Source organism: Camelus dromedarius, chromosome 1 (assembly GCF_036321535.1).
Source record: "Camelus dromedarius isolate mCamDro1 chromosome 1, mCamDro1.pat, whole genome shotgun sequence".
Lineage (NCBI taxonomy): Eukaryota > Metazoa > Chordata > Mammalia > Artiodactyla > Camelidae > Camelus > Camelus dromedarius.
This window is the reverse complement of record NC_087436.1, coordinates 25144327-25288505: the sequence shown is the minus strand read 5'-3', so window position 1 is coordinate 25288505 and position 144179 is coordinate 25144327. Positions and strand designations below refer to the sequence as shown.

Below are 144179 nucleotides of genomic sequence, written 5' to 3'. Positions count from 1 at the left end.
CAAACAAGGAAAAAAAATGAAATCAGGATTTCTAAAGACTCCAGGTTGGAAAGAAGTATCTTTGAGCAACGTTAAGAGTCATTAAAAGACTCTGAAAAGCCCAGGGAGGAAAACGTCTCCTCATCTTTGTGTGAGATCAGATGAGAAACTGAACCCCTGCCAGGAGGGAGGGTGCAGGGGAGACAGGAACACCAAGGTGGCTGGTTAAAGAGGATAATACTGGACGCTACGTGAAAGCACTACTCCTTGGTACCAGTTAATAATAGAAAAATGGAAGAAAGAATTACTGGAACAAGAAAGAAAAATAGGTCTAAAGCACCCCCTCCCATTAACAGAATGTGTTTAAGAGCAGCAACGTTATAAAGACACAGGCCAGTGGCACTGCGCACTCAGTAAGCATCTCATTTTAGTTCATAATAACCCACAGAAGACATGGCTGTGTTGTGTGTGCTCATGGAGCCATGAGAGTAAATTAGAAAGCATGGTAGAGATTTGAAGCCTAAAACTGGCTGCACAAAAGACAATTAAGTTTTTAAGATTAACCTGAGTGGAATTTGAATTACAACATTTTGTCAACTCCATCATTCAATGAGAAATAAGATAAATCCCCTCTGAGATGGGATCACACACATTAATAAAGAGAGAATAAAACGTTCATGGTGGTTTTAGTGATCATTAAATCCAATTCCTTCATTTTTTTTTCCCTCACCTTCCAAGTACCCAGCCATTCTTAGATTGAAGTGGTGTTCAAAGTAGCACTGATGAAATGGAGAGGTGACCCAAAACTGAAAGAACACAGTTACAAAGAGGGTGAGTAGAACAACTTGTTTGTTTTTTTTTTTAATGCCTTTTGGTAGGATTAAAAGAAATAGTTATCAACAAGGCAATACTATTGTTAAAAGAAAAATAGCAGGAACATCATTGGCTTTCATGTGATGAAGAAGAAAAAAGAAATAATTTTCCTATTGCATACAGTCATCTTTTGGGGGAAAATCTGGATAATCCAGGAGCCACTGGAATGGTTAGACATCTGGCAAAACAGTGGTCAGTTTACTCTCTCAATTCATCAGGGAGATAGAAGTATTCACAGAGGTTAGAGGAGAGAATAGATTAAATTATATGTGTGTGTGTGTATTTTTTTTTTTGAAGGAATAGCATGTATTATACCCAGAGGATCGTCTACCATGTAGCAGACTTCAGCAAGAAGGGGTAACTCTGTGTTTTCATAATTCCAAAGAACATACAATAAAAAAAAATTGAGAATGTAATACGAGAGAATGAAGTTGAATCTAGGACCACACACACAGAACCTGAAAGACACCAGCCTTTGAGTCTTTATCAACACATGCACTGTCATGTGAAACATTTGAACGCCATCCTTCTTATAGGCCTATTCATGATGGCCATTCCTATTACTATTCTTATGATACAGTTTAGAAAATAAGTTTGTGCACTTAGTAAATGGACTGAATCATAAGCAACTGTCTTTTGCTCCCAAATTGGTTGCTTTGATTATTCATACACTTAACTAGTCAATATTGGGGGGGGGGTGTTTTTGTTTTCCTTTGAAAGAAATGAAGTACCTATTTTTAGAGAACCAAAAACAATCAAGGCCTCCGTTGTATTCTCTTCCTGTGAAGTCTGACTGATGTTTAAGGATGACTAGGACAACATAATCACTGGCTACTAGCAACCAGTGGTTTTCTTTTTATATGGAACTTAGAAGAGTTTTTAATTATTATTTCAGAATTTTCAGGTGTCTAATGAAGTGACAGGGAAAATGGGCAGCATAAGGCTAATATTCAGGAGAAAGACTAAAAGTTCTTAAATAAAAACAATGAGATATGTGACCATATAAGTGTTTAAGTGTTAAAACTACCTGTCACATAATAAATGGGTATTTTCCCTCAAGGTGATCGCCACAAGAAGCTATTACTCTAAAGATGACTTTGTCCTAATTATTTTGAAAACACCACTTCAGAACTGACTTCATACGTAATACACGCTGTACAGGAAATCGGGCACTGGAGCTTTGCCGTATCCCGTGTAACAGCTCAAATTCTGCTGCTTCCCCCAATACAGCCAAACAAATATTATTTACTCAGAATATTTGCTGCCTCCTCATTTTATTCACAGAGCCATACAATTAAATTAAAAGAATTAAAAATATTTAAAAACTCAGAACTAGCAATTTAAATACAGATTCATGGTCTTTAAATATTGGTGTCATAATGTGCTTTGTGAATTGTCATGAGCCAATGCCCTAATCTACTAGTTTACTATTGATTTGGTTACGTGAGGCTCCTCTATATCATCAGATAAACATTTAGGAAGAAAAGTGGCCTATCCTGTGCAGGTGAAATGTCTCAAGCTAGTTAATATATTTTAGTCAATTGCCACTTTAAACCAGCTCAATACTAGTGCAAATTCTGCAGCCAGCTTGGGACTATTACTCACTCTTGACATAGTCGTTTACAATCCAAAGAATGGTCATGTTCCTCCATTTAGGAAGACAGGAGTCTTAGGGTCAAAACTCCTTAAATTGTAATTTTTAATGTAAACAAAGCCTCCCATGTCTCATCATTCTGAACAGAATTATTGTTCCTTAAAAATTGTTAAAATATTGACTGGTAGAGTACAGTGGCATGATGGATTTTTTCTTTTAAAGGCAAAAATGATCAAATACCAACAACATGCAGTGAAATATAATATGATTCCTATCTTACAAACATTATAATGTTTGATAATGGCAATATTTAGTATAATAATTCCCTCCAAAGTCAGCATTGCATTACTGTCATTATTGTTTTCAATAAAACCTCTTGCCTTGGAAGGGACAGTGGTAAATGTGACTAAAAGTATTTGTAGGTTAATTGCATAGATTATGTGTCTACAGTGTGCTCTATTAACATAAACATAGTTAACATGTCTAGAGAACTTACTAGGATCCAGACATTATGTTTAACCTGTAGAGGAGACACTGCCAGTCCTATTTCAAACATAAGCAGGTAGAAATTCAGAGAGGTTAGTAACTTGCTCTTGGTTTCATCCCTAAGAAGTGGTAAAGCCAAAATTCAAACTCAGGTCTAACATCAAAGTTTGCATTCTTATTGACTATTTCTGCGAGTTTTCACTAATCCTAGTTGTTGAAGTTTTAGTAGGAAAAATCTCAGTCTCTAGGGGCTGAAATATACACTGTTGTATATGACAATTACCTGTCAGCTAAAGAAACACAATTTAAAACAAGGTTCAAACCTGACACTAAAGTCTATGTCCTATTTATCATTTCAGAAATGATCAAATACATTTCTTTCCCAGATGGATTCACCCCAGAATGGCATATGATATATTTGGAATCTACCATCCAGTCTCAAGTGGCCAGAAAACAGAGCTGCTTTCATGTCATTTCTAAGCCAAAGCTGAAAGGCCAACAATCACTAGAGAATTTCACTCTGGTGAGATTTTCAGTTCAATTGTACTCTCCCCTGAGGTTCAAACAAACTTCAGATAATCATCCTGAATTTAGTGATGAACCAAGCTCACATTCAGACTACGGCTCCTCAGAGGGTCAGCCCTTGCATTTAGACTACGGCACAGCTTCAAGTGACGAGCCAAATGGGGTCAGATGTTCAATACTTGGCAAAAGCCTCAGCTGTCGTATTGAAACAATGTTGACAAGATGGCAGACTTTAAAATAAATCCCCTGTGGGGGCTTCCTGATATCATTCTTGCTTTCCCTTCTGCCTCAGCTCCAGCCCCGCTGCTTTCTGGAACACATGCCAATCACGCGCAGCACTCACTAAGAACTGTGAGGACTACGCAACATGACAGTATTTATTTCAGCCACAGGAGCCAGTCCTGGGCACAGGTACAAGGGTATCTCCTGACTTCTCAGCCCAAGATAAAACATGTTGCTGATACATGCCCGTCCCTGCTCTCAAGAGGCACCCCAAGGCACCACAGTCCTCACCCACCAGCAGTTAACCCTTTCCAGTCCATTTCATTGAGTAAATTGGGTGTTAAAGCACCATGAGTTCTTCTCCTAAACAATTTGTTTCAGCAAATGCTCTGAGAATGTTGGTCGATTCCAGTTAGGCAACGTCAGTCCATCTTTCTGGTAAACAAGAAGCTGACTTACAACTTGGAGTTAAACAACGCAAGAGGTTTAGAAATATGGATCAATTAACTCTTTGGCTGGTACCATTTCTCTATAATAAACTAACTTGGGCTGCTTCAAGAATAGCCTAAAAGTTTAGCCCAAATTGTGATGACACTTTAGATTTCATGACCTTTTAATGTGTGTGTCATAATCAACTGTAGATAGAAAGCTGGCCACACTGTAAGGAAAATGAACTTTTTGATACATTACTCCTCTGTTCTAAAATAATTGACCACCCTACAGATATAAGAGAATAATAGAATAGTATAATGCCAATAAATATAATATGAAATTAAGGTGAGATTGTTTTAAATGGCTCAAATTACCTTTGCTTTTGGAATTTGTATATTATATAACGGCCAGTCCACATAGCTTTCAGTTATAAGATTTTGCAGTTGGTAGATCCATTTCTCAGTAAGCTCAGTAGGGTGACCTAAACCGCCAGGATACTCAGGTAAATGGCTTTAATGCAATGAAAAGTTGAAAAAAATACTAAAATGAAGGAAAGCATTGAGGTGTACAGCAAAGTGACTCAGTTATACATATATACTCTTTTTCAGATTCTTTTCCATTATAGGTTATTACAAGATGTTGAATATAGTTCCCTGTGCTATACAGTAGGTCCTTGTTGTTTACCTATTTTATATACAGTAGTGTCTATCTGTTATTGGTCTTTTAAGTGGAGTTTCTTTTGGGAAAATAAAATGGTACTGTTAAGGGAAAAATGAAGAACCATGGATCTTGTCCATACTCCTCATTTTACAAGTAAATAGACTGAAGTTGAGAAAGGTGAAATGATCAGGCCAATGTCGCCCACCCAGGCAATGACCAGGTCAGAAGTAAAACTCCCCCTGCTCCTGACACTGCAACACATCAGTCCCTTTCAGGAGATGACAGTTTTGCTCTTGCTGTTATTTCTTCTGTCTCCATTACCTGATCCCCTCTCTTCTCCTGATTATGTCCTATTCATTTTCCCAGGATAAATCCACAAAGCCCTTTTGGAATCCCAGGAAATTTTATTTATGTCACCACACAGCTGAGCACTTACCCAAAGTCTGAAGGAAAACACAGGAAGGAACTGGCTTCAGAGAGAAAAGCCAAAGCTAGGCGGAAACATTCACTTCACTTCAGGATTCCCAGTCTCATCACCATTATCGTGATTATGTCATCATCATCCTCTCCATCATCATTTCTTATATTTATATGGCAATCTATAGTGGTTTATTAACCCACATGTTACTTTGTTCAATGACCAGTCAACAAGAACTATGAAGCATCTTAAATAAACTGAGTGCTGGGAAAATCAAGAATTTGTACGACTTTGCATTTTTTAGACAGACTGCTTCACAGCCATCTGCAAGTTGCCTAGCATGTGCAATTTCTCTCACAAAACAGACTTTAAAACTTTTGAAGTCGCCTGTTACACCTCCTATTACTTTTTTATTATGCAGATGTCTTACAAAGAGACGCATTTACAGAAAACAATCTGCAGATGACTGGTTAATGAAACTAGAAATAAAACCAACACCCTTCACCAGAGTCCAGTGACTAAAAGTTGGGCTGAAAGTAAAATCAGCTGCAGGTGAACTGCAGAGGTGCGCAGCCCCAGTGACCTCCCTGCAGCTCCTGATGCTAATGACCGTGCCCTCCTTCCGAACCTCCCATTCCCTCTGTTTTATATGTCACTGCTCTCGTCTGGGTTCTTTGAAGCTTCCTTCTAAGTGCCACTTTATGGCTCTGCTGACCCTCCACATATTTTCATACTTTTGAGTATTTGCTCATGATATTCTTTTCTTGCCTCCTCTCTGCTTGAATTTCTTATCTTCCAAGACTGACCTCAAATACCACGTCCTTTCTAAAGTCTTTCCTGACCATCCAGGCTGGAATGACTTGCTCTTGTCTCTTTTCTTTTTAAAAAATATATTTAGTTTTTCAAACAGGGAATGAATCCACAGAGTTCAAAAGCCAAAAATACAAATGGGCATGCAGTGAAGTCTCCTTTACATCATTGTTTTCTGTCACCCAAATTTTCTTCCCATCAGTTGATTTTGGGGTCTCCAAAGGTACTTACACAGCAAAGACAAGCATAAGTTTCTTCTAGCTTTACACAACTTTTAGCATACTCCACAGTATGTTTTGCACATTGCTTTTTTTTTTCCCACTTAATGATGTGTTTTGGAGAGAGATGCTTTCATATTAATATATAGAGTATAGCATAATTCTCTTATATTCTCTTACGTATAGTATTTTATTGCAGGGTTATAACATAGTGTATTTAATTAGTTTCCTACTGATGGAAATTCAAGTTGTTTCTAACTTGCTGTTTTGAGCAATGATTCAATTAACAGTCTCATAATGTTTTTGCACATATGTACTATTATACTTACAGAATAAATTGGAGTTGTTCTATCAGAGAGTATGAAATTTTGATAAACATTTTAAAAAGCCCTGCACATATGTGTTGTAGAAATTTATACTTTCTCAAGTAATAATATGTGAAGTGCTTATTCGCTCCCCATTCTTGATAACACAATAAACACAGTATTATCAAACTTACGTATCTTTGTCAATCTTAATAGGTAATAGATGTTATTTTGGTGTGATACTAGTTTTCATTTATTTTATTACGATTAAAATTGAGTACCATTTCATAGTTTTAAGGTTATGAATATCTCCTTTTTAATGAAGTTTTTGTTAGTATCATTTCCGCATTTTCTCCTGGGTAACCTCATTCATTTAGAGATGCTCTTTACATTTTAGGGAAATCAGGTCTTTTTTTCTGTTAAATGAGCTGCAGGTTTTTTTCCAGTTTGTACTGTTTGCTTTTGACTCTCTTTATAGTAATCCACCTAATTTTCTAGCTGTCCATTACCTATTTATTTACTATTGAACTCAGTATATTATGTCACAAATGTGTCTATATTTGCTATTACATAAAATGCTATTGCTATTAGACTTGGAGGATCTCAGAACAGATAACATTTCTTACTCAACTTTCCTTCTGCACATTCGCACAATGCCAGGCACTTACAAGTCAGCAATAAATTTTCTGTGAATAAAGCATTAGCGTTTGCTCGCTTGTTTGTTTTTCCTTTTTAAGCTTAAAAGAATGCTAAACTGGAAAGGCTAAGACGTGTTAGCTACATTTATTAAATAAACAGCCTTTACAGCAGTGCTGTGTTGTGGCACTGCTTTTGCCTTTCCTATTCTGCTGATACTTAACTGAACAATAACAAGCAGAAGTTATTCAGCAGATTGGTTTTTACTTGGGGTCCAATTCCAAAAATGTCATGAGTGAGTGTGTAAGTGTATTCACACACGTGTGGGGGGGGATGGAGTGGAGGAGGCAAGTTCATGTAACCGTTGAAGGATGTAAGTTTCTTTTTTAATATATAAAATGACCAAGTGTCACAGTAAAACCTCCTGAAACATGCTGAAGATTTTGTGCCAAGATTTCTATCCCCAGATTTCTTCTGTATAGCACAGGGAACTATATTCAGTATCTTGTAACAACCTTTAATGAAAAAGAATATGAAAATGAATATATGTATGTATATGCATGATTGGGACATTGTGCTGAACACCAGAAACTGGCACATTGTAACTGACTGTACTTCAATTAAAAAAAATAAAAGATTCCTAGTCCCAGAAATCTATTTAGAAATGATACTTTGAAGTCAATCAACAGAAAATTCAAGGAAATAAGAAGCCTGCCCTTCAGTGAATCTAACATCACTCAGTACCACCTCTGTTTGTTCTTTATTTCCCTCCTTGCCTATTCTAGACACAAATTTTAGGCTATCTTTTTGTAGAAAAAAAATGAAACTTTAATTTTCTAGTATCAGCCACTTATTCTCATGCTATTGCTTCACAAGTGTTTCTGGAGTTGAACAAAGACACACTGACAACAAAGGTTGTTGTCTACTTGCTCAGCCGGGGTGGGAGGAAGGCGTAGAATTCCACACCCATGTTCATCCATAATTTTCTCTTTGGTTCAGACCTTAATGAGGAGCCAAGATGTCCCCTTGTTTTGTAAGGATTTGAGGTCTCTGTACTAGCATGTGACCGCTGAATAGTGACTCACCCAGACTCACCTTCCCTTTTTGTTTGTTTGTATCTTTTTTTTTTTTTTTTTTTTTGCGACCGATGGTTGCACAAAAAAATAAACAGCTTTCCTATGGCGCTCAATAGCACTCAAATGTGCCAGGGCAAGGACCCCTTTTCTAGAAAATGAAATAAAACATATGGAAGGAAATGAAGAACTCTTGTCAAAATTATTCCACTGTGAAATTAGTTACATTCCACAAGAAAATATAATCACGCCAAGGGTTTCTTTCTTCAGTGACTCTCATATAAACTGCAGAAGCAAAAAAAAAAAAAAAAAATCTGGTGTTCAGCTTCATAAGCTGTCAGTGCCATTGGCTACCTAAACCCATTCATATTTGATTATTTTCAGTCCACTGCCATTTCTGTACAGCCCGGGTGGATATTTCTTTGGTTCATTGCATAAAATATTCCCATCAGTCTATGACTGTGTTGCCGCTGTCTTTGCTATAATTAACACAGCAACAGATTAAAAAAATACTACTTAAAATAACTGGTGTCCAATTTACTTCCAAACAGAATCCACATAAAAAAGATTATCCAAGAGAGAGCTGCCAAATGTACTGTAAACTGGAAGGGTTTCAATATCCCTTAAATGCTCGGCTAGAAGCTAACTGAACCACATCTCTGCTGTCAGCAGAGCATGAAACTCTGAGATTTGTTTCAGTTTCCATCCAGTCTCTGCCAGTTAAAACTAAAGACTTCCACCGGGGTAAATACATATTTCCATTTTTACTGGCATTGTCTACTTACTCTTTTACAAGCGGTGCACTTCCCTCTCAAGGAAGCTTGAGCCTTTTATGAAGATGTCAGTCTGAATAGTATTAAGGTCTAACAAACTTTCCCAGCTTTCATCCTCACCCTCATCTCTACAAGGCCTTTCTTGTGTGCACACAGTTATGAATGGCACCATAAAGAAAATCTAATAGACCCCTTCCTTTCTACTGTAAGACGTATCACACACACACACCCACACACACACACATACACACCCCCGCACATACACGCGCACACACACACACACACTAGAGAGACAGAGAGAGAGAGAGAGAAATGCATGCACACAGTAAATCCTGCTCAAAATCCTCCATTGGATTCCCATTTCTTATCAAATCAAATACAATTTTCTTAGCATGTCATTCAGGGACTCCTGCAATATGAACCTAGATTATCTTTCCAGCCTATGTTTTACCAATCTCCTGAGTGTATCTCATATTCCTAGGAAACAAGATTACTCACAGTTCCTGTGTCATTGGCACTTTCAGATTATCTGATCCTGCCTCCTAGATAAGCAGAGAATCAGGGCCCTGGAGTCAACTAGTCTAGAGTATGATGGGCTGTTAGATGCCTGTTTCAAAGAGAAGGGAGGGAGGGGCCTAGGAAGGAAGAGGTGTTCCTTGTAATCTTATCAACAGGCAGCTGGTGTGCAACTAAGAAAGTGATCTGAGCCAGATCATCTCTGAGTTGCCAATGAGAAAAGTCAGGCAGACCATCCATATAAGTTGGCAGTTTCAATGAGTGCTGCAGAAATGAGGGTTCTGTGATGAAACCAGGAAGACAGAGATAGGACCAGAAACATTTGACAGTGGAGGGGCTGAGATGCAGTCTAAAGCCATATAAATGAGGGGAGGGATAAAATGAATTCCTACAGGGGCTGCTTCTCTGGGTGGCCGAGGACAGGGTTAAGGATATAATGGAACTAAATGCCACCTTGGTTCTCCTACTCATAACACTCTTTCTGCAAAGAGCATCTCCCTCCACTGGTTCCAATCAAACCCATTCTTCAAGACCCATCTCAAAGACAATCTTCTCCATGAAACCTGTTCCTATCCCTTCAAAAGAAGTGACCTTCCCTCATTTTCATTTCATCAGACACGGTTGGTATTTCTCGATCACCTTTTTTATGCTGACTGTGTATTGCATTTTTTTGGTATTTTACAGTCGTTGATTTATTTATCTTGTACCTTTACTATATTATATACACTGTAAGTTGTGGATGCGTTCTTTCTTAATATCAACTGTAGCAACTACAAACTCTGATGTGAAACTGTTGCTCAATAAATATTATTAACATTATTTTAACTAACATCTGTAGGGAACATTTGTAGGGAACAAATATTTGCATGATACGGAACAAGGAAAGGGGTTTCAGGGTCAGAATATTTCTCTGGATGTACTTTCAGTTGGCCAGCATCACTGGCATCCCCACAATAGGTTTTATAGAGATAAATATTCAATATAAGCTGAATATATCTTGTTATCTACAGTTCTTCATGGGCCTAGTCAATCAATTTTCTAACTTGTCAGAATAAAATTATTCACTATATTCTCATGATATATGGAAGGTATTTAATAAATATCACTGCAGAAATATAGAAATGTCCATTTTAATATTCTCTTCAGTTTTTCTTGGCATAGCCAGGAAACTATTTCATCCCACCTAAAAGTCTGATACCAAGACTAATTTAGGTTATGTTTTGATTAAAATTTAGTCTGCTTTCTTACTTAAGTGAACAATATATTTCACTATATTACCCTTCTGTTACATCCACCATTTTGGAAATATATGCTTAAAATATATATTTCACATAAATAATGTAGGATCCATAGGAAAAATCTTATACTGCTGACATGAATAAAGCACTCCATGAATATTCTCTGTGTTAGCTGCTAGGACAACTGAAGTAAAATTTTCAGCCAAGCTATAGCAAAGTCTATTGGACATTATGAAATATATTTTATGGTTAAAACCATCCCCAGATTTATTTTATTTTTTCTACTTATTTACCTATTCTCCCATTTTATTGCTTTAAAAATGGTATCCTATAAGCCCCTTTAAATACTTTTTATTTTAACAATGAAGGGTATAAATAATAAACATAAAATTAAAGTAACCCACTCTTATTTACAGTTTGATATCCTAAAGTCAAGTATATTACACAGGAACATAATATTATTAAGTAAAAAAGTAACTGTCACTTTTAGTATATTTTCTTAAAAGTAGAATGGAAGTTGAAGGAAGTCATTTATTCATTTTAATCTTTTTTTCCTCTAAAGGGTAAGGTAAATAAAAGTCTCACCTGGCCACTTCACTTTTACAAGTCTATCATAAAGTATAAAGATAAGAAGCCTTGGCTTTCAAAATTCTTTGTAATACAGAGCTGGATGATTCTAAGAAATGCAGAGTGGTCATATTCATTAAGGACCTTCTTTTCCAAGGCTACAGGCATGCATCAAGAAAATAAACTATAACTCTGATACACTATTGGCTATTCAGCATTTGAAAGACCCTACACACCTTTAAACTATGTAGTTCTTTCACTAAAATAAGATGGAAACTTAGAACTTGAAGCTAATTAACAGCAAAATCATTGCAAGTGTAATGAAATTTTGTCATAACTTCTTTTTATTTCCAAAACCTTCCTATTCCTAGTAATGCTATGACATATATGCTTTGCTTTTATTTGCATATCTTCATTTCCAATTAAAATGTTTCAAAAATTAATGTTGTAACTAAAAACAGTCATTGAAAGGCCAGTGCAAAATATGAAGTTTCACAAAAACAGAATTTTTAAAAATATATGTTTAAACAAACTATGAGGCTTTTTATAAACCAGTCATTTAAATGTGTGGAAGTGAGCAAATGTTTCATTACTGCTGACTCAAAAGAAGACACTTGCTGTGTGGGCAGAGAATGTGGAAGCTATTTGTGAAGGGAAGAGGGTGTCACCTAAATTAATGTGGTAGGCTCGCCTCATAAGTCATCTCCACCACTCTGCTCCACTACACTGCTGGGAAGAGGAGAGGTCAATACTGCACTCATTTAGAACATAGAAAGCCTATTTATTTACTAACGGACTCATATCCCCTCATGTAGTCAGGATACAATAAGGCTCAGATTAAAAGCTTCTTTAAGAAACCAGCCATTCAGGGAAGTGAATCAACTATTAAACTTGAACAAATATTTCAAAATCCTGCTTGCTATCCTCTGTTGCTGAATGCCATGACCAGCCTACCTATCCAGACGAGGTGGTCACCCACCGACTCAGATTTCAGTGCCGTTGAATGGTCTCCTCACCCCAATGCAAATATATTGTTTCCCTTTTTATGTGTTCACTGAAGCCCTGATTTCTATTATTTTTCCCAAAATCCTTTAAAAAGGAACATGGCATTCCTTTGCTCAATTAGATCTAACAATTAAACTCACTTATACGAAGGAGTGCTGTATTAAACATGGTGGCCATGCCCTCAAAAAGCAGAGCGCGAAGGCGGTATGTGGAGAATATCAGAGGAAAGGAGATGCTGACCTAAGTGTCAAAAACAAACTTCACGGGGTCAGCATTTTGTTTTGGTTCAGTTTTTGCTGAAGGTAAGAATATACTACATGTACTTAGGATAAGGATTGGAGGATTAGTTCTGAATATTTATATTGGTCACTTTTATTTATAGGAAATAATTGTGACTGGTTATACAAATAACTGAATATTGAATAAATGGCCTTCCTAGTCCTGTGGGCCAATTTCCAACAGAGGACATATTCTTGGTACTATTTTGTTCCCATAGATGCACAAAGAGTTGCTGCTTCAGTTTTCTTGCCCAGAGAATCAGTTCATTCAGCACATCCATATGGTGCCCTAGATTCTACTGAAAAGTCAGTGAATCGTGGGTGAATGGCAGTGGACCACTTCTATGTCCTCATTTTCTTTTCCATTATTTGGGGTTTTAAAACTTTGATTTGAGTTCATTTTGATTGCTAATTATCAAGTTTCTGTAGCCAGTTAGGACTGCTGATAAGGATCTGAGAAGATGGTGGGAAAAGGCCAGAAGCTGGAAAAAGACTCAAGGCTGGTACAAAGATGTGACCAGCTGAGTTGCCCATTGCCTAATGCTCCAGAGAGATCCCTATATTAAACCTTTTTTTTTTTTTCAATAAAGTCTTTGTTTCAAAATCAAGCGAATTGTCTAACAAATTCTTTCAGATGACTTTTAAAAAAATACTCAATGAGCACCAATTATACATGAAGCAGTATGACAGATTTTCAATTATAAAAATATTTAAGAAATATGATTCCTGTTTTCACAGAGCTCAGGGTCCTTATGGAAAGTCACCATGAAAGCAATACGGCTGAATAAAAACTTCTGTAATAACTGGTGGCAGGTTGTCAGTGCCACAGAAGAGATGACATTGTCTCACGAGGCACACAATGGAAGGGTTATCTAGCAGGAGAAATAAAGACCTGTGAAAAGGTAGCATTGGAGGGGAGTCTTTTAAAAATGTGATTGAGAAATATAATGTGATTTCAACATATGAGAACCAGGGAATCACTTCCAATTCCTTACCAAGGGTCCAATAATACAATTTGGGGTTTATGTTTCCATCCTATGCACTCTTAGCTGTTTCATGTTTCTATTTAGGCACTGTTCGCTGGTTGCCTGGAATCTTTGCCACCACATGTTCATTGTCTCTGTTCTTTTTTCATTTCTTTATGAAAAATGACTCAATAGATTTTTCTCATAGGTCTCTACCTCCCTCTAATTTTATCATCTTTAGGCCGTTCCTTGACCATTGGGAAGCTCTCTCAGTTCAGTGTAATGGTGCTCTCAAAAGGGCAGAGGCATCAGACCTGGGGCAAATCAAAATTGGTTTCCCTACTCCCCTATGAGGTATGGTTAAAATGAACATCAAGAAAATCTATGAGGGAATGAAACAGAGGAGATCTCACAAAAGCAACTGAAACAAAGCAGAGTGTAAGCCCCGCGTCTTCAGCTTGTTGAGGGGATGCTGTCAAAGCAGAAAGAGTGGGGACCTGGCCCTGGGAGTCTCTTCCCCCTTTTCTCCCTTGTGCTTTCCCTGTGATACAAATCAGCCAAACCCCCGATACCCACTTCAGGCCTGGATTCCAGCTGCATCCCTGTGCTTGTAGAAGCCCTTCCAGCCAGAAGGAACAGCGGGGAACTAGCTCAGATGTCACAGCAGATAGGGCAGCACATGGAGCAGAAGCGGAGCTGCAGAACAGACCAGAACACACGGGTTTAGGGGAGGGCTTTCGGCAACAGGAAGCAGAAGAAATCAAGAAGAGTACACAAGACACAGTCTGGAGCAGAAATGCCTCAGCGTGTTCAGCATACACCCCCCCCCCTTCCCTCTCCGCCCATTCCTTCTTCAGTAACTGTCTCCTGGGAATTGATGCTGCATCACTTCCATTAGTTGTATTTTCATTTGCCCAAACGTACTTTTGCTCTCAACCTCTTGACATAAGAAACAGGGTGGTAGAAAGGCCACTATTTTCCTGAAAAGTGGATTCCATCTTCAGAAACTTATTGAAAAGCTAACAATAATTCATTCCTATCAACCACTTCCAGAAAGTCAGGGAAGCAACAGCCCATCACCCTAACGGAAAAAGAAACATGATTCCTCTGTGATTTTTAAATGTATGAAAAGAAAAATCTCTATTGCAGCATTGGCTGTAAACTACACAAAAGAAATAAATTGTTTTACCAGAAATAGATTCACAGACATAGAAAACAAATGATGGTTACCAAAGGGAACAGTGGTGGGGGGAGGGATAAATTAGGAATTTGGGGTTAGCAGATACACACTACTATATAAAATAGATAAACAACAAGGGCTTACTGTAGAGCATGGGAAACTAAATTCAAGATCTTATAATGACCTATACTGGAAAAGAATCTGTAAAAGAATAGATATATATGCATATGTTAACTGAATCACTTTGCTGTACACCTGAAACTAACACAACATTGTAAATCAACTATAGTTCAACTAAAAAAAAAAAACTCTCTAGACATCTAAAAAAAATCCTTCTGAAGATCAGATTAAGCTCCCAAGTTTTGCTGTGAGAATTAATCAATGGCATCAGCAACCTGCTACTTCACGTGACAGAAACAGAGCAATTGTGAAAAATCAGCAAGTGCAACTAAATTGGGTTGTAATTCATTCAGGTAATCTTAGAAATCTCCTGAAAATGGAAGACAAAAGAGGTAGCAAAGGGTACAGAAGTCTAGGCGTTCTGATTTTCATTACTACTGCACCAGCAGAGTTTGATTTTAAGTTGTAAAATTTCAGGATAAAGTTTGGTTCATAACATGTTCCCATTTTCAAGGACGTAAAGTTTTCTTATGCCAAAAACATAGTCTGCAATTACTGCAAGTCCTTTTCCCACTATTTTTGCTCTCCTTGACAAAAATACTTTGCTTAACCCCTTTTCACACCCTTGATTTTTCTACCTGCTGGGATAAACTTGAGGGGGTGTATAAGCTCGCCAGCACAGTGAGCATTTCCAGTCATGAAAAAGCTGGCGAGAAACCAGCTGAAGGCAACACAAGAAAACAGGATGAACCAGTAGAATTATCTGAAACTTACATCAATCCTCACTCAGGGGGTCAGTTCTGATTCTTTCTGTATCTCTTCATACTGTCTAGTACAGTATATGGCACAGAACAGGTTCTCAGAATTGCTGGGTGAAACTGGTTAAAGATGAACATTCTTATGTTGTAAGAATACAGTAAATTATACTTTATCTCCCACCTCTTTCAACATGGTCTTCACAGAAGCAAGACACCATCCTGCCACTTGGGACCTAAGCCTTGAAAAGTGGATTTGCTAAGGTAGAGGTCAATAAGACCAGTTACAGGATCAAAGAGTTCTGAAGTACAAGACCAGCAGTTTAAATCAAAATGTCTCTTCCAGGAGGAATGATGTATAGCGGGAAGAACACTGAGGTAGGAGCTGGCTGACGGAACTCTATCTTGACTATGTCATATTGCATGAATCGCTTTACATTTCTAGGTCTCAACTTACTTATCTGTAAAATGGAACAAGTTGAACCCCCAAAACTTCGCTGTATGTCTGGGTGACACTTTTTAAGTAGCCTGTTGCCTTTCATCTAGTAAACCAACGAATGTGAGAAACAGTCATCACAGAAGTCTTTCCAATCTACCTTGAATAACTAATAATCACAATAATTGAAATAAAAACGTGATGAAAGGGGGCCTCTTATTTGAGTCCTCACCCAGGAACTTGTCTTCTTCATCATTTTTTCCTCCTCTTTGTTACGCTGTTGGAACCTGCGGGAGAGTGTGTGCACGCATGTCTGGTCCCACTTTGACTGCCACGAGGGCTTAGTTTCTCGGGTTGCCCACAAGATTCAGTTTGTCTGCTTGTACCAGGACTTGCATGACTTTTAGTAACTGCTTCCCTAATCTTCCAATATCACACTTCCAGAACATCACTTCCTCAGCAAGCCCCCATGTTAGTCTATGGTCTAATTTCTTCCACAAATTCTAATAAATTCTTTATCCCATGGTACTTAGAGGAGCTCTGTTCTCCTAACTGAAAGCTGATGGTACAATGGCATGACAGACACATCACGTTGACCAGCATTTATAGCCTCTGATCTGTTTGCATGTTTGGTCTCTACCTTTAAATCTTTGTCCTCGGTTTACTTTGAACTTCCCCGACAATGCAATACATTGAATCACTGCCTACCTGCACACATGTTATTTACCAGGTGCAACAGAAGGTCTTGAAGACTGCTTCCTGCTAAAAGGAATTCCTTGTCTATTCTGTGAAGATGAGAATAGAATTAGGTATGAAAGAGAAATGTTTCCGGGCAGTTCTCTTTTTTAGCACCCCTTCTAAAACTGCTCCTGAAGAGAAGAAGGAGACAGAAAAATGGTTATCAGGAGGAACTCCTGTCATTGTTCCTGAGATCTTCACACAGTTTTAACATCCATTCATCCTCTCCTAAGAAAAATTAGGGTGAAATGCAGACAATAATAGGAAATTAAAAATAGAAATGAAGGAAGTATTTAGTTCATGAAAGGCAGTATATAATTCGATGTAAAACATATTTAAGAATAAAGCTAAAACTCTCTTTTTATTGACAAATAGACTTCAAACTGTTAAATGACACAGAAACATAATGACTAGTGTAAGCGAGGGGAGGTATGACTCCTCACTACTTTGAAAGGCACTCTGACTTCTTTGTCCTATTGTATTTCTAGTCCATTTCTAAGTGCCAGTGCCCTATCAAATGCTCAAATGCAAATTCTTGAGTTCAAATAATTGTCAGCACTCTTCTGGACTCTTTTTTATTCCATCTTACATTTCTAAATCATGTTTATTTCATAACGTTAAACTCAAGCCTGATGAAATCCCTTGACAAAAGAATCGAACAAGTTCAAATTGATCTCTTAAGTGGATCAATAGAAACTTAACTGAAATGGATTGGGGATTTTATCAAACTTGATGTAGTAGAACACTAATAAGATCACTTCCAATTCACACATATAGAACTAAATTTTCAGCACAAATTGATCTGATTACTAAGGATGAATGGTCACCTTTAATAACGGATTAAGCCGGTAAAGAATTCTCTTCTTATACAAAAATCCTATTTTTTTTTCTTCTAAACTACTACAGATTGCTTTCACTTTTCTTCCTCTTGCTGAATTTTATTCACTCCTTCCATGGTCAGTTTTGAGTTTAGGATTGTTTTAATTTTCATAATTTGACCTGAATTTTTAAAGTCAGAAATATCTTCTGATGTGTTCACAAAAGGGAATTTTATAACAGCCAGAAAAGCCATGATAATACAAATGTATTACTCCAGTAAACCATAACATCCTTAAAAGTTGTTTGTAAAATAATGCAAATAGTAGTTAGTAAAGCTGTCAGTACAACAGAGGATTGTCCATTTGAAGTGTTAGTTTTGTCCATTTTGTGACTATTAATATGATAATTCAGATACATGCTTCTCAGAGATCTGTTACATGTTAGAATTCATTAATATTATTCATAAAATTTATGCACGAAAATTTGATAATAAATCTTCCAGTTGGTTGGGGAAAAGACTTAATATAGTGATGAATAAAAGCCAAAGATTTTATTTCTTAAAAAAAAAATACCCTAATCTACCTCAAATCCATTTGAAATATTAGAAGATCCATCCATCCTTACTGCCACCTCTTCATTTCAACATTCAACGACTAGCCTCTGCAATGTGTCAAGTGTTGGCTACAGAATGCACCCAACAAGTTTCACTTTTCTTCAACCAAGAGGAAGAGTGTTGCTGTGAAATGCTCAGATCCTAGGAGATTTTACTGGACACTTTGCTAGTGAATGCATGTGGATGTACATTTTCCAGACCTTTTCTTCCTGGAATCATAGAATAATGCTCCATGACCTAAATCCCATGAGAAAATCAGTCTCTCTATCACTGTCTCTTCCCTATCCCTCCCTCCCTCTTTCTCTCTCCTTCCTTCCCTCTGTCCCCTTCCTTCTGTCCCTCCCTTTCCTTCTGGTGTGCCTCTCTTTGAGTCTCTGCCTCTATTGATTCCAGCTCCCCCTGTCTTACCTTATGTAAATGGATCCAAAAGCAGAAAACTTGTCTACACCTAAGAAAATGTTAACGCTCAGCCAAGGCTTTGCATCTTGTTCCTGCACTCTCCTTTGCTTACTATTGGGTGTGCTCTGAATTAGAAATTCTTAAACAAATTTGTGCTTCAGTAAGGAAATAACAAGGTAAGATATTTGGTCTACTTTACTTCTAGGTTCTTAGAACCTAGATGGTTCAGATGGAGAAAATCCATCTAAAAAGTTCTCTATCTTTTGGGTTCAAGATAACTCACAGGAGTTTTATGTTGGAGTATAGATCTAAAGCCCTGGAAACTCCTGCAGTGTCCTTTTCTTTTCGGGTACTGTCTCTGTTCATCTTTGCCCAGAAGCAAACACACACTCACAAAGGCTTGTTTGTCCAGTGTAGATCTGGATGTGTACGTGGTCTTAAAACTAATACCACCATAAAGTCATGCTAACATCTTTCAACACTGGGAACTATAAGAAATAAGAAAATGAATAAGATATTATAAATACTCTCAAGTGACATGGAATTATCCCCAATTTTCCTGAAATCAGTCTGCCTTAGTTGTACTCTTTATTTTTTCTTATGTTGTTTTTGAAAATAACTTTATCATATTTTTTCTAAATGTAAAAGTAATGATGTGCTTATTGTTAAATAAATATCTGGAAAATACAGAAAACTACAAAAAAAATTAAAACACATATAATCCCACAACCCAGAGAAAATCACTATGTTTTAGAGAGAACCTACTGTGTTTATGTCAAAAAGTTCCGAGGCTAAAGTGTTAAATAGGAAATTTCTTTCTATTTCTAGACCACAGCCCACATAACGGCCACATGTTTTGCATTTTCAACACAAGGAAAGGACACTTTTTCAGGAAGAAGCAGATAGAAGAATATTTAAGATATTTAAGGGACAGAGAATAGTTACCTCAATTGTTACTAACAGCTCACTGGTCCCATTCCCATTCCATTCACCCACCCTACCTGGTTATGTGGGAAGGAATTCAAAGGGGAGAGTGGGTACATATAAATGCCTTAACCATCCATGAGAAAGAGGATGCTTCAGCCTACTGACAGTACCAGGCCGCTCCGGCTCAGCACAGACGAAGCCCCTGCCCATTTTCAAGTGGATAACAATACCTCTTTGGCTTTGGGCAACCCATCTCCTAGAGGCACATTAAGTGAAGTATTCCCACCTCTTCTTGAATAAGGAGTGAGGAAGTTCTGTGGGGAAACAGGATTTGAGCTCTTTTGGGAAGCTAAAAGGATAGTAAAGGGTGTGACATGAGTATGGGCAATGAACGGCGAGCAATGGCAAAAGTTATTTAATGTGAGACAGTGGAGGAAATGAGAGATGAGGGCACGACTTACTGTGAGATCAGATTTTATCACTTCCCTCCTCTCAGTGCGCCTCCTGGAGGCGCGCTCCCACAGCCCCACTTTACTGAGTGCGACTCGCTTTGGCCACGTGAATGTGCACGGAGTGCTATGAGTTAATGAGATGCAGAGGCTTTACGAGCCTCTGTGTAGTTTGCTATGCCTCTTTCCTCTCTGCAGTGACAGTATTCCAGAGAGAGATGGTTCCAGCACCCTAAGTTCTAAAGGAAATACAACAAGGAGCAGAATCAGAGCTGAGCAGTGGAGGATATCAGCATGAGAGAAATGCACATTTATGGTTATAAGTTAACAGGATTTGTGTGTTGTTTATTACCATCGTCCACAATAACCTGTTCTGATGGATATATGCCACGTGCCAAAAATTTCACAGACAGATGAGGGAAGAACAGGTGACACCACCACAAGAATGGGTAAAGCAAAACCCAGCTGGAAAAACTGAGCTGCAACAGAGATTTGATTTTTTACCAAAGAGTGAAGGGTGAATTCCTGGAAGCTGCACTGACTTAGTGCCTTCACTATGTATTTGTTTTTGATTCATACATTATTTTTACTCCACATCATACTGTGAGCATTTCTCATGCTTTAAACATTTTTGGAAAACAACATTCTTAATGCTTATGTTCTATCTCATTTATTTACTTTTTGTGCCATTCACATTCATCTCCTATTTACCATTGCAATGATACTATAAAAGACATCATTATCTCTGTACTCAAGTTTTGAGTGTATTTTATAACCTTAGTTGACTGTGAATTTTACTTATTTAAAGTCTCCTTTTGTACTGTCTCTTGCATTAAATTGTAGCTCCTTATATGCACAAATTTTGTTTGTTATTTTCTCTTCATTTCCCTTGATGCTTATTCCAGTAAATTACACAGAGCTGATGCATATAATAATTATAACTAGCGAACTAACCAAATAGTGCTATGAGCATACTTTTCTCTGACTCTCATAAAGATAATTGACAGGATGGTGGAATGTTTTCTTAACAATAGCTGCTGTGTGGGTGATGTAACTGCATAAACATTTATAGGTACTTATAGGAAGGTTAATTCTCAGTTTTCTTCTACATTTGATATATATGTCCAGATGCTCATCAAAGTTCTTTAGAAGACAATTTAAGAAAAATGGAAAAGCCAATATTTTCATATATCCAAATTCCTGTTTCCCTTCTCATTCAATAACTAAAAGCTATTAAACACAGTAAGATTTTACAAAGTCAAGATCATGACTGATTCAGTTGTAAAATAGAGAAGTCTATGAATGAAAGAAAAACTAAAATCTGTATAACTAATCATCCGTAGACGATACCCATTCATGCAGACAATCTAGATAATTCCAAAAGGGGGTGAAGGAGGAGAACTGAGCTTCACTCCAATTACCATGTCTGCTATACAATTAGACCCTAAATTCACCATATGTAAGGTACACATGAGGCAGAGCAGGGCGAGAGTTGAGAATGACAGCCTAATCTCTGAGTTGAGCAACACAATAAATGGTGATACGATTCTCTAAGAGAGGGAAATCCAGGTTGAGGGGCTGAGTTGAAGGGGAAAAGACTCATGTAGTCATGAACATGTTGTTAAATGTGAGACCAGGGTGTTGGATGTGTACATACGCATTTAAGCATTTGTCCATTTGCTTGTAATTCCTGACACTTATCAACCTGGTTGGTGCAGTATCTAATCCTGTTCATTAGCTAGTTCCATCCTGTGATTTAAACTTACAAGAGAACAGAAAAGCAGTGGAGAAATAGGAAAATGTTTTACCAAGGTAGTAAAGTAGTGAAAAATAAATGCTTACACAATAATATGCTTTAACTCATTTGGAGTAAGTGCTGGCCATTAAATATAGTCAAAACAGTTATCATGCTGTGAATTACAGGGTCTTAAACATCGCTTTAACTGATATTTGACTTGTTACAGTGTAATGGTGGGTGGAGAGAGGAGTATCACAATAAATTATTGAAGATAAATTCGAAGCCTGTCAGCAGTGATTTCTTACATGTTACTTTCATTTAAACACTGAAAGAAATGACAAAGGCATAAATAGAAAGCCAAAGTAATGAAGTCTTCTTTTTTTTTAATGCTGTTCAGTAATGCTGAATCTAAACCAGTTTCCAGATAAGATTATTTCAGCACTGAAGTCAGATCTCAGGACTGGTCTGCCAGGATCGAAACTGAGATGCACTGCTAGAATTGTCTTTATTAGAATGAGTCCAAAAGGTCAATATCTTCATGTCAGCTACTTTCTGCATTTTTTCAATGTGATGGTGTCGGCAAAATCTTTTCAATTTACAAGATTTATTCTGTAGCTAAACATGTGCTGCAGATTAGTGAATACTGTATACCAGAGTTTTGAGTGTAGCAATAAATTTACATAAAGAAACACTTGAGACTTTCAAAGCTTAGGGCCTCCAGCACAAGCTAGTCTACTTTTAGCTTCTAAGAGTACTTCTGTCTGAACTGCCATTGATCTAAATTTACATTGTCATTGCAAAATCAAAGCAAGTCAAAGATTATGCTGTGTTGAATTCCCATACTCTAATAGTTGTCTATGAACAGAAGTTGCTTCAAGAAAGTCAGCTGATACTGGGTATTAATCCATTCTTTTGATCATTTTATTGAGGATCTATTTAGTGTCAGACAGCATGGCATATACTAACATGATCAAAATATTAAGTCTATCTTCCCTGTCTCTCTTGGGACCTAGATATATGGCTTGAACTGCAAATTTTAAAATACTAGGAAAGTCAAAAAATTTCTCACAATTGATATGATTCTAGAGCCCTACCTTATCTTGATGCCATCTCCTTCCAGATCCATCCACATCTGAAATTGAGTTCCCTTAAGAAGACACATATGCACACACACACATACGTACATACAATTTCTGCCCACTCTCAAGACTAGTACTGCTATTAAAAATGTAGTGTTCCCAAGTATAGGATTATATGGCAGAATGTCCAGCCTTCTCCCATCTCTCTAGTTCCCTGTGTATCTCCCCCATTAAAACTCTCCCTTTTTGTCCACTCTCCTTCATCTCGTAAGACCTAACCAAATTTTTTTCCTAGTTCCATACCTGACATCTCTGTCTTATTTCATTGAAATGTTCTGACTCAAACTAAAGTCTCTCTCTGGTTTGTGACACTTTATTTCCCAATAAAATCTCTAATTTACAGAGCAAGGTTGTTCAACAGAACTTTCTGCAGTGAAGGAAACACTCAATATTCATCTCGTCTACAGAGTAGCCACTAGTCATATGTGTCTGTGGAATGTTTTTAATGTAGCTAGTATACATAAAGACTTGAATTTGTATTTAATTCTAATTAATTAAAGTTTTAACAGCCACAGGTGGCTAAGGTCTACCACATAGAGCAGCACGACTCTAGATAAAGTAATCTCTGCCAAACATTCAAGTACTTGCTTAATAATCAGGGCTATATAAGCAACCAAGTCATTAAGTATCTCTTTATAGACTTCATTTTCTTCATGTTAAATATTTTAAAGTCTTAATGAAAAGACACCAAGGACTGAACTATCAAACCAGACTCACTTGAATCAGAGTTTCACACTTTAGTAATAATTTTGAGTTTTAAATCAATCCATGGCACAGCCAAAGCAAAGAGAAGCCCTGGATCCCTAGGGCAGCTCCCCTGGTGCTTTGTTGCCACATCAGAATACCTGCCAGCCCTGATTAATTACTAATTAATGCATGAGGTCAGTAATAATGTATGTGACTACACTACCTACACAAAAAAGACCTATTTAAATCACGAAATATCTTTATTTTATACCAAATAGGATTCATGACATTTCCTAGAAGGCCATGCCCACATATCCATAGATTTCATTGCCCCCAGACCCACAGACTTCCATAAGGAATCGTTGACAGACCCAGTGCATCTGCTCAAAGCATTCCATAGATAAAAAAAGACTCTCCCAACACTAAATACCACCAGTGTGTTTCCCAGGAGTTCTGTAATTGGAAGGTTTGTGAGAAGACTGACTGGGTCATCTTCGTTCTTTCTTGGAGGCATTTTTTAGGTAAAGGGAGAGAATGGACTGAAGACCTGATGCTTAACCATTTCCTTCCTACTCAAGAAATTGTGTGTCCACTGACGCCGAGTTGAGTCCTAACTTCCATGCATTCAGCAGTTAGGCAGCTAAGGTGAGAATGTATTACTGGCCAAGCATCATTCAAGATGTAGTTCCATATCTGGTCCAAGTTCAACAATCCCAGAGGAGCACTGAAAATGAAATCATACTGTCACCTGCAGGTTACCTATCCTATGGAGATCTAGGTTTTTGATGTCCAATAGAAGCCACTAGTCACGTGTTGAGTCCTCGAATGTGTCTTGCTCAAATTGAAATGTTCTGTAAGTATAAAATGTACACCAGATTTTGAAGACTTTAGTATCAGAAAAGGAATGTAAATTATTTTGTTAATAATTTTTATATTAACTACATTCTTAAATGAAAGTATTTTAGATATATTTTATTAAACAAAATATATCATTAAAATTAATTTCACTATTCATTTTTATGTTTTTAACATGACTACATGAACATTTAAAATTACCTCTGTGGCTTGCTTTTTGTGATTCCCATTACTTTTCTACTGGGCTGCACTGGTCTGAAATATCCTATTTGAAATACCCTTTGCCTGTTAAAGTTCAAAGCCTCTTTGTGATCTCTTCAAATTCCCAGATATTACATTTCCATGGTACTTATGTCAAATATCTCCTCTATACACACTGTCTCCGTTTTGCTCTATATTAGCTCAGCCAAAAACTCATAACCTTTATCAGTTATTAATTTTAAGGGAAGGATTTATAAATGTAGGAACATTATTGGCAATTTATGGGCCAGAGTTGCATCTTAAGATCCCCTGCATTCTCTTTGCTTTCTTTTTCCCTTTATTCTTTGATCATTCTTCCTTTTCCTCACCTTTCTTTTCGGTAACAAAATTTCTCTCCCTTTATCCTGCAAAGCAGTTTAGTAAGCATCACATTTTGTTTAAGCATGCTTTTGAGGTCTGTCTCTCTCTCCCTGAAAATAGGCAAAGTTTCTCCTTAGGATGAAATCTCAGGAATAATTTTTTCCTCATCTTTTTACACTTGCAATACAAAGATGAAAGCCACTGGAGAGATTTTTAGTGTGTTCCCAATCTAGAGGGGAATATAGGGACACTAAAACAAAAATGAAAATGCAATATGAAAAGTGCCACGATCAAGCACCGCACAAGATGCTGTAAGAACACAGGGAACCAACACCACTCACTGTTAATTACACAGATTAATAAGAGTAATCAGTAGCTGCATTGGTTTGGCTACATTCATGCTATGCCCTCGCCAAGGGATCACGGGACATTCATCATTCACTCTACCTCAACTTCTCTACTATAGAGATTTGCAAATTTTAAATACAATTTCATAACAAAGCCCCTCATTTAAATAAAACCTTATGGAGAAATGCAAACCTATGACTCAAATAAAAGCATAGTTACTCTGATCTTGGTGAGAGGTGTGGAGTCCCGTTGATTCACTCCTCTCTGCTATTGGGAAATGCAGTAACCCTCAGGGGTACTTTGAGGAGCACAGTGTAAAAACCATTGCTCAGTTGCCTGGGCTCCCAAGAATCTCTGTTCCACCAATTTTCCATTTCTGACAAATCCTCCTCAGTCAACATGTAGGGCTGCTCTTTCAAACACCCCTAATACCAGCTTCCTGTTGTGTTTCTCACTCTCAGTCTCTCCTGATGTGTTTCCATCCAACATGGCTTCAACTCCGCTTCCTAACGGCTGAAAACATCCAAATTTAAACTCCCAACACAATTTTCATCTAAGCTGCAGGTTCAGATAGCAACACACCTGCTAGATAGCTAGACATCTCCTGTCGGCTTGAAGTTCCACGGGCTCCTCAAACTCTCCACGCTCCACACCTCACACCTGAATGATTCTTCCTTCACTATGCCTCATGTCAGTCGATGACATCTTTCTTAAAGTCAGCTAAGTTAAATACGTGGGAATGCTTTACTTTCTCTTTCACTCATCCCACACTCTCTCCATAAATTACCAAGTCCTTGTAAATATTTTTTCAGCACGTCCTGTGTGGTAGACAGAATAACGGCCCTTTAAAGATACTTCCAGCCTAATCCCCCAAACCTGTGAATATGTTACCTTATATGGCCAGAGGGACTTTGTAGATGTGATTCAGTTAAGGATGTTGAGATGAGGAGACCATCTCATATTCTCTGGGTGAGCCAACCCCAGTGTGATCATAGTTTTTATAAGAGGTAGGCAGGAGGGTTACAGTCAGAGATGTGATAACAGATACAGAAATTAGAGTGATGCAAAGAAGAGAGAACGAGCCAGGGAATGCAGGAAATCTGGAAAAGGCAAAGAAACAAATTCTTCCCTAAAGCAAGCAGATGGAACATAGTTTTGCTGAAGCCTTAATTTTAGCCCTATTCTATGACCCATTTCAGACTTCTGATCTCCAGAACTGTAGGATAATGCATCTGTGTTGTTTTTAAGCCATTAAGTATGTAGTGATTTATCATCACAGCAATAGGACCAATACACCCCTTGTATCAGTCTCTATGTCCACCACCCTGGCTTGGTTCTTGTCATGTCTTGCCTAGAACACTGTCACAACCTCTTTATTGTAGCACTTCTTACATGGTTCTCTAGAATTTAGTCTCTACTCACCACAGGGTTTTCTGAAAGCTTACCTTCCAACGAGTCATATAAAGATTTCTCACCAAGTCTGATGTATTCCCATATGGCTTGACCTTTGGCTACTTCTCCAGCTTTATGCCTTTATTCCTGCCTCAAACACCATTTGAGGTCCTGTAACAGAGAAGAACAAACCTGACTCCATATTGGATCTATTCCTTTAGCTATAACCCTTGTGCTCTGTTGCCTGTGCTGAGTCATGCTGGCTCTGTACCTTTGTAGAATAAAGTTGCCTATTGCCTGAAATACAGGACAGCCCATTTTCAAGGCTCTCATCTTTAAAGGTGTAACACTTTTCCATTCACATAGGGATAAACAGTTGCAGAACAGAGAATAATATTTGTCTTGTTGGAGATTTATAGGAACATTGTGACCAAACCTACATGGGCAGTTGCAAAAACAAAAATTTTGAGCACCAAGATGTTTGCAACAACCAGCACACCCCCTCCCCTTTTAGTATAAAAGAATTCTGAATTCTGACTTGGGTAAGATGGTTTTTTGGGACATCAATCAACCGTCTTCTCAGTCTGCTGGCTTTCTGAATAAGGTCACTATTCCCGCCCCAGCAACTCATCTCTTGATTTATTGGCCTGTCGTGTGAAGAGCAGTACAACTTTGGACTCACTAACATTCCCTGTGCACTCTGCACAATTTCTTCCTCCTTGGCGTTGTACACGTTGCACCCCCCAGCTGGAATGCTTTCCACAACCCCAACCCTCTCTTACTTCTTTAGCCTGGTGAGACTTCAATGCTCATTTATTACTCATCCCTCCAATATCTCATTTCTATTCCCCTGAGGTATGATTATGTTTTAGTATTAAATGCACCCAGAAGACCCCATGCCTGCTTCTGTTGGGCCCTTATAATACTGTCTTATATCTGTCTATGGGTCTCTTTTTTATTGGTTACCTGAGGAAAACAGTGCTTTATCTTCGAGTACACAACACTCAACCTGGCATATAGTAGTTGCTTATCATTTGTTGAATGAATTAAGTTATCGAATTAAACTACAATTAAAATATTGTCCATCTATAAAAAGATCAGTTTCAAACAAAGGGAAGGGACTAATTTCACCGCAAATTGGAATAATATTGAGCAACTGTGATAGGAACATATGTCACAAGTGAAAGAAATTTTAACGCATGTTGTAAAACATCACAATTCATTCTGTTGTTTATAACCTGGAAAATTCATCTAAGACAGGAAATATTGTGTAAAGGAAATCAGGGTTGCAATGGTAAATGTGCAGTTGAAAAGTATAAATTACCTTTGCATTGGTATGATACAGATAAGACTCATATTTGGTCAATGAAGGAAAAGATTTTATAGGACAAAGCAGTCATTTAGAATCTATATTCATATTGGAACTCAAATCAAAATCTTTGGAATGATCTTCTATTGCCACATTTATCTTACTATGTAGCTGAAAAGTTAATAAGCCCATCTCAAGGCTTCTTTTTGTTGCTTCATTTGCTACAGAGTTAAAGGAAAATTGTGGAGAATATCTTATGATTCATGTGATATATTTATTTGAATATTATACTACCTGGAAACTTGATTATTAGGTCAAAAATTTTGTCAGGCAAGCTGAGAAGTGAGAAAGTTTGTTCTATGCTTCATTTTTCTCTGAAATCTAGAAAACTGTTGTGAATTCCCTGGATAATGAAGCAGAGGACTGTGGTAGCCCAGGAGTGAGATGGATGTCTCTTGCTAACAAGGCAAACCAACGATCCTTTATTCTTCTTTGTTTTTTTATGGGCCTCTGTCTTTTAGGGGCCTCAGATGCATAAATAGCTAAAAAAATGTGTGGTAATTTACAACATGTATTGACAATTATTTCATTAGTACACACACTTCTATTATAGCTCCTCAGCATCACTTTGATTTCCTGTTAAATAATCCCCCTTCTATTCTAAAAACTGATTTGAATTGAACACATCATTATTGCAATATTACAGTTAATTTGTTAAAAACTATTTTCTTTTGAAAATACCACTAAGCAGTTTCTCAGTTCATGATCCTTCACCTTGATCAGCCTGTGCAGTCCCTCTCCTGGTTTCGTCACTGTCGTTGTGTTGTTATTGTTGTTAACTTCCCCCTATATCCACATCACCGTTCGCCTTGCCTTCGAAATTTCCCGCTTAGAATGCTTTAGCTGTCACCTAAAAATGCTGGCTTGTGGCTTTCTTCATTATCATGTAGTTCTAAGTATTCTGTAATTTTTTTTTTTTTACCTAAGAGTTTCTTAGCAGTCTCTTTTTATTTTTAAAACATTTTTTATTGAGTTATAGTCATTTTACAATGTTGTGTCAAATTCCAATGTAGAGCACAATTTTTCAGTTATACATGAACATACATATATTCATGGTCACTTTTTTTTCACTGTGAGCTACCACAAGATCTTGTATATATTTACCTGTGCTATACAGTATAATCTTATTTATCTATTCTACATATGTCTGTCAGTATCTACAAATTTTGAAATCCCAGTCTGTCTCTCCCCAGCCCCTGCCCCCTTGGCAACCATGTTTGTATTCTATGTCTATGAGTCTGTTTTCTGTTCTGTACTTATGTTCTTTATTTTTTTTTAGATTCCACATATGAGCGATCTCATACGGTATTTTTCTTTCTCTTTCTGGCTTACTTCACTTAGAATGGCATTCTCCAGGAACATCCATGTTGCTGCAAATGGCGTTATGTTGTCATTTTTATAGCTGAATAGTATTCCATTGTATAAATATACCACTTCTTCTTTATCGAGTCATCTGTTAATGGACATTTAGGCTGCTTCCATGCTTTGGCTATTGTAAATAGTGCTGCTATGAACATTGGGGTGCAGGTGTCTTTTTGAAGTAGGGTTCCTTCTGGATATATGCCCAGGAGTGGGATTACTGGGTCATATGGTAAGTTTATTCCTAGTCTTTTGAGGAATCTCCACACTGTTTTCCACAGTAGCTGCACCAAACTGCATTCCCACAGGCAGTGTAGGAGGGTTCCCTTTTCTCCACAGCTTTTCCAGCATTTGTCATTTGTGGACTTTTGAATGATGGCCGTTCTGACTGGTGTGAGGTGATACCTCATCGTAGTTTTGTTAGCAGTCTCTTTTTAAGATTACAGACATACACACCTCTTAAAGCACTCCTTTAATGGTTAATTTTTAATTTTACTCTATTATTGTCATAGTCTCCAAGATATTGATTCCTTGAGATTTGATTGGCTTTCATTGAGTCCCAATAAGAACTCAATTTTTGTGGCTGGTCCATGGGTGCTCAAAAGTAATATTTACTTATTGGGTATTAAATACATATACGTATATATACATATATACAATTTTATGTATAATTAATTAGATATATAGAATTGTGATTTTCTAACATTCTGTATGTTCCTGTCTTGTGTGTTTGACCTAACCAATTTCTGAGGAAGTGTTAGCATTTCCAACTAAAATTGGTAATTCATCCAAATCTCCCTGTTGTTATGTCCACTGCTCACCCCCACTTTGCCTCTATTTAAAAAAAAAAAATTTTGAAACCAAGAAACCCAGAGGAATGTGGAATTGTTAATTAGAAGTAAAATCATTTTTACAAGCTATGGCCTCAGGGCAGGGTTGTAGAAGTGAGGCCTGTAATTTGACTTGAATTGCCTTCCTATTCGCAGGATTTTCCAGTGGTGAGAACCTGGCAAATTATACCTCTACTCTTAACATTTCCGCACAGCTGGATAAGGCACTGTCCACGTGTGCACCATCCAGTCTGCCCTGTGACCTACGGGAATCCCAAAGGACCAGCAAAACTCATCATCAATCCTTCCCATCAGTTCTCCTACCGACGGAGGTTTCCTCTGCTTTTGCCTAGTAAACAAAGAAGATTCAGTACTTATGAATAGACTGAAAATAAAACATTTGGTGGTTGGAGAATAGGAATAATTTTTAAATGCTTTTATTTAAAGACATCTAAAATGTGCCAGACACTTACCACGTGACTTCGGACAAACTGCTTGATTCCAACTTGCCTCATAAAGTTGTCATGAAGATTCAATGAGTTAGTAAATAGTGCTTAGAACAGGGCTAAAGGCATGTAGTATGTCTTCGTTAAACATTAGTTATTTTTATCTAATTGCTGGCTGCATTTCACTCTTCCTCCTCGTTCCAATTTCTTGATTTAGTCATGATTTATGTGAATGGGTGTCTGCGTATGTGAGGGGTGTGTGTGTGTGTGTTTCTGGAGAAAACCTTTTGTAGTTAGTACTAGCTCCAGGAATTCTGCCTCCTCAAAACCCTTCACGCATTCATTTGTGCAGGAACCTGAACGCCACGCTTGGATTCTGCTCGTGGTTGGTTAGTAAATAGCACAAACTATTTACTAACTCATTGAATCTTCATGACAACTTTATGAGGCAAGTTGGAATTAAGCAGTTTGTCCAAAGTCATGTGGTATGTGTCTGGCACATTTTAGATGCCTTTAAATAAAAATTTGCGTTTTTGTCTGAGTTTTCCTCTTGATCGGAAGAGATGCACAAACTCAGGCATTGTAGAGAGGCGGCCAGTATAGGGAAGAAGAGATGAATGACAGGGTCACACAGAGACAGAGATGAGAAATGGAGAGAGCGTTGCCTAGCTTCCTGTAGCTTCCAGTGCCAGACCTGGGGCCCTTTCTGAGGCCAGGCTGCATTCCTGACAAATGGGCCTTTGAGCCATGGCTCTATCCATATCATAGTCCCTCTTTTGCTTCCGTTACTTGAACTGGTTTCTGTTACTTGCATCTAAAAGTGTCCTAAACAATATTATATAATATACCACAACAACCTTGGTAAGGCTGAAACATGCTTATTAAAGGTGAGGATTGTGTCTTTGATGGCTTCCAGGATCAGGAGATAGAAGAGGAATCACTGTTTGACATCCTTTCATTTACCACAGACCTGAAACCAGAAAGCCCAGAATGGCTGTCGACTTGACCAAAATATGAGAACTCGAGCATGACATCAGTGGAAGTATTCTGAAACTACAGTATACTGTCATCATTCAAAACAGACATCCAGCTTCAATCCCGAGTCCTGGCAGGTGCCCCTGTTCTTTCCCTGCTCAGTCCCCCTGCCTTGTTCCATTTCCCACCCAGCTCATCAAGCTCGCTCCCTGGGGGACACTCTTCTCTTTTCACATCCCCTCCAATGGAAAGCCATTAAGTCACATCATCTTCAACTGCCAATCTTATCCACCCATTTAATCAAAGAGTATGTTGAGTAGTTGACATTTTCCAGGTACCATGCTTAAGTCAAACTGTGTATACAAAATGCAAAAGAGATGTTTTCTGAACCCATGAAGGTGCATTTCTATGCAGCATACTCTTAAGTGTGAAGGGCTGGGGAAAGAGGAGAGGGTTCCTTCCCATAGCTGATGTTTACTTCCATGCAGAAGGCACTGTGCTAGGGAAACACTCTTAGCCTCATTCTAGATGAGTAGTGTCTTACTCTTACTGGTGAGTTTGGAAAGAAAAAAAAAAAAAAAAAGCTGAGTGTTTGTGTTTTCTCTCTTGGGAGCCATCCTGACCTCAGAGGGCATTAATTCTGCTATGCCGCTCCACATCTTAAATTTTATAGAGTCAGAGACCCACGGGAAGAGGCCTCAAATGGTACAAGACTGCCTGCGGTGAGAGGAGTAAATCTCCCTAACCCTAGGGTTCAATGTTACAAAACCCACCTGCCCATGGCTATGAATCACATTCTTCTCCCTTAGCTGCATCAGCAATAATGGCGATATTTTGTTCTCCTATCTGTCTTATAATTTTGACTTATGCCTTAATTGATTTATAATTCAAGTGGGGAAGAGAGGTGTTATTTACAAGCCTCCCCAAGAAAGTTGATGCTGCGTATCTCAAACCCTTTCCTCTCACCTGAGCTCTTGCCCTCTAATCTAAGGATCAGGGAATGTCTCCAGATGGAATTTTCAGTACGTCAAATTGAGCGCATCCCAAATGGAAATGTGCTCCAACCGCTTCGTACCAGGAAACCAGGCGTTTACCACCAAGCATGCGTGTTAAGTCCATGCATTCAGGCTTGACAGCATGAGGTCACCTATGACTCCTCCTCTGAATCCTCTATAGTAAGTCAGGCACAAAGTCTGGTTTCTCCTCCAAAATTTCTCATTCATCTGCCCTTTTAGCTCCAATCCCAGTCTAGACTTCTTCACAGCTGTTTACTGCAAAAGCTTGTCAGCTAGATTTTGCTGATCCCAGAGTTTTCCTCATAAACTCTAGCAGAGCTGACAACCCTGTTCCGTTGCCACTCTGACTGTATGACTCCCTTCAGAAATGCCCTCAGCAGCTTCCATCTTCAGATCAAACTCATTTTCCTGATTCAAAGGCACCACTGTAAGTGGACGTGATACAATGAACCTCTCTGTATTTACTACCCTTGACTCTACTCAGACTTAACTCTTTTATTAACTAAAAGCATAGTGTGCTTTTAGTTCCTGCCTTTCATCAAATTGTAAACCACACACACATCATCATCATCCAAAATCAGCTTCGACTCTCTTGACCATCTCCTCCAAATGTTTAAGGTCAAATGCAAAGCCCAACACACATTTTCACAGTTAATCACACATTGTATTCAATTGTGTGTTCCTGTGGTTTATTACAAATTCTTCTTTATCCAAGCTGAATTACTGTGAGTTCTTTGGGCTGAAGAATCATGGTACATTTCCCATACCATAAAGCTCATTGTTAATCATATAGCTGATACAAAATAAACATTTAATGACTGATTAACTTATAAATCAAGTAACTGTATTTACCTGAGAGATGCTTTGATTCAACAGTCTGAAATTTCAGAGGGATTTGATAATCAGAATTTCTACCCTGACCTGACTTTCTCTGTTGCCTGAGGCGAGCCATTTTAACTATTTTTGTTAATCCAAAAATGGAAGTAAGACTTGTCATCTGTTTTATTCATAGACAATGGTGAGGAGTATCCTAGTCAATGCAAAGCACATGGCTAATACAAAGTTTAATAAAAATGATAAATAACATCTATTACAAAATTGAACCATTGTTCAATTTCTTCTGCCCTTTCAGTCCTCTGATTCAATACTCTCTCGCTGAAATCTGAGAGCTTTAATTTGAGAAAGTGTTTTACTAATAATCATAGACTTTCTACATTAACCTTTTCATATCATTAGGCACAACTGGATGATATCAAATTATTCTTTTAAGGAAATCAATATATCACTATAAGTGCATAAGAGAAACATCTAGTTAATGGAACTTCAGGATAGGGGAACTTGGGTATCAAAAACTGTATCAGAGCGAAATGGCAAAATGGATAGTTCCTGACTTCAGTTCCCCTCACAGAAAGAGCAACTAGCAATTAACCCCAGGTAAGATGCTTTTGTGAAGATACCAAGAAACCAGAACATGGGGGTGAGGCTGAAGCATCCCTTTGAGCCAAAAAAAAAAAAAAAAAAAACAACCACACACATTAGAAGGGTAGGAAGGATGGTTTTCCTTTGACCATGTCTCCCCTTCCCCAGGCCAGTATACCACCAACCTAGCAGGTCCTCCCTGGCCTATAGTTTCTCCAGTGGAGAGATCCAGGTGGACACCCAGCTTCCTCAGCATTCCAGAAGGCTTCCCAGGAAATCCATGTAGGTATGGCCTCACAGGGATAACTGGGGGAATCAGCTAGAGATGGAGAAGAGGAACAGAGCTCGCAATTACCAGTGCATAGATCCTGGCAGACAACATTTCTGCTGGCAGTGCGTCTGACCTCAGATCTCAGCCAGCGGCTCTGCCCATCGGCAGACCCAAGATGGTGGCCCTGTCTGGCCAGAGAGCTTAGTAGGAAGTCCTGCCTGGTTTGGGTGTACAGCCAGCAGGCTGCCGCAATGGCAGAATCCATTCTCCAAAACTGCCAGGACAGTGAAGCAAGTCAGCAGCTCCACTCAACTGCTAGGCCTGGCCTCTAGCCCCGCCTGACTAGCAAAACCAGCCAGAGACTCTGGGCACTTGTGAAGCTCACGCTGGTTGCCCAGCTGAGGCCAAGAGCCAAGCTGGCAGCCCAGCCCAACTGCAGAACATAACTTTGAGCCCCGTCTGCAAGGGAGCCCAAACCATGAGCCTAGGCAGCCTCAAGCCGAGCCTACAATAATGCCTAACTGCTGAGCACAGCAAGCAGCCTCTTCCAGGCAGAGAGCCCAGCCAGCAACCTTGCCCAATCATGGAACATACCCGTGGCCCCACCTAACCAGGAAGCTTGGACAGCAACACTTAGCGACCACGGATCACAGCCTCCAGCCCCACCCAACTGCAAGGTACAGCTGGTGGCCCTGCTCAACCAGGGGTCCCAGCCAGAGACCTCGCCTTAGAATAGAGCCAACCAGCTTGATCACAGGCTACAGCCCAGCCTAAATACAGAGTCCCGCCAGGGGCCCCCTCCAGCTGGGAAGCACAGCCTGATGAATACAGATACAAAAATTCCAAAAAACAAAACCAAAAAAACTCTAGCAAACCAAAATCAACATTAGAAGGACTGCACAAAATCACCAAATGGGATTTATTTCTGGAATGTAAAGATGGTAAGATATATACAAATCAATACATGTGATTCATCACATTAATAGAATGAAAGATAAAAATCATGATCTTTTCAATAGACGCAGAAAAAGCATTTGCCAAAACAGAACATCCTTTCGGGATAAAAACTCTCAACAAGCTGAGCATAGAAGGAATATCCCTCAACATGATGAAGGTCATAGACAGCAAACCCACAGCTAACATCATCCCTAACTGGAAGTTTGTATGTTTTTCCTCTAAGACGAAGAACAAGACAAGAGGGCTACTCTCACCACTCCTACTCAACATAGTAACAGAAGTCCTAGTCAGAGCAGTTAGATAAGAAACAGAAATAAAAGGAACCCAGAACAGAAAGGAAGAAGTAAAATTGTCTTCTGTTGCAGATGACATGATCATTTATTTAGTGAACTATAGATATTCCACCAAAAAATGATTACACAAATATTCTCTGATCTCGCTTGTATGTAGGAACTAAAAAGTCAAATTCATAGAAAGTGGATTGGTGGCTACCAGGGGCTGAAGGGTGAGGGGAATGAGGAGATGGTCAAAGGGTAGAAGTTTTCTGTTATAAAATGAATACATTCCGTGGATGTAATACACAGCATGGTGACTTAGTTAACAGTACTGTGTTGTGTATACACTTGAAATTTGTTAATAGGTTTTAAATGTTGTCTCCATAGAAAAAATGTAACTGTGTGTGGTGACGGATGAGCTAACTAGCCTTAATGTGGTAATCATTTCACAATACGTTCATTTATCGAGTCATCACATTGTACTAAACTCACACAATATTATTTGTCAGTTATATCTCAATAAAGCTGGGGGAAAACTGTATCAGAGAATTCCATGCTTTCCATGGGAGTGTTCTTTAAATAATCTTAAATAATTTTTCTTACTTTATTCCCCTAATTCCTTAAACAAAATTCTTTTTCTCTTCCTAGAAGAGCCACTTTTCATCCATTGTGAATGATGAAGAGTGGGAAAAAAAAGAAAAATTTACTCTTTGTATTTGTATAGAGCCAAAAATAAATTCAAATATTTATAGCATTGACATTTTTTATATTAAACCATTAGAGTCAAATGTATGATACCTTTACTTGTAAGACAATAACTCTATTAGCAATAGGTCATGTAAGGTAGATTTTGTGTAATGTTTTCATTTGGACAAAAAATAAATTTTCAAAGTTAAGATTAACTTTAAAAATTATAGCACCAGAGGAATATCTCTCAAAAAAAAAAATTACAAACCATCCTAGAGATGATAGTTGGTGGGTGTTCAATACCGTAGATCAGATGTAATCTAAGTTGGAAGAGAGGGGTAAACATGCTAAGGATAGACAAGAATAAAGTTCCTGGAAAAAAGATTTCCCTCCTTTGTTGATTACATATTCTGGTAATTATTTTCTCTTTCAATAATATGTGCAGGGCCTACTGCAGTTTACAAATACTTCTGGCAGTGTGAACTAATTAGGCAAAATAGAAGAATAATAGGAATGTAACAAAATAAATTCTTTTTTTTTACTATTGAAAGAATTCTATTTAGAAGTTTTAGGGGAGGGTAAGATTTGAAATGGTGATAAGGTTCAGCGTTCACATTCTGTGTGGCTGTCACTGGTCTGTGCCATCTCCCTTACACAGGGTAAAGACCGAAGTCTTGAACATCGCCCAGTAAGCTCTCTACAACTGCTCTTCTCCGGAGGTGCATTATGTACTTTGTCCTGTGTTCTAGTTGCTCTGGTCTTGAATTTATATTCTTAAACAAACCTTGCTTCTTACTGGCTCAGGGCCTCTATCACACAGTCCACCTTGCCTGTAACGCTCTCCATCCTCCCTCCACGTTACCTGGTTCGTGAGCACCCAGCCTTCCATATCAGTCATACTACATCCTTAGGAAAGCCTTCCCCAACCTCCTAGACCAGACCATATCTGGGTATGCTGCCTTCTAGCACCCAAGACTTACCCTAATTCTTAACAATCCATTTGAATGATTATGAAAAAATACACTGTGCCCTCAACTTCACGAAGCAGAGGCAGTACCAACTGCTAGCACGGTCTCCCCAGCACCCATCATACTGCTTGGCATAGGGAAGGTGCCTAGTGAATTTCTGTTTAATCAATAATTAAATTTTGATTTTAACACATTGAGTAACAAATTCTGAAAGGAACACAGCAATGGGGGAGTAAGAAGAAAACAGAAGTTTAAGGCAGAATTCAGAACATGAAATAAATTTGTACATTGTGTTTAGACTTTAGGAAATAGAATACAGAACGATAATAATGACATGTTGTTCTATAATTATAATGTTAATTACTTTGACAAAAGTAAGATTAGTTTCTCTTATTTTTAAGAAAAACTAGAATGAGAGGAAAGTAACCGGCTTGCTCACACATTTCTTAGGGTTATACTCATTTATACTTACTAACTTATTTCATTACAGCTGGAGGGTATTTCAATTTTTGTAATAATTTAACCTGAATTAACACCTTTGAAATCTTGTTTCATGTCTTTTGGAGATTAATAAATCTTCAAAGCTAAAATTTTAAAGGGTATTGAAACCTAATTATATTTTATTTCTGAATTCTCTCAAACATCAAAAATTTTAAGATCATAGTTTTTAGTTAATGCCTGCTGGTGACCAGGTGTTTTTAAGCTTAAGACTATAAAAACAAAAAGTGGCTATGAAGACCTGACCTTCAAAGTCAGATTTCTAGAGTCTGCAAATACAATTTGTAGGGCATGTGGGGGCAAAAACAACAGTATAGTTATCCATGACCTGCCCACCTATCCCAGGATCCATCATCTCAATTTTTTATAAATTAGATATAGCTTAAAAATTAAAGTAGAAAATTACTAGATGTAGTTCAGTTGCAAAAGTCTTTTGTGAACCTAAATCAGCATGTTTAAGAACCTAATGTTAGTGTTTAAAAATTATTAGCCATTATATATTATCTAATTTTTCCTACACATTTTCCTTAAATATATTTCCAGTCATATTCATTCATTTAAAAGTAAGTATATCTACATATCATATGGTTTGTATTTCTTTTCAAATTTGCTTAAATTTAACAGGTGCAAAAGTTATTAGTTTCCTTTTTCACTCTTTTCCCAAAATATGTCATCCGGAATAAGTGCTATTTAATCTCCCATGTCTACTTCAAAGAGAAATTTGGTCATCAAAAATACAGATTTTCTTCTGCTCTCCAGTTCAGACCATTAGATTTGTTTTCAAATTAGTATTCTGAAAAAGATAGCTTATGAAGAATATAGGAACGTAAATGTCTTTTCATGGGAAGAGATCATGGTAGGTCATTTGCTCATTTCCTCTATTCAAGACCCACCTACCAACATGGAGTGCGGAGCAGGGTGGGGTGGAGGTTGGGGAGAAAGAGAGAAGGAACAAGAGCGGACAGAGACTGAAACTCCCCAGCTTTCTCACAATCTGGAGGTAGGACATTTCACAGAATTCCGCAGAATCTAATGGATTGCTTACATTTAGAGGTGATACAAACTGCTTCTAAAAAAACGCTTATCATGAAACCTAATGATGAAAGTTATTTGTTTATTTATTGAATTTATGAATCTAAACATTAACTGAGTACCTATTATGCTTTAGTCAGTAAAAGACAGTAAAAAATTAACTGCAAATCCAGGAAAAGAAAGTTACCAAGCAAATCAGTTACAATGGTGTACAACGAGTTCCACAAAGAGGTGTGCCCCGGATGATAAAGATGGTCAGGAGTCAGGTCCTGAGCCAGCTGGGGGAAAGTTTCTGGAAGAGATGACTTTTGAACCCAATCCTGAACATTGGGTAGAATTGTGCGATGCTGGGCATGAGAGACAGAAACGGGGAGCAGAGGAATATCGTTCCTGTAGGATTCTGCAGTGTGTCAGGTGAAACAACGGCAACTTTCCTCAACCACTAAGAAGACATTTACTATTGTGGCAGCAAATATGGAAGTGGTCATTCGTAGCTGGAGAAAGTAACGTGGCAGATTATGGAAAGCCCTGCATGTTATACCGAAGTGTGGACTTTACCCACCCAGAAAGACATAAATGTGAAACCATTGAGGATATTTACCATATTTGTGTTTTAGAAAGAACGCGCTGGGAAAACTCTTGCAGGCTGAATTAGAGTTAGACAAGAGATGAGACTTTAGTTAAGAGGCAGGAAAAAAGACTAAGTAGCCAAATGCTTCAGAGTACAGGACAGATGGGTAGGCCACGAGGAAGAAGAATATCTACAGTGTTTGATGAATCTGCCACCACTTTCAGGAAATTGCTGTTAAGTGGGATACTTCAACAAATTCACAGAATCAGTGATAGAAAAACCCAATCACTAAAACCAAAGCCTTCAACTTAATAGAATGTATATCGCTTTAAAAACACACACACACACATCATGACTTTTATTAGGTAAGCTATCAAATGTTTATTTCATTTCCATTTAAAATATTTCAACTAAAAATATGTACAAAAATACATACACAAAGGTTGAAGCAACTAGAAGCGTGACAGGAATATATATACATAAACACAATTGAAATTAAATTCAATGCAACATTGAGTGACATCATATTGCACCAAAATTTATTCCATACAAAAACACATGCATCAAGAGTTTCCATCAGATGAAAGCACACTTATTTCATAGTATCTTACCACTTACACAAATAGCCCATAAACACCATCTGGCAGTGTGATTGCTGTACCAGAACTCTCCCCAGAGGCAAATCATTAATCTGTAGAAAAATCCATTTTATTTCATGTATCACATGCTGGCAGAGGCATCAGTGCCAGAGAACCCTAAGAAACACAGCACGATCCACAAATGAAAGTCCCTTTGCACCATTTATATTTTCATAGTTAAATATCTTAGTACCTCTAATATGGTTGGGCTAAAGATGAAGAAAAGGAATTTAGGTTTTTAAGAATTTATCAGTCTGAGACATTGTATAAAATTTGTATGAAAGACGCACAATCCCCTTTACCAAGTTTCCTTATCACAGTGCCAGGAGGAAGAAATGCCACCACAGATGAGGACAATTTAGGACATTAAGGCTCACTCTCCCTCAGCTGGACTTCTTGTTGTATTTTATAGCACAAGGCCAAACCCACCTCTCCCCTCACTCCTCAATCTGGGGAATGGTACAAGGTCATGACAGATGCATTCCAGATCCAAGTGAAGGGATAGAGCTGGTCTATAAATTAACCTCTAAGCACAGATCAAAGAGACAGCTGCCAGCACGGCCCTCCAGAATAACCTACTACTTTCCCACTGGGCTAAATTCATTCCATCGGTGCAAATTACTGATGCTTGTCACAGACTAAGAAAGACATTTAAATACATTCACATATAGTTCCTAACACTATGTTGACACAGACGTACCAATACATACGGAGTTTTCTATTCCTTGATAGTTGAAAAAGAAATGATTCTTACCAGGTCAAATTGTAACCCAAAGCTCACTAAACCCATTTTTATAGAGTCAATACAGATAAACACACAATAAAACAACATGAAAGATTCATCGTGAGATGAACTCGGAGTCAACAACTGCAAACCATCCCTACCAGTGCATCACTACCATCTAATCAGCCCTATGATAAGTAAAAATCAAGCTCTAGGAAACCCAGAGTCAAGTCTTTGTCAGAAAACTAGGACAAATTCAATTCACGAAGCATTCAATACACGAAGCTACTTGTCTTTCCTCTTTCTTTGACTTATTATAAAACCACAGGTAGTTAACATTTAGCATCAGCGAAAAATTCTATGTTTGTTCGCTAGTTTGTCAAAAAAGAAGACACCGTATTACATGGTAATAAGCAATTTTTTTTAAACTTCTGATGCTTATGTTCACAAAGTTCCCAAAATGCTGACAGGTACTACTGAAAATTCATTACTATTGTGCTACAATTCATCTACAAAAGGATAGAAATTTGGGGCAAATGCCTGTGTTCAAAATAACCAAGAATAAAGTGATACGTCACTCTCTTAACTTAGATAATGTCAAAAGACGAACCCTGTTTTCAAACTGTAAGTATCAATAGTTAAATTCTAAATTTATAGCAGCAGTAATAACATTCACAAGGGAAAACTATTAAGTAAAAAAGTTCTCCAAGAAGAGAATCAAAATAATCTGGGATGACTTAAAATTTTTAGAGGGTTCTTGTGGTTTACATGATAACCATAGCACTATAGAGCAATTTAAAAGAGCAATTTAAAAGTGCTATGTGGTAGTGTTTGAAATCATTAATATACACAGTAGTTTAACGTAGATCATTTCTATTTTGTTATAAGCATACACTCATTTTAAACAATCTGTGTTCTATTTCTCCAATGTATTTTTACTTTATATTACAATAGCCAGTAAGCAGAAAATTCGAATGTAGGAGAAATGCTAGGGAAAAAAATAATTCAGAAATCCTTTAAAATAAATCAGTTTAAACCTAGAACCAGGGAACCACATCGCATTGGCCCCTGGTGCAACACGAATGTGCTTCCGAGCATGCACAGAAGAATGTTACTCAGTAGGAGTAAGTGAGGTCTCACTTCACAAACCCTCATTTAAGTCAGGCCCCTCACAACCCAACCAGTTATATAGCTGTAACATCCAAAGCACTAATCTGTTTTCCCACAAGATGCTGTGCAAAACATCCTGCTGCACAAAGTACTCTGAACACAGTCACTGCTGCAAAAGAGATTACTGTGCATTAGTTTTTAGTTTTTTTGGTTTTTTTCCTTTCTTTCTCTTCAGCATTCAACATGGCCTTTAGAGGCTTCAACAAGAGGTAATAAGGACTCAGGAGGCAAGTCTTCCAACGAAGAAATTAACTCACTTGAAAGTCATACTTTTAAAAATAAAATCAGTAGTGTATATGTTGAGGGAAAAAAAGTATATTCACTTTAAAACCAGTGTATCCATCTGTATGGCTCCAGATACCTAATGCGCCAGTTTCTTGAGAGAATTGCTATCTGTAAAACTGCTAAGGCAGTTATTGATACTCCAAATGTACCCTTGATCCAAGTAGCCAAAATACACACATGTAACAGATAACTGGAGACTGTCACCATCCTCCAGTGATATTTTAAAGCCAATGATAATAGAGAGAAGGAGGAGGGAATTCCCAAGGAAGTGATCCAAGTGATAGTTTCACACTACGAATATCAGGTAATTATATCAAATTAAGACTCATTTCTATCTTGAAAATGTAATTGCATAAATTTATACAGGTAGCTGTATAAATTTAAATTTAGACTCACTCCTATCTTGAAAATATCATGTCAAAAAATAAAAGACAAAACAAAGGGAATCGCTGATTCATTCAAAAAACAGAAATGGTTCAAAAAGATCAAGTTAATATCCTGATGAGGACGTAGAGAAAGACAGTATCTCACAACATATGGAAAACTGGAGAACTTTCTGTGAGACCACATTGTACACCTTCGTGAATTTGTATCAGATCTAAAAACAGACCAAGTATTTCTTTTTAGACTCCAAATAATTTGAAAATGCAACAAAAAGAAGGATTATCTCCCCAGATTGGCTATTAAAATATTGTTTTAAGTACAGTACTAATAATACATACAGGTTACAATTTTAGGTATTAAATATATTGGGATAAAGTGAAAATACTATATGGGAAATTTAACCTAAAATACATTTATAAGTAATAATTGTTTTACCTATATATAAATAATGTAAACAGAAGCTGTCACGATGACTCATTATCTACTCTAATTTGTATCCGCTGTGGGCTTCTTGTCAGTTGCACAATGCCATGCTTTTATTCCTGACTTTGAATGGTTAGGAAAGTAAAATGTAACTTTGTAAACATCATCAGCACTGACATAAAGCATATCACATAGGGTAAAATGGAGCAAGGTTTTATTTAAGTAAAATCAAATTTCTGGACTCATCTGCATTCGAACCCCAAATCTCTCTATATTTCTTTCCAGACTTAAAAAAAAAAAAAAAGCTACAATTAAATTCCCATTCTTTGTTTATCTATCATTCAGAACTGACACATAAAATGTCAACAGAGACACTTTCTCCTTATATAACACATATAATAAATATTATGAGAAAGTTACTTATATAGAAAGATTTCAGTTAACTCACTACTTTATTACTTGAATATATATCCTACAAATCCCCCATGCTTATTTCTAAAAGAAAAAGTAATGGGGGTACTTTGATCTTTCTCACCGGGACAGATGCAGATTTTGTAGGGTCAGAAGTATATATAATTTTGCTAATCTACTTTAGGAAAATTAATACAAAATTCCTAATGCAAAATTAAGTACAGGACCAGGGAAGGGGCATCTGTAAGTGAGGGGCACTGAAGCTTACATTTCATTAGTTTCTCAGGATAGCCACCTGTGTACAGCAGACCGTTTTTTAATACTTCTCTATCTATATTGCATTATAAACTAGACAAAAATATTGCTACCTCTAATCATATACTACCTTTCATTTCCAGCTACTCTGGCCTTCAGTTTTCTGTCTTTTCATAATCTATGCTTCAATTATAAGAAATCAAATATTGGTCAAAGATGCTCCCTTTATCAGTCTGTATTACATTCATCTCAAATAGAGGTAAATGAATGAGTTTCCTGAAGACTGATTACAGTTCAACATAGAATTCCATTGAGTTATATAATTGTACTCTTGTTAACCATCTGTTGATATGTCAAATAGCAATTGGGAAAACAACCGTATCAGACACGAAGGACGATCTGGAAATTTGTTTCAATGTACTTATTTTAGTGTTAGAGAAACTACCACAAATTGCTAATGGAACCTAATAATCTGTCCTAATTTTGTGCTTGCAGGGGCCGAGGAGACACAGTACAAGCAGACACGCATATGTGTGCGTACACACATCTAACGTTTATGTTTGGTACCAGAGTTCAACATCTTTCCTAGGACAAATCTTTAATCTCCTAAAGAAAGACAAGAACAGGGTCTACTTCCAGCTGACCAGGACACCATTTATAACAGTTTTCTTCTTGTGATCAAAGAAAACTCTCAGAAAAATAATCTAATATCTTTAAAAAGGGGTCAAAAACATTTACTGAAATATTCACAATTGTGTAAGGAGAATCACTCCATTTTTTACATTAAACTGTTACAGCTTTGTAAGTCTTTACTAGATCTACTTAATTCATAATTAAATACTTGAGAATCTATGTACCAAAAAGCAGAACATTTGAAAATAGTATTCTACTTGTCTTGAACTATATTGGCCACTTTTATCATTTGTGTTATAATAAATTCATAAAATGTCTTTAAACATTTGAATAGGCACACTGGTACAAACATATCACATGTAGTAGTTCAATATATGAAAAAATATATATGAGAAAAAATTTTCTAAATATATGAGAAAAAAGTTACTTAGTATAAAAATACACATATGTGTAAAAATGTGCAGGAAAGTTTTCAAACTGGAATCTGCTTGACATAATACCATTCCAAATAAATGTTATGAGTATCAGTTTGGTGATTACATAAACCCTGTATCTTGTCATTATGTAACCCAAAAATAAGTTGAAATGGAACTTAATCCTCACCACTTAAAAAAAAATTATTGACTGACTTTCCATCTGGTTAAAGTAGTATTACAATGGCATTACAAATTTAACAATGTAAAAATCATTCTAAAAATGATGAAAATAATAAGGAATATGTAACCTAGTGAGCTTGTATAGTGATATATTTAAAGAGAAATTAAAACCAAAACTAAACAAATAAATAAAATGAGGAGACCTATTTGCCACTTTGATATAAGCACATTAACCTCTGGAGTAAGCAAGAACTATACACACTTCTCCATGAGACTTCACCTTTTTTTTTTTTTTTTTTCATTAGAAAAGAAAAAAACTCCAGAAAAGTGTGCTGATTTAGATTATATAGGCTTAGACTATAAAAAATAGGAATATAAAGGAAATCTATTTTTACCTCTAGCAACAAATTCATTTAGTGGAGACAGATATATACAAGTGGATATATGAAGTATAGATTACAGATCAAATTTTGAAAACCCTATGAAAACCCAAGGTAGAAGAAAAAGGAAGGAATTTTTATGAGTTCACTTAAAGAGCCAGAGGTAAGGTTTGGCTGAAAAATTTTCAATCTTGGATATATAATAAATTGAAATTAAATAAATTGAATTTTGAAATTGAAATTAATGAATTGAAAATTAATGAATTGGAATTGACTCAAATTATCATCATTTCTACTTTGATCAATTGTTTACGAACTCTACATCTGCTCTTAATGATTTTAATCAGTGTAATTCTTCCGAAAATTCTTCTTTTTCAAATAGACAAAAATTAAAGGATGAAAAATACTCTGGCTATAATTAACTATTTAATATGACATTTATGTAAATAATAGTTAACAAATTTCATCATTATATTATTCTTATTTGGAAATTCCACAATATTTTCTAAGCCTAACATAATAATACCCATCTGAATACACACACTTCATGCAGAGTTTCTCCTTCTTTCAGTGAACTTGTTATCAGTTACCTCTTTTACAATTTGAATGATAATTAAGGTGAGGCAATTACTGACAAAACCTAGATACAGTAGTGGTAAAATTTTTAGAAACAGTTGTAAATCTTACTTAGCAGTGACATTTCTTTCTTAACTTTTATGTAAATACATGCCTTTTCCTAACTGATATGGACAGTATTATCCAGAGATATTTTAACACAGTATAAAATGTATAAAGAAAATGTACAAACTGTCAAAATTCATCACCATGCAAAAATAGCTATGAAACTAAAAAACTGTTCAGAATTACTAACATTGCATATAGAACTACAGAGCTAGGCATAATATGTTGAGGATTCTGTTTCTTGGTGATTTTCTGTCTTATATTGATATTATAACTTGAAAACTTTTAAATGCACATATTTAGATACATTTACCAATGGGTAAATTATTAGTGAAACCACTGAATTGTGCTTAAGAGGCTTTAATTCCAGATTGACTATTGCTTTGCTCTCAAAAAGGTGTTATACATCCTTTCCTGATCAAATCAGTGGCTGTGAAATCAAAAGAGCACGTAACCACAGAGGTTTCTGATGATGAGTGAACAAAACCTAACATAAATTCTCAAAAACTTGTTTACTTAAACATAATTCCTGGATTTTCCTCATCAACAATAGCCCCTAGAAACTTGGCTTTAATATATATTTATTAAAATTTAGCATACCCTCTCTGTTCTTCGTTCAAAATTCTCTGGGTATAATAATATTAAAAGATGAGTAGTATCTAAGTTGATATCTGTGGGAAACAATGGAATGTCAATGTAAAACAAATTTCTTTCTTTCCTCTGTCTGTAATGATGACATACACTTTTTTTCTGCATAAGAAGAGAAAACACTTTTCACAGTACAGTTATCTACAGTATATAAAAATTGTTTCTACAAAACCCATATATACAGAAAACATCTCAGTCTTCAGTTTGAAGGTTCTTAGCCGTAAGACATTTACAGAGAAAGATCCCTAAAGTAATTGTCCATTCTCTAGTCTTTTTCCCTGACCTCATCTGGTAGGTATCAGGGACTCAAAAATCATGTGAACTTGTGGTATAACTGCCTATCAGCATTCTATAACTACACAGAGTTACTAAATTTCTTAGAAACCAGCTAGTTTGAATACACTAGAAGACAGAAATAACTAATTTAGTCCATTCCCAAAGTTGCAATCCTCTGGATTTTCATAAAATGGAGTGAAGTTCCATTTTATTTTGTTTGTTTCAGCTCTTTGGGCAGAAACAAGGCCAAGGAGAGATTGCCAAGATTTCAAATGCATTAATTCATAATTTTTGGCAATCTTCTTCTGGTACAACTTCCAGTATTATTTGTAATGTTCTGGTTATCTTGTCTACAAAAAAATAAAGAAGAGAAATTAAAAATGCATAGAAATCAGAAATGTACAAAAAAACAGCAAAATGTGAATTATCTGGGGTTGAATACTGAAAACACGCAACTGCCTACTTCATAGAGCACTTTCAAGAATTATTTATTTCATTAGAACCCTATCATGTTCAATTAATGTATTTGTCACTTCTATACTTCCCATGATGGCTTCTCAGCAAGAATACATTAATATTTTGTATTCAAATAAGGACTTTTATTCATGAACCAGGGGGGACTGAAAATATTTTGAGACAACAGGACCAAGATATAAATAAATGTTCAAAAATACACTTCATATTCAGTCTAAAATTGGTTTGTTGCTTTTGCACCTAGAAGAATCAGAAGGATCACAATGTACTTTCTAGTCTCAAATGGGTAGTGTATTGAGCAAAACATCTTATCTCCTAGGGCCTTGTTTGCTTCATCTGCAGCAGGAGGGACTCAGGAATGACGTCAGCAAGATGGAGGGCTGGGAGGTCCCAACACTTACCTACTCCCCCCAAAATAAACAAACAGAAAAAACCCCAAGAGCAATGAACAGCTACAAATGGAAGAAAACAGTTCAGGGAAAGCTCTAGACAACACAGAAGCAGCAGCAAAAAACACCCAGCGGAGCTCACCAGTCAAGGATGGCCGCGTAGGAAAGTAAAGGAAGTATTCTGCCCACATCGTCCCATCTCCCAGTTAAGAGCTGCTGGGCACCAGGAGGGATCCTCTCAGAGGAAGCCCATCACAGGGGGAGAAGGAGAGCAGCAGGACCACAGCAAGCCTCACCATTTCGGTTGTTTGCAGCTTTTGGTACAGAGGGCTCTCAGTCTTCAGTGATGCTGACCCTAGCTGATGGAGTGGCCTGTGGTACCCCAACCTCCTCTGGACTACTCCCAGAGGCTGGAGCTGTTGCTGAGGTGAGACCTGCCCTCAGGGGGCCCAGTGTTTCTGTGCCCCACTCTCATGGACTGAGTACCACAGTCCATTGCCATATATGAGACCAGAGCTGCGACTGCTCTTTGCCTACCCACAGCCCCAGGATGGGGCCTTGCTCCACCATTAACAAGGCAACTTCCCTGACCAGAGTCCTGCCTCCAGGGTCCCAAGTCATGCTTTGGCTGCCATTATTGGGGCTGTGCTATTGCCTTGTGCCCCAACTCCCATGCCAGGTCAAGACTCAGAACTGTCATTGCTGAGGTGAGTTCTTACTGCCCTGAGTCCTGCCTCAAAGGTCCCAGGTCCTGGCTCTGACTGCCAGACATACTGCCCCTGCCCTGAACCTCACCTCTCCCTCGCCATGCCAGGTGGCACCTCTGAATTGTCATTGCTAGGGCCTTGCTGCCACTACTCTGTGCCCAGTTCCCTGAATCCCAACACATAGCTTTAACAAACAACTACTGGAGTTGGACTATTCTTCTCCTGCGTGTGTTCCCAGGGGGCTAGAGTTGAGACTGACCCACCATTGCCAGGTTGTGCTACTACTGCACTCTGCCTTCTGGGCCCAAGCCACCACTGCACCGTCATCCCAAGACCCTTGTCACTGCTGTGCAGTGACATCAGCACGAGTCCAGCAGTGAGCCCTTGAGACCCGGGTACCAGTTCCATTGGCACATGCCCGCGTTGTAGACACCCGTGTCGCAGTCACAGCAAGGGCACCTATGCTCCATGACCGTGGCACTGTGCTAGTTCCATGTGTGCCTGATCCTAGGACCCCAGTTCCAATACTCCTCTGAGTGTCAGCACATCAGACCAGGCACTAAGAGGGGTCTCCTCAGCTAGAGCTTCCTCGTATGTGCAAAAAAAGTAGAGGAGAGCAAGAAGACCCCAGCAGCCTCAGCCTCTGAAAATCCTGGTAGCCCTACCTGCCACTGCAACCTGCAGGTCCTCTGTAGCCTCAGCCATAAAAGTGTGGCCAATTTCAGCATCAGCCAATGGAGTGGCATGGAGACTACATCACTGTGCTTCCTCAGGAATCAAAGACACTGCATCCTACCCAGCAGGTGCTCCTACATCCACCTCTGGGGGGAAGTCTTTCCCTACTGGAGCCAGTCTGAAAAGACTGGAAGAGGTTACTACACCTTCTAATGCACAGGTATCAACAGAGATCCATCAGAAACATGAAAAAGCAAGGAAATATGACATCACCAAAGGAACGCAATATTACTCCAGTAACTAATCCTAAGGAAGTGGAGATCTGTGTTATCTGAAAAATAATTCAAAAGAATGATTTGAAGGCAGCTCAGCAATATGCAAGAGAACACAAATAGATAAATCAATGAACTCAGGAAACAATATACAAACAAAATGGGAAATTCAGCAAAGAAATAGAAATCATAAAAACAACCAATCAGAAATTCTGGAGCTGAAGAATACAATGAATGAAATGAAAAAATGTGATAGCTTCAACAATAGGCTCCATCAGACAAAAGAAAGATCTGTGACCTTCAAGACAGATCTCTTGATATTATCCAGACAGAGGAGAATAAAGAAACTAGAGTAAAAGAATGAAGAAAGCCTACATGAACCATGGAACATGATCAAGAGAAACAACATCCATATTACGGGAGTCCCAGAAGGAGAAGAGAAGGAGAAAGGTCCAGAAAACTTCTTTTAAAACACAATATCTGAAAACTCAAATCTGGGAAGAGATATAGCCATCAAAGTACAGGAAGCTCAAAGACCCCCAAACAGATTCAACCCAAAGAGATCTTCACTGAGATGCATTAAAAGAAAGCTCTCAAAAATCAAAGACAAAGAGGAAATTTTAAAAGTAGCAAAAGAAAAAAGAATCATCACATATGAGGGAATCCTGATCAGGCTATCAGGAGATTTCTCAGCAGAAATTTGACAGATGATATATTCAAAGTGTTCACAGGAAAAAACTGCCATCAAGAATACTTTACTAGAAAAGCTGTCAGATAGCACTGAAGGAGATAAAGACTTTCCAAGACCAAAAAAAGCTGAGGGAATTTGTAGCCATTAGACCTGCCCTACAAGAAATGCTAAAAGGAGTTCTTTAAACTGAAATAAAAAACATGCTAATCAGTAACATGAAAATATATGAAAGTATGAAAAAGAGGGAATGCTTCCAAACTCATTTTATGAGCAGTACCCTGATACTAAATCCAGACAAAGACACTATAAGAAAATAGCATTACAGACCAATATCCCTGATGAATATAGATGCCAAAATTCTCAACAAAATATTAGCAATCCAAATTCAACAGCACATTAAACAGATCATTTACCATGATCAAGTGGGATTTATCTCTGGAATGCAAGGATTCATTCTAGTACTAGAAGTTCTAGCCAGAGCAATTAGGTAGAAAAAGAAATAAAAGGTATCCATATCAGAAAGGAAGAAGTAAAATGATCTCTGTTCAACAATGACAGATTTTATATACAGAAAGCCCCAAAGACCATTAAAAAACTGTTAGAACTAATAAATGAATTCAATAAAATTACAGGATAGAAAATCAACATACAGAAATTAGTTGTATTTCTATACATTAACAATGAATTAGCTGAAAGAGAATTTAGAAAACAAACCCATTTATAATAGCATCAAAAATTAAAATGTCTTAATCAGGAAGTTTAATCAGGGAGGTGAAAAACATACACAAAAAGCTTTAACACTTTAATGAAAGAAACTGAAGACTCTAGCCAATAGAAAGATATCCTGTGTTCCGAAGTTGGAAGAAGTAATGTGAAAATGTCCATATGACCCAAAGTGATCTAGAGGTTCAATGCAATCCCAATCCCAATCCCAATTCCAATGACATTTTTCACAGAAATAGCAGAAAATCACTCTAAAATTTGTCTGGAACCACAAAGTAATCCTAAGAAAGAAGGACAAAGCTGGTGGCATTCCAATATCTGATTTCAAGCTATCTTACAAAGTTATAGTAATCAAAACAGTATGGTACTGGCATAAAAGCAGGCATATAGGTAAGTGGAACAGAATGGAGAGCCCAGACCATACACATAGTGCACTAACAAGGGTGCCAAGAACACACAATAGGAAGGACAGTTTCTTCAATAAATGGTAATTGGGAAAACTAGATGCATTCTACATGCAAAAGAATGAAACTGAACTCCTATTTTATACTCACAAAAATTAACTTGAAATGGATCAAAGATTTAAATGTAAGATCTAAAACCATAAAGCTCCTAGAAGAAAACATAAGGGAAAGATCCTTGATATTGGTCTAGGAAATGATTGCTTGGATAAGTCACCAGAAGCACAGGCAACAAAAACTAAAATAAAGTATGACTACATTAAACTAAAACGCTTCTGCACAGCAAATAATCCAAAAATTAAAAAGACAACCTGAAGAATGGGAGAAAATATTTGCAAACCATACATCTGATAAGGGACTACAATCCAAAATATATAAAGAATTCACAAGTCAATAGCCAAAGAGAAGATAATCCAATTTAAAAATTGACAAAAGACCTGAATAGATATTTTTCCAAAGAAGATATACAAATGGCCAACAGGTGTATGCAAAGATGTTCAACATCAATAATCATCAGGAAAAATGCAAATCAAAACCATAATAAAATATCACCTTCACCTGTTAGGATGGCTTTTATCAAAAAGATGAGAGATAATAAATGGTGAGGATGTGGAGGAAAAGGAATATTTATACACTGTTGGTGGGAATGTGAATCAGTACAGCCAATGTGGAAAACAGAACGGTGGTTCCTCAAAATCTTAAAAATCGAACTACCATATGATCTAGCCATCCCATTCCTAGGTACGTATCCAAAGGAATTGAAATCAGTATCTCAGATGTACACCCATGCTCATTCACTGTAGCATCACTAACAGCCAAGATAAGGAAACAGCTTAAATGTCCATCAACAGAAGAATGCAAAAAGAAGATATAGTACGTATACCACATCTGGAATATTACTCAGCCATAAGAAAGAATGAAATCCTGTCATTTGCAACAACATGGGTGGACCTGGAAGACATTATGCTAAGTGACATAAGTCAGAGACAAATACTGTATGATACTATGTGTGGAATCTAAAAAAACTGAAGTTATGAAAACAGAGGGGACTGGTGGTCACCAGAGGCTAGAAGGTGGGGAAATTAAAGAGATGTTGCTTAGGGGTATAAACTTACAACCAATAAATAAATAAATTCTGGAGCTCTAAATCAATAACATATTTATTTAATAAGGCTCTATTATAAAAGTTGCTAAGAGACTAAATCTTAACTGTTCTTGATAAGAACAAAAGAAATGATAAATATGTGACATGATAAGGCATTAGCTAATGCTAATATAGTATCATATTGCAATAAATAAATATATCAAGTCAATACATCTTATATCTTAATGTTATGTGTCAACTATACCTCAAAAAATTAATAAATAAAGAATGAGGGATTTGCACTAGAATACTGATTCTCAAAGTATAATCCCCAGGCCAGCAACATTACAATCACCTGAGATATTAGAAATGCAGTTTTTCAAGCCCCATTCTAGACATATTGAATTAGAAACTGAAGGTAGGTCCCAGAGATCTGTCATTCTGACAGACACTAAAATGTCTGAACCACTGGGCTTGACAACTTCTAAGGTCATTTTATCTGGGCAGTCTTAGAACCTGTGACTCTTGTTTCCTGAGATACTAGTTCTTGTTCACCTCTTGTCTTTGTAATCAGTCCCTACAGAACCTCTGCAGCCCCCAAGCGTCTATTGTCTTGATGGTTTCAGACCCACAGCATCTCTCATCCAGACACGCCACCTTTTTCCCTCTTTTGTGACTTGTCATCTGTGGTAGTCCCTTTCCAGCAATATTTAACACCACTAAAAAAGGTATGTCTTTCATCCTTCACAACAGTGTTCCCTGAAGTTGTTTTCGTCAGCATACTAATTTTTATAATACACATTCATTATAAAGGACCTACCACAATTTTGTCAAGTGGTAAACTATATGTAAATGTTCCTTGAATAAATTATATTTTGTCACAGTCCACTCTACATTGAGATGTATGTGGAGCACAGGGGAACACTCAGGAGTGACACAAGTTCATGTTTACGGAGAAGGGAAGTGATCAAATTATTCTAGAAAAATAGAATGTGGAAAAAGGAAATATCAATCAACAGCCAGGGAGATGTGGCTTTTGCAGGCAGAGAAAGAGCTAGGGCTACCTGAGAGGTTGAAACAACAAGAGGTCTGCCAGGGTCAGATGCAAAGCAGTGGCATTAAACTGATAGACTTTGCAGCCCCTCCTCTGGAGAAGTCCTGCCGTAGTTACCTGAACTCATCTCCACAACTCCTGCCTTTCTTGAGTGTGTGTGTGTGTGTGTGTGTAACTATTCATGCATTGGTCTACCAAGATTTCTCTTTTTTTCCCCCATAACTGCCTTTTTATTGAAATATAGTCAGTTTACAATGTGTCAGTTTCTGGTGTGCAGCATAATGTTTCAGTCATACATATACATACATATATTCCTTTTCCTATTCTTTTTCATTCTAAGTTACTCCAAGATATTGGATATAGTTCCCTATGCGACACACAGTAGAAACTTGTTGTTTATCTATTTTATATATAGTAGTTAGTATCTACAAATCCTGAACTCCCAATTTATCCCTTCCCACCCCCTTCCCCTCTGGTAACCAGCAGTTTGTTTTCTCTGTCTGTGAGTCTGTTTCTGTTTTGTAAATACAACTGCCTTTTATATGCAGCATCTGCTCCTCCATGTCCATAACAAAAGCCTTTTCCAAAAGCGTGTTTGGTATTCTGGAGCACGCCCCTCCCCAGGGCCCTTTGCTTTCTTAAGACATCTGACTTTACCCAGGTCACAACACTGCATGGGTTCCAGACAGAGGGAGAGCCACTTAAGAGACCCTGTTGCTTCCCTCGTGCCACGTTCCTCTTCCTGAGAGCTCACTTTGGATCTTCTATTCAGGAGCACATTGGGGCCCAGGAATCTCTCTTCTGGTTCTGAATATGCAGTCCCTTCTTTGCCCTTATGGTCCACCAGCTCTGATGACAGTCTCTCCTGTGGCTTTCTTATGCTCCCTCTTGGGATCTCGAGATTTAAATAATTTTCATAACGGAGGCATGAGCAGAGTGATTGATTTTGGCTCTGAGTAGCTGCTGGAGTCATGCCAACTTTTCCTCGCAGGCTATCTCCAGCCACGGGGCCAGGCAGGGGTGCTCAGCGGACCCAAGTAAGCCTCTGAGGAAGCTTCCTGCTTGTCTAGGAAAACTTCAGATCATGTGGCCTCCAACTACATCTCTAGTAATAGAAGGCCTTTGGCTCTGGGGACAACCAGCCCCATGATAATATTTCTCTAAATAAAATTGAGCCATTGAATCTCATTTGTTGTTGTCAGTTAGGTAAGCTGTAAGACCAGATAGCCACTGTAGTGTTTTTAGATTTGCTTTTCATGTTCCGCAGTTGTTCCTGAAATCAGCTGAAACAACTACTGACCTTGCAAAATCTGATTTATCCAGTCGCACCCAGTATGAGCACAGGAACTACAGCCAGAATTGAATGAGCCTGTGAAGTCTGAGCACAAAACCCATCTTTCCCAGAAATCACAATAAGAATAAATATTTCTGTTTTTGTTTTTTTTTTTAAACCTTCACAACCTCTTCCCATGCATGGTCCCATTTTACCTTACCATGAAGATGATTTGGGCTCCTAACTAATGTAGGCAAGCTTAACTCATTTAAAACATTGCACGCAGTCTCCCTGAAAAGGTTGTCAAATGTATTCATTCAGCAGCTTTCAGTGAAGCATCATAAACGAACTTATCATGACACACTGTATGCAGTACATGCTTTTAGGACTCTGGTTCTTCTACAAAATCGCTGTCCACGATGATGCACTGTAGTCATTCTGCCTGTGCTGCCCAGTACGATTCTTCATAACTAAAGATTTTGTTTAAATACAGCTGTCCTCCGTATCTTGCCCCGAGCCAGAGGGACCAGCTCCCAGCCTCTCCTACGAACTCTCAGCTGTGACGGGCTTTGGCTGATCCAGAGAGGCAGCCAAGTAAATCGGCTGCTGTGAGCCGGGGTCGGGCAGGTCTAGCTCTCTCCATGCATTTGAGTCTTGTCAGTGGGGTATCTGCCCCATTTCCCTTGGGTGGGAAGCTCGTGTTTCTACAAATAAATAAATAAATAAAGAGCGATCCAGAAGAATTAAGCACTCTGTCACAGATGGTGGGAAAAAAGCTCTCTGTGTATCCTATTCCCTTAAGAGCACATTTTCTTTTCTTCCTAGGGATGCTATCAAACGAAACGTGGTTCAATACTGGCATCCTGTGGCCAGAGAAATTCATCAAATCTCTGAAACTTGCAGCTCCTCGGGTTCTGAGCATTCTCTGGCTATCTGAACTCAGCAAGCTGGCTCCGTTTTCTGAATGCTGTTCAGTGACCTTGCGTCTTTTTAATGGAAGCGCCCCAAGTAAGATGTATTTTGATAAACTATCATTTCACAGGCCTGATCTGATCATGTATAGTAGGGTGAAGATAAGTGATCATACCGAGGCTGAAGAATGTTCCCCCACTAAACAATCTAAGGGTAAATCTGAGCACATTGCTTCAAGCAGAGGCTCCCTGCCCTCCAAGTACACACTGAGTTTCTCCTAACAGCACGGAGGTAGTCGGGCGAAGAGGCGAGGTGGGGTTCAGGACTCTGCTGTGTGGTGTGTCTGTGTGTGTGTGTTTTGTTTTGGCCAAAGGCTAGGAAATACTTGCTACTGCTGCAATAAATATGAATTTTCTTTATTTTACTCCAAGAATGCTGCCTAAGAGGAAAATCAAACAAAATTACGGAGGAGTGCTGCTTTTTGCGAACTCACTTTCAAGGCAGCTATAAAGATAAAGGGTTACAATGATCGCAGTTTAAAGGCAGAATTGCCATGCTCCCTGGTAAGACTCGATGGCATTGTCGAAAACCAAATAACCATTATGGGACCACTGCATTGCTGCCACTTTCGCAAATAGCTAACACTAAATTTGGAGTCCTTGGAGATGTTCAAAATGTCATTGGAGACAGAAAAATAACAGAAAACTTCAAAATTACGTGAGCATGGAAAAACACCAAAGAAAGAGCAAGTGGAAAACCTGTAGTGGATATACACTAGCAAAGAAAGGGGACAAAATACGCACATGTTAGCAAAAGGGAAGAATTTTTAGCGTTGGCTGACTACCAACAGGAGGGCCAAAAAGCCGCACAAGTGGGAAAGAACAAGGAATCTGTTCTTTTATCGTGCTCTCTCTCACTGTAGTCCACCTCCAGGGCTAGCTCTTTCTTCCTAAATCCTCATGGTTTTCCACACGCTCTGGGGTTTTAATTATCTCCTAGCCAGGATCTGAGATTGACACAAACCTCACAGTTTTGAGTACTAATCTGCCCTGAACATCGGTAATGAGCAATCCTAATGATAAATATTGTTTAACAAGCCTTGGGTTTTTTTTGTGTGTGTGTTTGTTTGTTTACAGAAAAGGCTCTTTATTTAGTGCCTACAATAGAGAAAACATAACTAAAAACATTCTACCAAAAAAACTGGTATGATTTAACAAGAAACAGAGATTAAATTCCCTGCTAGGCAACCAGCGTGCCTGTGTTAGCCTTAAAGAAACTAACTTTTATAGTAATGCTTCTTTGGGGAACAGTGTTGCCAGCTAGGAAATGAAATTCATGTACAAATAGTAGCATAAGGTCTAAAGATACCAAATATCAATTAAAAGCTCAGAAAGAGTAGTAGCAGAAGTCTATTTTAAATGACCAGCTTCTAAGTGAGTTTGTGTAGCACACTAGAGATGCAGTATGTCTACAAAGTTGGGTTTTGTTTTTCTATTTTTAGTAACACTGACATTATTTATTAATAATTTTACCAGCAATCTCCCTGAACATTTTACTGGGCTTTTAAACATTAATGATGGTAAAGTCAGTAAATTAAAATGAATGAGAAGAAAAGTTGATCTTCAAAGTCACCAAACTCACCCGTAAGAACATATCTGCTCCTCTGGATATATTTTTTAACCTCTCTCTCTCTTCCCCCAGGCACCCAATCTAAAAAGAGCATGAATCTGAAGTCCAGCGGATGTGGGTTCACATCCAAGCTCAATGGTTTAAAATCTACACACTCAAAAATAAATTCCCATCTCCCTGAGCCCTGGTTTTCCCAATAAACCAACTCACACGTGGGTCTCGTGGAGGACTGAATGAGATGATGATGTAAGAGAAGGATCTTGCTTGGAAGAGCCCCTGACAGCGGGAGAGGCCTTCAGCAGAGGCTTTTCTTAAGCACCCTTCCTACTTATTAATTTCCTGTATTTTCTCCTCTTCCAACTCACCTGGTCACCAAGCTCTGTTGGTTTTTCTTCTTTACTTTTTCTCACTTTCTCTCGGACCCTGCCAACATTCCCTATGTTCAGACTCTCCTCAGTTCTTGTAGAATTACTGGGGTAAGCACCAATCTCTATTCTCCAGAATGTCTTTAGCCTCGTGCTCTCTAATCCATCCTCACCGTCTCCCCACCAAGACAACTTTTATAAAGTACAAACTGCCTAAGTTTGAATTCTAGGCCTTCTCCGTACTATCTGCAGGACTTGGAATACGTCACGTGGATTCTCCCACACCAGAACTCAAAACCTACGAAATGGGGCTCATGTTTCCTACCTCAGAAAGTTGTTTGAAGGATTAAATAAGGTCATATATGGGCTAATACACAGAAATCACTCAATAACTCTGAGCTGTTACTCTCCTTGTGTTGTTCTTACCATTCTTATGACCCCCAGTGAGTCACCAATAGGGTAGTGTTACACTCATGATATTTAAGATTTTTGCAGGCTCCACCTAACTCCCCACCAAATCTCATATCACTCATCAAAGTGTATGTTATCATATAGAATCAATAAACTGCGTTCAACCCAGAATAAAAATAATCAGGTTAGTAAGGGAATCAGAAGAACAATTAAGTCAGTTACAGAACTGCTGATGAAATTCTACCTAAAAATTAATTAAAGCAACTCAAACTAAATATCCTGAAAGGATTCAGTGGCCCAACCCTAAACATCCTTCCTGCCTTTTCTTCTACCAGTTTTAATCAGAATGCAGGAATGTATTCAAACTAGCAATTTCCCCACTGGTATTTTCAAACTTTAAGGTATGAGTGTGGCAGATGTACACAGAGATGAGTTTCCTACAGCCTGGTTTCTCAAAGGTCCAGGAACCGGTTAAAAGTCTTACCTGACATTCTTCTAAACCACTTAGGTTTCTTGTCCCATATAATAAACAGATAGTAGGCAGGGACCCCGGTCAGAGTGATGATGAAACCAATCCCTGTACTAAATGGGTCCGAATAAAGGGAAAGGGCGACCATGAAGAGACACGTGAAGGAAAACAAGGCTGGGATGAACAGCGGCACCTGGAACAGCACAGATGAAAATCATTTCAAAGAGGGTTCAAGAGGAGCCCATCAGTCACGTGATCACGTGATAACGCTCTGGTCATGTGACCAGGTGACAGGCACCATCCTATCTTACTGTAGTTAGTACCAAAATCTCTTGCACAGGGCACAGAGAATGTATTCAACATATTCCTTTAAATTTTTAACAAAATCTTTGGCAAGAACAAAATCTAAGGATAAATAAGTATATTGCATTCAAGATGTTCTGTTTGAATTATTTTCCTCATTAAGAACCATTATGATTTATGGTTTGGATTTTAAAAGATTGGTTCTTTGGTCATGATGATTAGAATCCACTTTAATGGAGAGCCAAGAGCACGGGCTGCTTGTTACACATTATTGATTTTCTGTTGGAGACTCACAAGACGACCCAACAGGGATAAAACAGGCCAACTCCTATTCAACCACTAATAAAGATGTCGCCAGCATTAGGCAATGAATATAATTAGAAAGAAATTCTGACAACATGACTGACAACATTATCTGTGTTATTTCTTAAAAGCAAATAAAAAGTGAGGTCAAATCAATCCCTGAACATTCAAGGCTGAAGGTGACGAGAAGCATATTCGTCAGCTCTCCCGAAAGGAAATGCTTCATTATGGCAAATGGACATTCTATTAAGTGGTAAATTCAAACAGCTTCGCCTTCCCTGGACACTTCACATTTCTATTCCTTCTGGAGTGTATCATGCAGAAAAAAGGCCATGTAATAAGTCATAACATTTAAGAATACTTAAAATGCCACTTCCTAAAGCAGCAGGCTTTTTAGAGTTTTAATCAGTGAGGATTCCACACGAATCTGCCTCACTCTCAGCGTGGCCACCACAACTATTCAGCTTAAAGAAAGAAGCATCCCAGACCTTGAGCAGATCAGGTCGTCAGACACATTTACAAAAAATCCACATAATGAACATTGTATATTAACACCCCCACTTTCCAAAACATGACATGCAAAGTTCAGTCCCTCGCTTGAACAAGTGGGTGAACTATTTTTCCAAACTAAAATAAATCCAATATAAAGGCACTACCTGCAAGAGTTAAACATTTTATTCCAGAGGGATGCTGTCCTCCGCCCAAGCTCCACGTCATCAAGTTATGACACAGGGAGGACTGGGTGTTAGGAGGAAGATTTATGTAAACCCGTCAAGATCGCTGAGGTTACCTTGAAAGGACGATGCATATCTGGGCGTTTGTATCGAAGATAAATCAGCCCAGCAACTGCCAGCCCAATAAAAAGCCACCTGGCAAAACTGAGGAAATTCAAGAGACTGTAGAGGTCCCCAGAGAAGAGCATTATCATGGTCAAAGGGTGCTGAGGGGAAGGAAGAGAAAAATCACACTCAGTGAGTTAAAAGAGAACACAGGTGATCACAAGCACTAACATCGCTACACATCCTTATTATCCTTTCAAATGATTATTTATAAAGATAAACTGCCGTCATGATTAAAAACTTATATTCAACTAACCCTCAGCTATATCCTGCTCTGGTATTCTCTCACACACAAATACGGATGCTTTATTTTGAGTAGTTTTTCATTTGAGTTAAGAGAATATGTTTCCAAAGAACGAAAACACAGGATACTCAATGACTGAAAATGTAAAGGCTCAGAGATTGAGATGATTAATAAATAACCAACAATAAAAAGCAAAAGTTCATCCAATTAAAAAATTTGCAGAACACTCTGCAGATGGTTTCTGATGAGCTCTTGGCTATGCACACACAGGATATACAGCCACTTCGAGGTGACTCTATGGTCGCCTGAATGCAAAACGTTGACCTTTTCTTCCTCGACACTTACTCTCCCCGTGTGCTTGCCACGTGTGACCCTCGAGACCGCGGAAAAGAAGGGAGTGCAGAGATCAGCATAGCAAGTCCCTACAGCTGCACATACCAAGGACGGCATGACTGATAGTGGAGGCTTAAAATGAAAGCCCTCTGCACCCAGTAATACATTCTGTTCCCACCAGTGATGTAAACGTCCAGATTCCACACAGAGAGTACTCATACCTTACAAAGAAATTTCAAGGAAACATTTTGAAACAAATTAAGTGCATGGGAAAAAAAGTGTCGGATGCATTCTATGGCACTCCTGACAGCAGATTCCATTTGAGAAAAATGTTACAAAATGGTAGGTAAAAATGAACGTAACGTTGCCAATGGGGATTTGACGACTTTTACACCTCACTGTCTTTCATATCTCACATTTCACAATACTTTTCTCTGAACAAAGAATTCTACAACTCAAATTTAAGTGTTGGGGCTTTTATTTCTTCCCTTTGGGGTTGCTCTCCAAAGTTGCTCTCACCTTTAATCACAAAATCACTGCACTGTCTAGGATTTCATCGGCTTTTTCTGTAATTTTGTATGCATGTCATTATAAGGGGCCTAGGATGAGACATCTGGGTATTTGGGGACTGTAGTACTTAGCTCCACTTTGGGACTCATTACTCTACAACCTTTTCAGCGAGGCTATATATCAATGACAGGAGCCAAGGTAATCATTTCCCTTCAATTTCACAAATTTCTACAAAGGTAAAAAACAAGTGATGTGCCAATTGCCCCAAAGCATCAAATGTGTATCAGAAATACTGGATAAAGGCAAGCGATGGAAAACATCCTGCCTCTCCAACTCTACCAAGACACACATACAGCCAATTCAGCAATGAAGGAGAACACAAAGCACTATCCAAGGTCAAGTTTGAAATCCTCTTTGCTAACCTGTTCTTCGAGGTTCTATCTAGATCTACTTGTTAATATGCATTACCAAAACAATAACAGCTGGCAGAGGCGTGTGCTTGCGGACGTGAATCATGGAGAGGATTTCTGGAAGGTGACCCTCTCGAGATGCGACATAGAATAACCTGATGGGAGAAAAATGGGGGTGGAGTTGACTGTGTAATTGATCATTTCAAAGGGGAAAAAAATCCAGAAATCTAAGAGAAAACTTGCATCTTCTTCACATGAAATGGCTGGACATTTCTTAGGTGGTTACTTAGACTTCACTTTTCAGCTAAGGGAGAGTACATCATGAGAAATCTGCCTTAGAACTGTATAAAATCGGCCAAAATCTGGCATGATTCTTTGGGGAGAAACAATAGCAACCTCCAGCTCAACACAGCTCAGCCTGTGTATAAACAGCTGACAGTGAATTTAGTTCCAGGTTCCTAGAATTGCATGTGTGTTGTTAATCCAGTCCAACCCAACACATGTACACACACAGATTTATCTGATCAAGTTTTAATCATGTTAAAACAAAAGGCACTTCTGCATCAAACAGAAGGGATACAGATGGTGGGCTGGTGATTTGTGATGTCTCTTACTTTACTTTTTTTCTTGTCACTTTTAGAGAAACAAAAGATTTTATCACCAGAAACAAAATGCTGTTGTTAAACTGCAGACACACAATTAAAAAACCAAAAAAAAAAAAAACCAACAAAAAAACACAAAACCCCAACCCCCCCCCAAACTCCCCAAAACTTCACGCCTGACTTCAAAGCAGGCTATGATTAAACATGCAGTGCCCTCTAATGGACAGAGCAGGAAGTGCGGCTGATACTTGGAGGAAGACTTCATGTTCCCTGTCCCTTTAAAAACAACAGGCATGGAGGCACTATTTCTTTTCCTTTGAAACTTATCCTTACTACATCCAGTCTCCAAAACAGAAATGTGTTGCTAGAAATGCTTGAACTCACTCACCTGGAGACAGCAAACACACCACCATTCATGGAGCCAAAGCAGGAGAGGGCAACAAAGATCGGAACTGCTAATGAGAGATTTCCCAGGAGCCGCTCAGAAAAGGTCTAGTGAAACACAGAATGAAGCAAATTAATGCTTTGCCAGGAAGTGGAATAAAATGAAACAATTTAGGCCAAACTCGCTCTATGACTTTCTGTTCACTTGGTGATATGTGTATGTTTTATAATCTTTCTTTTGAGTTAGGGTCAGACTAACCTCTTAAGACAATAATCAAAGGCAGGTACTATGTTATTGCTTGTTGCAAAACTATTGGCAATGGTCTAAGCAAGCACCTTACCTCTTTCAAAAAACAATGATTCATTTATCAAATTTTTATCAACTGTGATATCTATCATCTCTGACTCTGTTAAGTAAAAAAAAAAAAAGCTCGATTCTCCTTTTGGAGACAAAAGTCCTTCTGTGTGTAATACCTTCTCTTTGGTCTGGAAAGCCACATTTTTAATAGTGAAGTACAATGGTACACTGAGAAGTGTTACTGATATGTGTTTCATATATCAATTCCACTGTCATGATTTAAAAGTGTGGTGAAAAGTAACTGATGACCTAATCCTGTATATCAGAGATGTGAGCAGTTCTGAAAATCTTTTGCCCAGAATAATCACATTAGCTCAATCTCGGTTTATCGAGTCACTCCTGCCCTCTCAGGTGTCTCTGCCAATTTCTTCTGGAGTTTCCTATTATAAGGCTAAAACACCAAAACAAGTCTGAGGAAATCAAGCCACAGATATATAAAAGATAAACCAAACTTATGACGTTTCCTTTTATTCCCTGGCATGTGCGACATTGCAAATCTTCACGAAGGGTGTATTTTCCAAAAAAAAAAAAAAAAAAAAAATGGGATTCTTTACTTGTCCTTGATACAGCTGGTGCTGTGTAATTAATGGGCCACATTACGCTCAAAGAATAAGTGCTGCACTTTGTCTAGTAAGACGAGATGACGACCCGACATCTGGAAGCTTTGTGCACTGAGTTGTCTGGCAGAAGTTACAGCACTAGGCAAAGTCTTTTCTTCATACAGTGAACTCGTACATAGGTTCACATGAAATGAGATAATTTGTTCCCTGTGGATGTTTCTCATATGAGGCAATAGTGACTATTTTAAAAGGAACTGACATCTAGTGATGGGAAGTTCTTTTTTTTCACCCTTCATTGTTAGAAGGTCATGAATGAATGCTCTCTTACTAGCTAAGTTTTTATACCAAAAAGTGTGTGTCACAGAATAGCAGACCCGTAACATGACCTTCGGGAGCAAAGATGGTGCTGAAGTCAAATGAATTTTGGAAAATGCTGTAAAATTATGAGTATTCACTTCTTAGGGAGTTAAAATGCACATTAGCTTCTATAATATTCTGAGAACTACTGCAGCAATGACATCTGTTTAACTTTGAATAACTCAGTATTTCCCCACACTAATAATATCCTAGAACTAGTATTCAAAGGGAGATATATATATATATACATACACATATATATATATATACACACACACACACACACATACTAGTAAAAACAAATGTATATGGTCCACTTAGAAATTCTTAAGTGGTACTTTGGGAAAAAGATTTGAAGTTAGCATCTGAAACGTGTCCAAATAGGAGAGAGCACAGAATAAACTGCAATTTGCATACCCCAAAAGGCATTTATTTAAACTCAGTAACTGCCCACCTGTCCTTAAAAACTTCTATTCATGATTTCCAATAAAGCCTTCTATTCAACATGTATGTGTGGAAATGTGTTTTCAAGCACGTAGAGGTGGAAATGTTTTACAAGAAATTAAAATACAGGAAAATCATAGAGGATTTTAGTTGTATCAGTTAAACGGAAGATGCTACGGTGTGTCCTAAATTTTTAAAATATTCATTATCACTCAGTTCTGCAAAAATTACTGAATTTCAAAACACTAGTATAAAACTGCATCAACTCATTAACCTAAATTCCAGTTGGCATTTTCCCAACTTCGACTTACCACTGCCACTGCATTGGAAAGCAGCAGCTCCTCAGCACTAATGGTCGTAAAGTAGGCCACGTTTGTGAGCACGTAGCCAACAGTGACAATGGCCATGGATATACATATGGCAAGGGGGATGGTTCTGAAATGCACAAAAAATTGCTTGTTAGTCCTCTTTTGTTAGTAATTTCTCTGAAACCAAAGAAGATATGAGGCTAATTCAAACACAGAATAAAAGGGTGCGGATAACGACAGGCTTTGTTGGGTATGTATGAACATTGCATCAGGATGCAGCACCACACACTCCTCTGTAATTGATTAAGGTCCACGAGGGGAGATGCGACATCCATCTTGTCTCTTCCTCTACCCGCAGGACACGTGTGTCTGTCCATTTCTTGCACACTATAAATGCTACAGCAGCGTTTCTCAAACTTGAACATGGAAGGCTTGTTAAAACACAGACTGCTGAGCCCATCTCAAGAGTTTCTGATTTGGGAGGATGTGCATTTCCAACAGGTTCCTGGTGGTTCTTATGCTGTTGGCCAGGGGACCATACTCCATGTTCCACTGTCCTCTATGCCTTTCTAATACTAATTCACTTGCCTTGACACCTTTCTAATACTAGTCTCCAAAAAGGTCTTTTGCATTCAGCATTTTCCCCTTCAGTAATTCCCCTTACCAGCAAATAAGAGGACCCTTTTGGAAGCATGAGAGCAGGATAGATCTACCTTTCTAAACGTAATAACATATAATAATAATTTTGTATCTAACACAAAATAAACAAAGACGTGCTCCCAATAACGACTTTGCACTGCCCTGCTGTGAGTTCAAAGGAGGCTCAAGATCATGAGTATATATTGAAGCAACAGCGTAGATAATCCCATGAAATTAGAGGTGACACGCTGTGAAGTACATATGACCAGACAGTGCTGACACCGGGTGGCATCAAGACGTAGCCGGTGCAAATGCAATGTTATGTCTTCATTTAATGCACTAGGAAAGTCAGGAAGTTACTGACCCTAATAATCTGATCCCATGTTACTGAGACATTACTTGCTGAACATAATCACCTCTTCAGACTCTTTCCAGTCCAAGCAACTTAAACCTTCTGCTCCCGGCACAAAGGCTGATGGGTTTTTTAGTCATCCAGCTTATCAGCCCTCATGGAGCCTCAACCCTGCTGGGTGCCACTAATGAAGACCTCAATATAATTTCTTACAAGATGAAAATACAGTTCTGAACCAGGGGAAAAAAAAAAAAAGCACAGCCTGCCTCGCTCCCCAAGTCGGGTGTGTTGAGCACACTAAGTCCCAGCTCATTACGCTGAATTCTCTAGCCCCCGTTGAGAACAGGCAAACCCAGCCAGTCAGCAACTGCCATTCATTATGCTGCTTGGAGCCTGACACTTCCCCCTGATCCCCAAAGCCTTAAGCCTTGATGGGGAAACACACTGACCTCGAAAATCCTGGCATCCTTATAGGAAAGGAACAGATGTTCCCCTTCCCCAGTGCGAAGAGGGTCCTGCGGAATTTTCTGTTCACACTGTAACACGCATTGCTCGTTGTGACTGATAAATGCTAAATGTAAGCAAAGGCAATCACCGGGCCAATTAAATACAAGGGGTAAATGGCAAAAGGCGAATTAAAGATGAATTCTGGTTCTTTGAAAGAAAGGCGCTACATCGGTGTGCGCAGGGCTAGAAAGAGGAGCATGGGGGTGGGTGAAGCACTCAACCACTCCCTGTATTGTTTTAAACTCAAATCCTTTAGCTTCTCTAACACCCCAAATGGGGTTTTAAGTTCTTTCCATGGAGGAGAGAAGCAGAGAGAGGGAGGAAGAGACTCAAGAGATTTGCTGACAAGAAGAGGATGAAGGCTGCTAATAAAAAGTGACGGGACGTATTGTCAAGCACAGCGAAGTCACCTACCCTGTCCAGGACAGGTGGTACCATCACATCACATGATGCTGCTAAGAGCCAACTCTGTCTGGAATTGGGCAGTGGCTCTCCCAGCACAGCATCCCGCCTCTCAGCCCAGCTCTCCCAGGGCAGCCTCCCTGTTTCCCACCCGGAGAGTATGGTCTTTCTGAGAAAGAATTTCTAAACTGATTTTAGCAGAAGGGATTCTAAAAGAAGTCCAGTCTCCCAGGTTAGTTTCCCTTTCCTTCTGTCCTCAGCTCGTCAATTAAAAAAGAAAGAAAGAAAGAAAGAAAGAAAGAAAGAAAGAAAGAAAGAAAGAAAGAAAGAAAGAAAGAAAGAGAGAAAGAGAGAGAGAGAAAGAGAGAAAGAGAAAAAGAGAGAAAGAAGAGAGAGAAAGAAAGAAAGAAAGAAAGAAAGAAAGAAAGAAAGAAAGAAAGAAAGAAAGAAAGAAAGAAAGAAAGAAAGAAAGAAACAACAGCAGCTGCTACTATTAACCCACCATTTTATTAGGTACTGTACATATTTGCCTCACTTTATCCTTGGAAAATCCTGTGAGGGGCATCGTCACCGTTTTATATATGAAGACATGAAGTCTTAGAGTTTGCATAACTCTTCAAGGATATATAGCTGGCAAGTGGAAACCCAGAATTCAGCTGCAGATTGATCCAGCTTGAAGTCAAAGCATCTAAACCACTCAAGTGTAGTGTCTCTCTCTCTCTCTTGCATGTGAGTCTCCAAACCCTACTAATTTTCAGAGAAATCATAATTGTTGAACATAATGTTTATTGGAAAGCTCTCATCAAGGCTGTATTCCTCATGTCTTCACTAAAAATGCAGTTTCCTGTAGTATGAAGGAGGGGAAAATCTATTGCATGATTCTTACAATTTTTCTGTATAACATGGACTATAATGTCAGGTGAATGTTTTCAAGAGTTTCAAGGTTTAGGAAACAGTTTATTTTGAACTTAGCCTTTAAACAGAAGCTCACTGAATAAATTTCCCTAGACAACTTCTATGGAAAAGGAGGACAAGTAAGCATACTTATCAGACAAGCTAAAATAGATTATGAACCATTTTCCTATCAGCCAAATATACTATAGAGATGCTAAAGGGAGAAAAATCAAAGGAGCTTAAAATATAGGATAAAGAGAAAAAGGCTCTAACCTTGCAGCCAATCATAACAGGCCCAGTCATCCCTCTCTAGGCAAGATTAAGCCATGGGAATTGGAGAGGATGTGACCAAATAGCCACCTGTCCTTAAGGTTCCACTTCACTTTAACAAAGGGAAGGAGAGGGGTTTGCAGCTGCCTTGGCATAAACAGCAATCATTTACCGAGGAAAACAGCTGACTTACTCAGAAGGGCTTGGCACTGTGTGAGTAACTCCTGGATTTCAAGCATCAAAGCTTAAGAGCCACTGGGTGAGCTGATAAAAGCTATTAGGCCACGCCAGAGCAATCTTTCTGGAGGCTTTAGATGCAGAGGGCAGATAAGCACAGTTAGCAACCCAAGATGAAGGTGAATGGCACATGATAATAAAAGGAATTAAAGGACCTGGTAGGCCACTGATGTTTCAAAGCCCCTGTATTATTGGGCGGTATCCACCAATTCTAAGTGCAACAAAAGCATAGTCTTTAAGCTGAGTAAAAATAACTCACATCTATGAGTTCTACTCTTTTCCCAAATGTTTGTGTGTTTTTTAATGATTAATAAGATACTGAAAACACATACTTAATCCTTAAGAGCTTTTTGTCACGTGTAGCCTTTTCAGTTAAGTACTAATACGTGAGAAGTAAGCGACCATCTGATATTTTTATTAGCTACAAATGGTCTTCAATTAAAAGGTCTTAGGCAGGGGAGAGTATAGCTCAAGTGTTAGAACACACGCTTAGCATACATGAGGGCCTGGGTTCAATCCCCAGCACCTCCTCTAAAAATAAATACACAAGCCTAATTACTTCCCCCCACCAAAAAAAAAAAAAAAAAAAAAATTAAACGAAACTTGAAAAAAGGAAAAAAGGTCTTGTATAGCCTTCGTGTAGGTTTATTTTAAATTGGCATCTATAACCAGTCTATGTCATGCATGGATAAATATTTGTTTTACTTGAAATTATCAAATGGAAGTCTCCGGAACAGCTCCTTAGAAGCACTTCCATCCTCAGGGATAGAGCTCCCCAGGAATATAAATGGTCCCAACAGTGACGGCAGGTAGCTTATAGCTGTATAATCTGTGAAGCACTAGCAAATAGGTTTTATCTCCAAATACACACATTTCATTTCAAATCCTTTGTGGAATAAGATAGAATATGAACAAACAAAATTCACAACTACCTCCTGAAATAGCAGGTTATACCACCATGTTCAAACAAGGGAACCAAGGCTCTGAGAGGTTAAGTGGGGGGCCAAGGTCACAAAATTAGTAAGTGGGAAAGCTGGAACTTGAACCCAGATCTTCCAACCCTAAGTTCCACACTCATGGCACACCTTGTCCATGATATCATGGCTGCTTCGTGCTTCCTTTAACTCGAGGTATTAAGTTCGTAGGATCCTTACATGCTGAGAAACATGTATTCTATTTTATATAAATGATACAAATATCAGATGGCTGATTGTCACAACGTGACACATTTTAAACCAAACATATTTTACTGTGCACCTAACAGTCATCACAAATAATCATGCAAATGATGCAGCATTGGATGCAATCTTAATACGCTTCCCAACTACATGACAGAGCATCAGAAATGATCATTGTGTCCAGGGCTTCATGCTGGCTAAAAAGATTCTTACCATGAAAACCAAAAGAGTAAACCTAGCTTGATTCTCCAGAGAGCTGAGGACATCTGAAGGTTAAAAGGATTTCCGATATTCAGACCATCTGAGTAATGCTGTAATCACTGGTATTTAGGCTATTCCTAAAATTGTTTTATAACTGGTACAAAATCTTCTGAGATTTGTGTGAATCAAAATAAATTTCATACACTCCACGGTGTTGAGTACACACAATGGGGACCATAGAACTCACTGACCCTGGGGCGTCTAAAACTGTCTTCGAGCCATGGGACTGGGCATGACAATGGTTCTGCTAAAACCTACTCTGGTGTGTTCTGGAATCTTCTAAGAGAAGTAAGTGCGTGATGCTTCACATTTATATTTAAAAATCATTACTATTTTAACATATGTATTTGGCAGTCAGGAAAAAGGAGGGAGGAGGAAAAACGGGGATTAATAACGGCAAGAAAATGGCAAACTTCTTAATACATGAGATGCAAAGAAAAAGGAAAACGTATTTTTCAAAGTGTTTTTTAACTCTATTAGTAAACTACGGATTATTTGTTTGTATGTAATTGAAAGAAAGCTGTGATTTATTTCCACATAAAGCACTTAAAATTATAAATAAGTACCTTCAGATTCTGAGTATTTATTTTAGAATCATTCCTATTTCACATTTTCTGTATAATGACCCATAGAGACCTTGAAAGCTTTTCTCTAGATCTGATCCAGAAGTTACTCAAACATCTGCTTCTCTTTTTGATCCATCAATTAATTTTTGGAGAACTATTCAGTTCATTTTATTACCACTGCTGTTAATTTTACCTCATTTCTCAAACTTCAGTCATGTGTGTATCTTAAAGAAGATTTATATTTTTCATTCATACCATTTTCTCCCCATACATTTTTACGTTTGTTCCCTGATTCTTGCTCATATCAAATTCTCCAGAGACCCCTAGACATGGAACTCTACTGTCTGATTATGTGATTTCTGGCATTTCTAGCAGGGGATGAATTACGAGTAAGTGTTCTTGATAGTCTTCCAGACTTGAAATAATTAGATGACAGATGATTGGAATCAAACGATTGTTCTGTATGTTTTCAGTGACTTTGCCTCACTGTTACTTAGTGCTATCCCTGAATCTCCAGTTGTACATCGTGAGTGAGACTTGGGTTGTTAATAACATTACAAAAGAAATGCACTTAAGGCGACACAGCAGGTAGCTGGGGGGAAGGCCTGGGTTGTCGCTGAAAGAAAAATGTAGCAAGAAGAAGAATACATTCAATAAACCTATTTATAAACATTCTTAAAGGTTCATGGTTCATGTTCTAACTTAATGACAATTTCTGGGCCAAGGCTGAACACAGTGATGTGACAAGCAGATTGTCACATAAAGGTACACAGTGATCCCACTGAGTTCAAGCATTAAACACCTGGCCTCCGCTTCTGACAGCACCAGGGCAGGGCTACGGGGGTTTTCACTGAGACGTTTTAAATTTCAATACTACTGATGCCTAACCTAAATCTCACCATTCTCCTTTGTCCACAGATGAAGAACCCCATAAACAAAAAGAGAAGACAGAGAGACCTGTAGGGAGATGTGAGAAATGAACAGACACAGATTAAAAGACCGCAGGCTGAAGGAGGCTCATGGAAAAATGTACACATATGCAAAAAGGAGAGAGAAAAGTGCAGCAAAACCACATAGAAAAATAAACTAAAATGGTAACTTACAATTCAGAAACATAGGGTAATAAGCAATCAGAAGCATTAGTATAAGCATTTTTAGCTCCAGTAATACTTTACTTTTCATCCTACTATTAGAATAAATTCACTCCTAAATAAAATTATTCAGCAAAATGTAGCTTGAAAGTAAATTTTCATTTGCTTGAATTTCCTACAAACAAAAAAATCTGCCTTGTCTGCATCTCATTATTTCTAATTTTCTAAAGATTGAGAGTGTGTCTTCCAGATGTATTATAGTTATCCATATTTATCATGGGTGAACGTTAAGATATTAGTAGGCAAGTTGGAGTGTTCAAAAACAAAAACAAAATTGGTTTCCAATAAAATGCTAGCAAGTAACTACAAAGACAATATAGTTTAATAACAATAAATTACATTTCCACTAATGTCCAACTCTTATTTCTGTTATATTGTTTTTACAGTGTACCTTAGAAAATGTTATCATTTTCCTCAGGATTTTGTCTAAAGTATTCTAAGGTAATACAACATCTCAGCAAACCATTTTTCTTTTTTATAACAGAGTTCCTGAGATTCAGATATGTGTGGCTGAGGAAAGAACTACCCACCACAATTTTGTGTTCCTTTTTCCCAAGTATCAGTTATTCCTGGGGAGCAGTGACCCAGGAAGACCAGATTTTCCAGCCTCTCTGATATCTAGCTGGGAATGTGACTCAATCTTATATGTCAACTGATGTGATAAGTGCAGGCAAGGTGGTTAAAAGGGGTGTTGCCCTGCCCTCCCCGCCCCCTTCCACGAACTAACAGCTAGTTTCAAAGGCTCTAAAGAGATGCAAAGCCACGCTGTGGAGGGAATCTGGGCCACAGAATCAACACATGGAAGAAAGTCCACCAATCAGTTGGGGGCACCAACAGTGGATCATCACGTGATTTAAAAATTCAACTTGCAGTTGTTTAAAGCCATTGAACCTTTATGGCTTGTTGTAGCAGCTAGTGTTACCCTAACTAATAAAAGAATAAAGGGCCTCATTATATCAAGGCCTTTTGTCAATCTCAGTGAATTAATTTATAGTAGACAAAAAAGGGTCCTCATTAACTTTTATCTTACATGAAATTTTCTGTTTTATAAGAGATCAGTATATGATAGAATGTCTTTAAAATAATGTCACAAATGACAAAAATCAAATTAAAATACACACCACTGAAAAAGTTAGGATAGTGAAAGTCTTCCCAGGAATAGAGCAAAGACTGATCACTATTTTGAAATATAAAATCTTCTGCACTTCTGACAATTACCACCAATCCAACAAAGATCATAGCACAACTGCCTTTTGTTTTGGTCAACGATACATAATAAGACAACGCATTATTGAATAAATACACTCTACACTGAGAACAAGGCAACATAAAATAAATATACCCACTTTGGCATAGTAAATGGGAATTAGCATCAAAATTCACTCAGGCCATAAACATGTGTCTTAGAAGGAACTAGTAACACTTCTACTATAAAACCGGTAAATCAAATCCAGTCACATTTCTGACCAGCTGTGCGATAAGAAATGGAACAGGTAAATATGGAGATGTTCAACCATGACAAATGAACTACTGCTTCTACCACGAGACACTGCCTTCAACGTTTGTGACCAACCATCACAAGTGGAATTATCAGTAACCATTTTGCTTTGATATCTGATGATCTAGTGGACAGCTGGCCTTCCAACTGGGTGCTCTGGGAATCAGAATGGAAGGTGGACAATTGATAGGATTATAGACTGACCTAATCTCACTTCAACCAGATCAGTCGTCTCACACTTGCTTTATGTATTGATGTTCCGACAGACAAATGAAGTGATCTAGTGCTTTCAAATGATTTAAAAATCACTCCATTAGATGGAACAAGTCATGTCTTTAGGTAACTCTTTGGACTCAATACTGGCTTCCTAAAATAGTTCAAAAAATATATAAACTGGTTTCATAAAATACTGATAAATGAATGATTATAAAGTTGTGAATATATATATTTGATCCTATACATTTAAAAATAATTTTTCACTGCCACAAATCATACTTATAGGTAATTGAGGGAATAATTCTTAGTAGGAAGGGTTTGAAGTTGGTAGGGGAGTCAATAGCTCTGGCCTGGCTTTAATCAAAGTGGTAAATCTACATGGCCTGGCCACAGAGAACGTGCCACTGAGGCCTAATGGAGCCACAGAGAAAGGGGAAGATGAGAAGAAATAGAGTTGACGGGCTCAGCACCTTGCCAGCTTAGAGAGACGACACGTCATTGTCAAGAAAATGATGATGAAGACTCCTGCTTGGAACAGTTGACAGCTGCCTGCAAAGGTTGCAAAGGCCCCCAGGATGGAAGAACCTCCTGTAAGGAATCCTCTCCTCTCCTGTTCATTCACAAAGATTCATATTCCCAGCAGAAATGTAAATTTTATCATCCTTTATCTCTCAGCTCAAAAGTTAAACCTTTTGAAAAATAAGCATGTGCTTTATTTTATATTTGCTGATGCCTTTTCTTCAACTACCAGGGTTCATAGGCAAATTCTCCCTATGGATAATTTTTTAAAGTCAAACACAGCATGCAACCATTGAAGGACTGACTGCCCTGGAAAGAGAAGTGGTCCCCACATTCACCCACCCCATAATTTTCCTTCTCTTCCATATTTTCCCTCAGCCCCATCCCCAAATTCCTTTAACAAGAAAAAAACCATCCCAAGTGTAAATTTTCCTCATGCAACATCTTTTCTCTGCAGTTTTGCCTCTGATACTTGTTTTAACCCAGTATGAAAAGTATGAAAAATCATCTAGATTCTAATTCAGTCATGTTCCAGTCACTAGTGGGGACCCAGGACATCACTGGACCCTACTAGGCTTAAACGGCCTCATTAGTTACAGAGGTTGTTGGATTCACAAAGCCTGAAGTTCATTTCACTGGAAAGTTGATTATTCAATCATTTTAGCAAATAAAACTGATTGGTAAAAACTGTTTAACAGGATACTTCGAAAATTCAGCTGAGCACTTGCTCACGTACCAGAGCACCCTAAGAAACACCTGTCTTGTTCTGTCCTTCAGAGGGAAAAACAGGACACTGACTTTACAAACTCTTCTCCTGGGTCTTGAGATTATGATTCTATCCTCAACCAGGAATACCAGCACATCACAGTAACTTCCATCATTACAACTTCACAGCCGCAGCCTGGCTAAAAGTACTGGTCATCACAGAAGATCATTTAAAGGATAAGTGGTCTGTCCATTCTTCCAGATTCTGAAACAGTCAGTGTCTGCAGTTCAGGTCTCTCAAAGCCACATTACATGGACCATACTTTCATAGACACTCACAGTTTATGTCTTTCAGTATAAAACACGCCACCAGGATATATGGTATAACATGGGGCATAGAGCCAATATTTTAGAACAACTATAAAGAGAGTATAACCTTTAAAAATTGTGAATCACTATATTGCACATCTGTAACTTCTACAACATTGTACAGCAACTATATACTTCAACTAAAAATTTTTTTTAAATGTATTGCAAATATGTTTTTAAGAATCATCTGAATTTTAGGAGGACATTCATAATAATATTATGGATATTGTCATTTGCATCTACCAGAGTCCCTTATAAAAAGTTCATTCATTTCACCAACGTTTATCAAATATCTTCTTTATGCTAGGCACTAAAAAATGATGAAGACGTCAACTACAATCAAAAATTCATTCTCTCGTGGAAACTAAAATTCAAACAGGACAAGACATGGATGCCCCCTGACCTGGTTATTCACATGATTGTCTCATTTTCATCAGTCAGGCTCAGATCAAGCCTCCCTCAGAGAAATCACCTCTCCTTTTTCTAAGTATGCCCCACGACCCCTGTGCTCCTCATTCCCTGTGATTTTTAATGTGAGGGAGACAAAACAAAACCTTTTCTAACTCCAATAGTCTTTTCAAATATTTTTATGTATTCCTGTTAGAGCAGGCAGATGGCTAGATATGAGCAGAGAAAGGGGGACCCAGGCCATATGGCAGGAACTGGGCAGAAAGGAGGGGCACAGGCCAAATGCAGGAAACCATACATCACGTAAGCACCAGGGGTCCCTGGGCAGAGAATGAAAAGCAGGAACCTCTGGGCTGATAAGGGGTCACACATTTTAGGGGTGACAAGTGGCCTGGAGGCCGACAAAGAAAGGTGGAAAAAAGCAGGAATCTCCAGTGTCTGAATGTAACCTTTTGCTCATTATGCCCTCATTTCAATAAAATTAGCCTTGCAGATTAGAAGCGCCCATCATGTACCCACACCATGACACTTCCGATCCAGAATAAATAAGGACAAAAATCCCTCCTCCCCTCAGGAAGGTGGAGTTGGGATGAAAATCAGGGAATAGGACCCCAAACCCTTCCCTCCCCAATGAATATTCCACCCATTCATTTTTACACTCTGTGTAACCAACTTGCCAAAGAAACTCAGGGCAGCCGCTCACCTGAGCCTGCCTGCTCTCCCCTTGAGAGTGTACTATCCCTCCCTCAATAAATCTCCACTTTACTTCTTTAACCTCCATGTCTCATCTCTGAATTCTTTCTGGGACAGGACAAGAACCTGGACACTGGCTACATCTACTGCAACATTCTATTCACTAAATTCTACAAAGAAATTAAGGCCATGTACTCAGCATTTAAAGCGCCCTCAAAGTATTTTCTCTAAATCTCTAGTGCAAGTATTTTTGAGAGGAGTTGTCAGAACTATTTGTCGCCCTTAAGGATAAGTCTATTTTTTATGTAGCTTGTAATCTCAAATGGAAAGAGTTCCTGGCCTCTTTGGCCTCGGTTATTATTATCATTATTATTATTTATTATTATTATTTTTGCTTTTTATCAACCTTTTATTTGTAGGACATGTTCTAAAAGAAATGGTTCATTAAACAGAGAGAGAGAGGATAACTACTTTGGAAGATAAAACTTGGGATAAAAAAGTGAAACAGAAGTATGTTTACAATAGCGATGGAAAGACTCAAAGAAACTTACCAAATTTAAATTACTTCAACCAAACTAAGCTATCGTTTTGACTCTTCCTTTTACATTATTTTCACAGCCATGAGATAAATCTGTACAAATCTCCCAAAAGAAGACTTAAAAAAATAAATGGAAGCAGTGAAGAGGAAAAAGAGGGGAAAAAAGTTGAGGCGGCTTTAACAGAGAAAAGAAATGTTTATTCCATCAAAACCTCATGTGAATTCTAAATTATTAAATCTCTGAGAACACCTGATTTATGAACAGGATAACACAGCCCCTAGCCAAAATCATTTTTAATAAAAAGCAGGAAACCTCCTGAAGTTCATCTCAGATTTAATATCAAACACAGCAGCCACACACGAACACTTCCCCATAAAACACAAACACAGCACGGCACAGTCAGCTGGTAGCCAGCGGCAGGGAGTCAGCAGAACACACTGACAGGGTGTCAGAGCCAGGGAAGGGATCAGGCTCACAATCGAGACGGAGCAGCCATGGGGAGTGGACCACAGACTGAGATGATGTCACGGAGGAAGGGAAGAGGGCATAAGGAAGGCTCATTTCTAAACACAGGAGAACAGCTGATCTTTCCTGGTCAAAGTACCGAGCTTCCTGAGTGACTATGGGATGGAGAGAGCATTGCAACTGTGTCCTGTGTTGATTTCTGCACATAAACTTAGAATGTACCAAGTGAACTGGAACCACCACGAGAAAACAAGTGCTAGTAACGAAATCAATGAAATCCAATAATGCCATCCTCATTTTGTAGGAAAAGTAGCAAGTGTCTAAGAGAGGCATAAAAACATGACTCAAATACTTTCCAACAGATGCTTGGTTCATCGATAAGAAGGATATCAGGGGGGAATATATCCTTTCTAATTTATGTTGCTTAGGAATCGAGTTTATGACCATGTTCATAACCTATGTGGCAAAGGATTATTTCTCAGGAACATAAATTCGACTAGTTGGATACATTTATAATAGTTAAATTCATTCATGTTTAATCCTTTACAGGGTAGTTTCAACAACTACAAGGATCATAAAGAAATATTTTTTGCATGTTTCCATTGATATTTCCATTAACATTTTGGCACTTGGTATTTTGTTAAAAAATATTCTGGAAAATAGAAAATCATTCTGAAAGGTGCTCTATTTGTAGAGCTCAGGGAGTTAAAAAAGAAAGGCCAAAAGGGGAAGTGAGTAAGACTAATATTATCGACAGAAACCTTGTAGGTTACTTTAATTAGTTAGTATTTTAAAAATCTAATAGAAGAAAAAGAAACCAAGTTAACAGTTAAGCATAGTCAGCAAAAGAAATGTCTGGACTATAAAGAATTTAGCCCTACATTTAGAATATATCTTTATATAGTACAGGTTGTATCATGAGGTAATATGACCAAGATAATTTGAAAAGCTGTGAACTTTACATTTCAAAGCACTATCTAGATTATCCTCCTATGCATAAAAAGCTTGGAGTAGAAATTGCCTTCATACAAATATGTTATACTCAACGTTGATTTCTTCAGAGGAAAAGAATAATAATTAAGGCCATCTTTCCCTGCAGATTAAAAAGAGTATTAGAACTTTTAATAATAAAAATTATATAGTCATTGGCTGATACAGCAATAGAAAGATAAGTAGAGCAGAATAGATTACCTTGAAATATAACCTAGTAAAAGACATAAAAACTGAATATATAATACAAGTGTAGTACATATTATAAACCAAGTAAATATCGTAAGATAAGGGGTAACATGACTTTAATAAATGATGGGATACTGGGAATTTGGGGAGAAATCAAGAGCTTACACTGGATCATATTCAAAGAAATCCATTCCTGATAAGATAAAAAGTTTAATGTGAAAAGAAATCAGGGGAAAACAAACAGAAAATGTGAGTAAGATTTACATGAGCTACAGATGTAGAAAGATCTCTGATATAAAAGCAGTATATAGAAGTTTCAAAAAATTGCAACATTTAAATGTAGTAGTTAAATTTAAATATTTAACACATTAAATTACTATATTTAAATTTAAAGTTCTTTAAGCTGAATCATAAGGAAAATTTAGTTACATGAAGAACTGATGAAATATTTTGCAAAAAAATGTAAGAAATACAGAATCAGCGCCTGTAACATACAAAGAATTCTGCTGAATCACCCATATTCAGGCCCCCACATGGCAACCACACACAGCTACTAGACAGGGGAGTCACACAGACTCATGTGTGATAAAAAAAAATGCAACTTGAAACAATGGGGAGTAATTTTTGCTTTTTAATTAACAAATATTTTTGTAAATAATGACACTCAATGCTGATTAAGTATTCTTAACTCTCGTTATTGTGGGAGGAAACTGATATACCCATTCTGGAAAGCAACTTGGTAATGCAGAAAGAAACTTTTAAAAAGTTCATTGCCTTTGATACAGTAATTCTCTTCTAGCAATCTTGCTGAGAAAATCATTAAGTATGTACAAAGATTAAGATATTAAACACATGACACAGCATTATTAGGCTAAGAAAAATTGGAAACAATTTCAATGCCTAAGAGAAAAAGGAGTAATTATTGGTACATCTACCCAATGAAATATTATACCACCATTAAAAATGGTGTTTACTTAGATTTTAAAGATCTAGGGAAATCTAATGAAATGACATGAAATGAAAAAAGCAGGATCAATCTAGATGAACAGAAAGAGCTAGAGCTAAGCTCGAGACACAGCAAATCGAGATGGCAGAGCAAACTTCAAGGTGCCTTCAAACTGCTGGGGATACAGTAATGAATGACACAGGGGAAACTGACAACAAATAAACAAATATATATATATATATAATGTAATGGCAGGGTTATGAAAAACACACATGTACATTCATCTCAAGTAATATAATGCAACACATACATGCATGGCAGAAACACACACACATACATACAGATGGGGAAAAACACACTATCAAAACAATAAAAATGAGGCCTTTCATTTGATGTGATCATGAGATGAGAGATGACTTTTTCTTCTACACATTTTTGGATATTCTAATTTGATCACATGGATGGGCTTAGAGATTGTCATTCTAAGTGAAGTAATCCAGAGAGAAAGAAAAATACCATGTGATATCATTTATATGTGGAATATAAAAAAAGAAAAAAGAGGACACTATGAACTCATCTACAAAACAGAAACAGACTCACAGACATAGTAAACAATCTTATGGTTACTGGAGGAAAGGGGTGGGAAGGGATAAATTTGGGAGTTTGAGATTTGCAAATATTAACTACTATATATAAAAATAGATAAACAAATTTGTATAGCACAGGGAACTATATTCGGTATCTTATAATAACCTTTAATGAAAAAGAATATGAAAATGAATATATGTATATATATGCATGACTGGGACATAATACTGTACACCAGAAACTGACACATTGTAACTGACTGTACTTCAATAAAAAATAAAGATAAAGGGGGAAAGGCTACATATTGCTATTGAAAATACTATGAAGGTCATAAAGTTTTACTTCGACTTTTTCTAGTAGGGTACAGAATACATAGAAAGAAATGTTTCTATCGCTTGACTAAATCATTTGACCACAACTAGAGATGGAGATTGGTGTCCTAGCCATTGAAAAATGGAATAAACAAAGTGTGTCTGTCAGGAGAAATACAAGAACGAGATCATCAGGACATCTCGTGTTCCTGGGTGCCCCCGATGAGAGGTGCAGAGTTGGGGGGGCTGGGTTGAGCAGTGAGGGACTTCCGCCCAGGAGCTGCTACAGAAACAACAGGAGCCCAATTCACACTATCTTTTAGAGAACAGGAAACTCCGGCTCTGTTTAGTCACTGTCTCAGATCATAAACTTGATGGTTTGAAAGCACCTACCTATCAAAACAGAAGCTTTCTCCTGCGCTGCAGTTCAGAGTTCAGATTGTGGCTTGGCAGAAAGCCAAATGGCTGTGTGGCCCAGCGAGAGACATTGGCGAGTTCAATTTGTAGCTGTGTTCCCCCAACGTTGGCCACTTGCTCCCCTCTCCTTGGCAAGAGTACACTCATCCACCCATCAGCATCATGAGGATCAAACAGCTAAACACACACATTTCAAACACATTTAACCTTTCTTCCATCAGACCCTGAGCAGCTACAAAACAGTATTTTAGCATCACGACCTTCAGTTGCTATCCATCTCTCTCATTTCTTTTGTCATTTTCTGGCTCAAAAAAAAAAAAAAGAAATTAATTGCGTCTTCTATATCAATTTCTGTTTTGTCTGCCTCAGGCCGGAATAAAGGAAGTGAGATTTTGATTGTTTGACAATATCAATACAGAAAAATTAAATATTGCCCCCCAGAGAGTTATCAGAACTGTTTTAAGTACCAGCATATCTGTAAAGATGTTAGAAAAAATAAAAAGCAACTCTTATAAGAGCCTAACATTTTAGCATTTCCTCATCATCAAGTTTTTGTTTTATTCTTATAACCAAAAGACCTTCAATAAATGACCTTGGATAGATTACTTAATTCAGCTAGCCTGGGACCTCTTTTATAATGTTTGAGTAACAGTTTTAGAAAGTGGAACACAGGCAAATGTTAATGCTTTTGCACATTTTTAAAAGCAGTTTTGTTCTCTTCTCAAATGACATGTGGGTCACTCCTAATGATTACATTCTCCCCTCAGCTAATTTCAAGGCTGCAGTCTTGCCACATTCATCTCTCTCAGATTTGTATCCAACAATGCAAAGTGTTTAGAAAGAGGACTAGAAAGGGATTCAGATTTTAACTTGTAAACATAGACAAATTAATCCACCTCTATGACTTCAATTTCTTTATCTTTCCAAAGAAAGGGTTGGAAAAGTTGATAGTTACTTCTTTTCCAATTCTAACCTCACAGGCCTTTGTGCTTTATTTTCTCAAGGTCAAGTTCATGGTGTTGTTCACCGTGGCAGTGAGTCAGTCTAATAAACTAGGGCAGCCAGGCCACCATGTAAATGAAAGGAGATAAGTGGGTGGAGAACTATTTGTACACAGATGTAACATGAAAATTGAACTAATTTAGACATTTAGAGACAATCACACACTTTCCTATCTATCCCTGAGAAAATGACCATTACAGCAGAATGTCAGGAAGGAAGAAAAAACTGGTATCATGAAGGGTCAACAGGAGAGACACTATGGATAAGGTGGGACATGAGATGCTTATAGAAAGCACTGTGTGATAGGCAACCTACCAGGTTCTAAAAATGCCTCTGCTTATAAAGTCATGCATTATCATCTTTTGTCTCTATCTCATTTTGTGTTATATGACTATATAAGCTTTACTTTTTCACACACTAAGAAAAATTTGAGTGCTATGCCATGGACTTAATTTCATAAACTATCTTTCATATAATATTGTGTACCTTACCATATAAAACAGTGGCCTTAGTAATTGATTACTGCATTCTCAACTCATTTGCATCATGATTGATTATTGTTAAGTTTTTGATATTCTGTTCCACATTTACAATTTTAAGAGAGAGAGAGAATATGAGAAAAGGGGAAAATGAGAACATGACCCAGCAGTAAATAGTTGGGGCAACCATCTGATTTTTAAAAGCTATAAATTGGTCTCCTTAGATAACCAATGAAATACTCCATGTTTTTGAAAAACAACCCTCTATGTCAGAATTTAGAAATGCCTGACTCTGAGACTGAGATCGTTTCTGCTTCCCATGGCAGTGTTTCAAACAAGGATGTCTTTTACCTCGTCATAATGGAATGCAAACCCAACACTGAACCAGTGCAGAAAAAAGTGGTAGTTGGCCCAAGTTCACAAATCTTGATCTGACAATCCCTATTGGATTACAAATGAGCTAATGACATGATGTTTGATGACAACAGTAAAAAGTAAATGGTTGACCATTAAATAAACATCTACTATGAGCAAGATATCGTCAGACACATGAGTATATTATTTTTAATTCTTGCAAAACTCTCCACAATAAGCATTAGAATACCCACTTAACAGCTGGGTAAGGGAACAAATACATATTTAAAAAATATTACAAAACTCTCTCTCTCTCGTTCCTTAGGTAGGCAGCAAAAAATTATAAATAAGTAAATGCAATTCTAACCAGATTATTGGAAATGCCTAATGCCTCAAGTAGTTGACTTATCAGAGAAGATATTTCTCTGCATAGGTAATTCCTTCATAATATACACTTAGACCCTCGAGAAAAATGAAACACATAGTAAAATGCTACCATGAACACCTGTACCACTCCATACACCATTTTAATACCTTCTGCAGGCATATATGCTAAAAACAGTAAACAGGATCCTGGATTCATCATGCACATTGCTGATCACCCTAACAAGTGTACTAACATCTGTATTTTTCCAGTGCACTCCGTGCATCACAAGATCCTGTACTTAGGGTGATCCCACTTAATCAGTTTCCACAGCTTGGCTCTAACCCTAGATCTTCAGATCTAATCATTAAGTTCCTACACTGCGGAGCGCCGATTTGGCTTTATCCCGTCCCCGGTTTGTCCATCCAAACTTCTTACCACTTTCTGACATAACTCAAAAAGCTACAGTCCACTCTAATCTCCCAATCATCATGAGATCTAGAAACTGGTCACAGAATCCCTTTCTCTGTGTCAGTGTCCTTGACATTTTTTCTTCCTGAGACAGAGATCCTAAGTTTCATGCCTTGACCATGCTCCCCAAATGCTCCTTCTATTTGTCAAGCTAGGGAGTTGTGTGTCATCTACAAGAATCATAGAACATAGCAGAGTTGAAAGAAAACTCAGAATTTGCTATTCTACCATTCTTTTTCTGCAGTTGAGAAATCAGAGGCTCAGAGAGGATAAAGGATGTAGCTAAGATCACAGAATTAAATGTTTCCAGAAACAGAACTAGAACCTTAGTCACCTGACTCCAAGTTCAGAACTCTTTCCACAAAGAAAGAGTCTCAGCTGCCTCCCAGCCCGGCTCCCGTCCTGGACTGTCATTGTTATTTTCCCCACCTTCTTTACCCCACTCTTCCCCTAGAACACCAAATGTTTGAAAGTCAGATTTTTAACATATATTATTTAAAATATTTTATATTATAGAAGCAAACTGAGGCAATGGCCTCTCACTTTTTCGACTTCAATATCTTAAGACTTGCAGCTGAATGATAACCCCTTTTACGTCTATTTTGAAAATTTCAATGCCTGACCAAATTCTTATTTCAACACATTTGAAAATAAATTTTATTCTAAAATGCGCTCTTATTAAATTTAATCTCATATGGTCTTTTATTAGCATGGAGAATAAATCATATCACCTTTTTCATTCAAAAAACAAGACAAACTCCCCTGGATTTTTGAGGAGAGGATGTAAAGGCTACCTTGACTCACCCTTCTTCTCTAAGCAGTTTGTTTAGTCCATATCTTTGGGCTGAGACAGTGTGGCGATTATGGTGCTATTTGCTAGAATTTTCTGTCATGTGATTTGTCACCTTGTCTGACTCTAGCAATGGTTCAAGTCCAGGAAGCAATTACCTTTCCCAAGATATTTGCTTTTGTTAAAAATAAAGATATAAAAGAAGACTGAAAGGTGACTTCTTGGATTGCAATGCTCTTGAAACTGTATATATGTCACAAAAAGAAAAGCAACTGAACCTGCTTTTAGGGTCATCTTCCCCGAGCACTGCTTCACATACACCAAAAACCTGCAACAGATCCCCACACCCCCATCTCACGGGCTACTGGATCAAGCCCAAAATTCTTGTAATAGAGGCTAAAGCTCACCACATGCCAGCATCCACATCTTTAACTACCATATCTTTCACTCCTCTTCACAATGCTTTGTTTTCACCAGAGCAGTCTACATCGTATTCCCTGAAACCACTAAACAGTTCCATGCTCTGTGTATGGCCATCCCTCATTTGAGATGCCTTCACTTTTCTGTTCTTCCTTTCTAGGTCCTGCTCTTCTCCCAACTTCCTCTTCCACAGCAAAGTTACCTCCTTAGTCAGCCATCATGCCCCCTGCACACCCATGGGTCACTTCCACTTTGCACCCTAAGAAAATGACTGGCATGTTGGAAAGAGCTCTGGAGCCAAACAGTCCCTGCATTGTATCAAGCATGGATTATAATCCTAGTCTTCTCATGTGCTAATTACATGCCTATGAGAAGTTACTCCACTTCCACATGCTTCAACTTTCTCAACTGAAAAATGGGACTAAGACACACCATATTGTTAAAAATAATCTGAAGGGCTACCCTGCAATCCATCTATTACTCAGATAACAAGTACCATTTATATTTTAAATAAAGACTATGCATTTTTAAATTAGACCAAAAATGCATTAAAAAAAATTTGGGGGTAAACTAATAACTTGTGTTTTCCTGTTTTGTACCAATTTGATAATTCGACAGCTTCCTTTCTGGAAATAAAAATTTAAATACATGCTACCAGCCACTCAGATCAAGAACTTGTTTGTCAGATTTCATAAAGGAATTTCTCGGTAAGATAGTGAACCTAAAAATAGGTGACTGCAGTGGAAGTACAAACAGTCCATCCATCATACCAGCACCATTGGCTAACAGTGTGACGGGGCCAGTATGGGTGTGGGTATACAAATATTTGGTTCAGTAGGAAAAAAAAATCTGCCAAGAAATTCATTCTGATTAGGATGCGTGAGCGTATTACTACCTGAGGGAGGTTAGAGACTATTAAATAAAAAGCAGTTCTCATCATCTTCTGAACCTTTTAACTACTAATAATTGGGTACTTTGCTGATGAGGCAGAACAACTTTTCAAGCTGATTAATAGGTCATGTGTGTTGAAAAGGCACCCCCGTTCATAAAACAATTATGCTAATCCTCTAATTTTTTCCAAAGATTATGAAATATTCTAATCTTTGAAGAACATAGGTTTGGGTTGCAGATGGTGTTTGTATATTACTTGTCAGGCTCATTAACATTTTTGATTTTCACATATTTTATCCTCCCAACCCCATGAGAACTGTAATATAGGGATTATTACACTCTATTTCAAAGGGGTAAACAGACTTAGAAGCAATTTAGAGGTCTGCCCAAGGTCAAACATCTAGTTAAGAGGAGACAGCATCAGAATTTTTATTTTCTGAACCAGTGTTATTTTCAAAGACTCAGTAAATAAATATTTTTACAGTTCATAAAAGTGAAGGACATGTTTCTTCACTGGAAAGTCTCAACTTTATTGGGTTCACTTTAGACGTTTACATTATTGGTAATACAGTTTGAGCTTTTGCCTATACAAGTTCAAAAGTTGCTCATTTTCCGGAGTAGATCGCTAAGCTCAGTCAGTGTTTGAATATGACTGGGCAAAATTATCAAGATTATTTCAGTGCCTGGTAAGTGCATATACAATGGCCTAGATGCATTTAGTCTCTGCCCATAATGAATGACATGGGATATTACTCTGTTTTTGTGAGAATCTTAAACAACAATGAAACTGAATGAAAACCAAGCAGCGGTCCACAAACTAGATTTTAGTGGTCCAAGAAGTTTTTCACCAAGTGTAACCCAGAATGTAAAATTTAGTTATGAGCCACCTTTTGGGTACAATCATTAACTTTCAAATCCAGGCATAGAGAAGGGTAGCTTATTTGCATAAATCAGAATATGGATGAGGGGAGTTACTAAAGTGTGAACTCCAAAGCAGGAGACAATCTAATGACTGATTTATTGCTTCTAATTGCAGAAGGTATTTCCTTTCTGATAAGAGGATTCTAACTCTGTAACCCCTGGTGTTTGAGAAAATGACCTTTGGGTTGTACCTATTACAGTCAAGACATATAACCCCTTTACTTACGCCACTCAACAAATAATTTATCAAAGACTGAAATAGTCATGGAAATTATCAGGTTTATAATCAACATATGCCAGTGAAAAATATCTGTAACCAAGTTCAAACAAGTTGTAAATTTCTCATTGTATTTTATATGAATTCTGTTTAAAGACATTATAGATGAGATTCATGCATCTGGTGAAAAGCTAGATTACATAGTGTCCAAGGTCCCCCTTTAGTTTTGAAATTCTTTGACTTTATCATCATACCACTTATGGTCTCTTATTATATGGATAATTAAGGGAAACAGAAGCACAGGGCAGAATTAAATCAGCCACTGTTGTTGCTCCTAAGACGAGTTTATGATTCTTGACTCAAAATATAAACTTCAATAGAACTAAAATTCAAACTTAGAAACAACTAACATAAAAGGATGTAAAACAGTCAAAAGCATTGACCTTCAAATTTTTGCCTCATAATGGGGTTAGAATCCTTAAAATTTAAAAAAAAATCTAAATGTCTTCCACAAAGCACTTGAAGGATTAATATCTGTCTTCTTTGATTACTGCCTGATAAAATATTATAACATAATCCTATAATTTCTGCACCACTTATTTGACACTTCAGCCTTACATGAACAAACTGTGTTTGAGCCAAATGTATTTTTTATGCATATGTGAAGCTGAGAAATGCAAGAATTTTGATCCCAGGGTACATCAATCTCATGTTCCGTTAGTGAGGAATTTTCAGACTGCTCAAAGGCCAGGAAGAGTAACTTGGTGACCTTGTTCTCTGAACACAGAATCATCTCTTCTTGTGTCTTCTGGACAAATAGTGATCTTTTGTCTGCCTCAGTGGCTCAAACAGTGTAATTATACTCCTATCGCAAAATATATTTTAAAATGGATTTGCCAAACTTTTTATATATATTTCCAGAAGAAAGGCACAAAATAGAAGGATTTTAATTTAGGTTTCAATTATTTCAACAACTGAAGAGAAACACTGTCATGTATTAAGATAATTCTAGCAATGCCTTGTTGTCATTAATAAAGAGATGCTTCATTCTGACAAATCTTTGTAAACTTGGGTATAAACGCAATTTTACAAATAACTTGGTTAGGAGACACCATTTTTTAAGAAATTCATTTGGCAAATACTTTCACAAATTAACTTTGCTTAATAATCCTTATTTTTCTATATACGTTTATTTACAGTGAGGTAACTTTCTGGGAAAATTAGTTTACATAGCTTAAGAACATACAGCACTTGAGTATTGGTAAAAGGTGCTTTGGAAATATTCTAAGAATGTAGGTAGCATTATTTTGTAATAAAAAGATCACAAAATATAACACTGCTGTAATCTGAATATATATAGTCAAGACATTATATGCTATTTTCTAGCAACTGTTACATTAGAAACCTATAAAGCATATAGAGAAGAAGATTTCTCTCATAGAAAACTGTATCCTTAAAATACCAAAATAATGCAAGATAAAAGACTTCAAGTCAATTTTTAATGTTTTTTCATGTAACTGCTACAGCTCATTTGGGTAAGATTTTTAAATTGTTTTTGTTTTGCTATGTTTTTAATCAGGTTAATTTTATATGTCATGTAAGAAATAGGCCTTATAAAACAGTATAATATTATTAATAATCGCCTTCACTCTGGCTTAATACAAGTCAATAAAGATAAAAGCACATATACCAAGAATTTAAGACTGCAACATCTGAACTGAGTGTAAGTAATTTAATTGTGGACCATTTATGGACCACTCTGATTGATCACATCGCCTTAAAGGTCTTCGGGCATTTTTCCCAAATCAAATCTCTTTTCTTCCAATTTATCATTGGTACAAGGTGCAATGACTTTCAGACATCAATTAATATAAATTGGAAGCAGGCAAAGTATTAATTAAACATGACACTCTGATTATTTAAACCTTCTATTAAAGTTGATTATTCAGAGCATGTTGATAGCCTGCTCTTCAACAACGACTGATGGTCTCAGCTTTACTGACTCCCTCCAAGTCTACTGTTTCCAACTCTTCAGAACAGAAGGAATAAATGAAGTGAGAAGAACATGGGAACAAGTCTAATAGACAAACTGACTAATCTCAGACCCCCAAGGTCAAAGTAAAGCAATCCATTTCTTGGCTTTCATCAATACAAGACATGATTTATCAATCCGAGAGCAGGATTACAAACATTATACATCTCAATGATATGTTCTCTGCACCGTGTGACTTTTTGAACAATGACAGATTGCACAGTCGCCACAAAAGTAATATCATAGGGCAAAACCCATTATATTAGCAAACAAAAACATTTTGATTTTTAAGAACAAATTAGCACATATTACCACTACACATTTCATTTGGGGCGGAAATGGCATTTTAAAATTCACATATTCCTTGGGATTCTATTACCTTCATGGTCCAAACTCTGGACATCCATGCTCCTCAAAACAATATTCTTACTCTAACGTATATCATTTGCGGGGCCAGTCACCATGCTATAAATAATTATTAAATGGAATAGTTTTATATTACTACAAAATTTCAATGGGAACCATGGTATTTTCACATAAAAATGTTAAATGCCTCTTAAAGAATTACTACTCCCATAGACCCAAAGCTACTCCTGGAGAAGAAAATACAAATTATAAGAATGACCATGGGAACATTTTTTTAACATTATAGATGTAATCATATAACAGGAATTTTGCCCAGAATTTCAGGATTAGTGATTTACAAGCTTTAAAAAATAGGTAAGACTTAAGAGACTAAAGAAGTCAGGAGCTAATTATTTTGATACCATTAATCTCTCCGTTTCTCTCTCACTTGTTACATTGAGGAATTGTTCTATAAGTCATACTCATGATAGCAGCTTGGAAATTATTCCATAGAGTAATGTTAGCTAATTTGAAAGATTTCCACTAAAATTAAACTATATGTAAAAGGTACCCAATTGTGATCATGAAACCTTATTCCACATACTATATATTTTAAATCACATTGGTATATTCCCTGATCTAAATAAATGATCCCTTTTTCAATTAGGTCACAATTTTAGGGAAATTTAATTGCCGAGATCGAGAAGGATAGTAAAAAGTTTTGTATCTTCAGCTGCTGGTTCATTTCGCCAGCTGCCAGGACACTGCACGCTATAGTACACCTGGACACATGCACCCGTGACTGATTGGGAAACACATTTATCTTGGCACGTCACAAAGGAGGTGGAATTAGAATTATTCTCCCTGGTAACTAAAGGTATTTTGGAGCTGTGTCTCCCCACAAAATAATACAAATTACACATCTGGACTAGGTCCACATAATTTTACCATCTGTCATCCATATTCAACCATCAATTGTTCCCAAAGCATTCTCTGTGTTTAAAAAAATAAGATTTTGTTTGAAAAGAACTGGACAAATTGTCAACATTTCAAGGAAATGTTATTTTAAAAATTGAAGACATTGAATAAATTGCTCAAAACCCTGAATTTCCTTGGTTGATTAATATATAGTACAAACTTAACCTTTACTTTCCATTAAGGGGATTTTGTAGATTTCTCATATTCTGAGAAAACAAATGTGTTGTCTGAGTTTTATACAGAATCCTCCGTGCAAAAGTTGATTATCTGAGTACCTAATATAAAAGAATAAAAAGGGATCAGAGGTTTCTTTCTTCAGGTTGTCTTAAGAGTTACTTATTTTCCTGACCTAAAAATCCAGAAATTTGTAATCTCTCCTGAGAAGTTCCTTAGTTTGAGAGCTCAAAATATAATTTTAAATTAAAAGTATTCCAGGAATATATAATGAAATCTGCAGAATCATGGTTTCCAGAAAATGAAAATACCTCATCCAATGTAAGCAGTGATAACAATCTTAGCCTTAATCTTATAGAACAGGCTTCAATATGGTGTGAAATAATTTTGTCATGTTTCTTTCAAAAACACTGAAGAAAGAGAATTGCTTAGGATATTGAAACCTAGGAAATACTCTTATGTTACAGTTTACTTTGTTCCCAAAATAAAGATACCATAATCATAGCAACAACCAATTATGTAGAGATTAAAAAACAAGTCACTAATCTATGCATTTCACACATATTAACTGATTTCCACAACTCAGGGAGGTAGGTACTATTATTATTCTTACTTTTTTGAGATAAGGAAATTTCTTTGCAATTAGAAACAAAACCACAACCATAGCCACAACAAAAACACTGAAGCAATACATCACGATTCTTTAGTATTTGTATATAAATTGATCATGGACATTATCAATGTGTGAAATTAAGGCTCCTAAATTAAGAAAGAGAAAGAAGGAAGGAGAGAATCGTTGACTGCCATATGACTCAGGCAGAATGCATCAGAACTCAGATCAAATTAATAATAGCATAAATAGTTTTAAATATGCTTAATATACACAGGAATATTACAGTATGTATTACAAACAAAATCTATGCACAAACTGTTAAATAACATTAAAAGAGAATGTGAACTATTTCTATGCCACTGATGTATCATAGACGTCATATTATAGGTCACATCCCACAAACCTACAGTCTGCCATTCTTTTCATAAGAAACACTCTCTGATACTGGATTTTAGTAATTGGTCTCTTTAAAATGTTTTTAGGCTTAAAAGGAACAGTCATAAACCATAGTAATCTCTTTTCCACAATGGAAATTCAATACTTTAAAGAAAAGAGGAGTCTTTCCTCTGCATTGCCACCTACACACTAATTATTCTCAAAAATAAAAGACAAGGCAACCTATTTATCTCTGTAATCATAATGTAGTTTACCATTTCAAAGTAATGCCAGAAACAACTAGTTCCTGGTAAATGTATGTTCTCTACCACAATTCCAGTTGTAAATATGAAACATTGTTATAAATTTATCATATTTCTCAATAAAACAAACTTTTCTCATGTTTAAATTGCAGAGTGTTTGTATAAAAGTTAAATCGGATAGTATGAAACATCATTTTAACCTAAACTTCTGGTTTGTGTGCTCAAAATTCTCACAACCCTGGTACTTGGCCAGATCTAATCAGCTTACTACCTTCCAACATACTTGGTGCCAGAATTTTAGTCCACCTTAGTTTGAATTAAGGCATGTTCTCTGATGTCCAGTCTACTTCTTACTGACTCACCTCCATACTTGTTTCCCTTTCTTGGAGGTCTGTCCCCTTTTCTCTCCCTTTCTCTCTCCTATATTTATCTAAGGAACACCTACTCATCATCTGAGACTCTATGTAAGCAACGTCTCCCTGGAGAGAGTTAAATATTTCCTCCTTTAGTCTCTGTCAAACTAGGAAAGTAACCTAATATGGTATCAATCACACTATGTTACGATTATTTGCACATTTGACTCAGTGACTAGACAATTCTTGAATACAAGCCTTACTCCTCATGTAAAATGATGCACAATAGTTAGAACTTGGTAGATGTTTAATAAAATTCAGATGAACTAAACAACTTCAAGAATCTGTCTATATCTTATTCTGTACTACTTAAAAATTTCCCTCTTCTGGCCACAGATTACATGCTTTTCCTTAAAAAATCAGGTTTTTACACAAACAATAAAAATACTTCATTTTTCAAAGTTCTAGGTTAAAAAATAATTCATTTTTAAACATGAAGTCATCATCAACTCATCTAATCACCAAAAGGATCACCAACCACAAAAAGCTTTTACAAGCAATCATCCAGCTCCCAAAGTTTACAAGTCCCTAGAGTATCTGCAGTTATTTGAAGGCTTGTCCATTAATTGTCCACAATTGTATAGTTGTAACTAATTGTATAGTTACAAAAAACTCCTATGAGTTACTAGAAATAGTCAACTTTTGGAGTTCACATCTTATGGAACATCTGTGGGCAGCTGAGAGTCCATGTTAAATTGTATGTATGTTTTTATGAAGTAGGTCACCTAAAATGCAACTCTATCCTTTTGTGCTTTCAGGTTACCAGATAATTTAGTATTGAAAGTAGAATATATAATACAGTTATTTACATCTAGTTTATGAAAAAATTAAGTAAGTTTTACTTGCCCAAGAGAAGATGATGACAACGATGGGAAAGTGAATTGGCCCACACTGTACTCCTTCGTTGTCTACTTCTTCAAATATATAACCTTACCTTTCACTCCTCATAAATATTGCAGAGTAAATACGGCTACTTACTTTTCAGGATTTTCCACTTCTTCAGTAACAAAGTTGAGATAAAACCTGAAAAGATATAAATGTATTACAAATGATCAATGTATTTTATAATCATAATCCAAAATTTCAAATTTTAAGTATTTAAAATCAAATTCAGAATTATAAAAACTTTATAAACAACTAACCTAAGATGAAAATCTCCAACATCAAAAGCTCCCACAAGTCAGTTTTCTATTAAACAGTATTTGTGGAGTTGTTATTTCTTAACATTTTTATAGAGGTTTAACATATGAACAGTGAAGTGAACAAATCTTAATGTATAACCTGATGAATTTTTACATATTTATACATCTAAGTAACCAACAAAAATATCAAGAGACAAAACATTCCGAACACCCTAGAAGGTTCCCTCAAGGCCCTTCCAATCACTATCATCTCCTCCACCCTCACATAAATGCAACCACTATTCTGACTTTTACCACTATAGGTTAGTTTTGCTTATTTCATCACAATAGACTAATATTTGCTTGTACAACTATTATACAATACTTATTCTTATGTGTCTGGCTTTTTTGCTGGACTTCATGTTTGTGGGTCTCATCCATGTTGTTGTATGTAGCAGTAATTCATTTCTTTTTATTGTTGCTTTTCATTATATGAATGTAACACTGTATATTCTCTCATTGATGGACATTTTAATTACTTCCAATTTATAGCTAATATGAATACAGAAATCATAAGTATGCTTGTGCACGTCCTTTTGGGGACCATGCAATCATTTCTCTTGGGCATATAATCAGAATATGATCACTGGGTCACAGAGTGGATGTGTATTTACTATCACACTATTTTCTACCATTTTTGCATTCTTATCAGCAATATATGAGATTGCCATGTGTTGGTCACTTGGGAAATAAAAGGAGAAAATCTATAATCTCTCATCTCAAGGAGCTCATAGTCCATGAAATGGTCCATAGAATCATGTGACACGCAGGCACAGGAGGCTGTGCTAGAGCATGCCCAGGGTACCACGGGAGCCAGAGGTGAAGTCAGACCCAGACTGACAGTCAGGGAAGGTTTTCAAAAGGAAGCATCACCCAAGTCGAGTCTTCAAAAATGCTTAACATTTAGCCCTGGTGAAGTGGCGTGAGGACACTCCAGATGGAGTGTAGCACACAAGCACGGGGCTGTGAGCAGGAGCTGAGTATTCTGCAGCACAGAACACTGGGGGAAGTGAGAACACAATGTAAGTACAAGATGGCCTCTGGCTTCTGGGAATCCAGATTTTGGTAGCAGTAACATGTCAATCAAAACTTGTAGGGCAAGAGAAGTATGACAATAGCATTTGCCCTGGATTTAAACACAGAGGGTGAGTAGACAATGAAAATGGGATGAAAGATAATCAATTCTCAATTTGCACTTCTTCTTTGCAAGTCACTATTTTCCAGGATGCATCCCGCCCAAATAACCTCAAGTCATAAGGCAACTGTGCCTTATGCAAAACAGCAACTATGAACTTGCTATTTTTCTTTTTTGTATATTTAGGCAGCTAATTTTAGACACATTGTTTGTCATTATACTGTAAGTCGATAACTAAGCAGCAGAACATTTTGAATACTTCCCCTGAGCCCTGAACACTTCTGTGGGTCTCGCACAAGACCAGAAGCATCCTAGGCACACAATCAAGCTCTGCAGGAGCTCAAATACTACCTCACATTACGTTACGGCCCTAGAGAGATTCAGATTCCTTTCCTTCACTTGGTGAGTCTACTCGTCCCACCCAGGGATGTCTACTGCCTTGCATCCTTGACTTCTTTTTCCAATCTAAAGGGATTGCTGGAGACCTTTTAAAATCCTTGAAGTTCTTTTTCAAGGTTCCAAGATGTAAGATTGAGGCAGACTCCTCAAATAAGCATATAGAGATAACTGGATCATGAAGATGAGAAAACTAAAGGATCGCCCCAGAGAGAGACAGTCATGAAGACAAAGACCTTTCTACCTCTTCACTGCATTGGCTTAAGAATATTTCACAAAGTAATGAAGTCATATTTTCAATATACTCTTCTGTGTTCTTACTATTCCTTAGAAGGTAAATTAGCCATCATATAAGTACACAGACATACGGGTCTATAGGTACAAATTCTCAAAAACCAAATGGCTGGAATATTAGCCCATCATCCTTTATACTTAAAGTATTTCATAACTTGAAGATGAGAAAACCTGTCTTATTCTATCTTTATAAAAACTCCATCTAAATTCACAAGTAGGCAGTTGATGCTCATGGTTGTAAAAAAAAAGATGGAGTCACTTATGTTAAGTCTCACATCACAAACCAAAACTTCACTCATGTAAAGTTTCAGACCTCCCAGAAATGGAATCTTGAGCCAGTCAATTAGGAATTGCACCATTTAGATAATCTGCCTGACAGATTCTGCCATCCTCTAAATGACAATGACTTTGCAATAACCAATCTGGTGGGGTTTTTTGTTTTTTTTTTTTTTTGTGCTTATGATTTTCTTGTTTCCTGACCACTTCTGCCTATAAAAGTCTTCTAATTTTGTACAGCTTCCCAGAGCTCCTTTCTACCTGCTAGATGGGATGCTGCCAGACCAAATCAATTTTTGCTCAAACTCTTAAAAATTTTAATATCCCTCAGTTTATCTTTTAAGAAAGCTAAGGTGTCTAATATTTTAAGGACTCTGTTCTAAGTAGAAACATTTGAATATCTGAGAGAACAGTAGCAATAAAGGTGACCAAAAAGTGAGCAGCCAAGGGTATTTTTTTAATGACTAGAAAGTAAGTTGCTAAAAATAGAGGTTGTAGTTATATCAGCAAGGCAAGCAACAATCAATACTTATATCTGGAATACGCGCTCGGAGGGATTTGATGTGTTTGTTCTAAGCCCAAGGCAATGGGAAGTACAGGAGGAAAACGGAAAAAACAAAACAAAACAAACAAACAAAGAAACACAAAAATACCTCACCACCCCCCCCCCCCCCCCACACACACACTTAGAAATATTTCCGGGCTTCTTGCTTCAAAAATAGTCAGTTCCTCCTAAACTGGTCTTTTCCAACAATGTTAAGGCAGGAAAGGAAATATTTATGAAAAAAGAACCCAATTTCAAACATTTGCCACAGAGAAAAGGCAAGGGCGGGGGAGTGGGAAGGAGAAAGCTGCTTATTTTGGTCCAATCATTCGCATCCTGTGGGAAATACACCGTTATGCTCTCCTGGTCTCCAGCAACGCGTCCAGAGCATCCTCCTTGCTTTACATCTCCTCAAGTTCTCTAGAGAATGTTCACAAGATCTATTGTTCCAGCTTTTCCATGGTTGTGTAGAAAAAGCACTACAAAGCTGGCAATGCATTCCAATACCCAACGAGGTGAATTATTTTAAAAAGAAGCTTATTCTTTAGATTAGATTTGACACAATGCTACAAAATAATCCCAGCAGGTGTTTTAGAAAGACTAAACCCACTGAGGATAGGATTTAAAAGGAAGAAAAAAAGACACCAAAAAAAACTATTTTCTATCACACAGTTTAAAAAAAAAAAATCCCACCAAGCAATATTTAGCTTTGGATCAGGATATGGGACTGAAATTGGTTGAGTTCCCCAGGTCCCCAGGGAGACTGGCAGACATATTTCTCTGAATGTGGACATTGGCAATAAAATTAAAGCTGTTCTGACCCAGCTCTGTGACCTGGCTGGGTTAATGATTTCTTTCCCCCAATCATGTTTCTGTGAAGGAGTTTTCATCATTCGGAAAAGGTCCAGCATGCCTCATGGCCAAAAGCCTGCTCTATTCAGATCCAAGGTCTGGCAGTGTCTTTTTCCCATTCAACACGTAGAGGTTGACTCATTAACAGAACAAGGCCCTCAAAGAAAACAAAAAGGTCTTGCTTCTTTTACTTACCCTCTAGGTGGTTAAGTTCTAAAGACAATAGCTGTTTCTGCCTTCTTATTTGCAATGCCCCTATACTACCCCCGCCCTCCCGCATCAAACATTGTCAGGGAGGCAGCACAGGGAGTGGAGGCTCACTTACAGTGCCCCGTTTATAATTCCACAACTCAGTCTTTTAATTCTATCATGAAAGGCAAAGAGAGGTCAGAAAGGCAGGATCACATTTGGAAAGTGCCTAAATGCCCCCCACTTTGGAAACTGTTTTAGCTCCCATCATGTTCCATTTATATCCAGATAGTAACTTTTCCTCTGCAACTCCAAACCAAAAGACAATTTCTTCTAAACACAGCTCCCTTTTTCTAAGACCGATGGCCATAGATTAACAATCAGATTATTTCTACCCGTCCGCAGAGCAGCATTTAGGTAGCCAAACAGCCTGTTAGAGAAGTACAGTTACCTATCTGTCCCCTACAGAAATCACTTGTATCAGACAACATTCTGTTTAAAATCCTAGACTTAATTTCCCATTGAACCCTCCAGAATGTAAGAAAATCAACAATTTCCCATTCTTTAAAATAGGGAGTGGACATGAGGATTCTACGGGTAAAAGTATAAATAAAGGTTCATGTAAACCTTATTTACCCTGTAAATAGAGGGTTGAAGAATAAATTTCTAGGCTCAAGATGGAGCCAGACTCCAAACACCAAGCCAACACTGGGCTCTATACTTACTTCCTTGTTTCATATTCATTTTCTGTTTTTCTCTTCTTTGTTCCTTAGTCCTCATGCTATAAAAGCTTCCTGTCCTCCACTCTATTTTGCTGTTCTTTGGACTTTTGTTTGTATCACCTAAATTGTCATTTTAAATCATTTTAACAACAGTAACATTTTGGGTTCAGCATCAATAAAACTAAATATTAAGATAAGAAGATAATTCAAAATGAAAAGAGTCTTTATACTGGGAGAAATCTACCAGCCCTCGAAAGCCTACAGAAGTGGAGAAGATTTGCTCTACATAAAGCAGGTGACCTGAATATTCAGCACTTGTAGTAGGCGAGGGAGTTGGGGAGAAGAGTATTTTAAGATTCTGTGGGAACAGATGCATGGGTACTCACAGGCAAAAGAAACTTCATTCAATAGAATTAATCAAATCTCCCTTGTGACTATCTCCACATTCCACATTCCTGATTGAACACTGCCGAGCTCCCAACACTTGGCTCTGCCTGAAAGCTTTTTGCCACCTCCCTGCTTCACCCTGGCATCTCCTGGTGACCCTCCCAGTGCTTGGCTGTTGCCCCAGGGTGCCAGGGCTCTGATCCAGGCTGAAAAGCCACAGAATAGATGACTCTGCTGCTAACCCTGTGATCACAACTCTGTTCTTTTTTCCGCTCAGCACTACATTGTGCTTTGGACAAAAATATAAAGACTTCAGAAATACTGAGTGATATGAGACTAATGCTCACAGACAATGGCTATCAAAATATTCCGAGAATGCACAAATATTTCACACTAGACTTCTGAGAGCAACAATCTTCTAAGAACTTCAGACACTTTGCTTCAAAAGCCATGTTAAAATTTTTAGTTCCTGTCCTCTCCTGATCCTCCTGTAGTGCTAAATTTCCATAATTCAATGAGATTAATAGGGTAAAACCTCCATTTATTTTGAAATGTATTTTTATATTCCATGCATTTGCTGGAAGGTAAGATCCTAAAAATTAAAGAACAAAAGGAAATTGTACTTGTGTTTGAAATGCACTTATATGATTTTTGAGCTAGTGTGGTTTGTTATTATCTTTAGGTTCATAGAACATTCTCACAGCTAACACTGTACAACTACTAGCTCTATAAATACTAAAAAAGAAATATTGCTACTAATTACTCCAAAACAGTGAAATTTAATTTTCTTACAATTATTTTGATGTTTAAATAACACTATTCTTCCTAGTGGGCTTTCTCCCAACAGTCACCTCAACTAAATCTTACTAGATCAATAAAATTTAATTAGGAAGAAATCCCACTCACAGACATGATTATTGTTATTCAAGTTCCTGAACAAAGCAAGACAAAAATACAAAGTTTTAATGCTTCAACCAGAAAGGTATCACAGTTGAACCTGCATTCAAGGAAACGTACCTGAAGCCCAGTGATTTTATTCATCTTTGCTGCGCATTTTGTTTTCAAATGCTGAGGAAATTTTAAGGAATTTGTAAGGTCCTTTAAATCATTAACAGAGAATCTAGCACACCTGATTTCATTATCCTGGTTTCTCCTTCCTGCCTTTAGAGTACCATTTTACCTCCTGGAAACATCTTACTTATTTCTATATCTGAACTGTTTCTTTCTCATGGGAAGGTGGAAAAAATCAATTAATCACTATTTGTATACACCCTTGGAGCTTCAGTTGGAAAGCTTTTTGACAAGCAAAGACTAATCTTTAATTTCTTGTGGCACTATTATGCCCTTACTTATACATACTTATAAGTGATTTGTACTGGCTCGTGAGACCCAGCATTTGTTTGTTTTTCATATTATCAGGCTAAATCCAGCAGTCACCTTGACTGGAAACCTGAATGATGTTGGTGTGAAGTCGTGTACGCAGTAATCAGCCTGGTGAAGGGAGCCGTGCCATCTTTCTCACTTCACGTAAAGCACATCGCACTGGATGATGGCTGTTCACAGTTGCCCAGCACCTTGCTTGGCACTTGATCACAGTACTTGAAAGAATTAAGTATCCAAACCACCAGTTGACAGAGATAAAAACTTACCAGCCAGCATATGCATACATTCCATAATAAAAAGCCAGTGGCAATCCCATAATACTTGCATCTCTTCCTGAAAAGGCATCTTTAAAGTGTTGTGTTTGTCCTGCAGTGAGAATAGAAAGATTTAGGACTTTTCAAAGAATTGGTTGTTATTCCTTCTTCAACCTTAAACACGAAGAGGGGAAGACAGAGGGGCTGGGGATGAACTACATAGAGTTTAGGTCCAGATTTCTTACTCTCTGCTCATTTCTAACTTTATCAATGCTGCACCCACACTAGAGAAGGAGTCCCCAAAGTATACTGATTACCACTAACACAACTTCACTTTTCTTTTAATAAAATGATGGCAAAGAGGAAAATGGCATTTCAAACACAATCCCTTGTTTAAGCGTGCCTCTGCTCTTCACAGAGTTTTTGTCCACAAAAGAAGGCTAAAGGCTCTTCTGTAAAATCTAGTTTTTAGGAGTGTGATAGAATTCTTAAAAATGAAGATAATACAGTGCTTGGGAAGAAATATTGAAGGGTCACTTCTCAATGAGGAGGTGGCATGAAACCCCAGAACCACCTTCCTACATCATTTCACATTCTACTTTCTGCTTTTCCCCTACAGTTCATTAGATACCAAGAGGGGCTGGAAAGCCCTGTGGAACAAATCTGCTCCCACCCCCAAGCTTCTTCTGTAATCAAAGGTCTGTTGGAGCACAGCCAGGCCCACTTACTTACTTCTGACTGACACTATCAGTCTATGGCTAATTTCCCTCTCCAACAGCAGAACTGTATGATTTGGGAGAGACCACATGGCACACGAAGTTGAAAACATTTACTCTCTGGCCATTTACAGAGGAAGTCCACTGACTGTTTCCTAGAGAATGGCATGATTTCCTTCTAGAAACACTGAAAAGAAACTCTCCTGAACACTAAAATAAATAGGTTTTAACAAATTTTGCATCAACACGTGGATTGAACACTTTAAGGCATCACATTTTTCTCCACTTTATAAATCATAATGGGACTTTTCTTGTATATATTTTGGATAATTAAAAAAACAGAAATTCAGATTTACTTTAGTTAACCAATATTTAAAGTTAAGCATAAAATGTCTCCATTTCCCAAAGAAAATAGCAAATGAGATTATCCAAATGAGAAATAAGTTTCAAAACTGGTCTTCACATATGTAAATAACAGAGGAAAAGGAGGTGGATGATAAATGAGATCCTCTCTCTTCACTCAAATCTGGTTTTGCCTGCATTGTCCAGAAGACAACATATGTATCAAAAAAAGGTAAGAGTTCTAAAACCAAAAATGGAGAATGCTGAGTTATATACTAAATGATTTTCCCCTTGAAGCATCCAATTCCCAAATACAGTTCATTTTTTAAAATGATACCATCAATTCAGACATACTCATTTTACTAAAACATCTCTGGGTCCTCATAAAAGGAAAATATAAGTACTAAAACCCAGATAAAAAACTTCTGTTGAATATTACATTATCATGATCTGTGGTCTCCTTGGCCTTAAATAACTATTCCTAAGAGTGTGGCACTGAAAAAATCTATAAAAGATACCAAATTTTGTAAAGACCAGATTCCTAGCACAGATCCTGAAATGGGCCATTTTGAGAGTGTTACAAAAGAAAGGCATTTCTAAGCTTTGGCAATATTTTGGCTGCATAACATTGGTCTCAAGAAGATCAAAGTCATTATATTCAAAGGGAAGTTTATCAAATCCTCATAAGAGAATATATAACATACAGCCATTTTCTGGATTGGGTTATATTAATAATAAATGCACAATGTGTATTAGTCAAATTTTCTCTTCCTAAAGTTTCATATTAATAAGAAAAACAAGTGATAAATTACAAAGAAAATCATCATTTTATAGTAATAAATATTCCTGCTAAGAATGCTCTCCTAAATATGAAAATTTACTTCAAATGTGGTAAAACTCTCTTAGGTCATTTTTCTATTATGTGAGATACATAAGGAAATCTGGTCACATTAAAGCTTTGAGATTGAAACTGAGGCCTTTCCAGGGGCAGACCCCTTTATCCCCTGCCTCTTGTTTATAGAAAAGCTTTAGTCTCCTAGGCCTTCCCTGAGTTTTAAAGAGCAAGTTTAATCTGAGACGTGAGAGAATGAAGAAACAAAGGAAAGCAGTTAAGCAAGACAAAATATATTAGAATAGTTTAGCCATAAAACAAAATCAAGATCCTTCAGTTCCTCCTCAGGGGCTGAAGATTTTATCCTGACTCATATCCTTGAGTCATTTTACAGATACTAAAACCCCTACCAAGTGATAGAAGCTAACTGCACAATGACCACAATCATGTAACCCCTAAACCAGCTTGAAACCTGAGGATTGAAAATGCTGACCCCTGTGACCTTACCAGTTACTCCATTATCAACCAGTCAGAGAATTGTGCATGAGCTCATCACACATCCCAAGACCCTCTCTCTCACACTGTCTTTTAAAACCCTTCCCTGAAAGCCATCAGGGAGTTTAGGTATTTTGAGCACGAGCTGCCCATTCTCCTCGTTTGGTCCTGTAATAAACACTGTACTTTCCTTTACCACAACCCAGTGTCAGTAGATTGGCTTTGCTGAGTCCTATAAGGTGAGCAGATCCAAGGCTGGTTTGGTAAAAATGTAGGTATTAAAGAATCATCCTATTGCAAATGTCCAAAAAAAAATCCAAAAGATATATCATGACCTCTGCTCTCACGAAATTTACAATTCAGTAACATTTGGGAAAACCCACCTCACCTTACCCACATATATAAATAAGTGGTAAAAATTGACTACAGTCTTACATTACATCAAAAAGAAAAAAAGAAAGAAAAAATCTTTGTCTTAAAGGATAGTGCATCATCTTTTGGAACCCAAACTAGAGGAAAAGATGGGTCAATGACCAGAGTTTCTACACTTTCCAAAAATGGAAGAAATTTCTTACAGAAGTCTTAAGAGTTGGCCCAGAAAAGGAAAGCAGTAACAAAACAGACTATTTCCCTACATTTCTAATGGATCAGATAAAATATGAGCAGGCCAGCTCTACGGAGGCCTACTCCAATGTGAATTACAAGAATGAGCTCACGTCTTCCCTTCAGTATAAGCCATAGCATAAAAAATCTCCACCGTGTTTATTTTGAGTTGGCTGAGGTTGCTGGATTTAATGCAAACATTTAGCCAGGAGAGTTCTAAGATCTCCCACTAGGCTTATTAAATGGACAGCAGCAGCTCCCTTTCCCCAGCTAGAGTGACGAATCTTTCCACGTTTGTTATTGTTTAATGCCTCTACCACCAGCAAAGGTTTTGCTGAATTTTGGCATTTCGTTTTGCCTTGTGTAATTCATCTTCTGCAACTTCATTAAACTTCTCTATAAAATCCTGTTCTTGGATCAGACAATATCAATGTAAACATTAAATACTTAACATGCACAACTTGTAAGTCACTTCTTTACAATTTCATCTCACTGCATCCATTGCTCATTGAGTAACTCACCTGGTCCTCCTTCTCTTCCAACAGTTTCCCCTGAATGCAAGCAATTGCGTGTGCCTTCTTCCCTAGAACAACTGACACTCTAAATGACATCATCCTCACCCTTCTCATCTTTTATTACTTAATAGACAACTCTATAAGGCAAATAATCCCAGAAAATGGTATTACATTTCTGCAGAAATGTAGATTTTACATTAAAAATAATGTAACAATAAAAAAATTTTTTACAACTATTTTTATTGTCAGATGGTATTTGTTATTTTAGGAATGCTATTCCCATATTGGACTGTCTCTGCCCAGATTTCATCCTCAAGGTAAAAGGAATAATAATCATAAAGTAAATTATTCATCATGTTTCAGTATTTTCAGATGCCTTTTTCTCTCTAATCTTTAATACTATTGCTGAACTACTTTAAAGTAGAAATAAGTGGACATATTTATCTATAGTTAAAACTAACAGCTTATTTTTTTTCCTACTTTGAGTTTTCACTACGAACAGTTTATACTGAGAGAAAATTCACTGATGCCTTATTTTGTTGCTTGGCCCAGTCTTAATCCTCTTGTTGCCATTATACCAACCCACTCCCCAGGGTTGCAGGCTTTCAAATCAATTAGATGACAGTATAGAGTGTAAGTTCCATGAGCAGAGAGACTAATTAAGGGATTCTGCTAGAACAAGCAAAAGTTAGTGTTAGAAGAGACCAACAGCAGATACGTATTTTAAAAAGCATTTACTTTTCAGTCCATACCTTTAATTAGCTGCATCACTCCAGGGACTATAATTATCAGAATTGCTGTGAGCTTGCAAAAGGTTAGAAAAATCTGGATCCGGGCGCTCCAGCTGACACTCATGCTATTTAGGACCATCACCACGGCTACAAAGAAACAGATGAAGTTACAAAAGGCAAATCCTCGTCGGCATGAAGACACCTTAGGTCCTGGCTACTCGAGGTGCCATCAGTGAACCAGCAGTGTTGGCATTACCTGGAAGCATTTTAGAAATGCAGAATCTCAGGCACCTCCCCGACCTAAGAACTACAAATATGCATTTCAATAAGATCTCTAGGTGATTTTTATGCACATTGAAGTTTGAGAAGCTTGGATAAAACCTGCAGACAGTAAGAAGTTATCACTCATTCTGTTCTCTATATATGTCAATAAGAAGGGACAAAAAGGTACTGCCCCAACAATCCTATAATAAAACCTTCTAAGCAACTTCTTAAGTCATCACATGCAGTCAAATTATTACCAAATGCAAATTTGTGTGCCTGATGCTCCGTGAGGCCCAAGAAACCAAAACGTTGGAGTTCGGAGCAGAGAAAGGTTGATTGCAGGGCCCGGCAAGGGGGACTGGGTGGTTCATGGCCAAGAAAACCCTAGACTTCTCAAAGGGTTTCAGCAAAGCATATTTAAAGGCCAAGTAAGGGAGGGGAACACAGAGCTTGTGATCAGTTCATGCACAATCCTCTGATTGGTTGACGATGAGGTAAGAGGGCAGTCAACACTATCAACCCCTTGGCGCCAGAAAGTCTGGGTGCTATGTGCTCTCAATCATCAAGTAGTTAATTTCTACCCTTTGGTAGTGGTTTTTAGCATGTAAAAAACTTAGGAAATACACATGAGACACTATTACCTGGGTACTTCAGAGAGGAGCTACAGCAGAGGATATGGGGGAGGGGTCTGTCCCAGGAAGGTCCCACAGGGTCCTGCTCAGTTACAAGATTGCTGAATGTAACTCTTCAGCTTTATACAGCAGGCAACTACTTCCTTGCTCCATGATTGCAGGCGTATTCACCTGCCAGCCTGGGATCACACACAAGAACTGGGATCACACTCAAGAAGGGACAGTATGTTGAGAAGATGGCTGGGACCTTATTCTTCCCTCTCAGGACTAGCCTTAGCCAGCAGTTTTTGCAATTCCTCTCCACTTTACAATTAGCACAGCAAGGAGTGACTTTGAACCTACTCTAAAGATATGTTTTGGGACTTGAAAAAAGGTTGTAAGTGATAAATTCAAAAGAGTTCCCCGAGCAGGATGCACATTGGGTCCGAGGCCAGCAGAATTTCCCTGTCTTGATGCTGTCTGCAGTGTTCTGAGCAGTACAACTATCCACTGCCCCTCTCCCCACTGTGAACCATGAGCACCGTGAGGACAGAACAAGCATCATCCATCCCTGTATTGCTAGTATCCAGCTTCATATCTGCCCCAGGAAGATAATCAACACAGTTTTCTTGAATAAATGAATTGAGCTGGGTCGCCAGCTTAAAAAACAAAAAACAAAAAAACAAACAAAAAACCCTACCTTCAGTCAAGAAGGCATGAATAAAGGGTGATACTGTCATACCCTGCCTCCTATACTCTGCTGCAATGACTGAGTTATTCTAGATAGTGGATTTCAACTTTATGCTCTTTCCAAAACCTTACGCTTAGTGTTACTACTTCATACCCACCCCCTCAAAAAAGCTACTTCATATCTGACATTTATAGTTATTATCTGTAAGCTTTATTTTTAAAAAGGTGTATTTCCCTGAAACAAATACCAAAAATGTATGAAGAGACCTCTCAGGGGACAAAACACTTGTAGAATTCTTATAATTCAAGTTGCGATAGGGAGTTTTCCATATGTACAGTAATGAGTGATTGTCAGTGTTTCCATTGCCAGATGTATCATTAGTTCATTTCATAATTTAAGAATTGGTTCAAATGTTATCAACACATGATATATAATAGTAAAAAATTTTAAATAACCTAGACCCCTGAAGAAGTTAAACATTTATTACACAGAAGTGTGTTCGTGACATATTACTAACCAATACAGCAAATTACAGAGGCATAATGGACTGATAAAGACGCAAAGAGAAAAAAGGACAGGAAAAATTCTGAAAGAGTGTTTACCAAAACATTAACAGAAGGTGTCTACAGATGATAGAAATCTGAATAATTTTCAAGTTTTAAAATTTATTTTTCTACAGTATTTTAATAATTTTTATAATGAACATGAAGCATTAAGTAACAAAAATCAACAAAAGCAACTTTCATTTCTGAAAAAAATTCTAAGATGGGAAGAATAAGGGACCAATAGATCCCATACAAAGTTAAACAGGGGGTTACTAATGAAGAAATGTTTTGAAGGAGTAATTGATGAGAATAATTAGAAAGGCTGGAGCCCTAAATAAAGCTACATGGGAGGCTAAGGGAAATATTTTATCTTTGAAGCTGAAAACATGAAGAAATAGACAGACCCATTGTCAATAGCCCAGTGCATTATTTTATCAGTGGAAAAATAGAAAATGAAATTATTTTCCTCTCCCCTATATAAAGCACTTACATGTTGAAAATAATTTAATGCATCTCTGCTTCATCTTCATCATCCAGTGATTCTTTTCCTTTTTCTATGCAAATGACTCTGTGATAATGAGTCATCATATGAAAGGGATTATGTTTTTAGTTAAGGAGATTCAGCACTGGTCTGAAAATAATTGGACTCATGTTCCCACCACCAACAAAAGAGCACTGTTTTCTTTTGAACAGAGCTCCTAAAATGCCAAACACTTTCTGAAAGTACTCCACAACAGGAAAGAGCTGTTGTACAGAGAGGGAGGGAGAAAAGGGAGGAAGGAAGGGGGAAAAGGAAAAGAGGGAGGGAGGGAGGGAGGGAGAGAGGGAGGGAAGGAAGGAAAGAAAGGAGGGGAGAAACGGACAGGCGGAGGGAGGGGTGAGGGAGGGAGAGGAAAGAGAAAGGCATTCTCATATTTGGAGCCTCTATGTATTTGGGAAGAGAAAAGAGGGTTTGTTACTTTCATAAAGCACGTATGAACTTAATGCCTGATGAAATGGAAAAAAAATGAATCTGAAGAATTTTCTTTTATATTTCATAAAGTTTTCTTAGAAAAATGGAAAACAAAAATCGAACAAATATTATGCCTTGATAATCTCACCTTGTTTTCCTCTCAGACAACGGAAATAAAAATTCTGGTTAAAACTGATTTCTCTCAAAGGTTTCCCAAAACCCTGCTTTATCTGAGCATCCAGACAGCACCCTCATTATTTGGTATGCCAAATTCCAGATGAGATGTACCTCTCTGACCCTGAGGAATACAGCTTAACAGGTAACAAGGCAGTCAGTACAGAGGCACCGTGAAGGTCCTCAAGTGGCTGGAACTGCTGTTTCATAACGTGTTTTTACAGAGAAATTTAAGTCTATGTATGTTACTTATCCAACAATATTGAAAAGGGATTTGGGATTCACTAAATGCAAGAGCTTTCGGAATTTCTGAAACAAATAATATCTACTTTGTTTTTTATATACTATCTATACCCATTGTAATCAAAGAAATCTGAGTAAGCCTTCCTCCTCCTAATTTTACTTCCTTTGAATAATAATTGGTAATTTCGCACATTAGAAATTACTTGTATCAACTTAGGCTTATTACTATTATTTTTTTGCTTGCATTATATGTTACCAAATTGAAACTAGAGGGACATACAGTTTTTATTTACCCAGTAATGATTCAGTTTCTTAGGAAGTGAAAGGCAGCAATGAAAGCTATATGGATACATCCCGGTGATCAGAAATGCATATGGAAGGGAGCTGCATGTGAAGTGGATGTTTAGAGGAGTGTTAAGAACCGATGCAGTGATTTAAGGATTGGCAAGTTATTTCTTTCTGCATTTCCGTAATTCAAGTCTGTCTTTTGTTTTGCAGAGTGAGATTACTGAGCCTGGATATACTGGGTTTTCTCCCAGGTACAGGCTCTCCTTGGCTTCTGACTTCTGCTTTGTGCTAAACTGGCAAAATATATGTGCACCGTATGGTTGAGCTAAAGTGAGTTGTTCCACTGTTCTTTGTGACAGCTGCCTGGGTTGCCTTTCTCTTTTTGTTCGCATTCACTTCCTGGATGCATTAATTTCAGAGAAGTTGTGTAGCCAAAAAAACCTTTACAGAACAGAGAGACTATATCTAGGATCTCACTATTCAGAATAAAAATGGTAAGCATTCAATAAATGTAATCCTTACATGGATAATGTTATTTAATCCTCATGTCTCTGGGACATGGTTACCATTATTGGCGTTATCTTTCAGATGAGCAGCTGAAAATCCGTACACTACTTAACTTGCCTATGTTCTCAGAGGTAAGTGTGAAGATAGGATCCGGGCCAAGTAAACTGATTTTCTAGTCCACTCTTTTGACCCCTCCCTCACAGGTAACAATGAGGAAGTAGTTCAAAAGACCTATATGATCTCACTAGCATATCTATTTCTTCCAAACTCCTGGTGGCTCTTCGTCCCTGCTAAGGTTCATGTTTATCTTGGCTGGGACTTCAGGACACACTGGTTCCACATTTCATTTGTCACCCTTATGAAGGGTATGGTTGTTGTTCTGCAGTCCTTGTTTACTTCAGTACTATGTTTCTCTACCTAAGAATTGGTTGTCATGGTATTTAGTTTCGGTAGAAAAGGAGTAGGGATAGCCAGACTTCAGAAGACTTAAACAGAGCCGCTCCACATGCAATATTTGAAATGCTAGCCCAGAACCGGTCCTAGGTTTTCTTTCATGTAATTTAATGATGCCAGGAAAACACAATTTTAGAAAAGAAAATACAGTAATGCTCTTGTAGAGATGGTTATTTTGTTCCTCACAATGCAATCACAAGTGTTATTTTGTTCGCTTCCCCTAATTATGCCCACAAGTTAAGAGAAGAAGATAGGGCTCAATGCTGGAGAGGGTGTGAAGAAAAAGGAACCCTCCTACACTGTTGGTAGGAATGTAAATTTGCGGCCACTATGGAGGACAGTATGGAAGTTCCTTAAAAAACTAAAAATAGACTTACCATATCATCCAGCAATCCCACCCCTGGGCATATATCCATAGAAAAATACATTTCAAAAAGACACATGTGCCCCAAATTTCACAGCAGCACTAGTTACAATAGCCAAGACATGGAAACAACTCAAATGTCCATTGATAGATGACTAGATAAAGAAGTTACAGTATATTTATACAACAGAATACTACTCAGCCATAAAAAAGAATAAAAATGCCATTTGCAGCAAAATGGATGGACCTGGAGATCATCATTCTAAGTAAAGTAAGCCAGAAAGAGAAAGAAAATGCCATATGATATTGCTTGTATGTGGAATCTTAAAAAAAGGACCCAAAGGAACTTATCTACAAAAGCAGAAATAGACTCACAGACAAAAAGAACAAACTTATGATTACCAGAGGCTAAAGGGGGTGGGAAGGGATAAATTGGGAACACAAAAATTGCACCTCTTAGGGAGTGATGGAAATGTCAGGTATCTTGATTGTGGTGGTGGTTTCATGGGTGTATCATTTATCAAAATTCATCAAACTGTACATCTGAAATATGAGTAGTTTATTGTACAGGAACCATACCACAATTAAGGTGTTAACATTAATTAATTAATTAAACAGAAGATAGGGCTCTTTACTCACCTACATAAACTAAACTAGCAAGAAAGTTGAGACTCAGAGAAGTTAGGGATGCTTCTGGGAGTAGATCTCACATTGTAAGGAAAATATTTTTACTATAATATTCTGCCATTCAAAGGTATACTTACATAGGGTCTAGTTTCAGGAGACCAGAACAAAAGACTAGATATCATTTTAAATACTGAACATATTTCAATGCTTACTGAAGCTACAAGGAGAGTGAAAGTTCATGAAGTTCCATAGAAGACAAAGGGAGTCATAACAGTACTGGGCTAGAGGTGAGTTGACGGGTGAATATCTAAGATTCCCTGTTAAACTTTCAAGTGTCTGACATGTCTACCAGAATGGACAGGATTCTGGATAAGCAAAAACTCTTAATTTTTATTAATTTGATGCAAATGAAAAAGAGTACATTAAAGGCAGGGGGCAAATTAGTATTTAGTAACTCCCAACGCCCACCCTACTCTGATTTCTTAAATAGTTGGTTCACATTTCACCAACCTTGAAGTTCTTTTTCTCTATGATTTGATTATAACCAGGTCCTTCAAGGTTTGCTCATTTTCTGTACTTGAACGAAAGAATTCAAGCTCCTACAAACTGTTTCCTTCCCCTGTAGGGAAGACAGGGAAGCAGTTCATACCATTCAACTCTCTTCTCTCTATCTCACTAACCTTCTACCCCTCTCCTCACTTTGAAAGCTGCAGAATGTGAGAGATTTGCCCCCAGGTTCGTTTCTCCTTCTCTATCTCCATCTCCACCTACTGTTGCTCCATTAAAGCTAAATTCTTTTCAGAGACAGTCTGGCATCCCCAATTAGACCACTGATTTACATTATCTACCACTGAGTCATAAGCATAGCCAGCTTCCTCTTTTAGTGCTTCTGATCCTAGGAACATATTTCCTCAGAGACTCAAGCTTGCAAAAGAAACATCAAAATTTGTAAACTCATGTTGTAACTAATGGCAAAAATAGAAGGACCTGTCTAGGTTAATCCAAGATTTCCTCAGGCTGTCTGCTATCTAGTCTATCACCAATCTCTACTGCAGGAGTTTTGTAAATAAACTGCAACATACTTTATCAGCCCTACCTATAATTGTTTTCAAATTTGGTTTGAACGGTTTCCATTTACTCTTCTAAAATACAAATTTTCCCTTTAAAAAGTTTAGTAGAATTGGGATAAATAAGAAGTCATTTAGACTTCCCCAAATAGTAATATGTTATCATTATCCATCTCATTTCAAGTCTATCTCAGTCCAAGCTGTGGATCTGTAAATATTTATATAATATCTACTGAAAGTTTGCTGTAGTAGCTTTTAATGAGTAACCTTTACTGGCAATTCACAGAACTCTCAAAAAATGCTACCCCTACCTTTCTCTTTTTGAATATAATAATTCTGCCTCAGTCAGTTGAGGGACAAGAATATAATGGGTACAGCAATTGCTACTGATCCGACCCCTTAGAGGAACACCAGATTTATCAAGAACTTTCTTTGGGAAAGGCACTCTGCTCAAGGTCTTACAAATCTGACTAATTTCATCCTTCCAGTCATTCAAGATAAATTATCTTTTCACAGGTATTTTACCAATAAAAAAACTGAGGCTTAAAGAGGTTCAATAGTTGGCCCCCCAAATCACATAACTAAGAAACTATGGCACAGAATTTCAATTCCAGGTTGTTTGCCTCCAGAGCCTGAGCTATAACCACTATGCTAAGATGGTTCAAAAATTCATGGTGTTAGATCTGAATATCACATCAAGCAAAGTCTATTTCATTTACCACCAATTTCCTGCTGCCTGAGAAACTTGAGGATGTGTCATTCTCCAAGTTCAATATGCAGACATTCCACTGGCTTCTCGACTAGAGAAAAATTATTAGACCTCTTCTCATAGAAAATCAGTTGTCAACAAATATTTCTTGAGCACAAACAACATATTAGGAGCTATGTGAAGGGTTGGAAATAGTACAGAGAATGAGCCCCTGGTCTCATGGAACTTCCAATGATGTTTTCCCACAAGGGTATAAATAGCTATCATTTGTAATTTGTTCTCTAAAAATTTCTGGCATTACCCAAAACACTTTATATACATCGTCTCTTTTAATATCATTAAATCCTGACAAGACACCTTATAAGACCGAGCATGATTTACAGATAAGAACACTGGTGCAGAAAGGTTAAGTGACTTGTCCCCACGTCTCACATCTGTAGTGTGTGTTAAGGACAAGATGAATCAAGTACACCATCACCACTCCAGAACTTAGAAATATCTAATTCCAGTATTTTTCTTTGTCTTTCTTTAGAGACTTCACAGAACAATTATGTGTATATGTTTCTTGGATTAAGGGTGAAATCCAGGATGAACCTGTTTAAGTTCAGAAATACATGTACTTAACACTAGAGATGCATTATGTGTAATTCCTAACTTTTTCCTGCTAACTAACCACTCATTTCTCCATTGGTAATTGTTCATCTCTTTCTTTACTGCTCTATCGAAACACCTCAGCCATCTATAACTAAAATTTCATTCCTGAGTTTGCAATTCAGTTATTCCTGTGTAGCTGTCTCTTTCCAAGTAGTTCAAATTTAATCAGATGGAATCATATTGATTCCTAAAACAGTGATTCAAACAGTATCTACAATTTAGTAATCATTTCCCATCATATTCAAGGCTCTGGAATCTAGACTCTTGTATTAGGAAATTAGAGTCATATTTGTCTTCACACCACATATGTAATGTTGTGCATGTTCTTCTTTTTTATTTCCTTTTTAAAAAAAAAAAAAAAAGTTCTAGTATCTGTGCCCATTAATGAAATGAACAACTTCCTAATTTGGAGACCGTAAAGAAAACTCCTAGTTGAGAAATGCTACTAATAATCAAATATTGAAAGAAGACTCTTATCATGATCATTGATGGACAGTTAAAATCATAAAGCATAATGAGAGTGACAGACGTTAACACTAGGAAATGTGTGAGCACAACACACTCAACACAGAATCATCACTCCACAAGGATACGTGTGTTACAGTTCTACACGTTACTACCAAGGAAGGATAATTTCTAATTCAGAAAATCAATTAAAAATTGGGTTTTCTTTTGTAAAAGTCTTTTTTTAAATGTGCAATCCAGTTACTATTTTACTAACAAGGTGCTTTTGTTTGCCTATTTAAAAAGATCAGCCATCATATCTATTGACCCAGTGCAAAACTGGCATGTAACATAGTATCAGGGATCACTCCAAATCCTTATTTTTTTATTTCCCAGAACAACTTTGGCAAGGTATTGTAAGCAAAAAGAATACCATGTGGGGAACAGTTTCTGCGTGCAGGAAGTCTGAAGAAACTATGTCTCTAGTCACTTTTGTGGGTTTTTTTTCTTTTTCAGATTTACACCTATGATACTCACTTATGCCCACGGCTGTAATGAGCTTGATTGCAAGTTCAGGAATTTCACATTGAATAAAAAATGGTTCCAGAATGTAGCGTCCAAATGCCAGAGATATCACAGCAGTGGCTGCAGGGCTAGAAAAAAAATATATTTAGGTTAACTACAGAAAAAAAAATAGCATCTTCACTAAACTTCTTCTACCTTGACGTACTGTTCTTCAGCATAGGGAACCTATTCCATAGGAAAGTCTGTAAGTATAAAACTGTGTCCATCTTAATCACTATTTTATCCTCAGTGTTTAGTATAATGTCTGTCATACAGTAGAAAACCAATAAATATTGACTGTATGGTGATGTGTGAACTCCATAGAATGACCCCTGCAATGTACTGATGTGTTACAGATTATTTCTGACAAGAGTAACTTAATCTGAAGTATAATTTTAATAATGAGTACTTAGGTACCATGGGTGTTTTCAATAGAAGAGAAATATTAAAGCACCTCAGTATCTTGTCACCCCTCAAGTCATTCATTATTCTATTTGAAAGTCCAACCAAGTAATGTGAGTCTATTATCACCAAGAAATATATGAACCCCTTAAAAAAGCTTTAGAATACATCTAGGTAATTTTTTCTGTACACACACACACACACACACACACACACACACACACACAAGGCAGCTCTCTTGGGATTCAAGTAACATTTGATTATGAGCTACTTGAGAACAGAAATTGCGGCTTATTCCACATTAGATCTCTTTAACTGGCCATACACCATTCAGTAGCAGTTTGTGGAATGAATGAATAAATGAATGAGCACTGTATTGGTGCTACTATTGCAATTGGAGCAATCATGTTCATCATACTGCTAAGCAATTAGCCAAAGCACGGCTAATTAGCCAATACAATTAGCCAATACGGGGCTGAAGAGGGACTCAAGTCCAGCTACATCAGGCTCCAAAGCCCACCTTCCTGACCAGCCAGCACTCTATCTAAGTAAGTAGTACACTCACTGGAATGCTGAGTATGTTGTATTCAAAATATTAAAACCTTAATCTTTCGGTCATTTGTTCAAAAAGAATTTAATATCTGACAATTAGGGCACTAAAGTAAGCAGTAGAGGGGTTATAAAAAGTGTGACACCTGGTCATATATGCTTGAAATGCTTGCAGTTTTAACAGGGAAACAGCACAGATGCCTGAAATATTAAGGAGACTACAGGACATCATGCTAAATGTCAAATGAGAAACAGAGACTGCATTTTTCAGAAGAATTAAGAGAGCAAAGAAATACCATAAACCAGAGTGAACAGGAAATTAACTGTGGAAAAGACAGAATTTAAGTTGACCTTTGAAGAGTAATATTCAGATTATCAGAAAAGAGTGGAAGGCACATCCCAGGCAAATTCTGGTTGTTAGAAAAGGAACAAAAGACTTCCTTATCATTATTTTGTTATAGCAAGTTTTACGTATTGCAGAATTGTTTAAAATGAGAACAGACCTAACAAAGAAGTAAACACTACTCTCAGCTCTCTGCTGAAAAAGGGACTCCTAGGACTATAAAAATCAAGATTAGTGTTAAGTCCATACTTATGAGCTCTACATTCGCCACTTAGCCACACAGGACAGGATAAAAGCTCACAGGAGCTCTCAGCTGTATATGTCTGATAAGTTTGCAGTAAGAGCAAGGTTCTACAGTTATTTCTGCTAAACTTTGCCGTCGGAATGTGCGAGTCACGTTTCAGGGGAGTAGTCTGCCTTAAGGAGCTGTGATACTCTCAACTTCTCATGTGATGTCATAAGTTTCCCACACAGTTGGAGGAAATTTGCTATTCAGAATGACTTAGCATTATTCGGTTTGATTTTAAAACGAGATAATCAGGAAGAGGAACACATTCTTAAAACAATAAAATCAAAAAAGCTTTCTGCAATGGTAGTTCACTGATTTGTTTAACATGAGGATATAAGTCATTTATGACAAGTGAAATTTTGTTTCTTTGGAGAGTATAGAACTTGGCAACTTACTCAGCTGTTAAGAACAGAAGTTTCCTAGTCACGAAACTGAGTAAACTAAAATAACTTCATGGCATAACCTCCAAGAAGGAAAAATGCCAGTTAATAGCATAATGTTTAATATTGTCTAATTACGATTTATAATCAAACAGAAGGTCTGACTCATCAAGGTAGATTTTGATGTTTCATCTCCTTTTCAGGTCAACATCCTTCCTGAAAATGTCATAGAGAATAACTGAATATTAAAGAAAAGCAGCTGCTCTGAAACTTTGGCATGGCTGGCAAACTACTACTAGTGGCAAAAACGCATTAAAAACATTGAGTAGCTTACTTCCAGAAAGAGAAAGAAAAATACCATATGAGATCGCTCATATGTGGAATCTAAAAACAAAACAAAACGAAACAAAACAAAAAACATAAACACAAAACAGAAATAAACTCACAGACATAGAATACAAACTTGTGGTTGCCAAGGAGGCGGGGGTGGGAAGAGAGACTGGGATTTCAAAATTGTAGAATAGATAAACAAGATTATACTGTATAGCACAGGGAAATATATACAAGATCTTACGGTGGCTCACAGAGAAAAAAAATGTGACAATGAATACATACATGTTCATGTGTAACTGAAAAATTGTGCTCTACACTGGAATTTGACACAACATTGTAAAATGATAATAAATCAATAAAAAATGTTAAAAAAACAAATGGATGAATGGCAAAAAAAAATTGAGTAGCACAGGGAAATACATTTAATTTCTTGTAATAACATGTAATGGAAAAGAATCTGAAAAGAATATATACATATACATATATATATATACACATATATATATGTATGTATATCTGAATCACTTTGCTGTACACCTGAAGCTAACATTATAAAGCAACTACACTTCAATAAAACATTTTTTTAAAAATTGGAAAAAAAAAACATTAATTGAGAAAGGTGTTTCATCACAGATTTCATGTCCTGAAGTAGCCATGTTTACCACATAGTCCCATGACATGCACATTTCTAATTACTTAAAAATAATCAAGATAATTCAAGAAAGGGAATAACAAAAAGGTTTATTTTTTTCTTAATTCTTTTCTATCTAGGATCTTACCGTATTACGAGCAGTTCCACCCAGACTCGCACAAAAGCTGGTAATGGGCCAAAGACTTCCAGGATGTATGTGTAATGACCGCCAGATTTCTTTATACTGGTTCCCAATTCAGCATAGGACAAGGCTCCTGTGAAACATTTATAATGAAAAGGTGCAAAGTTAAAATATCACCAAGTCATCCAGCAGTAGAATGGATACAGCAACGTTTATGTTGCATGAGATGTTATTACATTCTTTGGTCTGAATGACATCACTTTTTCAAAATAAATAACTGTCATCCAATTCCTAAGAGCCTCCGAATTCCTCTTGTAACTTCCTCGTATTTGAGATCTAGTTAATTCTATTCAAACAATGCAATTTTACTTGAAATGGTAAAGACAAACTTTAAAAACAATATATTACTGAGAATTTTGAATCTCAACCTTAAGAACAAGGGACTAAGAAAAGAAGAGAAAATAGATGCTAATCCTTATTTTTCAAAGAACATAACTTCTCATCAAGGAATTATCCTAAATTGACCTCATTATCATTATATTGAGAATCCTTTTAATAAATGATATTTCTGTGGCATACCAGAATAAGTAAGATTTATCTGCTCTCCCAGAAAAGCATGGACTCAAGGCCTTGCAAGGCTTCATGTCATTTTTAGGATATGTTTTGTTTGTCAACAAAATGAATTTTGACTCAGATATTCTATATTTAAAGTTTTTCTTGGATGTCTTTCAAGTATACACTCTGGGCGGTTGAAACAACATACTTCTTAAAAAGGGGTGCTATAACATTTATGTACATTAAGTAAAATGAATTATAAACCAAATTTTAACATGTAGCAATAAAACTCACAAGGACTTGCACAAGTTATGTAACTTCCCCAAACCTCAGTTTCATCCTCTGTAAAATAAAGACCTCAACCGTTATCTTATAAGGGGTTTGTGTGTATAAATGTGCAAATGGGTGTCAAGGACAGCACTGGGCGTGACACACAGAAAGCACCTCATGAAATACAGTTGCATCTACTCATTTAAGCAATTAATTCTCAAGAAAATGAAAAAATATACCTTGATATTATGTGAAAAGTTCTATCCATGCTGCTAAGAACCCAAAGGTAAGGTGTAACTTTTACCTGAATTACTCTGGAGATGAAAAGTATAGGAAATTATTACTACTCAGTAAAGCTTCAGGTAGACCTCTCCAATGTGAATATAATTTAGATAATCAGCAAAATCTTAGTGTCACTTATCCTATTCCTGAACCTACCAGTGTATCAGAGTCACCTGGGAAAATTTTTTTTATTTAAAAACAAACAGAAAACAAATGCTAAGACCATACCCCAGACCTACTCTCTAACCAAGAGAAGCCAGACTCTCCCATAGAAGCATTCAAGAAAACCTGTGATTTTAAAATTCACACAACTAATTCTAAAGTAACAAGTCTACAGATTGATATTTGGGGATCACTGATACAGTTTGTCTGTTTATAACTGATTGTAATTAGTTGCAGTTCACTCTCTGCTGGAAACCATTCGCCATGCTAGTTGACTGTACAGAAAAGCATCTAATACAAAATATTATTGGAAAGAGTCTTAACTACCTCAGAATTTATCGCCAGAGAATCAATCCCTAGTCCTGTGTATACTTTGCTGAAACTCCAGGATGGTTATCCCAGGTTTAAATTGAGTTCTGGACAAATGAAATTTTCATTTAAAGGTCTCAAACTCCATAACCACTTTCCCCAGATGAAAAAACTTCAAAACAGGATGTCAAACATCCATGTATTAACCCTGGCTTTAAAATAGGTTGTAAACCAAATATACAAATTCTTTATTTTTAGTTCCAGAATTCTATAGTTTTAAGATGATGACATTTTTTTCTCTTATATTTTGCTTTGCTTCCTGTTAGGAATGCACTCCTGTCAAAAGTTCCCAGTAACCTAAAAGACAAGTGCAATGAAAATATAGATAAGTACATTAGTTCAGGAACACACTCCCTACAATTAGTAATCAAAGAATACCAACTCAGTGTAAGTTTAGCTAGTCCCTTTAGCTTTTTTGTTAACTTCTTGAGATAATATAATTATGCAAAAGCATATTTTCATAGTACAAATCAGCATCACTTTAGCTTAATGCTCAGAGCCATTCACTTTATTATGTATGAATAACCATTTATTGTGTACAAAAGTGGAATCACATAGTGGGAGCTGCCTGCACATAGTATGCAAAATCCAGGAAACTGATGAAGGTTTCTCCTAGTAGATAATTGACTTATTCTGAGTATACCAAGTGTTGTGGACAATTAAAGGCTGAGGGTGCACAGAGTCATTTAAGAAGATCAACAATTAAGTTTCTCTTTGTCTATAAACATGCACGCCACACCATATGAATACCACTAACTCTTTGTAAACACTTAAAAATAGAGTAGATTTTTCTATACTAAGCCTTTGTTTCAACAAGTTTGATTTAAAATACCTTCTTCCTAATAATAGGAATTTGAGTTTTCTAGATGAATGCTCAAACCAATGCATTAAAACATGGCAAGGCCTTAAGAATAAATGAGTTGGTACATGTAGGACCAAGAGTTAGTACTTGGTCCTGGAGTTAGGACAAAGACTTAGTAACTTTAATGTCCAATATCTCTTGGAATCAAAGCACACTATTTGCCAAAGAAGAGCAAATATATCTCAGACATTTTTCACATAGCATAAATAAAATTTAATTTTCTTGACCGTTCACCAGTTTTTGTCACCTTTACAACTAAATCAAGTAGCTTTCTAGTAATTTTCCCACCTCATGAGGGGGCATTTATTACCTCTTTACTATAGAGATCTAGATTTTGAAGAAAAATTAAGAATCATACTTCTTCTACCAGTTCTGCTGAGACTAACTCAGTGAACAGGTGGACAGATTGTCTGTGTCTCTGGAGGCCAAGTGAACTCTTAATGAAGAAAACAGACCTGGGCAAACACAGCAAACGAACACCTAATTCCAGTTTTACAGTTTAGATTGTAGAAGTTTAGAGGTACTGGGGAGAGATCAAAGGTTGAAAAAATGTAAAATATGCTCGGACACTTGCACTATTCTCACTTAGGACAGAGGTTAAATTATATGCCATCACACTTCTTTCCACGTCAGGGACTTTTCAAGGAATATCAGAAATTGACAAGCACACAACGTTAAAAAATTAAAAAGGAAAAGACTGCTACCCGTTTGTTTTGCCAAATAAAAAGTCAGTAAAAACTTCTGCTGAACACTCAGTTCTGTGTCTAAATAGGCCACACCGGGTTTCACTTCACAGGTGTTTCATTCAGCATGCCAGCTGCCAAGATGCCCCAAACAGACGTAACTGAGCACAAGTGCCTGGGACAGAAAGCTCAGTGTATTTTACTGGGTCATCAAAGTTAGCTTTGGTGCTCATGGCCACAGGGAAAAGTCAGACGATAATCTGTTTTAGGAAAAGAGAGCACAGCCTACAGGAAGCAATTTCAGAGAATTCAGGATTCTGCCAACAGTGGACACTGCGTTTGTATAGTTCACATACCTCACCAAAAATCCGAAAACTGAGGGTACCCTTTGCCATTCATTCCCTCCTGAGAAATTCCCTTCTGCTCTCCCAGAGAGCAAACTGCCCAGCTCCACAGACACACCCCCAGAGAAGCAGCTGCAACTCACCAAACAGTGACAGGACCCCACAGACCGTCCAGATAACCAGAGACAAGCCCACGCTGCCCGTGTTCTGGAGGATGCCCTTGGGAGAGATGAAGATTCCTGCTCCAATGATGGTGCCGATGATGATGGAGATTCCTCTCAACAGAGTGATTTTCTTCTTGAGCACAACTCTCTCCTGCCCAGGTGGCTCCTTGCTGCCCAGGGAAGGCAGCCTCCCTTGAACATTCCCCTGCAGGTAACCTCCATTGGAGATGGTGGACACAACGGGCTTTCTGACCATTGCAGGGACCCACGTGTGAGGAAACAGGAAACAGAGGGAAAAAAATAAAGCCCACAAACTTTCAACTTGGATGCCTCTTGGTGTGACTGATCGATCTCCTCCCGTTTGCTTTCAGATTCTTTCTCAGTGCTAGTGTACTCACAGGTAAGACTCTAAGGTGTATTTTCGCCTTCAGCAATCTAATTACTCCTCAGGAACACCTGTGCGTTCGTTCATGGTGCTCGGGTCCCCCACCTCCCCGACTACCTCTGCTGCGGCGGCTGCGGCAGCTGCCCTATCATTACAGACCAGCTCAGCTTCCTCGTGGGCTGGTATTTAAGCTCCTGCCTGTCACACCAACTTACTCTAGCTAGATGATGATGCAAATTCTCCAGGTTTGCATCAGCCACATGAGAAGGCTCCAGCATTACTCAGCTCTTTTTTTTTTTTTTTTCCTTTTTTCTTCTTCTTTTTTTTTTAACACTAGCAGCAAGTTGCTCAACTGGCCAAAGCTTTCAGAGAACAAAGCACACACTTAAAAGGGATCTTAACCAATCCAGAAGGAGTAAATTCGGAACAGACCTTCCCAGAGATTTAAAGCAACTCCTAGTGAGGGAAAAAAGAGCTTCACTCGAAAAGAAAATGAAAAATGAAACAGGAAATGATCACTGCGTTGTGCAGAGTTTCTTTTTATCTTTAACTGAAGTATAAAACCATTTCTACAAAATTGTTTTGATCATAGAAAGTTACCCAAAGCTGCATTGTTTATGACAACAAAATTTAGATTTCATAATGCTTCTTGCTTATTTGAATTTCTTTTTACTTTGGGTTTCCTAGCAACAGTCAGATCTAATATTTACAAAGATAGAATGATTCTGTATAGCTGCTATCATGCATATAATTGTGAGCCTTACATAACATTAAAGACAAAAATTATTTCTTACTACCTAAATAAACCAATACTTAAAATCACCATCTGAGTGTGACTACTTCAAAAATTAGTGACTCCAGAAAATAGCCATTTTCTGATTCTCATTAGCACAAGATAATCTCCTAAACTAAGAGATATACTCTCCATTTACATTTTGTTCCATCAAATGACCAAAAAAATCTAATTTCAAAATTAAGCAATGTTTACCATGGCATAAAAGTATGCATATAACAAAGGCTTGAAAAGGGATACTCAGAATAAAATTGTGGACGTTGATCATGTTACATATGATTTTTTTCTAACGTGCATCAACTATCATTTCATTATAATTATAAATTTAAAGTAAATTAGAAATGTAAGATAAGATTAAAATAGTTACTTTAAAACAGTAGGAAAACCAAACATTCTTCAACTCTATTAGCTTTCTTAATCAAGTGCCCATAAAACAAATACCAAAAGAAAAGAAATCCTGGATATCACTTTTGGCTGTGGTTATAGGTGGTTTTGGATTCAGTGAGATTTGGATGTTATCATTACCCTGAAGCTACGTTTACAAACACTATTAAGTATGCTTCTAAACATCTGAGCAAAAACAACAGGCAGAAAAACTTGTGCATGAGAGGTGAGGATGAGAGGGAGGGGTCAGGATGATACAAGAAACAGCCAGAAAGTAGCACGGAGAAGTTCAGAACATTTTCTGTTGTGTTAGCACCTGAGAAAATTACACCACATCAATGTTCCAGCATCCAAATAACTAAGACTACATCATTTCCTTTCTGTATTATCTACCTAAACCCTACATAATCTGCTTTGGGTATACCAAGTTGGGGTGTTTTTTAAGTTAAAATAAATACTTTTTCCCAGCTGCATGTCTTTCAAAAAATAAAAATAGGTAGTTTTCCTCAATCTTATTGAAACTCCTAAAAAAAGGAAGCTAAAGAAAGATTCTTATACTTCTCTTCTTCCTCCATGTCCTTCATTCACACAATTCTCCCGATTAATACACATATTGAAGAGAGGAAAAGTGTACAAGGAATAGCCCCTACTCCTTAAAAGCATTTCATGAAAGAAAGAGATATGCTATATTGTGGTAGCTTCCCTTTTCTGGTAATCATTTCTGTCTCATGATTATAAATATGGCCATATAATGAATGACCTGGCCAAAACTAATCACCTCCCCAGCTGCAGGGCATAGGAATGTGGCCTGAACTGGGATATTTCTAAACAGAATTAGATTTATCTTTTTTTCATCTGTTGGAAGTTGTAAAGATGTGACCCCAGAACAACTGGGGGTCATGTTCCCAGCCATATTGAGAAAATCCTCACGAAGTAAGACTATACAAAGAGAGATACATAGAAAGTGCCAGCATCATCATGCCCTGTTTTAGTTCCTAAGGAACCCAGACTGGCTCTGGCTCCCCAAGGTCTTCCTTTAATTCTATAAGCTACCTAGTGTCCTTACTACGTGTGCTACTTCATGCTACCACCCCCGCCTCTACCCGCAAACACAACTGCACATGGATAGCACAGTTAAATGTAAATGGCATGTCATTAGAGCTTCTGAACTGGGTTCATATGACATATGACATATGACAGCCATTAGACACATGTGGTTATCAGCACTTGAAATGTGGCCAGTCCAAACTGGGATGTGCTGTAAGTGTAAAATATCCACTGGAATTTGAAATCTTATTTAAAAACAAAAAAACAAAATATATCTCCTTAATAATATTGTTATTCATATTAATTTCTCCAGTTTCATTATATTTTTCACGTGGCTACTTAAAAAATAACTTATATATGTGTTTCAAAGTTGTGGCTCACATTACGTTCCTAATAAACAATGTTGATCTAGGAGAAAACATTGAATATATTCCCCAATTTGGTGTAAGCAGGGATTTCTCAATAGGGACAAAGTACTAACCACAAAAGAAAGATACATTGGAATACATTAAAATTAACCATTCAGTTTACCAAAATACATGGTCAAGGGATTGTAAAACTGAATCATAAAATGGGAGAAGGTATTTACACCTGGCAAAGATCTCATATCCAGAATAAATAATAAATACCTGTAAATCAATAGAAAAGAAACAGATAACCCAGCATAAAATGAAATGGGCCAGAAATTTGAAAAGACACTTGAGAAAATGGCCAATACATCGATGAAAAACTGCTCAACAGTATTAGTCATTAGGGCAATTAAAACTAAAACCACAAGGGAATATTAATTCCTGCCTTCACAGTAGCTCACTTGAGAAAGGCTGTCAGTACCAGGAATAGTAAAAACGTGAAGCAACTAGAACTCTTATATTCTGCTGCTGGTAGTCTAAATTGTTGCATCCATTATGCAAAGTTGTTTGGTAGTATCTACTGAAATTAAATATACACATACCCTTTGACCAATAAATCCCACTCCTACAAATATGCCCTATAAAAACACAGGACATTTATGTACTAAGACACAGTTGAGAATATTTGTAGTAGCTTTACTTATAAAAGCCAGTACTGAAAATAACGCAAATTTACATAAACAGTAGAATGGATAGATGCATCATTATATTTATTCTGTGAAATATGACAAGACAATAAAATAGAATGAACAATAGGCTATGTGCAACAATACAGATGACTCTCACATGTCAGAAGGCAGATTTTAAAAAATACATACTGCATAATTCAATCTATATAAAGCTTAAAAACAACTCTATGGTGTGAGAACTCTGATAGTATTTTTGAGGTATATGGATACTTGTGATTGAAGGGGTTAGAAAGGCAGTTCTGGGGTCCTGGTAATGTACTATTTTACAACCTGGGTACAATTACTTGTATCTTTTCACTTTGTGATAATTCACTGAACTATACACTTATATTTTTGTACTTTTCTATATTCGGGTGGAAGTTCAATTTTTTAAAAATAAGCATTTTAGTTGAAAGTGTATGGTATCCTCTCAAAAACAGATGAAGCAGACAAATAAGCAACACTATAGAAAATCTGAAGAGTATGATTAATAAATTTAGGACAGTTCTATTGAGAACTTCCTATCCACCAAACAGAAAATATAGATGATTTTAAAGCATATATAAAGCATTAACAAAAATGCCATGTCTAAAATACAAGGGAAACCCTAATAAGTTTCAAAATTAACATGCTAATGAAACACTCTTACCATAAAGCAGTAATCAAGTTAGAAATTAATAATGAAATTATAAAACCAAAAAATAAATCTTTTATGTCTGGAAACTAAAAAACATCCTATCAGTTTGTATTTAGATCAAAGAAATGTGAGAAAAATATTCACAAAATACACGAAATAAAATTGAATAATAATTTAAAAATTATATCTTCGAATTTATAAGACTCAGTAAAAAAAAAATTAAAGGAAAATTATACGCTATAAGTTACATTAATCAGAAAATAAGAAATATGTAGAGCAAATAAGCTAAATAATCAACACAAAATTTGGGGTAAAAAGACTATGTTCAAAGAAAAAAAATCAGGAGTAAGGAAAGTCAGAGTAAAAAGAGAAAATATTTCTAACAGCAAATTCTAATTATTTGCAAAGATAACTAACATATATAAAACAAGACAAAAATGAACAACAAACAGTCAGAAAATTAACTAAACAAAACAGAGAAAATACCTTAGTGAGTTGGAGCAAGTTTTTAAATAATAAAGAAATATAATGAACAACTATGTGCCAGTAATATGAAAACCTACAGTAAGTGGACATCTTTCTGGAAAACAAATAGATACTGAAACTGTATTAGAATAGAAAAAAATCAGCAAATAGAAAAACCGAAAAAATTTGAATAACCATTTAAGGTAGTAATCAAGGATACTCTTGGCTCAAAAAAACAAAACAAAGCAAAAGTAAGCTTTATTTGTTTTATAGATAAGGCCTACCAATTTTTAATGAAATGATGTTTTTCTTAGAGAAGTTATTTATTAGAATGAAAAAAGAAGAAAAACTATCCAACTCATTCTTTTGAGTCTAGTGTAGGAGTTAGCAAACTTTTTCTATAAAAGGCCAGAAAGTAAATATTCTAAGGTTTAAGGCCACACATAATCCATTCCCAAGGTGCTTCATGTGTGTGTGCATGTATTTGTTTTTTTTTATAACACTTTAAAAATGTAAAACTTATTCTTCACTCTTGTGTAGTTTGCCTACCTTTGGTCTAGTTATATCTTGACTGCAAACAGGATAAGGCCATACAAAGTCACTGCAATGGCTATGACAGATGATTTTGTACATGATGTTTTATTAAAGCACAGACATGCTCACTTATTTTTATACTGTCTTTGGCTGCTTTCACATTGTAAGAAAAGTGAGTTGTTGTAACTGATTGGCCCAAAAAGTGGAAAATGTTTACCATCTGGCTCTTCGTAGAAAGTTTGCTGACCCTGGCTTAAGAGAACATGCAGAATTGCCATGCCACTTCTTCTTTGATTTTCTCTTTTACTAGTAATCTTCTTGCACATTTAGAGCTTAACGTTATTCCTATAAGACAGACATGCTCCAGCCTTAGGGCATTTGCAATTGCTATCCCCTCTACCTGAAATTCTATTCGCTTAATAGCTACATGTTTCATCCTCTTACCTCCTGCGCTAACTTTTATCACAATTCATCATTGTATTTCAGTTAGTTTTATTAATTTTCTCTATCCTTCATGAGATTATGAGCTCCCAGATCTTGGATTGAATTTTATTTCTGCATCTCGAAATGCGTAGCCTGTTATCTGTTACAGAGTAGTAAGTACTGGATATATATCTAATAATTATTAACTCCCAGAAACATAACTATTATTATTATATACCTCCATTGAGAAAGTGAAATGGGGTGGATTAAGGGGAAAGAGGAATATCCAAATAATCATCTCTTATAGTAGAAAGTTAATATATAACATATAAAATGATAACTGTAAAATAACATGATAGGCATTCTATTAAAAGATATGGACTCAAAGAAGAGGAGAAAAATCAGGTTCGAGGGGAATGTATTGTGTCTGGGGAGTAAGAAAAAGAAGGGAAGGATAGAAAGGGATATTTAAAAACAAGGATACCTGTTCATGTTATAAGCCTTATAGAATAACTTGAATTTTCAAACTATGCTCTCATCTTTGATAAATATAAAACAAACAAATTTAACAATGTATAGTTAAATTTAGACATAATAACATAAAAAACAGCAAGCAGTTAAAAGATTTCTAAGGCCTTTAGATTATGTAAAATCATGTATTCATGTGAATAATTTAAGAGTAATTATAAAAAGAGAAGAAAGGAAGTTAGGAACAAATGAGGAAAGAAAGAAAAATAAAGAGAAAAGGAAAAAAAAAGAAACAATCTATGACTCCCAAATCATAAGAAAGGGAAAAGAAAATAGAAAAACCTCAATTACTCCAAACTACAATCAGGAAAGAGGGGAAAAGGGCAAAGTTAGGGGAAGTTAAGCAAAAATGCAGAAAATCAAATTATAAAAATATACCCAAATATATGAAAAATATCAATAAATTTAAATGAATTAAAAGCACCAGTTAGACAAAAATTTAGAATTATAAAAAAAATTAACATTCAATTAGGTTCTATTAACAAAGAGCACATGAAGTTAAAATAAGACAAAAAATTATTATGAATGAAGAGTGATTGTGCAGACAAAACATCTTTGTACACCCGAAATATAGACATAAAATACATGAAGCAAATATTATGAATTATAAGGAAAATGTGATACACAATTGTTGGAAATATCAACACTCTTATTCTACTATTTGTTGAATCAGTAAGAAAAATTTTATCAATTGTAGCCAATTATTGATATTCAAGTTTCCTCATATCACTATTACTGTTTCTGTGTATTCATTTCCTGGCTTGTAATTTTGCTTTATAAAGGCATACCTGTAATTCTCCCTTGGAAGGCTGTCCTTGGACTAATGGAGTCACACACTTCCCATAGGTCCACAGAATGTGAAGTCCTTTAAGAGATGCCAACCAATGACCCACTGATCTGATTATATAAAAGTTCAATGGCCTTGCCTTGAGTTGAGAAAAACGCTAAGGTATAATTTACCCTCAAGAGTTCTTCCTGCAGGATCAGTCTAGAACTTTACCATAAAGTTTTTAATGTCAAGAATAAGACAAAGAAATTTACTGTCACTATTATTTAACATTATGTATGAGATACTAGCCACTGCAACTAGACAAGAAAAAGAACTTAACTATTTAAAAATGAAAAAGAGGAGGCAAAAATTCACACTATTTTATGATCAGTTGACTGGAAAAAACAAAACACTCAATAACTATAAAAAATTCCTATTATAAATCAAATAATTTGTGAGGTGATTAATAAAAACAAATAAACATAGAAAATCAGTGGTATATATACAAACATGTTAAATAATAAAATCAGTTATGCTATTTATAATAACTAATAAATTTAAAATCAAAGAATGAACAAAAAATTTGTAAAACTTATATTTTAAAAAATCAGCTTAACCAAATGGAAAGGTATGTTATATTCTTAGATAGGAAGACTAATAGCATTAAGCTGTCAATTTTTAAAGTTAATTTGTAAATAGAACATGATCCAAATGAAAATGCCAAGAGTTTGTTTTTAAGTAGGAAAGTGATTCTGCAGTTATACAAGAATATTGGTTTTTTAATTCTGAAAAATAAGAGCACCAAGGGGATACCAGGTTATCAAAATATACTATAATTCTTCAGTAGTTAAAATTATGTGGCATCAGTACATTAAAAACAGAGTAATATAAGAGAATACAAAGCCCAGAAACTGACCCAAATACATTAAGGACTTTATTAGATGATAAAAGTGTCATCTCAAACTGCTGAGGAAAATATGGACTATTCAATAATAATATGTGGAAAGCTGGATAACCATTTATAAAAACATAAGTTGAATCAGTTCTACACACTGTACTATAGGAACAAAATCCTAATAGATCAAAGATCTAAATATAAAAATGAAATTATAGAAGTCCTATAACAAAACTTGGTAGAATTCCTTTAAAATATAAGAGTCCAGAAAGTTTATCTACCTGGCACAATCTCCAGAAGTCATAAAACATAATTATATTAAGAGACTACAAATTTTAAAATCCATGTAGCAAAAAATAAATAAATAAACTTAAAAATAAAATGGGAATTATATATTTAATATCACAACCAAAGATCTAGTCTTTTTAAATTTAACAGTTTTAGACAAGTAAGTAAGAAAAAAAGACAATCCAACAGGAAAGAACAAAGGATATTAATAAATTCTCCACAGAAAAGGAAATGCTAATGGCTTTTATAAATATGAAAAGATACTCGAACTAGTGATATTTAGAGAAATAAAATTCCATAAATTAAAGATATGCTCAAAAATAAAAAGAGCTGGTCAAAAGAGACACTTTCTTGAAGTAGCTTCTATTGTCCAAATTTAGAATAATTTGAGCATGAGAAAAGATAATTACAACAGATAACATACTTTTAAATGGTGAGCACAGTTCACTTAGGAGAGAGAGAAGGAAATGAAAAAAAGGCAAATTCTTTTAAAAACCATAGCTAATATATATGTAAAAGGAGGGAAAGAATTAGAAAATAATTTTGCAATTCAATGCAACAACTGATTCAGACAAGATCATTGAGTATCAAAACCACTGGGTTTAAACTTTGTTAAGTTAAAAAAGAGAATATTCACATAATCTTGAATTACCTCTCCATTTAAAGAGGAAAACATACCTTTACAACATGGAAATCTGATTTTCACTACCTTAATTAAGTGATCAAAGTAAACATACTCAATAATGCCTATTGATGGAATCAATATTGATAACTGAGTATCATCTATGTAGAATTCTTGCTCAAAATGTTTAACCTAAATCTAGTGATGAGGAAATAATCAGAAAAATTCCTAATAGGAGAAAATCTATGTAACAACTAAATTAAAAAAAAAAATTTAACATAATAAAAACAAGGGAGGATGAGGACTATTCTAAGTGAGAAGAATCTAAAAGACATAATGCAGTTTATGAAACTTGATTGGACTTTAGATTTTTAAAAGAAAATATAAAAGATAAATTAGGGAGTATTGAGGAAATTTGAATATAAATTGTTTTTTAGATGACATATGAAACTTCTGTTAATTTTCTTAGGTATAATTATAAATTGTGATTGCATAGGAAAATATCATTTTTCAGAAATAGGTGTGAAATACATATGTCATGATGTATGCAATTTATCTCCAAATGGTTCAGTAAAAATATGTGTAAATAGAAATAAGTCAAATGTAGTAAAATCTTAACATTGCATCATAGTCTGTAATAGGAAAACCTTCAAAACAACATCAATGCCCATCAAAACTGAAATGGTTAAATAGTTATCTAAATATGCACTATAATACGAAGCAGCTATCTTTTTTTTAAAAAAAAAACTTCAAATATTTTAATGTTAAGGTAGATAGATTTCTAAAACATTACATATGATACGATATATAAAATATAAAATACATAAGGGTTAATAATTGTGTGAGTGTTTATAAATATGACTGCATAAAATCTCTGCATGGAAACTAAGCAGGCATCAAAGCAGAAGAGAACTTTTTAGTACATACTTTTTAAAATGCTATATTCTATTTAACTACTGTGAATGAGTACCTATTTTAACAACAACCACCACAAAAACTGTAACAAAGAACAATGGAGAAAGTTCCAAAAAATGTAGAGAAAAAGAGGATAACAAGGTAATAATAGAAACTGAGACACATATAATAAGAAACAACAAAAGCAGCATATGGTCCTATGAAAAGCTAACAAACTAAACATACTGTTGACAAGATGGATGGAGGTAAAAAGAGACAAGGTAGATGTAAATCTTTGTAAAAGAAAAATAGGGGTCATATCTACCAACAATATACAGGTTTAGAAACTCTTTGATAAAGAAATATAAATTCAAGACAATTTATTTGAAAAATTGGATTAAATAAACAATTTTCTAAAAAAATCTTTTATTACCAAAATGATTCAAGGGTAAACAGAAATTTTAAATTCTTGAATAGTTAGAAATTAATCAGCAGTTTAAAAATAATTTATAACAAATGGACAAAAAGCATATAGGTAGTTTTATAGGAAAGATCCATAAACATTCAAAGAACACAAAATTCCCATCTTAAGCAAACCGTTAACCAAAGTAGTGAAAGAGAAAAAACTCCTAACTCTTAATAATTATAGTCCCAATGTATTTAATATACTCTTAATGCATTTAATAATTCACAATGATCACCAGGCTATCTCAGTAATATAAAGTTATTTTCACAATAGAAAACTCAGTGTAATCTTGAATTATGTAATTAATGGATGATAAAATTATAAATTTCATATACTCTCTCTATATATTATTTTTATATAGGTATACACAGTAAAATGTACAATATATATTCTTTTCAACATTTTATTAGAATTTCTAACAAACAAAGCAGAAGGAAGAGAAATCTAAAGCATAAGAATTATTTTTAAAAAATCTTTGTTATTCACAGATTACATTATTATCTACATAAAAGATTCAAAAGAACCTACCAAAAATGTATTAAAAAATAGTAAGAATGTTCAGTAGGGTTGCTGGATATAAGATCATTATACCAAAAAATACATTTCTAAATACATATAACACTTATAAAATATAAGCTTTTAAAAAGTATCATTAAAAATTATTATTAATTCTGATTTGCTAAATGTTGAGCCTGTGGCAAAGGATAAGTAAACTGATAATGTGAAAATACATAGAATACTTCCTGACATCTAGAAAAGAATCAATCAATAAATGTGAAATGCCATGTTACTCTTTCTAAAAAAATTGTCATTAATAATTGAAAAAGTGGCAGAATATTTAAAAATAAATTGAAAGTTTAGAGAAAAGTTTAGTCTTTATTGAAGGACTTACGAAAAGATTTATAATGTAGATACATACCTTTTCTTGCATGATAAAACTCAGTATCTTAAAGATGGCAGCTTTCACTAAAAAATTGATACATCAAACTAAAATCAAAGCTTAATATTCTATAAAACTAGACAAGCTCATCCTCAGATTAATGTTATGGTGAAAATCCAAAAGTATTCAAGACAAATTAGGAAAACACTAGTAAGAAGAAGATTCATCCAACTGGAAATCATGACTTCTTATAAAAATGTAGTAATTAAATAAGTGTGATATTGGTATAGAAACAAATAAACAGACCAATGGAATATAAGAGAGAGCTTATAAAAAGACTTAATAATATATACAGCTATTGGTATATGACAGGTAGCATTACAGAACAGTGGAGACAGAGTGGTCTGTTTAACATATGGTGTAGCAATAGCTAGCCATTGAGAAAAAGTTGGAATTAGACCCCTATCTCATACCATAGACACACACAAAAATATTTCAGACAGATAAAGACCTAAATAATGAAAGCAAATTTTAAAAAATATTTTATAAGGATGTATAGGAGTAAATTTTATACCATCAGAAAATAAGATTTCTTAAACAAGAGATATCTACATAGCTTCCTTCCTCATCTAGTAAATCCTCTGCTCTAATTTCACCTAATCATAAAAACCTTCTTTGACTACCAGCTATAAAATACTAGCCCTCATACTTAATGCTTGACATTCTTTGTAATTATCCTGTTTTATTTTTCATCATAGCAATTTGTTTTTCATCACTGCTGAGATGGGAGTAGAGATTTTATCTATTGTCTTCACTCCTCTCTCCCCAGGACCTAGTATTTAGCACACAGTATTCCCTGGATAACATATACAGAATTATAAAAATACAGAAAAAAATCCATTTTAAGTATTTATAAATTTATCATATTAAGTTGAAATTTTTCTGTATATTAAAAATCACCTTAAACATAGAAATAGGCAATATCTGAAAGACAGTATTTATATTTCCATTAAAAGACAAAGTTGAGAATATACAAATATATATGCAAATCTATAAGGAAAGATAAACAATAAGAAAGGATTACAAAGATAAACAAGTAAGAAAGGATTTAATCAAACTATTCCAGAAAAGAAAACCCATCTGGCAGAAAACATAAAAATGTGTACCTCATTAGATACACAATCACTTTACTGACAAATGGCAGGAATAAATTTGACTGGAAGACTAGGGCCACTTAGGAAAATCAAATGAGGTTTATGTGCCTAAAGCACAGAGAAGGAAGCAAGAACACTCAAAATATACCCTGGAGATCTCAGCTACATTCTTCAGCACAGTCTGAGGTTCAAGTTTACCAGTTGCAGACCATAACATCTGAATGAGATGAATGAGGTCCCCCTGGCTTTCCATAAGCATGACATCTACTTTCCAGATCTAGCCTGACATCATAATCCTGGAGTAATTCTATGCGTCAACTAATCTGAATAACTGCCAGGACCACCTCATCTGGGCCAGCTTTATCTCATCAGTCTCAGAAGTGTACAATCTACAATTTGATTACAACTTACCCTACATGAACAAATCTTCTCACCCAGCCTCATCAGCCTCCCAGAGGTCAACATAGTCTCATCCAACCCAGAATCAGAAGAAATAACACATACTTCTTAAATATACATGGAACAGTTTCCACAATTGACCACACACTAGGCTGTAATACAAATCTTACAGCTTTTCAGAGAAAAGACATCATACAGATTATGTTCTTTGACTATAACACAATTAAGCTAGAACCTGGAAATAATAAAATTAGAATCCCCATGAAAATATTATTAGTCAAAAGATAAGTGGTAAGAAATTTAAAAATCCTTAGAAGATGAATGAAAATGAAAACACTATACCTAAATTTATGAAGAGTAGTTAAGACCTTACCAAGAGGGGAAAGCACAGCCTTAACTGCTCACATTAGAAGAGAAGAAAGACTGAAAATAAAAGAGTAAATGTCCAACATAAGATATCAGAAACAAACAATAATCCCAAAGAAAGTAAAGAAAAATAATTAAAACAATGAGGGGAGGGATAAATTAGGAATTTGGGACTAGCAGATACAAACTACTACATATAAAACAGATCAACAAGAAGCTACTGTATAGCACAGGGACCTATATTCAATGCCTTGTAACAACCTATAATGAGAAAGAATTTTAAAAAGGATAGAGTAAATATATATGTATATGTATATGTATAATTGAATCACTATGCTGTACACCAGAAACTAACATGACATTGTGAATCAACTATACTTCAATTAAAACAAATAATGAAATAGAAGATGAAGATGAAATAGAGAAGTTGATCAACACTAAGTTGGATCTTTGAAAGGTGACAAAATAAAAGCAAGCCTCTGGTAATATAGATGGACAAAAAGAGACATGGATGAACAAGTAATACTATGAATAACTGTAATATGGAAGAACAAATCTGACTCCATGTTAGATCTGTTCCTTCAGCTCTAACCCTGTGCTCTGTTTCCTGTGCTTAGTCATGCCGGTCCTGTACCTTTGGTAAAATAATGTTGCCTATAGCCTGAAATACAGAGGATAGCCCATATTCAAGGCTCTGACCTTTCAAGGTAAATAACACTTTTCTATTCATACAGAGATTAAAAAGTTGCAGAATAGAGAGTAACATATGCCTTGTTGGAGGTTTACAGGAACATCATCATGTGACCTACACGGACAGCTGCAAGAACAAAGGATTCCAAAACCAAGAAGTTTGCAACAACTAACCACAACCCCACCTTCTGTTTTTTTAGTATAAAAGGAGCCTGAATTCTTACTTGGTTGGGGAAGATGGTTCTCCAGGACATTAGTCCCCCAACTCAGTCTGCTGGCTTTCTGAATAAAGTCCTTATTCCTTACCCCAACACCTCATCTCCCAATTTACTGGCCTGTCATACATTGAGCAGAATGAGTCTGGACCTGGTAATATAACAAAGAAGACATAATACTAATGATGGAGTTGAAATTAAGTAGATAATAACTGAGTATGATCAGCAATTTTATTCAAATTTAATTGAAAAACCTAGGTGAAATGGAAAAAATTCTTAATAGAAAGCCTTAACCTAGCAAAACTAACCTGTGAAGACATAGAACATCTGAAAGGCAATATAACTATTAAAGAAATTGAAGAGTTATAACATCTTAACAGAGTAACACAGATGGTTTTACAGGTGAACCTAACCAAAACGTCCAAAGATTAGTACAGTTGGAAATTTGCTTACCCTACAACCCACCAATTTTCCTCACAGCAATTTAACTAAAAGAAAAGCTTACACATGTGCACTGTATGAGGTCCACAAGAACTCCCAGAAACCAAAAAATTACAAACAACCCAAATTCCCTTCAACTGAGGAACCGTTAAATTGTGTTTTATTCACACAATGGAGTGTGAAAATGACACTGCATGCAATAACACAGATGAATCTTACTTTATTTTAAGTAAAATAAAACCTCAAAAGCCATTCAAAATGATACTCTTTTCATAAAGTTTAAAAACAAACAAAAGCAAACACACCCACTAAATTCCTAAAAGCAAGGAAATGATGGGTTATGGGATGTAAAGGGAGGGGGTTTGAGAGTTCATGGGTGTCCATGACATTATTTATAAACAAATAGGTGAATAAAAACATGGCCACGCATGAACTAATAATGACTTTTGATCTTGAACCGAGGTATATAATGAATGTAATGCTTGAGATCCTAAAGGAAATAAAAAGAAGTAATTGTACCTCCTGGTCTCATAGTAACAAGTCTTAACCAGATAGTTCACACAGGAAAATGAAAGAAAAATGAACATTTCACTCCTTTCAGGTTGACAAATATTTAAAATGGATAATATCCACACTTTGGTGAAGGTATGGAGAAAAAGAAACCTAAATAATGATCTGAGATATTAATGTATACAACTCTAGAGAGCAATTTAGAAATTTCCAGAAAAGTTAGTTGCATTTGCCTTATGAGTTAAGAATTTCACTCCCAGAAATCTACCTTGAAAAATTCCCATACAAGTGCTCAAAGGAAACAAGCACGACCTCTCATTGCAATAATGTTTATAGTAACAAAAACGTGGAGATGTTCTAACCATTCATAATAGGGGAATGGATAAACTGTGGTTTATTCCTATAAAATGTGATACAACTGGTAAAATGGATGAACTAAATTTGCATGTATTACCATTTCAAAAACATAAGCTTAAATGAAAAAAAGCAAGTTGCAGCAGGATGCACACAGTATGATACCATTTATGTAAAGTTTAAAAGTACACAGTAAATTTTACATAGTGTTTATGAATCCATTCCATATGCAGTAAAAGAACAAAAACACACATGGGGATATAAATAACTCCAGAAGAGAGGTTACCCTTGAGGAGGCAAGAGGGGAAAGGGTAACAGGAGTGAGGCTTTGCTGGGATCTTTAATGTTTTCTTTCCTTCAAATAAAAATAAGACGTTAAGCCCCAGGAAACATGGCACAATAGCATCTAAGTCCAAACTGTACACCCTGAGGTTACTGTATTATTTTCTAATTTTTCTGTAGGTTTGAATTATTTAATCAATACAATTTAATTGAATTATAAGATCAAGTAATCTGACATGTCAAACTTTACCTAAAGTCGCAGTGAGTACCGTCACCTCCAGTAAGGATTCATAACACATCCCAGTGAGGGAATCACTGGACTCTTTAGAACGGTATGATGTGTCCAGTCTTGCTTGTAATTATTTTAGTTAACTAAGCCTAAATTGTGGCTTGAAAGAGATTTTGGGAAGATTACTTAGCCTTCTGCAATATAAATTTTTATTAGGCATTAGGGAATGCCTGAAAGTACTCCTTTGTAACAGATGATTGAGGTTATATTAAACCTAAACAAACTATAATAATTCATAAATGAGTAATTTCAAAACACCTAGAGTAATTAAAATCTTTTTTCATACTGCAATTTTTTTGAAAATGTGTGAGCTCCAGAGAAAATATTCAGAAGCAGTGAAGGAAAATTATAAATATCAGTTATAAATATAGATAAAAATACATGTAATTGAAACATGATTCTTGGTGTATTTCCATTCAAAAAGTCAAGCTATCAAAGAAGCATGCGCCTTGATTTCAATCATGACACTGAGTCATCACAATATAGGTACAGGCAAGTCTCAACTTGGATTTCCACTCTTTGTTCTTTTAAGAAGCAGGAAATAATCTCTGAAGAGGATACACCCTTCACCACTATTAACAGCATACCTACAATATGATTTATGTCAACATTCAGTAGAATAATTTGTTAGAGGTCCTGTACTTCATACTTTGTACCAGGAAAGAGCTTATTAAAGGATGCCAGGGAGGGTATAGCTCAGTGGTAGAGCACGTGCTTAGCATGCATGAGGTCCTGGGTTCAATCCCCAGTCCCTCCATTAAAATACATAAATAAATATAAATAAATAAACCAAATTACCTCCCCCTACCAATAGAGGAATTTGCCAAAATACAGTTACAAATAAAATAAAATCATTACTGATAGGAAGGGAGGGTTGAATTCTTGCCTCTAACATAAACAAATTCACACATTTTATCTGTTAAACAAAACAAGTCAACTGTGAATTCAAACCTAGTTAATTAAGTCATGAGGTACATGAAAATCTCACTGTGAAATTCAGGGCCAGAATTCACCAAAATAATTTCTATTAGATGGCTAACTCACCCTAGCAGGTGTCCCAAAGAACTATAAATAAATTGTGTATTAAAAAAAAGGTACATTTATTTTCCTAAAATTGGTTTTTTTCCCAAATAATTTGGTATATATTTGAATTAATTCTGCTAAGCAAATTCTCTTTCCATTTGAACATCCTCTGAAAGCATATAAGCATATATGAAGTCATAGAGCTGAATGTCTACAGTCCTTAGATGAGAACATCCACTTTGGAAGATCCAACCGAACTCCTTGACCTCTTTAATCTAAGCCTTTCCCCTGTGCATCTGTCCATTTTTTCCTTCCTTCAGCAAACATTTAATGACTGTTTACTATGTGCCAGGCATTATACTAGGTGGGAATATTTAGTAGTTAGTAACAACAACAACAACAATAACAATAATGTGTTATGTGCTTGGCACTGAATAAGCACTTTGCCATTGCTGCCTTCATGAAGTTCACAGTCTAGTAGGGAAGGAGCAGTAGTAAATTGATTACAATTATAATAAGGGATAAGAAGGAATTCTATGAGAGTCTAGATGACAGGGCGATGGTCTGAAAGTCAGGGATGATGTTCATGAGAAAGCACAGGACATTCCCGGTTTCTACCAACCAGCCCTCCTTATCTTGCGCCAGTTGTTCAATAGTGCTTTTCTCTGAAAACCAATGCTGTATCCCTACGGACTTGACTCAGCTTTATCCTGCCACTTACCCCTTTCTCTCCTGTATCCTGATCTGCTCTTGGTAATGAGCTCATTCTCGGCCTCCATCTCCATATTTAGGCAAGTATCTGTCACCCCACTGAATATGCAAATTTCACATGAGCACGTGTGCACTGTTATTTCCTGGCATCGGATAAGTAAAACCAAAGCGAACACAGGAAGTGCTGATTGAAAGCTACCTTTTCCCCATTTTCTTAACATATCACTCCTACTTCTCAATCCATTTTCTTTCATTGCAAGGAAGAAAATGAGAACCAGAGGGCAGGAAGGAGGAAGGACTAAAAGAAGAGAAAAAAAGAATAGAAAGAAGAAAAAGAAGAGAAGGAGGAAAGGAGGAGGAGAGAAGGGCACCAGCAGAAAGTTCAAAATCAGTTTTGAAAGCATAGGAGAACACTGACATGCCTTTTTCCTCCTTCTTTTTTCATCTTCTTTTCAACTTTCTCCTTGTGTTCCTTTTTTATATCCTTTGGCTATCAACATCACTTACAAAACACTTACATCATGGTTTTTGTATACTCAGAGTTCCTTCCTACATGCAGATTACTTTGAAATGCAACAGTCAACCCCGGGATGCAATGACTGCTGCATAGAGCTGAGGTCACCTTGTCCCTTAAGCAAAGCTGACCAAACCTCTCATCTCATCTCTGCTACAGATTTGGACAGAGAAGAAGGCAACACTTGTATTTCTGTCAGCCACCACTGGCATTGAGTTTTTACTTTTGCTGTATCTTCTACATTTTCTATCACTACTCTGTTTCTAGCTCATTCTTTTGATTTTCCTCACCTCTTCACCAGAAGGACACTGCCCAACCCTTTCACATACACCCAAATGGCAACTCAAAATTGCATCTTTACATGTGTCTAGCAGACTAGCATGAAATTATGGGCCAATGGGATTTGGAAAGGAGGAATTTACAAATCAGAGAACCACCACGAACAACTTGAAATAAACATCAGGTATATATGGTTTTAAAGTCTCTTGGCCATTCCTGACATTGGAGACTTTTGCCTGGCAGCCCTCCTTCCAGAGAGAATGCCAACTGTTGGAAAATTGCTAGTTATCTGTTTTCCCCTACCTGCTTTCATCTTCTCTCTCATCCTCCGGCTGCCTAGAGAAACCCAAACTTCCTGTTTTGCCATCAGAGAAACTGGTTTGCCTTCGCCTCACTCCTAGCCCAGCCTATTACACCAAGAGTCATCATTCCACAAACCAAACGGCCCATCACAATACTTGTCTCAAGAATGCATTTGATTTACTAAAAAGGAATTATTTCCTAGTTTTTAAACTAACAGGTTCTTTTTCCCTCCTTGCTACAATCTTGAATTAAATAATTTAAATTAAAATTTTTAATTAAAATAATTTAATTAAAATTTTTAATTAAATAATTTTAAATTAAAATAAAAAACAAAGCAAAAGCAAACAAAACAAATCAATCTCAAAAAGATAGTATCAAAAGGTAAAATATGCTGTAATAAGTATGTCTAAAAGTCCTGGCTAGTGCCTTATTGTAATAGTACTTCCTTGAAGCAGTTATAATGGAATTCTCTCCAACAAATACAAGTTTTGTTCAGTTTATAAATGTGTGTGTGCGCGCGTGTGTGTGTGTATCTATCAGTCTCTAAAAGAGTAATAAAAAGTCTAAAATGTGGCATAACACACTGAGGACAAAGGAAAAAGAATGTTAAACTTCGGTGAACAGGCAGGCAGTAGTAGAAACCTCAGAAATACAGGCACAGTTCCTGTTACTGAGCCTAAGCTCCTACTGCTTGCCGCAAGACAGGCCAGTAAGTTGAGAGATGAGCTGTTGGAGCAAGAAGTAGTCTGCAGACCAAGAAATGGTGGACTAGTGTTCCAAAGAACCATCTTGCCCATGTTTTGATGGTGGGTTTTTTGTTTTGTTTTGTTTTTTGTTTTACTGAACAAAGATGGGGGGGGTGAGGAGGTGAAGTAAAAAGGTAATGAGTTATTGCAAATATTTCCTGGTTCTGGCCAGACTCCCGAGGGGATGCGTTAATTTCTCCTCCCCCTACAGCCATTCACAGGTGGGCCTGGTCAGGATGTTTCCTGTGAGCTAAACAAAGGTATTTTAGATTAATGCTCAGGTCTGGGAGGCCGGGTTCCTGGGGATGGGCCATTATGTATGCTTTAAGCTACGGGCAACAACCCTTTACTGATTAACTTGTAGCAAAAGCAATAGAATACAAAAGTTAAAGTAAAAGAAACATCCAATATGGACTCAGATTTGTTCTTCCCTGTTACATTATGACCCCTGAAAGTCAAACAGATTGTGCAGTTGTATGTGTGTGTGTGTGTGTGTGTGTGTGTGTGTGTGTGTGTTGGAGAGGTGCTAGCTGAAAAGGTGGGGAAGGGAAACATGAGAAGTGCTAATGCAGCCACTCAAATGACAACCATACCACACACATCAACATGGTCCATTTGTTCTGCTTTCCTTTGAAACTCTGAGTTGATCAATCTGCTAAGTTAACGAGCAAACTGCAGCCTACCAGTCTGTCCCGTCCAAGCCTGTCTTGATCAAACACAACACTTGTAAACGAACCCAGGAGGAAAGCCAGAAAGCCAGGCTAGGGCTGATCAAAAACATACATCACATCCTGAGAAAATATCAATGAATCTAGAATGAATACTTCTTAAAAGAAAAGGAAAAGAAAAATCAAGACTTGACAGGTGTTCATGAGAAGCCTGAAAAGGAGAGGGAAGATGATAAGTGAAGCTGACGCAGAGAGAGCGTGTTGAAAATTTTGAAGTAATGCAGGTAGTTACGTGATGCTTGGGGATTACATATTCAGATACAGCCTGATGGACAATAACTTAAATTTGCCAAGCTCTATGTTGAATGTGAGTTTTTAATTTGGCAAAGAAGCCTTTTCCTTCCACGAACATCAAGTCAGAATGCAGCCATTGCAGTTGAATATCCAGCAGCAATAATCGGTGCATTTGTGATAACTAGGCATTTGACCATGTTTTTGTGGCTTAGATTTCTACTTAAGAATGGTAGGAAATTGGACCAATTACAGCTTTGAAGTTTGGGGATTCAATATGCCAATGAAGTAAGGGTTCAGACTGTTCCTATTAGTTTCATATATTTCCTAGAAAACTGAGTCAACACTAGTTTGCATTTTAAGAAAAGGAAAGAAAGAGAGGAAGGGAGGGTGGGAGGAAAGAAGTACAGAAGAAAGTCATTTTTAAAAAATATATGTGGCTGAGTGTTTTATGGTCATTTTAATTGAGAACGCCATATGAGAAAAGCATCCAATTATAATAACTCATATTTCTCTGACACATCTTAAATATAAGAGAGGAAGAAACTGAAGTCAATCATTTTTTATGGTTTGACAGAATCAAAATATTTTTGCTGTTTTAAAAGATGAAGGTCAGGCAATCTACTGCATGTAAAGTCTCTCAAGGAGAGCATTTTCAGTGGCACACTTAGGTTTTCCTAATGGTAATGGTAAAACAAATTAGGATAAATTTATTGCCTCCATCCTCCAATCAACCATTTCCCTCCTTTCAGCTGAATATTTTTATGTTTTTGGTCTATTGGAATCCTCCAGCTAAACCCACTTTTCACTCAAATACCCAATAACACAAAATAATCCTTTCTTCAATGAAAATGCCTCTTCTTTCACATTAAACAAATATAAAAAGGAATTTTATTGCAGAAATTCAATTCAAGTGTGAATGATTGCTATAAGCCCAAAAGGGGAATTTTCTAATTAAAATCAATTGGTGATACGGGTAGGAAGCTTGTTTGTTTTGGGGTTTTTGTTTGTTTGGCATGGGAGCATTCAAAGCACCCCTTGCTTACTCTGCTAGAGTAGCCTTTTATTCTACGTATTTTTGGAGTCATTACAGAACAATTCAGTAGATTTTTCAGTTAGGCTGCTGGTCCTTGCTAAAAGCCGACAACTTTTCCTTCTGTTTGTAGCACAGTGGCATCTTGATTTCACAGCAACCTCCCCACTGTTACCCAGCCTCAGTGCTACTGAGGACAGGTAGCCAGCTTTCAGCCTCATTCACTCAGAGTTAGGATGAGCAAGTCTTGTCACCATTTCTCTCCAGGATCAGGAATGAAATTGCTCCTGGTCACTCACATGCCCAGCCTATTACTACTGTTTCAAACCCACAACATGCGAGCCCAGCTCAAGTGAATACTTTTCTGCCTCAGTTTCTCCATATATTCTCTTCAGCTGTAACTAGATCCCAACCAAGACTGCATCTCTCCGTGAGCCCTTGATTCTCCATCCCTCTCAGGGGCCCAAGTTCTGTAAACATCCTATCCAAGCACACTCAGCCCAGGTCTTTATCTCTCACACATGGCTGACATAGCCTCAAGAGGCCGTGAGGATTACGTGACCTAATGGACACAAATTACTCAGCACAGTGCCTCACAGAGTATGGAAAATGCCTTTGACTTCCCGTCTAAAGAGAAGTCTGTCATAGGAAAATATTATAAATCTACACTGGGTCAATAGTTTATTTAGTAACTGTCAATGAAAAATTTTGGTTTCAAATCCTTAAATAATGTATTTTTGTCTTTCTGGTGCTCCTCCAAAATCTATTTACAAAAACAAAAACAAAGGAACAAAAAAAAAAACTCCATTCCCAGAATTGTGAATATTTTCAAAGGATATTAAGAGATTCCAGGAAAAGATAGCAGTGAAGGCATATTCTTGGGATCTCCCTGAATCCCCCATATAAGCAGCAGGCAAAGACCCAAAACCCACGGACAAAATCTACAACAAAATCCTTACAAATCCCCAAATTTGAGTCTGTGGCCGCAGCCACCAAAAGTACGAAGAACCAAAGTGTCAGTGACAGTTAAGGAGAAAGTAGAGGAAAGGCAGAGGGGACTTCTGAAGGCACTGTCAGCTGGAGAAGCCAAATACTGCCAAGAGGTGCTCACTGAAAAGCTTAGAAGGGTTGGCTGTAAGGAGCCGTCAAAACTGCAGGTGGGCTTTGCTGCTCCAACTGATGGGTGAGGGCAGAGGGACCACAGAAGATGTGGCTGTGCTGGAGCGATCTGGACCCAATGGACTCCTGAAACTAACGAAATGATGCGCCTTCTGGGATGAAGCCCTCATTAAGGAGAGACTCTGGGGAGCAGGATGTAAGATGAAGAGGATGGGGACTAGAATAGAGGTGGCAGGTTGTTGAGAAGAGTGCTGTGGTTCAGCAGGAGTTCAGGGAAAGGCTCACCTGTAACAACACTGGAGCAGAAATCCAAGGGAAACAGAGTGAGTGTTAGTTTCCTATTGCTGCTGTAGCAAATTACCACAGACGCCATGGCTCAAAGCAACACAAATTTATCATCTTACATTTCTAGAGGTCGGAAGTTCAAGATCAGCCTCACTGGGCTAAAGTCAAGGTGTCAGCAGGGCTGGTCCCTCCTAGAGGCTCTCGGGGACAATCCATCTCCTTGCTTTATTCAGCTTCTAGAGGCCACTTGCTTTCCTTGACTCACAGCTTCTCCTCACATCACTCCAAATTCTTATGTCTGTAGTCACACCTCCTACTCTTTTCTCTGATCTCCTGCTTCCTTCTCAGAAGGACCTTTGTGATTATATTGAGCTCATCTAGATAATCCAGTATAATCTTCCCATTTTAGGATCCTTAAACACATCTTCAAAATTCTTTTTGCAGTATAACGTATTCACAAGTTTCAGAGATTAGGATACGGATGTCATTGGAGGGGTAACATTTATTCTACTGCAGGAAGCAAGCTAAGACTAGCCTTTCTGTATGAAATACAAACTAAGAAATGCCTTCACTGACATAAGGCTGTGATTGGTCATTATGGTCACATTTCTACTAAAACTTAAAACTGAACAAGCTTTGAAAACAATCACTGCACTTTGGACTTTACCTATGTCACTGGAACCTGAACATAAGATATTTCAAAGATGAGGAAGAGGGCTTAGATTTAAGGTGAATATCTACTTACTTCAATCTACTTTAAAATACGCTATTTTCCTGGAAAGACATAATTAAGATGCCAAACTGTGCATTAAAATGAAAAAAAAAAAAAGGAAAGAAGAAAGGGAAGAGAAGGGAAGGGAAGGGGAGGGGAGGGAGGGAGGAAGGGAGGAAGGAAGGAAGGAAGAAAGAAAGACATGATTTACAGAAAACTGCTGACCTTCAGTCCTGTTACAAAATACAGTAGATGAAAATGTGAGGATATCTTCATTCACCCATGGTTAATAATACAAAAGGCAATGTATTTTCTTAAAAACTAATAATTAGGCTTAGCAGTTAAAAAAAGACAGAATTTAAAGAAAAAATTTTAAACACACACAAACATACACACACATATAAAATTTTTAAATCTCATCTAATGTCCTAGAATGGAAGACATATTAGAGTCTGGACTGAGAATCCAGAATCAGATCTTCTTAATGTGACTCACTGGCCCTATAATCTTAGACAAGTTGCCTAAACTCTGTAAACTCATTTTCCTATCTATAAAATGGGGATAAGCTATGCACTAACTCTTATATTGGTTGTGAAGATTAAATGAGATTATGTAATGTTAAATCTATACAGGGCTTAGCCATTGGGTAAAGCTTTCCATAAATATATTTTACTCCTCTTGTCATTTACTTTTCAATTACACATTTTAAGGTTGTAAATAAATCATCTTCCCTATCTCCTTCACAGATATCTGAGAACTTGAAACACAGAGTGATTGTTGTTCCAAAATGTTAGTCCCATTTGGTTTCTACCCTAGTTTTTAACTGATGCTCTGTGAAAGCACAAGTCCTTACAATGGCCTGGAAGTTCCCAAAGTCCTTCTAACAGCATTTACTGCCCCCCTCAGTCTGTTCCAGTATGGCCTTCCCAGCCCGGGGGGAATGCCAGTTCCTTCATGCACAGGGCATTTACTCTCTTCTCTGTCTGGAACATGCGAAACCCAGGAATCTCCCAGCAACTTCCTCCTTTCCAGTCTTGAGTGAGGAGGCGGTCCTCGCTGACCACCCTGGATAACGTGGTTCTCTATCCCACACAGTGCTATCTATCACTTTCTGCTTGAGTTTTCTCCAAAGTACTTACTCCCTTTCTGTTAGAGGTTATACATTGCCTGTTTATCTTACCTATTATTTTTCTTTCCCACCCATGTATAAACTCTAAGAAATCAGGAAATGTTGTCTCTTTTGTTCATTGCTCCACCTCCTTTGCCCAGAACAATGCCACCGAGATAGAAATATTCTGGTGCCCTTATTTAACTGATGCCTTCACTGTTTTTCTCCTGAGAGAGAACCAGACCAGGGTCCTGTTATTCACTGAAAACTTCTAACAGCATCTGAACGGGATGACCTCGCCTACTCCTCTGCTGTCAGAAACCGTTCATGAGGCTTCCCGTCTGATAGTTTGCATGTATGCCTACCTTATACACTTCACCTCTCAAGTCTCACAGAACAAGACCAGATACAACTGAAATATCTTCTAAAATGGGAAAAGCTCCAAATCCTTCCCATTATAATGTAATGAAATGTTTCTCTTCCTGTTAACAGTCATCTCCTGCTATTGATGTTTGACTTTGCTCATCATGTATTACCCTATTTACTGCTCACAGTAACTCTGTGCGGTATATACAACAATCCCTATTTTACAGATGAGGGAACAGAGTCTCAGGTTAAGAAACCTGACACAAGGTTAGGAAGCCCCATGAGGAGTGATTTCAACTTAGAGATGTCTTTTCTCCAAAGCCTACATTCTTGGCACTCTGATACATTGCCTCTTCAACTGTGGAAGATCTGACATCATTTTCAGAGTCTTGAAGTCTAAAACCACATTCTTTTCCTGTATCCTTAGAGACAAATTAGTATTTGAAGTGTATGTGCAAGTATTTCTACTCTGTACAAGCTCCAATAAAGACAAATGCCTTCTTTTAGTGTTTCTTATAATATGTGCAGACTCCAAATACAGCTTTTCAGCAAAACATCCTCTGTATCATTGTACAATGCAGTCATCACTTCTGCTGATAAAGGGATG

General features: G+C 36.9%; 1 protein-coding gene across 2 annotated transcripts; it reads right to left on the bottom strand.

Moving 5' to 3' along the window:
- Positions 1 to 24641: 24641 nt before the first annotated feature.
- Positions 24642 to 119384, bottom strand: SLC7A11 (solute carrier family 7 member 11). 2 transcript variants are annotated; one of them, XM_031465945.2, is made up of 12 exons: positions 118606 to 119384; positions 114942 to 115068; positions 111840 to 111955; positions 102731 to 102856; positions 98488 to 98587; positions 91841 to 91885; positions 64454 to 64577; positions 62428 to 62531; positions 61496 to 61592; positions 59892 to 60041; positions 58511 to 58688; positions 24642 to 26900 (listed from the first exon to the last, which is right to left on the bottom strand). In XM_031465945.2, exons 1-12 carry the CDS (start codon positions 118880 to 118882, stop codon positions 26863 to 26865), a joined length of 1482 nt encoding a protein of 493 aa, XP_031321805.2. In that variant the 5' UTR covers positions 118883 to 119384; the 3' UTR covers positions 24642 to 26862. The 2 variants fall into 2 exon arrangements, with proteins under 2 accessions (XP_031321805.2, XP_010975989.2); XM_010977687.3 differs by lacking the exon at positions 24642 to 26900 and adding an exon at positions 45615 to 47256.
- Positions 119385 to 144179: the final 24795 nt, after the last annotated feature.

Bases quoted from the DNA above. Each gene is read 5' to 3' on its own strand.
- SLC7A11 (XM_010977687.3), bottom strand. From the start codon at position 118,882: ATGGTCAGAAAGCCCGTTGTGTCCACCATCTCCAATGGAGGTTACCTG. The intron at 91,886-98,487 runs GTAAGTTTTTAT...ATATCTTTTCAG, and splicing joins ATGTATGCATATGCTGGCTG to GTTTTATCTCAACTTTGTTA. The intron at 58,689-59,891 runs GTAACCTCAGCG...GTGCTGTTCCAG, and splicing joins ATATGCATCGTCCTTTCAAG to GTGCCGCTGTTCATCCCAGC.